The sequence below is a fragment of the Arctopsyche grandis genome, chromosome 11, assembly GCF_051622035.1.
Source record: "Arctopsyche grandis isolate Sample6627 chromosome 11, ASM5162203v2, whole genome shotgun sequence".
NCBI lineage: Eukaryota > Metazoa > Arthropoda > Insecta > Trichoptera > Hydropsychidae > Arctopsyche > Arctopsyche grandis.
The window spans coordinates 27,524,767-27,668,945 of record NC_135365.1 but is presented as its reverse complement, the minus strand read 5'-3'; positions in this window follow the sequence as shown (position 1 = coordinate 27,668,945).

The following is a 144,179-nucleotide window of genomic DNA, read 5'->3' as shown; positions in this document are numbered from 1 at the left end:
AATAATTTTTATAATATATTATTATTATTATAATTATATAAATAAAAATTGTTCTCAAAATGCATGTTTTAATAAAAAAAATAATAAAAATAATACAAAAAAAAATATCTATACATACATATATTTAATTAAAAAAAAAAGTGAACAGTCTAGCTGTTACGATCTCATACCGTCTCTTGTCTTAAAGGATCTAATCTCTCTAAAAAAATATATATATCTCACACCTGTACATTTTACTTGTCTTCACCCTTAATCCATTGTGTAAAACCATGAATTGTGTAAATAAAATGTCCATTAAAAAATAAAAACAGTATTTCAATTGTACAATGTAATTCCTTTACAACACGCTATTTCAACGAACGCAAGTTAACACATGTTAAAAATGGAAGATTCCAAATACACTTAGGCTATTTTAACACGTACTATTAAACGTTCAATATTTAATAAATAAACGTACAAATTTATGCATCAACATAATTATTACAACCGAAAATAATTGAGCAGGTCAAACATCGATACATTACAGGCAGCAGTAATGGCCGCTTTTATAAACATGCAATATGTAAAAAATATAATTTGACACAATTTCAATCAAATATATAATTTTTATAACATTACAACAGCACTTTTATATTATTTTTAAGATAAAAATCTTCTAATAAATAAAATCCATAATGAAATTTAGTATTGAACTATTGTATCTACACCCATACATATATCTTCAAAGCGAAATTTATACGCACAATAATAGATTGCACAAAAAAATAACAAAAAAAAACATATATGGAACAGACAACATCAATCACATTGACGGGTCAAAATTGAATCACGTGTTTGTTTGCTTTTGGCGCCGGTTGATAAATGTCACCAATCATCGAATATAGCCTCACAAACGAAGCCTAGCTAGAATTTTCACTGGCTGAATTTCGATTTTACACTTACTAGTGGAAAATTTCAATTTTCATAGTGGTCAATTTTGATAGCGATGATAGCTCATTTTTTAATTTAAAATTGGTTCATATCGTTTCATTCTTGTCATGGACATACATTACTATATGTTTTTCTGTATATCAAACCGTAATGCAAAGCTGAGCGTGCAGTGTTTTTGCTAGAAATCTTTTGGAAAAGGTAATCAAAAAAAATATTTTATATATATTTATTTATTAAACGTATTATTACAATTATAATACACATTATATTCAGTACAAAATTATAGGAACTTTAGAATTTTTTTAAAATAAAAACTACATATGTATATGTACACACATGAAACAATTTAATGCGATAGATGAGGTCACATGTTTTTACATAACAAATCGATATCGGGTTCAATGTCAGAAATGCTAACTCGCAAAGCATCTTCCAAAGTCTCCGTGGAAAGGCATGACCTTTGCTTATTTTTTAATATAAGTAATGACGAAAATGCTGTTTCGCATAGGTACTTAGTCGCGAAAGGAATAAGAGTTACCAGGCCTTCTTTTCCAATAGCAGGATATTCTTGCTGTCGCCTTAACCAAATTTCTGAAATACTTTTTTCATTAAATTCCACTTCAAGCAAATTATCTGATCTGATATCGATCAACTCTTCATGGGCTGTCCACGAAATATGATCATATTTCAAGGACTTGACAAATGGTGTTCTTATCCAATTGTTCCTTTCATCCTCATTCAAGTTTGGGAAATATTTCCTTAAATATATACATTCCCTAAATATTTAATGTGGAAAAATATTCATAAATGAATATTTGTACTTTCTATTGAATATTTTCGCGGCCCCCGCGAGAAATCCTACGGCCCCCCAGGGGATCGCGACCCCCTTTGGGAAGCACTGACATAAATCACTGTATTTCCAGAAGCTGAAGAACACGAAATAACAATAAATAAATTAATTAATTACAGAATTAATCCATTGAGACATCTATGGATTTAGATTTTCTACATAAATTTTACAAATTATACACACAATAAATACAGAAAATTTGTGACAACAGGAATGATCATCTTTTGCCAATTTTGAGGAACCGTTTCAACAATGATCAGATAAAATTGGCAAACTCTGATAAGAAACGATCGATTTGGAGTCACAAATACCCCCAAATCTAACCAGATACCCCCAAATCTATGGTGGATCGAACCCACTGATCACTTGGTGCTAAATATACACGCTACCATCAAGCCATACTGCTGGCTTTTTTATTAATACAACTAATTAAAATTCATATGATAATACGATTATTGTCTTTAGAATTCAAAAACTTAAAAAAAGAGGACACCTATAAGGGGAGGTACGAATTTCAGTAACCGATTCAGTTTGAGTTCGATAGGACTGAGAAAAGAAATAAAAGGGAAGTAAAACAATCGAGATAAAAATAATAACAAAAATAAGACAGGAAAAAGTAAACAAGAAAAAGAAATAATGAAGTTAAATAAAATAAAAATAGTTAGAAAATAGAACAGTAAAATAATAACTAAAAGAAAACGAAAATATAGAAAGAAATGAAGATATGGGGAAAGAGAATTATAAAAAAAAGTTTAAGAAAGACATCTAGCTTGATTTTAAAAACATTGAGGTTTTCAGAAATTACTACATTGTTGGGAATTATATTATATATACTAATATAGAAGTATATTATACTATTAAAGAAGTATATTATAATATGTGTACATATATTATACTTCACACATGGATAATAGAGTGTTCTAGAATAGACATGGATAAAATTTTAAATGACCTATTATGCAGACATAGGATAAAATAACATCTGGGATATATAATTTATTTATTATTTATTTATTCAAATAGCAAAACTGCTAATAGATATAATACAAAATAACAACAAAAAATTATAAATCATCTTCCAAAAAAGGTATCCATTAACACATATAAGAGAAGCTGAATAAACCAAATAGAATTAGCCAGCAGCATAGCTCGGACGTTAAGCTTCTGCTTACCGTCAAGAAGGTGCCGGGTTCTATCCCTGAATGAAAATGAATTTTTCAGAGTATGCTGTTGGTCAGACCTGGATTTGTGACTCCAGGTTGATCGTTTCCTATCAGAGTTTGCCAATTTTCTCTGATTTCATTGTTGAAACGGTTCCCGGAAAAAAAAATTGGCTAAAAATCCTTCCTACCTACTATGTCACCACTATTTGAAATTTGATGGATGTACAATAAAAATTTATGTACAATTCATAGATGTCTCGTTAATTTGCGAGTTTTTTCAGTGTCTCGCAATTCAACGACTTATAATAAAAAAATGCTGCATTTGTATTTGTAATTGGCCAGGAAGGCGCATTGGGATTTACCTGTAAGGCCTTCCTGGTATATATGTAAAATAAAATAAAATAAAATAAAATAAAAAAGTTACGCATTTGAGACTCAAACGATATGTTGGAGACAAATATATTCTTCGATCAATATAATGTAAAATAGTTACACAAATTTATGTCTGTTACTTTTTACATGTTCGATTTTGAACAATTTTAAATTCCCCAAGGTGATATTTTTTTTATTTTGTCTTTTTGTAATAGAATATAAATAAAATAATAAGATAAAATATGTAATGATTGAGACTACAGTTTGGTGATGAAAAAGAAACAACACAATTGAAATAAATCGCACGTAGTTTTGCAAAAAATATGCAAATCACATTAGTGATATATTGGCATCTGAATATTTTCACACAATCTTATATTTTGAATCTTTTATGCAGAAATAAATATGTATACAAGACGACGCTAAAGTATAGTTAGTTTTTGAATGGGTTTAAAATTAAATTTTTATATATGTATATATAAATATAAATGAATTGATTCATGATTTTAAATTAAAGTAAGAACTTTTGTAATATATATGTAAGTAAATAGCATATTGTTAAATGTATACTCTAAGAACACCAAACAACACATATTTTATCTTTTTATATGTACTTCCCCTTATTCAGGATTGGATCGGAGCATCAACATCTTAATCAGGTTTCATCTTATACCCACTGGAACCTGCACATACCTTTCACAGATTGACTTCATATATTTCTTCACGTCTTTGTTTGCATGTATGTATGTACTATATCTATATAAATAATTGTCCGATTTCAAGCCAGGCTTCTTGATAGTAACATAAACAAAATCGTAATATGATTTTCACAACCCTTAAGCTTAGAGATTTCAATTTTTTTTCTACATGTGTATTATATTATATATTAATTTAACCTTCCCCCTCTCTCAATCTATTCCCTTAGCCTATCCTTCACAGTTCCTAACCATTCACAATCTTTAGCTACGTGTTCAAGTTGGCCATATCCATCATTACTCCCCTTTGTTTCGGGGCACGCACTCCGCCCACGCACTTAAGCACACCCACCCCATCCCAGGGCTGAAAAGAGCCTCAAACCCTGCCCAACCGTCTGGGGGTTATTTCTACCCCATTGAGCAGACAGCAGCTAATTTTCTTCTGTGCGTTTCGTGATGTATTAAAAGCGCACACCTCGCGCCCCATTTGACCCGTGAACCACCCCCGAAAACAACATCAATTTTTATTACGAAACCCTCCCAACCCTCCCGTGGAGTCGGAATTAGATCGATGGTTTGCGAATCTCGCACCCCTATCTGCAAATCTGCACGTAATCCACGTCCCGCTAAGTGATTAAAATTGCCTCGATATGTACATATGTATGTGGGTTGGTACGTATTATGTGAGGGCAAAAAGCGAAAACGTTTCAACCCCTTCTCTACGCTTGAGCCTCTTTACTATTGATGTGTATGTATGGATGAGTGTTATAGGGCAAGGAAGAGTCCCTTTAATTTGCTATGAATACGTAAACGACCTAAATCTTTCAGTGTGTGTACTTTTCGGTGGATAGAAGTCCGACTCAGACTAAAAAGGGTATCCTTTTGTTTGTCCATGTACTCCAATTCCATTTTGTTTGAAGACGTTTAATGCTTTTTCTTCTTGCAGTATGAACTGTGTGTATTTTGTATCTGACAGAGTCACTCATGGAACAATTTGTCGAGCGATAATTTGGTTAATAAGTCGACTTCGTATCTGAACATTTAGTTTAGGTATGTATTTGGTTTTTGCTCAGACTACTTAACCGATTATTTTTTATTGCGGAAAAGTTGCTCATAGTTATAAAAAGGGTCTAATGGCCAATAAAATTGCTCAAGCAATATAGAAATTTGTTGAACGATGAATTAAAAAATTCCTCTATGAAAGGCATCTTTGAGAAAAGTTTTTGGAATCAAAGTCACAATCAATTGAAGCGTGCGGCTGAATAAATATATGTGTTACAATTTTAAGCTTTTATAAATTGTTGAATAATAATATAGGAATCATCCTCTACCGATTTGCATTTAAGTTTTGTTCAAACTTAAGTGAAAGGGGTTCAAATACTTCGACATTGGATATGGAATAAAAATATATGTATGTCGTGCGTATTTGAATCACAAATGGATTACATATTATTATACATAGATTGTAGACTGAATGCTTAAATTTATTGAAGAAATCAAGCAATTTTCTGAGTGAAAAATTAAAATTAAAACATTCCTCTATGAGGGGTATTTTTAAGAAAAGTTTTCGAATCAATCATACATAATTACAATTTCTTAATTAAGTTAAAAAATATATATATATATATTGCACGTTATTCTGCACGTTAGATTGCACTTTATTCTTTATACCCTTTAATATCAGAAAAAGCAATTGAAAAAATTTAAATACGAAAAATTCACAATAAGTGATTACAATTTGTGAATTAAGAAAAACAAAAATAGAGATTTTGGAACTGAAAATTGGACTACCACCATTTTCTAGCATAACGGCTCATATGTATATATCAAAATGAATCAAAAGGTTTTTGGAAATTTTCGTTCAACGCCGGGTAATTCGACTACATAGAATACATATAATGATACTCTCTCTTTTTCTTCCCTTTTTGTAATATTTGAAAATAACTTATTTTGTGCTTTTGTGAGTGTTAACATTTATTTACTAAGTGTATTCTTCATATCCTATTTTTTTCTAATTACAGTTTTATTATTTTTTTGATTTCATTATAGCACAAGTAAGTTAAATACTAATCCACAACGGTCTTAGCTTATACAATACATACATTATATGCAAAATTATTGTGTATTAATTTTTTGATTTTTAAATGCTTTTTACTATTACTAAATTACATATGTTCACAATACATCTTATATCTATTTTGATAGCTACTGATCTACTGATCATTTTCTATTTTACAATTTTAATTTAATTTTGTTAGTAATCATAGTATCATATTATTCTAATGTTAATGTACAGCATAATAGGAAAATAGAGCTCAAAAACCTATTTACAATTCTTATAAATACTCATAATACATCTAATACATAATATTAATTAAAGACTCTCTAAATTCGATGAATTAAACAGATTGTGTTTAGGTAATCTGTGTTTATACCTGAATAGTATAGACATTTTGTTCACCGAGACTCTTCACAAGTGTGTTAGTATGGTTATTAGTGATTCTGTCATAGAATCTACTTGTTAGTTTGTTAGTAATGTCTGTAACAAACGGAATATTATATATGGCATGCAGATTATTCAAGTTAGTATATATGGGTGTATTATACATTATTTTTATGGATTTCTTTTGTATTATTTGGAGTTTGGAAAGGTTAGTATTCGAGGCGTTATTTCATACAGGTGAAGCATAGTTTAATAGTAGTAATATGAGGGCGCGATATAATTTTATTTTATTTTGAGTTTGAGTAAAAAAATAGAGTTTGAGTAAAAAAACTATGGCGATTAATTGTGTATTAATAAAACAATATGTATATTTGTTTTAATAAAATAATTAGGTTGCTAGCTTACTGCATTTAAAAATAAAAAAATGAGTAAATATAGCGTGAGTAAAAAAGCGCGTAAAAATAAAGCAAGTACAGTAAGTATCAGCAAAACACGAAATGAAATTATGTCGTATAATAACAACAATATGAAAAATAAATTAAGAAAGTTTACGCGCCACTGCCGTCGGCAATAACTGTGCGTCGAGGCTAAATAGCGCACTAAAAAAATGTATCATTATATTTAATTAAATAATAAAACGCAATTTTATTAGAGCTAAGCTGAATTTCGGCGATGCGATCAAAAGAAAAATGAACCGAAAAATAATAATAAGGCATATAACGACAGAACGAATCGTCTTGTAAAATTTCGCCGCTTTATTTTGCAAGATTGTAAAAACGAGCTGGAAATTCTCGCCCAGGTGAAGTTTTCCCTTTTATATTTTAATTGTCAAGAGAGGCGGCAGGTGAGTTTTAAAGGGTTCCCGGGAGCCGCCTGCGCCTACTGAGACAATTAAAAATTAACTAGTCGTTTTGCCACCCCTGATAATGGAATTAACCGACCCCACCTCTTGTACGAATTCCGAACAGTTTTTACTCCTGAAAATTTCACACGTTCAGGGTTGTGTATTTGGTGTAGTGAATTTTCAATATTTTCTACTTTTTTTATTAGAGAGTCTTAATCAATATCACGTAGTTGACTTCAGAAATGGATTCCACCATTACATAAATAGAAAATTAAAAAAAAATCTATACAAACCATTTTATCCCAGCTCTTCAAGTATCTTAATGTCACTTACAATTTTTAATACAGCTTTTTATGTAATTACTGATCGCATATCTTATTCTTAAATGGGCAATAGTAGTAATTTATTTTGAAATTAAATATTTTATAGTACATAAAAATATCCTGTACATTCTCAACTTTTGAGGAATTAATTGTAACGTAAAAAAGTGAAAAAAAAAACCAATCCATGAAAAGTGCAATTTAATTTAACCCTCCCTCACCGAAGTTGGATATGCAAGAGCCCCAATTTTTACGTTTTTCGTAATAACTATGTGGTTTTTAAAGCTATACCCCCTATATTTCTTGTATTCCTAGAATAAAATACAAGAAATTTATTTTAATAGATTTTGTATGATTCAGAAAAGCTACATCATAAAAAAATACATTTATATATTTCTACGTTTCCAAGTATGATTTAAAGGCGGTAGCGATAAGTTATGTTTTTTACTGTTCGCTTGCATATTCTTGTTGTTCAATGAATCAATGCGAGAGAAAGAGACAGCTATATTTTCGTAAGCTATTGTTTGTGTCGCTTTTGGCGCGTGGCTATTGAGTCACGAAGTCGCCTGTTGGCCTTACCTATGTGGGTTTGCACGTTGATGCTTGTCATTATTTTTAATACAAAAATATTCAAAAACATGCTATAGGACTAAAACTTTGTTGATGTATAAAATGATTAATAAGATATATATTGAATCTATTTGTATTGAGAAAAGCTGTATTTTGATTAAAAAATACTGGGGTCTAACTCGACCCCGGTTCGGGACACTCGCTCGATCTCGATGCTCCGTCCTTCAAAGGTTAATAATGTCTATTTATGAAACTGGCAAAATATCTGCTGATCACAACTGTAATATTTGCATAATATGAAAAATTATATATTAGAGTTGTCTTTCCAAAAAATCTACATACATTTGTTGTTTTTCTTAAAAAAACAGGCTTCATAGTCATTAGTTCTGTTAATATACAGACCTTTTAATTGGAATACAATATTTAAAATTATTAATCAAGCCTAAATGGGGGTAATTGTTTATGTTCTTTAAAATTCACGTCTTGTTTCCGTTGAGTAATAGTTTTTAAATAGTTATTATTATTATTATTATTTAGATTATTCAATATTATTCTACATTATTATTATTATTATTCTACATCCCATAAAGAATACAATTAGATTGTGAATTTCGTCAAGAGATTTTTACTAATCGGAAAAAACCAAAAATGCATATAAATTATATTATTATTGTACATTATCGGAGATTATTTTAGCCTACTTGTATGATAGCCTGCGCTCATCACTATGTATTTTCATAATTAAATTAAATTTTGATCTTCTCTCTTCAATTTGGACCTTGCAGGGATTTTTTGTAATTGCTAGTTCTTATATAATATATTGGTGCTGGCTATAAGTCCAAGACATTGCCTACTTTGTATTTTATTATTTGATATTATTACTTTATCTGCTACTATTATAATTATGTTTAAATGTATTTTTATTTGTGTATGGATGTATATATTTTTATTTTTCTCATCTCTCCGTATTTTTCCGAACATTGTGGCGCATTAAAAACTCCTGTAGTTTCACAATGACCCAAACTTAAACTTAAAATAAAATAGATAAATAAAAATTATCTTGTTTTAAACCATTTCCACATATTATACATACGTATTGACATAAATATAAATATCCCTATCACCAAAATTCAGGAGTAGGAGTCGCACCCGGAGTCGAAACGGAAGTTAACCCTGTAAACATCACTCGATAATACGAATCATAGGGAAACACGCACGAGTGCATTTAATTCAGCGCAATAATTACGTATTTAAAGGGGGGGCGGTTTTCATTCGTGGAAATTAATTTTCCTTTGTTTTCCCGTCGCGTGATCGCCGCAGATAAGCGGAAAGCTTCGAAGAATCGCCACTAATTCAGATTAAACGCGAAGGCTTTCGGTGCTAACTTTAATTCTGTCCCGTCGTAAATTCGGGCGTAGCTGCTTTCGAACGCGGAATAAAGTAAAAATGTAAATTAAGTGCGCCACTCGAAAACAATTAAAACTGGCGGGACGGGGATTGAGGAGAGGGTGTGGGGGGCAGATTAAAATAAGTTAATAAATTTCGAGATTATCCGAGGCGCCACTGGTGTGCGCCAAAGCGTTGTTCAATAAATCCGACGATTGTAAACGTTTTCAACCGTGAACGTGCATCGTTCGGAACTCGATTCTAAAAGAGCCGATGTCTCAATTTTGCATGTGATTTTTTGGTTTTGTGACACTTAAAAAAGAATTTTGAGAATTATATTGACGTCTGTCTATTCACGACATATGTATACATAATTTAGCTTTGATTTTTTTTATTATTTTTAAATGCTTTTTATTATTACGAAATAATATAAGTTCACAATACATCTTATATCTATTTTAATAGCTACTGATCTACTGATCATTTTCTATTTTACAATTTTAATTTAATTTTGTTAGTAATCATGGTATTATATTATTCTAATGTTAATGTACAGCATAATAGGAAACAAAGCTCAAAAACCTATTTACAATTCTTATAATGCTCATAATACATATACATAATACAGAAAGATTTACGCATGTTTGACATAACTTTGACGTAACACTGCCGATTGGCTGTAAATTATCAGGCTGTATAATTATTATTCTAATAAAGCGTCATACCTATTTTATTCGACGATATAAGTTTTTTTGATATACGAGAGACCATCTCGAAGTTATAGTTATTTAAAAGTAACGTACATGTATGAGAGTGTAACGATTACCAATTAAGTTATGTAATTTATTATGCTGATGAATGTTTTATTTAAAGTATCGTTTATTGTGTATTTTTTTTTACTTGTTTATATATATATTTATTTTCTTTTGACAATTGTAGCACATAAAGAAATAATTTCATGTAATTCTACAAACGTTCGAACATGAAATGAATAAATAAATCAAACATCACAACATCATTGAAATACAAAATTTGTATTAATTTTCAAACTTTATTTTTAATCGTATTTTGAGTATACAAAATTTGAACTACAAACACCATAGTTGTTTTTAATTAAAACATCAGAGCTGTTTTGTACAAAATATGTACATATATGCCAGCAGTATGGCTCCGTGTTTGCGTTTATGTTTAGCATCGAGGTTACCGGGTTCGATCCCGTGCTAATCCTTAATGCTACTGGTCAGACTTGGATATTTGTGACTCCAAGTCCATCGTTTCCTATCAGAGTTTGCCAATGTATCTGATTTCATCACTCGAGATTTTGCGAGAAAATTGGTAAGGTTGCCAATTTGTTGGAACCGTTAATTGGCAAACTTTGATAGGAAACGATCGACCTGGAATCACAAATCCAAGATCTGGTCGGTAGAAACCAGTAGGATTTGAACCCGTGACCACTTTTTTCAAAGCATTATATTCTTACCAATTCTGCTAGTTATATATTTATATATCTAATTATAGAAATAAGAGCTTTGAAAATTAGTAACCCTACAAATTCATCAGGAATTAAGCTCTAAGCACATTCAAGAGTATATCAAGAGGTTCAAAATGAAATAACGATCCGTATAAAAACGAAAATTAATACTTAATCAAAATACGTTTTCAAGTATGTAAAACGTTGAGATTTATAAAAATGAAATGAAAAAACGAAGCTGCTTCTTTATATAAAAAATTACATTTTATCATATTATGTATATGTGAAGAGTTTATTCAGTGAGTGAAATGACTTTTTTCTTGAATGAAAATGAAAATGAATTTCTTGAATGAAAATGAAAAATTTCTGACAGAAGTTTGCATGGATCTTGTTTTTGTGCAAATGCAATTTCAATTTCAGTTTAGGATTGCGCAACATTTCTTATTAAGAATTCAATAGCTTCGTCTTAATTTCCATTCCCATTCCCAGTTTTCCGTTGACGTTAATTAACTTTTTTTGCCACTTAATTAAAAAGTTGGAGTTTTCTCAAAACACCGCCTTTTCTTTATTTGATGGTAAAAAAAACACTTGTTCCACGGTCCGATCAAAATAGAAAGCAAAGTAAGAAATTGGAATGGAATCAAGGTAAAAAAAAACAACTCCGACAAACTTAAATTTGATTTTGAAACTTTTATTTTTTTATACGTGCGAACCCAATATTATAAGTTTAAATCAACTATTTTCCAAAATTTGCATTTGATTAATTTTTGAATTCAGTTTAAATTTAAAAACTTTATTTAAATATTCGCTTGAAATTTACCTACCATTTTTACATATTATATACTCGTTGATAAAATCTAAATTGCTGCAATAAAAATATTTTTACCACGTATTTTTTTTAGCTATTATAAATTTAGTGTTCTACCTTGAAATAGATTTAATTTTAGAGCAAAGTTCATAGCACACCACATTTAAATACAAACAGGATACAAAATAAGGCCAAATTTAATCTGACATAATCCAACAGATGAAACTACTTATGTCGCATATAAGAGTACAGTTTTGCATTTTAAAAACATAGAGAGCTTGCCAATTCTTCTAAAACTGTCTTTTCGTGCCAGATTCTGAAATAAGATTCTTTTTATAATGCGTAAATAGTTTTCAACATGTGTAATGCACACTGTTTACATTGCAATCGTTTATTTAACCCTCCAAGCCCGGATTTTGAATGTATTTGGGAAAATTTAATATTATTTACATACATATATTGCTTAAAAAAATGGTATTTTGAATGTATTGTTAAAAATAAAATATTTACTCAAATTTTGTTTCTTTGTATGTGAAGTGTTTTGAATTGAGCTATATTTTACATGTTAAACTAATTCAAAACCTTTTAGTATAATATTTAAAAATATTGACGGAAACTTTCTTGTTATTCTTACCTTTACGTTAAAGAGAGGAGAAATTTCGCGACGGAATGTTACGAAAACAATAATATTTGAAGAAGCCGTGAAAAATAATAAAAACTTCGACTATGCATGTTCTAAAATGTATTCGAGTAGTAATGTAAATTGAATTTCTATTTCTATATTGAAGAATTTTTAAATAATAAACTGTTTAAAATTATTCATTGCTGAAATCCAAGTTTTTCAAATATTTAATTTTTATATGAAGTATATTCAAACAACTTATTTGATTTTTAAAAGCTCTTTACTCTTTCTACTGATTCAGTGTTAATTATCTATTTTACACAATATTTGTTTGTTTTTATATGTACATTTCATTTTTATTTTTACATAGATATATACCAGGAAGGCCTTACAGGTAAACCCCAATGCGCCTTCATAGACAATTAATAACAAACATTGCAGCATTTATTTTATTTTTTATTATAACATAAATCACTGTATTTTTAGTAGTTGAAGAACACGCGATTGACAATTAATTAATTAATTAATTAATCCATTGAGACATCTATGGATCTAGACTTGTACATAAATTATTAAATCAAATTCAGATATTTGTGAAAGCGGGTAGGATGATTTTTGCCAATTTGAGGAACCGTTTTAACAATGAAAATCAGATAAATTGGCAAACTCTGATAAGAAACGATCGACTTGATGTCGCAAATATCCAATTCTGCTCAAGGATTAGCACGGGATCGAACCCAGTAACCAATCGGTGCTAAACATAAACGCAACCACCGAGTCATTAGAGAAATTGGACAAAGTTTCCGGTTGGTTCGAACTGTTTCAATGAAATCAGATAAATTAACAAACTCTGATAGTAAGCAATTGACATATTCAAGATCCGGGTAGGGATTGAACCTGTAAATCAGTTGAAAGACTATGCTGCTGGTTAATATATTATCAACTTGTTTGCATATAAATTTTTAATCAAAAGAAGCGAAAAAAATCACAAAATCCTATTTACAATTCTCATTAATGTTCATTATACATTTTATAAATATATGTATATTATTTGAAACTAAATTCTAGGGCCAAAAGCAATGCATGTTTTCGTAATCTGTGTTTGTACCTAAAGGGTAGAGAGAGACATTTTGTTGTAATCAACGAGACTTCACTAGTTTATTAGTATTTATTTATTGAAAAATCAACAAGCAACAGATGTAGAAATTCATAAAAATAAAGAAATAAAAAAATAACATCTGAGCCTAATTATAGATATTTACAAAATACATTATATATCTAGTACATATAGACAAACAAATGCAATTGAAAAGAATAAAAACTATAATATGTCTAAATTAGGACAATGCATAATTAAACATAAAGTGATATAATATAATTGGACGAAGAATATACAATAGAAATATAAATATGAATGAATCAATCAATCAAGACTCTCCTGATGGCAGTCCTGGATTGATGTAAGGAAATACCGAATAGATCAGCCTCATTCAGCTCCCCGTTAAGCATACGATAAACATGGTGTAGATAGGAATATCTTAGGGAATTTTTTTTGAAAGGATTAAGTGAAAAGAGTGCAACGTGTCTAGAATACCTAACTGGGATCCTGAAACCAACCTTACTCAGTAAATCGGAACAATCAAGGAAACCATTTAAGAGCTTAAAAATGATTGTAGCATCAGTGAGTCTTCGTCTGACAGAAAGATAGGATAGGATTTTAAAATAACAGCAAGTTATTTATCGGTTCACTTATCTTTATTACATACCTGCTTTGCATTTCACATGGTTTTCGTGTTAGTGGTAATTTTTATATCTCTTATCTCTTATCCGATCGTTTTCATACTTTGCCATATTGCTCATTTTGGTCATCAATACACGTTAATGTATCGTCTGCCATTACGTTGGAGATAAAATATCGTATACAATGCGTATCAAATATCCACAATATCGCGTACGGTGACGTCTATGACGGTGACAGCAAGCTACTATAATCAATCTTCAACCTTTTCGACATGATATGGCCATATGAGATTTTAATTGTTTAAACGCCTATAATTCACTCTATATTTTATAAAATTTGCTCTATAGGTTCTCGTTATCTCTAATATTTAAATATTTATAGTTTTAACTCTCATATGTATATATCAATTTCAAATTTGGCGTCTAGCTTCATGTAATGTAATACACGATATATGTATATTGATTTTTGGCCAAATATGTCAGATCTGACATTTCACTGTATATCTCTTCAGTGAATTTTATCTGCGAAATAAGTATTCAATAAGAAGTTATGTTGTATCTAATTGTTCATATGATTTACAATAAGCTTACATACATTTAGTTTTTTACAATAAGCTTATATAGTGGAACGTTTTGAAGACGGTCACTGCTCTACATTCTTCCCTACTTGAGAATTACCTCACAAGTCTATCCCGTTTTAAACTTGATGTGTATGTAAAGTTTCATTTACGCATTTTTTTTATAATGTGAAACTTTATATAATAAAATAAAAGTAAATTCCGAGCATCTGCTTAAAGTCTTGTGCTTTGCCCGCAGTGCTGCGCTAAAAACATCCAGCAGATTCGCACTGTCTTTTTGCGTTAATTATGAACGAGCGCGCACTGTTAATTACGACCGGTGCAAAGTTTACATTTTGCAAAAGACCCCATTTCGCGGTTCTCTCGTTAGCTTTTGCGGACACAATTGAAAGTTGCGGAGAGAGCTTCTGCTGGGGTTAGGGGCAAAGTCGAGACAAAAAGCTGCCGGACCGGTTGTCTGGAACTGGGCCAGAAGCTCGAAGCTGCTGCGAAGGCTTTCGAGGAGAACAACCGTAGCTGTGTGCACCGTAATTATGTATACTACACACTGTGCACTGGTGGTAGCCAAGAAAGTGCAGTTGCACTGATTATTTGCACTTGTACTTCCGTTGCAGTTGCAGCGAAGGGATTTAAGGACTCGCGCACATTCCGTTCTGTATTTGCAATTAAACTGCGCTTCACTCAACCAGATATCTATATATGTGTATTGCTGTGCATTGAATTAATAATATTCTGTATGACATTTCAACGGTGTCTAATGAATGCACTTGTGCAAGTCGCTCATTCTTCAAAGGAGCTGTGTAAAAGCGTACAAATAGGAGTGCGATGTTGAAATCTTTGAGCTCAATTCAAGTCAGGATGTGGAAATAATTAATTGAAAGTTCAATTATATTTTATTTTCAAACAGAATTCATTGTAGTTGTTCTCTAATTGTTTAATTAAACTCATGCTTTCATACATTCATAATTAGCGGCACACGAGTCTTCAATGTTGTTGATAGTGTCCTAAATATTATATTTGGTTCAAAAATCCTCTTTCTCTGTCAATTGGTTTTTTGTCTGTCAACCCTAAGACAAAATTTGGTAAGATTTGAGGTTATATACGTCAACACTGAAGACACGAATTCTATGATTATAACTAAAAAAACCGTACTGTCCAAATAGACCATCGTATTTGATATGTAATTTGGTATAACTAATTATATGTAAACCTGTATGAAGTAACCTGATTAAAAATCGAGGTAAGAAGAGGCTAGTAATAAAAATAATCAAATGCTTAAGACAGTTGAACTACGTTACATGTATATACATACATATGTATATGTGAGGGTGAATATTATGTAACTTTTCAAATCGCCATAAATCCATTGTTGTCTCCTGCATTGAAATACTAATTATGTCATTAAATAGAACAAATGTGGTTCTTTGCAAAAATAATATACAATTGTTCTGAAAATTTACAGATAGTTCGCAATCTTGCGTTAAATTTATGCGGAAAAGTACTTTTAAAATGGTAGCTAGTCTCCTGAAAATGTTACAATAATTATAATAGTAAATAGCCATTTTGAATGGAAATACATAGGAAAATATTTATAAAAGTTAAATCGAAAATATTTATTATCTAATATATAATTTCGAAAGAGACTTTGTATATATGGATGTATGTAACCTTCGTTCGTTGGGTCGTAGACGACACGTTCGATTTATTTTTTTTTCGATTCATAGTTGCCGATTCGATTTTTTTTCAATTCAAAGGACTTGAAGTCCCGGGAGGCGAAGGCGCCGAGGGCACAGGCACCACCGGGGGCGAAGGCTCCGGGGGCGCATGCGTTCTGGGCGCAGCCCTAGAGGGCGCAGGTGCCAGATTCTGGTATACATATAACTTCGAAAGAGACAGTATATATGTTTGTTTGTTCGCGACAGTCAATTTAATAAAAAAAACAAATGAGTATTCAAATAAATTTAATACTATTAGATTAGTCATGTTTAAGCGGTTTATATTACAAATACCGAGCGAATCCGTATAAAACCACTAGTTATTTATAAATAGAATATCGATAGAAATTATTTTAATACCAATATTTTGTTTGAATTTTGAATAGCTTTTTTATTTTAAATATATGTACTTCGTTTATAAAAAGTATTAAGTTTATTCTAATAGTTACAAATCCAGTGGGATTAGTGGTGGTATATATAATTTTTCCCTTGTTTTAATGTTAGCTTAATAGGTGGAAAGCGCAAAGCCAATTTCCTTAAAATTATATTTAAGCTTTATAATACTTTAATAATAAATAAAATAGTTCCTTCCAGAGTTCAACAAAAAATGTAATTGAACATCAATAATTAAACTATGCGACAGAATATTTATGGCAAATAATTTAATAAAATAAAAAGAAATACCTTTACTCCAATACGTTTAATATTATAATACTTATACATAATGCATGCATAATTCAAAAGATTTACAACCATAATCCGTCAAAATAGACAGGATAATATAATATATTATTTGCTACATGTGAATCGTTTATCCTTTAAACGGAACCCGTTCGTTCATATAAAATGCAATTTATTACAGATGAGTATTAAATATTTCTAAACCAGATTTTATCAACAGACAAAGCTTAAACTGAACTTTGAATGGAGAGAAAAAATTTATCAAACTTTACAATACTGACCCATAAAAAATCGTAAAGTTAGAGATCTACGGTGAGTGTGCCACGGTTGTTGCGCTGAATCGACTAATTCGACTCACAAAGCAATCAATTTTGAATTGTCAAATCCTTTAAAGTATGATTCAATTGTTGAGGATTCTTTTAGAGACCACTCTGTGTCACTTAATGTCGGATTGCAGTCGAACTTTCTACTGGAATTTCGAGAAATCCCACCGGGATTTGAGTTAAGCCGCTCGGGTTTAGTTCTCATTTCCACTCACTACCACCACACGAGGCACGTAATAAAACGAATTTTCTATTACATTTTCCGTTTTCTTTTTTATATATTGAATATATGAAACAATCCTTCAAATGCTTCTCATAACCATTATCAATAATCACAATGAGATGTTTGAGATTAGATGTGATCAAATTTAATCTAAAGTCGATACTGGCTTGTACGAATCTAAAATTTTTTGTAAGCTATTTGAAAGCTTAAATACTTAAGCCCTTAATTGATATTTCCGACTTCCAATCTGGCTTTAGGTCTAAACATTCTACCATCGATCAAGTGCATCGTGTTATTACAAAAATCAAACAATTAAGTATTTCTTAGCTGTATTTCTTGATGTCTGGCAGACTTTCGAAAATGTATAGCACGAAGGACTTATCTACAAAATCAGCGAGTCGTTACCTGGAAATAATTGTAAATTACTTGAGTCATACTTCTCTGAACGCAAATTCAGAGCTGCCCATTAAGAGACATATTCTGACTTTTTCGCAACCACTGCAGGGGTACCGCAGGAAAGTGTGCTAGGACCTATCCCGTGCCTGGTACTGTACACCGCTGACATCCCAAAAATCAAAGAGACATTCATTGGAACATTTTCTGATAACACAGTCATTATGTCATCGAGCGAGTCGCAAGCGGAGGCGGTTGAACCTTTGCAGCGCGCGCTAAATCAACAAATGGACCAAGGATTGGAAGATAAAACTGAACGAACTCAAATCAATTCTAGTCAAATTTACACTGCAACGAAATTATATCAACCTTTGGACTTTCATCAACGGGGTTCAAATTCCACAAGCTAATTCAGCGAAATATTTAGGACTGCATCTCGACTCAAAGCTTACATAGAGGCATCATATCAAGAAAAATATACAGCATATTCGAATCAAACAGAGAGAGATGTACTGGATAATAGGAAGACAATCCAAGTTAGACCTGCACTTCGAAATATTAATATACCAGTCCATTTTGAAGCCAATATGGACGTATGGCATACAACTGTGGATGTGCAGTAGGCCATCCAATATCAAATATGTGCAAAGATGCCAAAACCAGTTTCTGAAGATCATCATCGATGCATATCGCGATGTCACAAATGAATAGATCCACAAGGACTTAGCACCGATACCCCAATATAAAAGCTTTGCTGGACACAACTCACTAGAAGAGGCGTTTAAAGAGAAACAAGCCTCATGAATTGGTAGTCTGAATGTGAGAGATTTAAAAGAACAATTTACAATTTTGGGGGATGGAGTGGTGATTCCGTAGTTGCCGTACATGACCGGAATAACAGCGAGACCATTGATGATGATTTATCGGGAATTGATAAGGTGGCACCAAAGAAAAGAGAAAATATATATACATATCTTTTGAATGTCTTGAAAGAAAATTACCTTTATTTAAAAATGAATCATTAAATCATAATTTTGAAGCTTTGACTAAATTAGACTTATACGATTTTTATATAAATAGAATCTGTTCTTTGAGCAGATTTCTCTTTTTTATCTCTCCGAGGCACTAAATTTCAATCGGCGGCGCGCTTCACAGGAAAAATTTCGATTCTCTATCGGAAACTGAAAGACGCCACTTAATTTGAATAATTGAAAACGACACGTTTAAGCCTCTCGGATTCTAATTTATAACGGCTCAATTCCGCGGGGAATTATTTCGAGACGAAACGCACTCGTCGAGAGGAACTAATGGATCCGGACCGACAAATTACCATCGACGGACGACCGGAACCCGGTCCTTTCATATTCCGGAGCAATTATTTTTTTACAAAGCCCTTATTAACCCCCTCCCCCCGTAGGAAAAGTCCAGGCGTGGCCTTTTTGTCAGGACCGACACGGGAAAAAAATTGTTAACGAATCGCTTTTATATCGCCCGGTATAAAATGAACGACTAAACAATCGGACGCTTTAATTGAGTCGCGTCGAAATTTAAATAACGTAGAAATTCCGCCATCTCAATTGTATTGTGTTGATAATTGTACCGTACAGGGTGGTTCGTAAGAATTTGGAGCGAAAATTTGTATACCTAAAACACCGTAAATTACAAAAGTGAGGCGATGGAGCACTTTCTACTCTACCCCAAGCTCAAAAACCTACGTATTTTCATAATACACTATTGTATATGTTAGCAACGTCTTCAATATCTAGAGCGATGTATCTGCACAACCAAGTTGCTGTTGAAATTGACCTGTTTAATGTATTAATTGAGTAATTGATTTTATCAATTACTAGCTGAACCCAGCATACGTTGCAATGCCACAAAAACGCGTGCAATTCCCGTTCCCGTTCTCATTCGAGTGCGAGGTAGGCGCGGCGCGATTATTGTCACACTTATTATTATTATCTCATTTTAAATTCATCATCGTTCTCTAATTAAATCTGCAGTTATCGAATATATCTACCAATAACATAAATGTTATGTTTTTATGATAATAAAGAAATCTTGGTTTGTTAACCAAGTAATTTAACAAATATATAAACTGCGTTTTGGAACATGAGAGTATGTAGGTATGTATATTGGATATTTCACATCGAATTCATTTTAAATTTAAAATATTAAATTAAAATCTAAATCAGCTGATAACTAAAAATAAAACTATCACTGTTTGATCTGTGTACATATGTATGTAACTTGTATTGGTTAGAAAGTTTGTTTTGGAGGATTAAACAATTAAATTTGAGGTTGTGAGTTGCAGCCGGAGATACATATGTATACTCATTTATGCAGTTAAGAATAGGTTATTAATACTAAGATTGCTTTAATGATTTGCTTTAAGAATAGATTATCAATGAGTGATTGTCCATAAATGAGTTTATGTATTTAAAGAAATGAACTTTTCAACCATCAGATAAATTAAATCAGCTGATAACTAAAAATAATTGTATGTAATGTATGTATGTAAGCTTATTGTAAAAAACTAAATGTATGTAAGCTTATTGTAAATCATATTAACAATTAGATACAACATAACTTCTTATTGAATACTTATCTCGCAGATAAAACCGACTGAGGAGATATACAGTGAAATGTCAGATTTGCCATATTTGGCCAAAAATCAATATATATCTTGTATATTACATTACATGAAGCTAGACCCAAATTTGAAATTTATATATACATATGAGAGTTAAAACTATAAATATTTAAATATTAGAGATAACGAGAACCTATAGAGCAAATTTTATAAAATATAGAGTGAATTATAGGCGTTTAAACAATTAAAATCTGAAATAGCATATCAAGGCGAAAAGGTTGAAGATAGATTATGGTAGCCTTACGTACCGTCATAAACGTCACCGTATCCGAGATTCTGGATATTTGATACGCATTGTATACGATATTTTATCTCCAACGTAATGGCAGACGATACATTTACGTATATTGATGACCAAAATGAGCAATATGGCAATGTATGAAAACGATCGGATAAGAGATAAAAATGACCACTGACACGAAAGCCATGTGAAACGCTAAGGAGGTATGTAAAAAATAAAAATGGAATAAATGAGGGGCATTTTACGTTTAAAATATATAAAACACGTGTTTATCATTTTTTCGCAATGGTCGTTTGTTTAGAGCTCCTTAAAAACGACGAATGTTATTTACTTAAAATATATATAAAAAAAAAACCTGCACGAAAGGAAAGGAAGAGAAACTTCATGGGGAAGTTGATAGGGGTGGAGACACAATTGTTTTACCACACTAGGTGACACCACCCCTAGCGACGCCACTGTATACACATAAAGATAAAATTAAAAAAAAATCGAACACAGTTTTATCCGAAAGATAAAAATTCTAGTTTATCACCTAACAGTAGTCTTTTAAGAAAGACTATAACTTAATCACTTTCAACCTGAAATTGGTTTCTGTTTATAGCTGGTGCTGTCCAAATGCCATTATTTACAGCCCAACCCATAGGTTTTATATATCTCTATATACATAGGTATCGTCATTCGCCAAGGCCACGGTTAGATTGTCCATTGTTCTTGGTAGTTTATTATAGTACGATTAATGTCGACCGTAAGTTTGCCTTCCAGCTGAATTAACTACACCGCAATGTGTGGGACAGTATCATCAACGATTACTACTATTATATATCTATTCAAATTATGCACATATAATTTCAGGATGATTAGCACAAAGGACAACATTGGGAGGCGACAGCTAATTTGACCTAAATATAATATACTATAATAATATATAATATAATCTTTTCAAATACCATTTGTTTAAAAAATATAACTAACCATAGCATGGCCTCAGCTCTTTGAATAAATGTAATACAGAGTAATAATTTTTCGTGTTATAAATTTCAAGGTATTGACAAGTGGCCGATTCGTGAGTTAATCTACAGCTTGTTTTAATAGTTGTGATAGGTAATGTGGTTCGTACCCCATCTAGTGCTAAATTATACCCTTTTAGCCCATAAATTATATGTAAAAACCCTTTACCTCAGAGCACTGAGGGCGATGAAGTAATCAAATTTGCTGCAAATTGTCCGCCGTAGACATTAATGTAAAAATAATTGACAAATGAATTTTATTTTTATTTAGAATCATCCAAAAAGGTTCGTGAATATTTATTCAAAATTAATTTGTATTATATTTATAACAACCTAATATGAGGCTTGTAAAAAATAGTCTGGGTTGAAATACCTTCACCAGTTGTGCTTTTTTTACAAGATTTTTATTAGTGTTCCCTTCCTTAAACTCTTCCGATGGCTTTGAAACTTTGCCATTTTGCAAAGCTTGCCCCCCGATAAAGATATCAATTGTTGATTTCGACTTTTGGACTTCTCTTCCGAACTACGATATTTTACAAACCTGATTTTATAAGGCGTTTTCATCCCAAAGTCGAAGATTAGAGCTGTTAAAACTTCGTTGTTGAAATGGTGAAAAAGAAAATAGAAAATTCATCCACACATTTTGTTATAAAACTTGCAAGGTGCATTTTGTTAAAAAAAAAATGGTATTCAAACCAGGCCCAGATATAAGTTTTAGTATTGTGTCATCGATTTTGTTTGAAAGTCATCGGCGAATACATTCATAACCTCAAATTTGTAAATCGATCTGTTTCTATAGTTTCTGATTGCTTGGATCCGTTTCAATTTTCCCCAACATATTCACATGCTGAATTGACCCAGTAATTAGTTCGAGTATTAAATTAATTCCGAACAACAAATGCTTTGACTTTATTCCGAAAATAAAAGCACTAGAGTTACTGCTTTAAATTGAATAATTTATGTCAACAAAATTTTGTATATTTTCTCTATAAACATCATTGAAATTAACAATATTTCAATTTATCACGGTCAATTACAGAACTTTATACAAAACTTTTAACATTTAACGCAATATTTGCAAACTGACTACTGTAAATCACCAGAACGATTCATTATTACTGCTTCATAACGACATTTTTTTCTCTTTTTAATAAAATAAAACGTCTTATATCATGTATTTAAATCCATTTGCATTACGTAAGCATCATTAAAATGAACTATATAGTTTATTAGTTGTTTTACCCGGCTTTGCTCAGTATTTGTAATATAAACAGCGTAAACATGGCGAATCTAATTGTGAATATTGATTTGTTTTTTTTATTAAATTTATTTGAATTGAAAAAAAATAATATTCAACCAATCAAATCGTCGTCATAGAAACATTGACTTGTTTTCGATGCTCCCAACCAAAAATACTTACATACAAATTATACATTAGATTATGTTCATTTAATAGACATAGTTGACGGACGGATGGATGCCTAGCCGTATGAATATTAAGCCGATGGACATTTGACCGAACGGATACTTGGCCGAATAAAACTTTTAATTGCTTAAATTTATCAAAAATATCACATTTTAATGATAAGTCAAATAATGTATCTGTATTCAGTGAGTTTTGAGTGATCTTGATGTATAATCAGCCAAATATCCGTTCGGACTAATATCCGCAGTCTAATCTCCGCTCAGCCGAATTTTCGTTCGTCCAAAAGTCCGTCGGCTTAACCCTCCCTCACCGAAGTGGGGTATACAAGTGCCCCAATTTTTACTTTTTTCGTAATAACTATGTGCTTTTCAAAGCTATACACCCTATATTTCTTGTTTTCCTAGAATGAACTATAGGAAATTTATTTTAATAGATTTTGTATGATTAAGAAAAGGGGTACATCGTAAAAAAATACTTTTGTACATTTCTACGTTCCAAAGTATGATTTAAAGGCGGTAGCGATAAGTCATGTTTTTGACTGTTCACTTGCATATTCTTGTTGATCGATGAATCAATGCGAGAGAAAGAGACAGCTATATTTTCGTAAGCTATTGTTTTAGTCGCCTTAAGCGCATGGCTATTGAGTCATGCAGTCGCCTGTTAGCCGTACCTATGTGGGTTTGCATGTTGATGCTTGTCGCTATTTTTAATACAAAAATAGTCAAAAACATGCTATAAGACTAAAACTTTTTTATGTTGATGTATAAAATTATTAATAAGATATATATTGAACCCATTTGTATTGATAAAAGCTGTATTTTGATTAAAAAATACTGGGGTCTTACTCGACCTCGGTTCTCTTCTTCTCGAAACTCGTTCGATCTTGACGCTCCGTCCTTCAAAGGTTCACCCAAGTGTCCATTCGGCCAAAAGTCCGCGCACGACTAGACATACCTTTTCACGCAATACTGCGTATTGACTACCGAGGCGATGCAAATAATATATTATAAATATTAAAGATCTGCTTTATATAGTCTCGAATTTATATATAATAATATATTATATATGTACTCTTACAAAGATTTGTAGTTCTGCGTCAAAAATCCAGAAATCGTTGAGAAATCAATACCCATCACAACTCCGGCTAATTGAGCCTCGTTTGAAAATCGAAAGGTTCGCGGAATTTTCACGACCACAAGTGCGTGAAATCGCCGGCTGTTTTTCCGCAAGAGATTCCGGACGTTTCCGGATAATCCGGAACGGCGATCGAGCGACAAATAACGCCGTAAATCATAACCGGACAGACCCCCAACGTCGTGCGGCTTTATCGCGCCCACAATACTTCCAAAACGACATAACACATTATCGGCTAACAGGACCTCTTGGGACCTTTTAGATCTGGGACCTCCGGGATCGACTCTTCCTACCACACCCCCTCCTTCCCATTTCCTCAACATCCAGGTAGCAACAACACAAAGCCATCGATTCCGATAAATCACAACACCTGGCGCTGTCTGCGATCGCGACCGCCTTAATGGGCCTAAGCCCAAGGCCCAATAATACCCGGATTTGCCATCCAGATATATATTTGTATATATGTATATTGTACATATCCGGCAGCTCCATTACGGGACACCTTATATATCCATTCGGGGATGGAGTGGCAGTGGGGTGGGAAATCTCCGAGGATGAAGCGGTCATTGTTGATGTGAGTTATTCGCTTCAAAAGTGGCCATCGATTTATATGTACATATGTATAAAAATAAACAGTGTGGGATGAATACACTTAGGTAAATATCATCTTCATTTTAAATCAAATGTTTATAAATATTCAGTAGTAGTTAAATAAAACCAAAACTAAATTTTACATATACAATGAAACAACTTTAGAAGCAGACGAATTGTTGCTTTTTTATATGAAAAATATAAAATATTTGAAAAAAAATTAGACATATGTACTTGTACTTCTTATTCTCTCCCTTATCTATGATTAAGTTAAAGACCCAATAGTCTGGTTGTTTCTGGTTTTATTTGAAGTTTACTAATTGGACCAAGACTCTCAGCAGAAATAAAAATTTGAGTGGAAAAATTGGACAGATAGTATCTTGAAAGTAAAATTTAAACAAAAGGCACTTAAAAATTGAAAATTAAATATTCTGTAGCTAAATATATGTAAATACTGTATTAAAAAATATTCTTCAAAGGAGATGTCACTTATGAAATTAAGCTCTTCACGTTGTCAAACATTGTCCATCATTTTGTCCTTTATTTATTTATTTATTTATTTATTTTATTTTATTTCATACCAGGAAGGCATTACAGGTAAACCCCAATGCGCCTTCCTGGCCAAATTACAAACAATACAGCATTTTTTTTTATTATATAAGTCGCTAAATTACGAGACACTGACAAACTCGACAATTAACGAGACATCTATGAATTGTACATACATTTTTATTGTAATATTTACATTAATCATACTCAAATAGTGGTGACATAGTGGGTAGGAAGGATTTTTAGCCAATTTTTAATCGGGAATCGTTTCAACAATGAAATCAGAGAAAATTGGCAAACTCTGATAGGAAACGATCAACCAGGAGTCACAAATCCTGGTCTGACCAGCAGCATTACAGATATACTCAGAAAAATTCTTTTTCAATCGAGGTCAGCTCAAGGGATCGAACTCGGCGCCTCTCAGTGTTAAGCAGAAGCTTAACGACCGAGCCACGCTGCTGGCTTATGATGGTTTAAGTTAAAAAATTACCTATTTTTCCTTCAAAAAGGACCGCAGAAATAAATTGTAATTAAATTATCAACACTCATTGATCGCAATATGGTGAAAATAAGAAAACTTCTTCGTGATATGTTGCGAGAACGTTTCACAGAGACAACAATATGCATTAATCCAATTGTTTCTTATTTTCTGGAAACTGAACTATTTCATAATTTCCATTCATAAATTTTAAAAGATTCAAAGTAATGATAATTTGATGTTCGGTAAATCGCAGTTATGTAAATGAATCTTAAAAAAATAGCCTTCAGGCATAATACTATTTTACCTATAGGCAGAATACAGTATTTATTAATTGGTGAATATTTTCTTTTTAAATAAAATGTTCATTTTCAAGTTACCAATCGTCCCATTATTTTCGTCCCATCCTGTACGTACAAAGACCGGTATAATAATTTATTTTATTGCTAAATAGTGAACCAAGTCTACGACAGTAATTCTAATGCGCGATAAAATCAGTTAATCCGGTCGACTTATAATCGTATAAATAAATTGAAAAAGAAATAGGGGAGAGGGAGTATTCGCCTCGTACAAATTGGCGATAAAAATAAACGGGTGTTGAAAGAGTTGGTGAAAATTTTTTTCGTCGATGCGATCTTGGATGAAAAAAAAACTTCCCCCACCTCCTTTCGAGCGTATTTAACGCGAAGCTCGGAAAAATATTCTCGACGATGACGATTACACATTTTCCGGGAAAGCGCTTTGAGATTTTCATTTGATAACGCCGTAATTTCTTTTGCAGTCTGAAAGCTGCACTCTCGACGTCTTTTCTAATTAAAATGAAATTAAAAAGTAGAAATTGATCCCGCACAAAGCTCGATCTTATCCATATACAATATTATTATTTCTTTATAAGTCTAGAAACTTATATTAAAATATCAAAATAAACTTGTTTTATCGACGGACATTCAGAAACTTTTTCAATTCTTAGAAATTAATGTTATTATTTTTTCATTAAAAACATTAAATATGTACATAAAATAACTATTATTTCTAACAAATAAGTATTGAATTCAGTTATGATGATTAACGAAAAGTGAATTACATGTTTCTCATTTTAAAAACTATTAGAATGTATGTACATAGAAAGCATAGTTTTTTCCAATTCAACATCATCATCTAAATAAACTAGAAAACTACATATATTATATAAAATACATCCCAGGTATGTATCCTTTATCATACTCATCATCTACAGCCGCTCACCATACACTACTGGATGAAGGCCTCTCCAACCCGCTTCCACTCGTCTCTGTTTTGCGCAACTCTCATCTATCTCACAATTTTGTCTACCCATCTTCCCTGCAGTCTTCCTTTTACCCTTTTTCATTCTGTGGGGTACCATTCTAGCACTTCTTTTGTCCACCTTTCGTCTATTCTTCTGGCTAAATGGCCCATCCATTGCCATTTCTAAATTTTTCCAATTAATAGTTTAAAAATGTGTCTTATAATATATTTTTCATCTGCAAGATCAAATGAAGATCCAATTGTAATGAACAACTAAATAATTAAATAGTCATGTACTTTTTTGAATCAACATATATCAACTTAAAAGCACACAAAGTATTAGTTTGAAGTTTTCATTATATAATACTAGTGGTTTTAACCGGCTTCGCTCGGTATTTGTAATATAAACCACTTAAACATGACTTATCTAATAGTAAACATTTTATTAAATTTATTTGAATAGTTATATTTTATATAAATTTATTTGAATACTCATTTGTTTTTTTTATTAAATTGACTGTCACGAACAGATAAACATATATACTGTCTCTTTCAAAATTATATGAATACCAGAATCCGGCACCTGCGCCCCCGAAGTCTTCGCCCCCGGGGACTTTCCTTTGAATCGAAAAAAATCGAATCGGCGCCTATGAATCGAAAAAAAATCAAACGTGTCGTCTACGAACCACAAACGAAGGCTACATACATACTTAAGTCTCTTTCGAAATTATATATTAGATTAGAATTTAATACAGTACTAAAACGACATTTAATATCCATCAAATAAAGTTGCCTTTATTCTAAAACCATAAATGATTATTTCATAAACTCAACTTATAAATTGGATATATTCAAAGGAAACTTTCAAAAAAATCATTCAACGACTAAAGGTGTCTGAATTAAATTAATTTCGGCAAAATTAGGTCGTTCATATTTCAAAATATTTATGATGAAAATCTTGGCGCTTTGATGATACATAATACCGGGACTGGGGTGTGGGACATTTTACAGAATAATAATTCTCAAAATTCAAAGCCGCGGATCGGATGACGCTTTTATTCTTATTTCGTCTCGCGTTTAAACGATAGACCGGGAGCGTGTTCGAGCGAAAAGTTTCAGCGAGGGAAAACTCAGCACTTTCAGACGGTAATCAAAAGCCAAAAGTTTTCCCTATACGTTTTCCGTGACGTACCACTTGCTACTGAGATACATACATATATACATATGTATATGCACATATTCGCATGTATGTACGTACATATAATGCTTACATTGAGAAGAGTAGAAGAAGAAGTGTAGAACACCCGTTCGTTCTCTAGTCTCTGACATAAATCTCGTTCGGGGGTGAGCATTTCATAATTTATCTTTTGTTACCTATTCGACCTCTCCCACCCTGCTATGGAATCTCTTCCCCTCTTTTATCGTATCGAGTTGGATATTTTGTAAAGAAAGCTCATGGCAAATTAATGGGCTCGCATCACAAGGAAAGTTTTACCTCTCGAACGGTATCCGCGCGAGTATTATCGAGATTCGGCACGCGATATTCCAACGTGATATAATTTCATATTTCTAATTGTTTTCATATGTTAGATACTGAACTTTGGTGCTGAATACGCAAACGTATATTTATCTCGATATATTCTTCCACAGTAATATAACATATTCAGTACATAGATATGTACTGAAGCTGTCTCGTGAAGCAGAAATGTCGTGATTTTATTCATACTAACAAACGATCAAAAATATTCAATAGCTTGATACAATTTAAAAGGCATAAAAAATTGCAAAAATGATGAAAAATTAGTAATTTTGAAGCTGAGTAGAGTAATTAATTAAATCAAAGTTGTCTTTGTAAATATTGCAATGGCTGGACTATTATATTTTTGTCAAATATAATCAAACGAAAGAAAGGCATTAAAATATTTATTTATTTGATTTATTATTATAATAAATACCTGATAAATGAATAAAGAATAACAATAAAAAACTAATGACCAATGTGAACTGACAGATTGCCCCAGTCTTTGTCAGTCACAAGAACAGTAACAAATTAGCAATCATTCATCTCATTCGAATAGACTCGTGTTGAATCTTATGAAACTGACCAGTTCATCAACATGACAATCAAACAGATCCAATGCTCTTCTATCACATTAAGGTTTTGAAAGTTTTTGAAAGCAGACGTTTTTGCAGCAATATGTTGGAAAATTTGACGATGACTCAAAGCTCTACCGCATTCAGGCGCTCAAAATTTAAGCTCCGATAAAATCGAAGGGTTGTCAATACTTCCCTTTAATAATCCAAAGAATTATTTGGAAATATAAATAATTCTTCTCGAAGATAGTTAGTCAAAGCCTAGGACAATTTGTAAAAAGGCAGTGGGAAACAAACAGGGAAAATATTTATATTTCCTCATGTAAAGGTATCGAAGAAACTTTTTTTGAACTCTTTATATCAAGAGAGAGAATTTAATTTCAGTGGGACTCCAAATTACACACCGAAAGTCTTATATGCTCCTGACAAGTGAACAATAAAGCAACACCATAATACTAGGATCTTGTAAGTAGTGAACATTTTGGTAGTCCTACAGCACACACATATGTACATACATATCTGTAATATGAGTCAAAAATTTCTCCTAAACAGTATGCCAAGATCCACAGTTGAGTCAGCTCTCGATAATTGATAGTTCCTAAGGTTATAAAAGATTGATTGATTGATATTGCCTTCAGGCTATACTATGTATATAATATTTCCAATGCGTTTGAATTTAATAAGTTTAATTCACTTGTTAATTTTTATTCAATTTCAGTCGAAAACTACCGGTCAAGCCTCGCACTTGGCAAATTTCGTACGCGGCTATTTAATGTTTCAATTAATCATAAACATACCAATCAGTAAAATAATATCATTCGCAAACTAATATGAAAATTTTCCAGAAAATGAATCGCAATTTAAGTGTCAGCATCCGCGTATTTTGTTCAGACAAATAATTATTTGTACCGTTTTCGAGTGACTATTAGCTTCGTATTTTGATACAAAGTGATTTCAGAGCGTATTTTTCATAGTAATTTTAATTACATATCTAGTTGTATTGAAAATTTTCTCGCGTGAAAAATAAATTCTTTTGTTTTCATATATAAAGTGAATTTAAATTTTAAAATTAATTAATAATCGTAAAAATAAATATCAGTGTTTATTAAATTATGTGCTTTTTTTAATTTATAAAGAAGATGCTGGGCAAAAGCGTTTCAAATTATTGCTATGGAGACTACACAGATATGGTGATATTCTTATTGTTTTATATTCCTGTACAATTTAATTGAATAACAATAAATTCTAATATCATTTAAATTTTTTAGTTGCAGTAAAGGTAAAAGAATTAATTTAACCCGTGGAAAAAAATTGCCTGTAAGCATATTTTACTTATTTTTATACATACGAAACAATTTGAATCGCCTTTCAATTCCACTGTAATATTTTGCTGCTTATATTTTGATTCAAATTCACACTTTTTATATAAAATTTTAAAGATTATTATTATATTGGCCAAAATACATACAAATGTATCCATATTTTTCATTATAATATATAAAATTTAAGGCTATGGATAATCGTTAAATAAAACACTATTACGACTGCAAAATTTTCCAACAATCGGACTCCCGTTCTTTAAAATTAAAAATGATACTAATAAAATGCTTGCATTTAGCATAACGGACAAGTCAAATGTCAGACATATTCTCAATTTGATTAAATCATTAGAAAAAAGACAAAGATATGAGATATTAACCAGCAGCATAGACTAGTGATAAGCATAGAATTCTTTGGAAAAGAGGTCACGGGTTCTCTTCCATCGATCACTGCTGGCCAGTGATCGATGTATCGACCTTAGTTATTTATTTATTTATTTATTTATTTATTTAATAGTTTTGGACCATTGTGGCATTACAGGAAGAACCTAATGCGCCACAATGGCCTACATTTGAAAAAGATATAAAAACATGATATAAAAACAAGTATACTGTAAATAAAGGAAAAAAGCAAAAGCAGAAAACATGGTAAAATAAAATAATAAAAAAAAGTAACAAAAGGAAAATAATACCTCATTCAGAGAGAAAAAAAATAACAAAAGTGTAAAAATTAAAAATAAAATCCATAAATCCCATTCTTTGTTTACACTGAGCAAAATTAAAATAGTATATAAAAATGTACAAAAGAGAAAGAAAAAATAAAATAAAATAAAACAAAATATGAATAAAAAATAAAATCACAGCGAGGTCCAAATGGAAGAGAGTAGATTAAGATTCCACTCATTCATCACATTCAAATTAAGAAAGTAATGATGAGCGCAGGTTACCAGATAAATATGTTAAGATAATATCCGACAATCTACGCTCCCCAAGGTGGAAAATATCACATTCAGGGACAGCAGCAACGATTTCATTGAGAAGTCGAATAGCTCTTGGAATAGGAGCCATTTGAAAAAGAACTGTGCGAGCAGCAGGTACAACCATTAAATGATGATGTCTACCACACACATAATTATTAGGGACATAAAGTCCCAACTGTTCCAGCAACAACGGGCATGACGTATTACCACGCAATAGCTGGAGAACGAAACGAATTAACGAGAAGTTTCTCCGAAGTTCAAGGGAATTATACCCAAGCATGCCCAAAAGGAAAGGAGTAGGATAGAGATATGGGTAGTACCCATACTCTTTCTTATAAAGAAAACGAAGAAATGCTTTTTGCACTTTTTCTATAATAAGAGAGTAGTTTGCTTCATGCGGATTCCACACAATTGCATTATACTCTAGCTTACTTCTAACAAGTGAGTTGAAAAGCAAGCGAGAAGACAAGGGGTTGGAGAATAATCTAGCATATCTCAAGACAAATCCAAGTCGACGAAAGGAAACGTCAGCGATTGTCTTGATGTGGTTGTGAAAGGTGAATTGAGGATCAAAAGTGATACCCAAGTCAACCATTGATTCCACGCGCTTCAACAATACGGATCCAATGGAATATCCGTGACAATAGAGCGAATTCGCACGTCCATAACTCATAATAGCACATTTACTAGTATTCAGTTCAAGCCCTAAACTGGAACTGAACTCTAAAACAGCGTTAATATCAGCTTGAAGGAGAGAGGCTTGCCTCTCATCCTTAACAGCAAAGAATAGTTTAACGTCGTCAGCAAACAAGAGACATGAAGCATTGCGTAGTACTTTTGGGAGGTTATTAATGACTATTGTAAATAGTAAAGGGCCTAAGGTGGACCCCTGAGTTACACCAGATCGCGTAAAAAATGAAGGAGATTCATAAATACCATATCTAACAAATTGCTTCCTATCACTAAGATAAGAAGCAAAGAGTTTAAGAAGACGTGGAGAAAAGCCCACTTCAGCTAATCTGATCATAAGAGCGTCATTGTTGACAAGATCAAATGCTTTTCGAAAGTCAAAGTAGGCTACATCAACTTGTTGTCCACGGTCAACTTTAGACATGGTATAATATGAAAAGCAGGCAAGATTAGTGGTAGTGGAACGACATGGTGAAAAACCATGCTGCTCATCACACAACAATCTTTTGAACTGCAAAAGAATCAAACGGTGAAGGATATTATCAAAAATTTTGGGACTCCAGATCGATCATTTCCTATCAGAGTTTGCCAATTTATATGATTTACATTGAAATGGTTCTAAAAAATTGGCAACCTTTACCAATTTCTCAAAAATTTCAAGTTTTTCACCATCTTAAATATCGTTGATTTGTATAAATGCTGCAAATTTGTCCGTAGAAGCCTTTGTTGAAAAATCAATCGATGTTTTTATTTGCCTTATTGTTGGTTGATACCTGTATATATAATTAATAATTCTCAATCTGAATACCAGACTCATCGCTTTGGAGCAATCTACTAAGATGAATGTTCATGATTGATTGAATAAAATAAACAATGCATCTCAAATTTCCATACATTAGGTATTGAGTACAAAATCCAACATTCATACATATTTTATTTTATTTTACATAAATATATACCTGGAAGTCCTAACAGGTAAACCTAACGCGCTTTCCTAGACAATTGATTACAAATATTGCTGCATTTTTTTACATAAAACTCTGAATTTTGAGAGGCTAATGGACACGAAATTAACAATTAATTATTCTATCTATGAAATTAGACTTGTATATAATCTTTACATATTGTATATAAATCAAATTCAGATATTTGTGACATAGCGGGTAGGATTGTTTTTTTCATCAACTTGATGGCGGAACCGTTTCAACAATGAACTAAGATAAATTCAAATTGGCAAAATCTGAAAGGAAACGATCGATTTGAAGTTACAAATTTCTAAGTCTGACCAGCAGTATTAAAGAAAAGCACCGAATGGAACCCGGTAACCTCTCGGTGCTATACATAAATCATTGCCAGAGTATGATTATTGATCAGCAACATGGATTTCGTCCACAACGTTCAACGACCACAAATTTGTTGTCATTTTCTGGTTTTGTAACAGGTTCCTTGGATGCTAATATTCAAACAGATACTGTTTACACGGATTTCGAAAAGGCTTTCGACAAAGTAAATCACTCCATCCTTATCAATAAACTAATTGGTTATGGTTTCTCATATGGTCTCTCTCAGTTATTCACAAATTATCTCAAGGATCGACGTCAGTTTGTAAAATATGGAATTTATTCTTCTGTTGAATACCCAACCTGCTCTGGTGTTCCACAGGGTTCTAATCTTGGCCCCTTACTATTCATTTTATTTGTTAATGATATTAGGGAAATATTCCACAACTGCAACTTCTTATTATATGCAGATGATCTAAAACTTTTTAGGTGCGTTGAATCTTCTTCCGATGCTCTACTGCTACAGAGCGATTTAGATTCACTCGTTATTTGGTCACACTCAAATTGTCTTCCGATAAGCGTTGAAAAGTGTCACATTGTCTCTTTTTCCAGATCTCGATCATCAATTGAATTTGGTTACAATATTGATGGCTCTATTCTTGCCCGTCACACACATATCAAGGATTTGGGAATTACTTTTTCAAATATCTGGAATTTTAATTCTCATATCCAAGATGTGTGCAATAGGGCTACAAAAACTTTAGGCTTCGTCATCAGAAACTCACGCGCCTTTAATAGCACCAGAGTGACGCGTTTACTGTATACTACATTGGTGCGCAGTTTGCTTGAATCTGGTTCGGCCATATGGAGTCCTAATCATTTAAGGTACACGCTAATGTTAGAGAGGGTGCAAAGAAAATTTCTTCGCTATCTCTACATGAGAGAGTTTGGGCGCTATCCCTACTTATTTCCTAGTAAGTTTGTCATGGGCTCCTTGGGCTTTGACTCCTTAGCTTCACGTAGAAACAATCATCTTGGTAAGCTTTTTCTAAAAATTCTAAGGGGTGAATATCATCTTCCTGAAGTTCTGTGTAATCTTAAACTTAGAGTACCTGAGAAACTGAGAGAATCTCGCTCCAGAACTCTATTCCTACCTATTCGGGCCAGGACTAATGTGCTTGATGACTCACCCCTTTCAAGAGCCATTCGACTATTTAACCTGCTTTCTGGGAGCCTTGATGTTTTTACTTCATCATACAGTTCTGTCAGGCAGCATATTTTAAATGACTTCTAGCTACATACATATTTACACATGTTGTTTTCATTTTGTAATGTTATTATTTAGCATAATGTGTATGTATGTTGGTTTTATCTATATTTATATATGTATGCTATTTTTTATTTATATATATATATATATGTATATATATATATATGAGTAATTTATCTTTATTTATGTGTATTGATGTGTTTATGTGTATATGCATGTATAATGTTTGTATGTTTATGGATGTATGTAATGTATGTGTATATGTATATGTATATGTGTATGTATGTATATGTATGTATATATGTGTGGGTATATATATATATATATATGTGTATGTGTATATGTATATATATATGTATATATATATATGTATATATGTGTATATATATGTATATATGTATGTGTATATGTATATATGTATGTATATGTATATATGTATATATATGTGTGTATGTATATGTATATATGTATATGTATGTGTGTATGTATATATATATATGTAGGTGTGTATGTATGTATATGTATATATGTGTATTTTTATATTTATGAATGTATGTATCTGTATTTGTGTATACGTGTAAGAATTTGTGTATATATGGATGGTATACATATATGTTTATATAATTGTCTTTGGCCAGGAAGGTGCATTGGGTTTACCTGTTAGGCCTTCTTGGTGTAAATTAAATGAAAAAATAAAAATAAAATAAATAAAATAAACGCAACTACCGAGCCATACTACTGGATATATGTACACCATGAAGTAAAAACTTGAAACACAGTCGGATAGAATCAATTTTTAACAGAATTTTTCATATACAACATTCATAATGAATAAGTAATAACTGGACAGATCCTTGCCACTTCATTGAACGGTATCAGATTTGCGGCTAAACACCGAATGACATTAATCATCGCAATCACTCGTGGCTATGTGTACTTACGAACGACACAACTCAATCTACATTATTTCAGCCTAGGCATTACACCCGAGCATACAAACCTCACTCGACATACACAAACGACCAAATTTCGAAGGGAAAGGAAAGCTTTTGTCCGGGAAATCGAGTCTCGTTAGAGATGACGACGTGCGATCTCCTGGAACGATTATGTAGCTCACGATTCGGTACTAATGCGGGGCCTTTGTTAGCGTCGAGACACGACAAGGACACCTGACCGCCACACAAACACTAGGCTTTCGTTTATTTTGGACAAATTTCCAAATCTGGACGTGCGACACTTGTTTCGAGTCAAACGCGACACGCAACTCAAAGGTGCAACTCAAACAAGAGTCGGGCCAAGTTTCGGGAATTATCGCTTTATGGTAATTGGCCGGGCCTAAACACGCGTGCATAATGTTCCCGAAATAAACAAAACGCGAACGAGTAATCCTCTTATGCCGGCTGGGAAATTGCCCCGGGAAAACCCCGAGGGGGTTGGAACGGGTCAAAATTATAATCGCCGAGTCAACATTAATCCTCGCTTCATTAAGACGATGCTATATTGTTGGAAGTTTCCTGTTTAGCAATTATTGCCGGTTTTCGCTTTTAATTATCGTACTTGCTTGTTCAAAAAGTTTAAGGGAAAACACTCTCGTAGTCAAAAGCTTGCGTGCACGTGCAGGTTATATGTACATATATGTATATACTATTGCATGCAATTGCTCAAATCTTTAAGCGTCTGAAAGATTTTTTTAAATGTAGTTTTTTAACTACCGATTTTTATAACATCTTTTTTACATTCATTCGTATAGATGATTTAAATGATGAAGCAATTTCAATGACATTCACCCGAGAATCAAGGCATTGAATAAACTCACAGTTGCATAATGTTTTATTATATAGGATGGACAGACTTGCATTCATGTCTGCTACGACCTATTTCCTATAAGGTGCATAATGCTCTATAAGATGCAATGCTCACGCTCAACCAGACAGACACGTGAAAGTAGTCACTCGTGACCCACTCATACATACTAGCAAGGATTGTAAATAGGTTTTCTAGCTCTTTTTCCTATTATGCTGTAGATTAACATTAGAATAATATAATACTATGATTACTAACAAAATTAAATTAAATTGTAAAATAGAAAATGATCAGTAGACCAGTAGCTATTAAAATAGATATAAGATGTATTGTGAACATAATTCCGTAATAATAAAAAGCATTTAAATAAATACACACAAAAGTTGTAAAATCGAGCAACAAAGGAAAGTGTACTTTTAAATTACAAATAAATTTAAGACAAAGAGATGAGCAAGCATTTCATTTCATCATTCTGGATCCCAAACACAAGTCCGAACATGGTTTGTGACAGGATTTGTGTTGTCGTTATATTGCTATATTTATAGGATCTCTCAGATTGTATTCATGGGGATGGGAGGGGGATGGTGGTCTTATGTAGAGGGTTTTATTGTTTGACTTCATTTAACCTTTAAATTGGGCTTCCATAACACCATATTGGACTTAAAATTTTAATGTATTATTTTATTTTATTTTTTTGTTATAATATAAAATCATACGGAAATGAAGGGAAATGTTAAAAAATAAAATGAATTACGTATTGTGAATAAAAAACGAATAAGAACACGAGGAATATGTATATATGTAAGTGGGTATTAAGTATAGAGGAAAAAAAATGAAAGAACACCTCTTCAGTGTTTGTATCATAAATCAAAGCAGAGGAACGCTCTGAATGAAGTTCCATTTTAATTTGGAGATGAAGTGATTTATGAATTTTTAAAGTTGCCTTTGTTTCGAGCTTACAATGTCTTCGCGGGAGATTTATATCTGGTTCGTTTCCTCTTTCGAAAAATTACCACAAAAATGTACATTCACCGGGTGCGATAAGGAAAATATTGTGTCAGCGAATTTTCCGACCCGACCCCATCCCCTCGCGAACTCTCCAGCCGAAACAAGTTTGAAACGAATTTGTATTTATTGCGGAAAAAATACGTCAAGTCGCCATTGTTCAATTGGAACGCGCGCATTCCTCGACGAGACAAGGGAAAAATTATGGTTTCGTGTAATTTTCATTAGGCGACCGAAACTCGTAACTAGGGGTCAGAAGTCGGGCCTAATTTATCGATTGATCCTCCCCTAGTCCTTCATCCCCCCCCCCCTTTATGTCTATCCTTGAACGAAATGCTAATTAGAAAAGGTAAATTTTGAATCCTGATAAATTTATCACAAATTGGTCACAAATTTTTGCTTATTTCTGACTAAAGATACAAAAATTATATTTTTATAATACAGAAAATATGAGGAAGAAATATATTTTGAAAATATCTTTAGCCTAACAAGCTTATTTCTTCATCTATAATATTAATTGAGTGATATATTAAAAGTAAATAGTTTATAATAACAGATTTTTTAGTCTATTTTTTAATTGAATTGGCATATCTTGTATGTATATATTATTTAAAAAATATGTTACCAAAGTAATTATTTTTATAAAAACTATAAAAATATTTAGATATGCATCATAACGAAAACTCATAAGCTTAACTAATGAGCATAATCTTCTTAGCTATTGAGCTACTTATAATTACATATATCCTCAGTAAAATTTGGAACTTTTAACATTGCCTATCCCATAATTAACTCTTCGCAAAATCTACTTCTATAACACTGTTCGATAAATGACGATTTTTTTTGGTTCAGAGACGAGATATGACTTTTCTTATATGTAGATCTATGCCCAGTGAACAAGAATCTGGTTATAAAAACTTAACAGCTTTCAAATCTCTAGTATTCGTCCAGTTCAAAAAAAAAAAGCTCGTACTAGTATTTACACGAATTTGAATTGAATTGATAGGGATAATATATTAAATTGTCTTTATATGAGAATTAAATGAAATCCCACTTAGAAAAATCATATTTCGACTATTCTTGTGGATTAATAACATAAATTCTATTGATAACCGGCATACTTTGATAAAATAAACGAACTTTTCGAATGAATTGTCGAACAGTGTAATCAAAGAATGTTTTGATTGTCAATGGAGATTAACTAAGGCTGCATTTCATTTTTAAATTTGGACTTCGGCATATATTATATAAATTAAATGAGAAAGAAAAATGAACATGCTTTTTTGGTATTTGATATCAAAATAACATATTAGCATATTTTTAATTTATTTTAATTAGCATACACGTGACGTATTTCCCACGCCACATTGTTGCAATGATAATTAACTATCTCCCGACTGGAAATGAAACTTTCCACCGACAACATTTTCCTCGCAAACACACCCCGAATCATAATTGAATATTATTCAATGTGAACATAGTGCAGACATATAATATGTATGTTTCAATATTAAATTAGTTCCACGAACGAACGCCAAGGTCTACTTCTGACGGAGTTTCGCGTCGATTCCGAAGCAAAAAACCCGCCGGGAAAATTAGTCGAATTTCCCGCGGAAAATTAAACAGTTAGCGGAAACGTTTTGATATATTATTAAGTGACTTGCGGTTGGCTGCGGCACGTTTAACCTTATTCTAACGTCACCCATGGGACTCGCTTGCCGTGTATATTTTGTTTTGACGCTATATCTAATAGTGCCTAGACGTTTACTATGACTTTTATGGGTGTGGTTCGATGCGACAGTGAACCAAGTCCGATTAGAAAAATAAATAAAAATATTCACGCGCTTTAACAGCTCAAGCGTTTCTTTGGAAAATATGGTGGGAAAACTCTACCGTCTCGTCTGCAATCGTAAAAGTCGCGGTGTGAAAATCAAGTCGATACAATAACCATAATCGTATGTTATTTTATGTGTAACCTTGACTTTCAAATCCTGAATTATTAACAGGTTATTTTATAGTGTTCATTAATAAATGTATATTTGTAGAAAAGTATTGACGTAGTTCTGGTTAGTGAAGCTAACGCTCGTTAGTAGTTTTTTTACATCCGCAAGTTTATGAAGCTTTTTCGTATATTTATATACGTAATGTAAAAGCTAACTTCAGAAACAGTAATAGAAGGGACAATATAATATACTGCTATCTATTGACATTCAATTTTATTAGTTTGCTTTTATATTGTGCAAAAACATAATCATGAAACGTTAGAAAACTACAGAAGTTGATATAATCAAACTATTGATAAATCATGGTTATAGAAGCTTTTGAAAACATTCATATTAACTTTATATCAAAATTGATGATTTAGGTAAATCAATTTTTATATCTTTTAATGAAATTTACAAACATATGTATGTACATATGAACTGTTATATTTTAAAGTGGCCGAAATCCAGCTTTCAGTTCCAAAATCACTGTTTCTGTTTGATTTAATTCCCAAATTGGTGTCACTTATTAAATTGAATATGTCTAGAAATATAAATAAATATAATATGTCAATATTTTTCGAAACGAAGAAATGTGGACTTACATACATATGTCACATTCAAATATACCTATGTAGTGGCTCATATGTATACATAACTGCATTCTGGCAACATTTTTTTTACTACATATGAATGTGATTATAAATATAAAAGGTGACTTTTATAATCAAAATAAGCACTTTACGAAGTATCTTATTACACATTAAGGTTAACTTATATATTTTCTTATTACAATACAATCTAAAATTTTAGATATGCACATTCAAATAATGTAATATTTTCAATGAAAACAATACGAGAAGCGTCATTTAAACATCTTTAATTATATCAAACAAATCTACAGCTTTTAGCTCATATAATAATAAGAATTATAATTTACTATACTTCTGGATAAAATCTTGTAGAAAGTTTAATGATTTTTGGAAGTGTTATGTACCTCGCTTATCAATTGTTTGACACGCCATTGATTTGTGGCACACCTCATTTAATAAGTAGCCTCATTGATTTGTAGCACACTTTAAATAATGACACGTGTTTTCAGCACTTCATTGTTTTAAAGAAAAGTATATAAAATCATTACTGTTAGAATTTATGTTAGTCATCACCATCGAGACTCCAAGAGTGGTATTTTTTATTTATTTTATTTATATATATTTTAGCTATCAAGCTAATTTAAAAAAAAAATACATCTTAATTATTATACTTAACTCTAAAATTTATAATTAACTTATATGTACTGTCCCTCACAGTGGTGTCTCTTCGCACCTCGCAGGAATGCATCCATGTTTTTAGCAGACCTGACGCACTCAGGGAGGGCATTATACATGAGCACACCCCTGTGAAAAACACCCCCAGCCGTCTTATTCTTTCTTACTCTACTTACAACTAGTTTGTCCTTATTTCTAGTATAAAAACTATGTTTATCTCTATTCCTTATTATATAATCATCAAAATACTTAGGTAATAACTTATGATCTAACTTATAAACAAAAGACAATGTACTAATATTTAGACTAATTCTAATACTCATCCATCCTAATTCATCTAACATACTTCCAATACTCTTAAATCTACTCACATTCAAAATAGCTCTCATAGCTTTATTCTGTATTTTTTGCATTTTTTCTAAATCTTGGCCACTAAACAAATTAAGCACAGTGGCACAATAAACCACATGTGGCAAGACAATTGAATTAAACACTAAAATTTTACTTTTTTTACTTAAAATATTTCTTAATCTACATAATACACCAACTTTTCTAGCCATTTTTTTTATTATATAGTCAGCGTGCATTTTAAAATTTAGTCCTGAATCTATGTATACACCTAAGTATTTTATATTTTCAACTTTTTCAATTAACTTATCATCAATTCTAATTTCATTCAATATATTTTTATTTTTACCATTCAACCACATCATTTTTGTTTTATTCACATTCAACTTTAATTTATTTTCACACAACCAGTCATTCACATAATTTAATTCTATATTTAAAATCTCAGACATTACATCAACATTCTTTCCAATTATATATATCAATGTATCATCTGCAAACAAATGTATTTTACACATCTTAATTACCTTAACAATATCGTTTATATATAATATAAATAATAAGGGTCCCAATTTGGACCCTTGCGGCACTCCATGAGGTGTTACAAATTCAGAGGATAACACCTTATCAATTTTTACTCTTTGCCTTCTATTATTTAAGTATGATTGAAGCCACTTTAATACTATACCATTTATTCCTAACTTATATAATTTTTGTAATAAAATATTCCTATCTACTGTCTCGAACGCTCGCTTAAAATCTAGAAAAACTGCTCCAACAACCATGCTAGATTCATCCATCGTCTCCATCCAATCAGAAACCACCAATTGGATAGCAGTTTCTGTTGAATGTTTCACTCTAAATCCAGACTGTTCCACAACCAAACAATCATTTATACTAATGAACTCTTTCAATTGAATCATAACGATTTCCTCCAGCATCTTCTCAACAATTGGTAACATATTGATGGGCCTCATTTCACTGGCTTTATGTGTGCCCGTAACCTTTGGTACCGGTACAATAGTAGACACCTTCCATGCATCCGGGACGGATCCCACTTCTAACGATTCATTTATTAATTTCAGTAACTGAGGTCCAACCATGTCCCAAGTGTTGATTAAAATATCTAGAGTCAATCCATCCATACTAGAAACTGATTTCATGCCCTTCAATACACCATTTAATCCCTCCATTTCCACTAATTTAAACCTTTCAAACTTATTTAAACCCAAATTAATATCATCATTCACACTATTATGCCTTGTTTGTATTGAATTAACTATATCATTCACACTATTGATGTAAAACTCATTCAATCTTTCAACCATATCCTCTTTATCATTATATACTACTCCCTCGACTTCTAATTCATTCAAAGAAACATTTTTTCCCCCGGAAATCAAAGTTTTAATTATTCGCCACATTTTTGTGGGATCTTTTTTTGCACCATCAATATTTCTTTCATGCCAATCCCTCTTCGCATTACGTAAAACATTCACACATTTATTCCTCTTTCTTTTATACTCTAACCAAGCCTTTTCTAATTGGATTCCATCCATAGCCTTAATAATTTTATATCTTTTATAACTAACATTCTTATCAACTAAGCTTTCCTTTACTTCCTTGGTAAACCAAGGTTTCAGCTTATGCTTATGCATGATTCTTGTGGTTTTTACGCATTTACTTTTAGAATATGTTATATTACGATACATTATCTCCCACATTTCATTCACACTATCACCATCCTTTCCCCATACACACTCCTTTAACAATTCATTCATCAATTGATAATCAATGTTTTCTCTTTCAGTCACCTGCATATTTTTAAGTCCTCCGTTACTAAACCGCTGTCCCAAAAACATGTTGACAATAGAATGGTCTCCTATTCTCGGTACATCTTTCACCTCACACCGCAGATCCATTATATTTGTTATAACCAAATCAATGAGAGAGCTTGATAAATTATTCACTCTCGTTGCTTCCGTCACTTTTTGTTTAAAACCCAATTCATTTACCCAATTTCTCAACTTTTTTACATAAAATTCTTCTGTCTGTAACCAATTAAAATTCCAGTCCCCAAACATAATTATATTTTTACTCACATCTATACTTCTTTCACTCAATTCTTCTAAAAATTTAAGAAATCTTCCACTTCTACCATTCGGAGAGCGATAAATTACTAGCAAAAACACAGTAACTCCATTCACAAGCAGATCCACACCAATTGTCCAAAACTCACCATCAACCTTATTAACTATTACATTACCGTAACTTAAATCATCCCTTAAATACAATAGTACCCCACCCGTATGTCTAGAATTAGAGTCACATCTCAAAACACAATATCCATCTATATTCAGCTCAAAATCTTCAAAATCACTAGTTACATGCGTTTCACTTAAACCTATAAATAATGGTTTTTGACTTACAGTTAAACTCCAAACCTCATCCTTGTGAGCAAAAAAACTTTGTACATTTATACCGATACCTTTTGGTGGTTGCTATATATTATTATACTTAATTCTATTTCTCATTAATTCTATATTTCTTTTATATACACTGCACTTAGTGTCCAACGGTCCGTGATTTGTGTTCAAATTTAATTTTAATTTATTATTACTTTTAAAGCAATTATTACATTTTATTATTTTATTGTTACATCCCTCGCTTTTGTGCCCTTCTTCTCCACATTTCGCACATGTCACCTTGTTTCTACAATCCACCGCTTTGTGATAGTAGAACAAAGTTAAATAGTGAAGTTAAAGTTAAAGTGAAACAGTTCTATGAATCTCATTTAAATTCTCCATTTCATAATTAAATCTGTCGTTTTTCGAATATATATATATGTATCTACCAATAAGATAAACTTAGCGTTTTAATAATAATAAAGAAATCTTGGTTAGTTAACCAATTATGTAGTTATAAAAAAATATATTATTTAATCTTTCATTGGAACGTGACAGAAGGTATCGCCTTTTCTTCTTTTCCAACTCTCCAAATGCCTGAGAAACGCCTGGCAAATTGTTGAGTGTATTTTACATATACATAATCCATTTCTATGCAATTATAATAACCATCTATATACTTCACATGTTTGTATGTATGTATAGCTGCTGTTCAATAAAATATAAGGATCGGAATTGAACGCTTTTTTCTCGTTGATTAAAATTTTATACTAGATCGTAAATTTATTATTTAGAACGGACGTACAATAAAATAAATTTTTGAGATTAAATTCGGACCCCCTCGAATACTTTGATGGACGAAATCCGCAATTTGCCACGGCGAGAGTCAAACAAATAGAGCGAGGCTTTTGTATGGCAACCCACCGGTTGTAAAGCTGTCGTTCGACTACAGACCGGTCCGAAAGTCATTTGCAATAAATTATAAATCGAAAAATATCAAACTCAAACTACCCCCGACTTCACCCATCCCATTCGCGGCGGCAGATTCGCTCGCTTTACACCGATGTGTAATAGATGACTATGTATGTACATATGTATATTACATGCAAAATTTTCTTCCGTACGTAAGTTTATTTTTTCGCCTTTAAGGGCATAGGAAATGTATTTCTAAAAAATATATTTTTTTACGTTATCGCGCTTGAGCCGGATTTCTGTCACGAATTTTTCATCACTCAATTTGGCGATGATGAGGTTTTTGCGAAAAATTCCCGAAACTCGGCAATTTGAAGTATGAAGGTGTGCGTATTTTTCTTTTTTTACTTGGATACTTTCGTATAATATATCATACTTTGATTATGCGGAATTTATAACGTGATTATCTCAAGGTGCGTAGGAAATATAATAACGTTAAAGAATACATATGTACATGAATTTCATGAACTTTTATACATTGTATATAAAATCAGCAATAAAAAGTTTTATGTTAATTAAATCGTAAAATTAATTGTACTAACTTCATCTATTGGTACTACATTCATACGTATGTACATACGTAGATAAAGTAATAAATAGCAATTGAAAATCAGAATTAAAACACGGTACCGCTTTTAGGAAGGTGTTCTTTTTACTAACCTCTTATACGTTTCACATGGTTTTCGTGTAAGCGGACATTTTTTATATCCCTTATCTTTTATCCGATCGTTTTAATACTTTGCCATATTGCTCATTTTGGTCATCAATATAAGTTAAGGTATCATCCGCAATTACGATGGTGAAAAAATATCGTATTAGACACGTTTGAAAATACTGAATCGTATTACACGGTGACGTTTATCTGTCACATTCATCATTCACATCGGTAGTTTCATTACTTTTTGCCCTGCCATCTCACTGTCAAATTTTAATTATTTAAACGCCTATAACTTTTTCTTATTTCACTCTATATTTTATAAAATTTGCTTTATAGGTTCTCGTTATCTCTAATATATAAATATTTATAGTTTTGTGGAGGCTTGCTGAGCCAACGGTCTTGGGTGTTGCCACACCGGCCTTTATGCAGGGTGGCAACACTGTTCGGTGAGTCTGACAGAATGGCGTTTAACCCATAACCTCAAATCAAAACAAAGTTTATAACCAATACAGGCTTAATATATGTACACAGATCAAGCAGTGATAGTTTTATTTTTAGTTATTAGTTATCAGATGATTTTTTTACATACCTCCTTTACGTTTCACTTACGATAACAATCCAGGAAAAAGTTTGCCTCTTATCCGATCGTTTTCATACTTTGCCATATTGCTCATTTTGGTCATCAATATATGTAAGTAAATGGAGCCTCCGCCATTACGATATAGATAAAATATCGTATAAGAAGCATTTCAGGTCCGAAGATTTTTAATGACTACCAACTGTCTCGGTGACAGTTGGTAGTCATTAATTTTATACATAAATGGCAGTAGTAAAAAAAAAATATTGGTGTTTTTATTCAAAATAATAATTTTATATACAAATTATACAAGAGGTATGTTTTTAAAAACTTTTTTTTATTTGAAGCATTTATATGAGCTAATTTATAATGACATCTGAAGAGATTAAAATTTCATTACAAAAAAAAGTACTTGAATTTGATTTCGTTTCTATGAAAAATTAAATAATTACATCACTTTTACGAGTCACTCTGTATAAATCTTCAATCCTTATTCAAATCCCATTATAATATAAATAAATTACAGGTATTCGCTCGCTGTATTTAAGCATAGAATTACACGCTTCCTAGTTAAGAAAATTAATATAAATAAGAATATTCATTTATTTCATGAAATTCTCATGTTCACACATAAATATTATATAAATATATTTGCTTTCTAAAAGTCATTGGAATTAACAACAGTTTCGTTTATTATGATCATTAACAGGACTTTGCACTCAGAATAAGTTACAAGCTAACTAATTATTATTGTTGGCAAGAATCACTCTTACTCTAAACGTTAAAAGTATTATTTCTATACGAAATATTGCTATACTTATAGATAACATTGAGCAACAAAAAAAGGTACCTTAGCGGAAAGCAATCAATCTGTACTAATTTTGACCTATTAAATTTGAATATGACATTGATTTATGTTGGCTTCTCCTCATTTATGAAAAATGGGCGGTTAAAAATTCGAAAATTTACAGATTTTTGGTTTTTGTAGTCCTTTACTGACAATCTAGTATTTTTGTACCAAAAGTGAGTATTTTTTATTACTTTAAAATACTTATAATTAATTGTCTAGCGAATTTTGAAATGACCAAACGGAGCAATGCGTTGACTTTTTATACTCAACGTATACGCAAGGCAGTGATTGGCTGTAAAGCGCTGCTCGCTCATTGGCCGTTGAGTCCCTATCGCTGATTGGACAGTGAGTACTGGTCTCCCACTGGGCAACGGGTATTGATCGTTCAACCCCCATGCTACAATACAATACACACAATTATCGGCCACTAATACCAATACCAGTGCATTCGAAACAGGTCCGACCAAAAAATACTCCACCCTAACGAATTGTGCAGTTCTACGTCAATAAAACTCAACTTTTACTCGGAGCTTCCGCACAATCAACAATCAATCGGTCGTTTCAATGTCTGCATGGGTGTACTTACATACATATGTAGTTTACAAAAAACTCTGTTGGCGGAAGTGGTACAAAGCGGCCATTGATAAAGTACCGGAAGTGGCGCCGTTGCTGTCTGCGAAAGCCAAAGCGAATGCACCCCGAGCCACTTCGTATGCCCCGCAGACTGCACTTAGTGTGCAGCGTGCATCTGCACCTATGCAAGTGTAACCGTTTCATTGTTATGTATTCCGAGAGGGAAGCCAGCTCGGTTCGCCCACTCCAAATTATTATTATTGAAAATGTTGCTGTACCTCCCCCCCCCCTCCCCCCCCTCCCCCCCCCCTCCCCCCCCCTCCCCCCCTCCCCCCCTCCCCTCCTCTCCTCGTTTATGATGTTCCTAATAATACAGCATGTTCCTAATAATTGCGCATGAGTGAACATTCTGGATCGTTGTCTGCGAACGTGATTTGATTATTCAATACGAACAGCGCTTCGGTTATACTAGGGTTTCCAATTAGCCGGAAAATAATAGTAACTTTTATAAGGTGACTGGTTAGCCCGTAAGCCGAAATTTGGATAAATGATGATTTTGAAAAATATATGAATGTACATACATATGTATGTTTATGTAAAACGAAGGTCTAATAATTTAATATAACATTTTAAGATATGGCAACATTAAATGCGGAAAATTTTATAGCATTGTCCATAAATTATCTTTTAGTTATCAAAGCATCTTTTTAATATTTAGCATAAATTTTATGGTATTATTTATACGTCTTTTCAAAGTATGTATGTATGTATGTTGAAGAAAATTGTATGTAAAATTAGTTTCATTGTTGCTCATCTGTTCCAAAGTATATTTGTATATATGGATATATTTCATACATTTGCATATCAAAATATCAAAAATATGTTAATCATTAACCAATTCTACTGAAATTAATTAACATATAGAAAAAGGATACCAGAAATAATATCTTATTATTTATTTAATAATAAATTATTCATTTTGTTTTAAAAAAAATTATCAAACTGTCTACATATACATATATGTATGTATATTAAAGTCTTGCTCTTGAATCTGTTGCATAGAAAATGTGTCTCAAAAAGTAGAACCTAGAATCGTTTGTATCAAAACTACTCGGGAAAATAAAGTAAGTTATATTTATAAATGATAATACTTTATCATTGGATTTGAAATCATTGTCTTGTATGTTTTTATTGTCTTTTAAAATTATTAATTTGGTTTCATGAAAAAAATGTATGATATATAAAATACGATCTCAATCTATCGTATTTTAATAGTAATAATAGTGGGAAAAATGTTCAATTATTTATTTAATAATCATCATCCAATACTTATTATGTTTGGAAAAATATACAATTTGTTCTCGAATTTGGTGAATATAAAACATATGTCGCGGAAAAATTGCCACAATTGATGTTTTAATCATATCAAAATTTGTGACGATAGTAAATATATAATGATTGACGATACATATATGTAATTTTCTTTTTAATATTTAAATTTGCATATAACAATGATTTTTGTTGGCTTTCTCTCGTTTAAAAGATATGAGCGTTTAAATAATGGACAATTTTTACAGATCTTTGGCTTTTGCAGTCTTTGATTTAAAATTTAGTATTGCCGTGCTAAATGTGAGTATTGGAATCAATAGTAAGATGTTTTTTCTATTGATTGTAATTTTTTATTGCTTTACAATACTTATAATTATGTATTTAGCGAATTTTAAATGCTTACATATTTTTTCCTGTTATATTATATGAGCTTATTTCGCCAATTTGTCACTTAACCACGTTTATTTTTAATTTCAATATAATTAAATATATTGTTTTACTTTCAAAATGTGGTGGTATTGGTATTAGTGGCCGATAATTGTATGTATTGTATTGTTGCATGGGGGTTGAACGATCAATACCCGTTGACCAGTGGGAGACCAGTTCTCATTGTCCAATTAGCGATCGGGACTTAAGGGCCAATGAGCGAGCAGCGCCCTACAGCCAATCACTGCCTTGCGTATACGTTGAGTATAAAAAGTCAACGCATTGCTCCGTTTGGTCATTCCAAAATTGGCTAGATAATAAGTTATAAGTATTTTAAAGCAATAAAAATCACAATCAATAGAAAAAATATTTAACTTTGAATTCCAGTACTCACTTTTGGCACAACAATACTAGATTGTGAGTTAAAGACTGCAAAAGCCAAGATTCTGTAAAATTTGATATTTTTTAAGGCATACATATATCTCATATATGTATGTGTGTATGAGAAGAAGCCAACAAAAATCAGTCATATTTAAATTTAGTAAGTCAAACTTCGTATAAATTGATTATTTTCCGCTCTGATATTTTTTTTGTTGTTGATGAATGTTAGTTATCAAACAATATATGAACGTAAGTCATAAAAATTAAATCTATGACCAATCGAATGAACTAATCGTATTGAAAATTTTCAGATTATAGAATGATATAAGAAATCCAATATTCACTTACTAAATACATATTTTCATCGCATCGTTCATGTGTGGGAAAAATAAATATATGTATATGCGGGCAAATTGTCATAATCTTCAGATACCTACCCTCACTAGTACGTAATATCGATCGTGCTTACGTCTAGTTACGTATCAAGGCTTGGGGGTGGGTGGGTTACGGGGGGTGGCACCCACCCAGGTATCCATTCCCATAAATTAGTGGACCAGCAGAGTATTGCCAGGGTACAAATTGATAGCGGCACTACATCCCCATACCTGGATTGTAGCGTCTTTATTTGGGCGGTCACGTGCCAAAACAGTTTCCATCCTCGCCGAGAATACAAAATACAATCCAGCAACACTGTGGTCACCCTACGTACGCCCACCCGGCCAAATTGACTAATTTCGAAAGTTTCAAATCTGCATCTACATATGTAGATTTCCATCGTTACAGGTGTCTTGTTTGATGGTATTGATTGGTGCAGTTTCATACTGATGTCGAGCTAGATAGTTAGAGACGATGTACCTTATATTGGGGGTGTAATCAGTGGTGTAATCAGGCCAGGTCAAGGCAGGTCGCCACCCTGGTACTTCTTTTTGAGCCACTTCACTTTGATTGATATGAAAAATTGTTTTATGAGTAAAAAAATATTTTGGCTAATATTAATAACACTTGAGGCGAGAAGAATACGAGGCGACTTAATTGAGGTCTTTAAAATAATAAATAATCATCATAATTGTCCTATGTCCAAACTCATTAAGTTCAATTAGGGGTTCCAAAAAACCGCTGGTTGACCGATTTTAAATGAAAAGCCGGTTGACCGGTTTTCACCGGTTTCAAAAATTTAAGATTTTTTTTAAGTTTTAAATTTTTATATCGACAAAAAAGATTGTAATTATGTATACATATTAAATTATGTAAAAAAAATTAATTCTTTTAAATTAAATTGAGTTATAAACATTATGAACTTTCATACAATAGATTTATGAACTATGAAATATTTCCATCTTTTATAGTTATTTTTACACATCTGTTTTAGCTTAAAACAGAAAAAGCTTGTCGAACCATTGCAATTTTTGGATAACGTTTTCTATAATTTTATACCTGAACGCGCAAAAACTACAAATTATGGAAAAACCAATTTGCCGAAATTCTGAAAGGCCTTGTGTAGGTTATTGAAACTACTTTCAATAATATTTTATTGGTTTTGACCTGGTCTTCGTCCATTACTAAATCTCAAAGTCACCGCTAAGTGCTGTACCTTTTTTTTGTTGTTCAAAGAAATAAACGCCTATTCCTTAAGAAAGTTTGGATATACACATTTTTTTTATCTTTTATAGAAGTTTAAAATTCACAATTGTTAGTTTTGAGTAAAAAAACATAAATTAAATAACACCACAAAATGCCGGTTGATCGAGCCAAAAACGCCGGTTTTCGGTTTTATGAAGAATTGACAAAAAGCTGGTTTTTCGGTTTCGGTTTAAGCCGGCTTGGAAGCCCTACGTTCAATGAAAACACGCTTCTTACAGGTCACACTCTCAGACACCAAAAAGAAAATCGAATAAATTGACCAGACATTCCTTCTTTTCAAACAGAATGGTTAAAGTTTGGAATAGCCTTCCCAACAATGTAGTAAATTCTGAAAATCTTAATATTTTTAAAAACAAGCCAGAAGTCTTTCTAAAAGTTGAAGATTTTTGTTCTTCTTTCTTCTTTATTATATTTTATTATATAATTCTTCTTTTCCAATATTTTCTATGTTTTTGTTTTTTTTTAGTTATATTATGTAACCGTCCCAGATATTTTTATTCTCTTTTATCTTTTGGTATTTTCTCTTATTTCGTATTTTCTTTCATGTTTACTTTTTTTTCCTCTATCTTCTTTAAGTCAAACCATGTGGGTCTATCTGATTTACCGCCTTCCCCATGTATTATAAAATAAATAAATAATTTTATTAGAGTAGACTCGCGTTCTAACATTTGGTGACCACAACCGAGAAGTAATCTGAGTATATTCAAAACTAAAAAGACGTTTTGATGAAATTTATAGGCTTTTTTTGATAAACTTGAGGATAGATAAAAGGAATAGATGAGGGAACTTAGCTTAAATAAATAGTCATCTCTAAATTCACATGCTAAAATTTCATAGTTTTTTGACATATGTACATATGGTTTTGACATTGCTAAAAGCAAATGTTGCTGTAGACACACAACACGGATTTGAAAAATCAAAGATGTGTGAGGAGGATGTATGGAAAGAAGTTTTTATAAAATATAATATTTGTTAGTAAGCATTTGATTTTTTTTATAAATATTTGAATTACCAATATTAGGATACACATTTTTCAAGTAATGAAAAAAGAGGGGGGGTGGGTCATAAAAGTTTAACACCACCCTGGTTCTTTTTTATTTAGCACTACACCACTGGGTATAATAAAGGATACAACCTTACCCCCCCCCCTTTACCTTTGAATACATACATATTTATATTAGACAGCAGTTTGGCTTGGTGGTTGCGTTTATTTTTAGCACCAAGAGATTATTGGGTTCGATCCGAGACTAATCTTTAATACTGCTGGTTAGACTTGGATATTTGTGATTTGTTTCTTATCAAATATAAAAATAAAATAAAATAAAAATACATATGTAGGTATATCAATCAGTAGCTAATGACTACAGCATCTTGCGACAAATAATTCAACCAATATCTTCTTCTTCTAATGCCGAATCCGTATTCGGACGTAGGAAACTACCATGGGCAGACATCGTTTATGGCCCGTGCGAATTTTTCCCTATCATGGGCAAGCCGAAATAACTTTTCGAGACCAAGTCCCATCCATGACCTGATGTTCCGGAGACAAGAGAGCTTCTTTCTCCCAATCCACCGTTTGCCTTCTATTTTCCCTTCTATGATTGTTTGTAGAAGGCGATATTTGGGGCCGCAAATAATGTGGCCAAAGTATTCCATCTTACGGCGCTTCACCGTGTCAAGAAGCTCTCTCTTTTTATGAAGAAGCTGGAGGACTGTTTCGTTTCTTACATGCTCCTTCCACGAGATCTTTAGCATCCTCCGGTAACACCACATTTCAAAGGACTCTATCCTGTTCATAGATGCCACTAACAACGTCCACGTTTCGCATCCGTACAGCAAAACTGACCAAACATAGGAGTGCAGGACTCTTAAGCGCAATTTCATAGACAACCTTCGACAACACAAAATATTTTTCATGCTGCCGAAGGCATTTCTTGCTATTTCGATCCTTCTTCTTATCTCCATTTCAAAACTTATGTCCGTATTGATCATTGCGCCTAGGTATTTGTATTATTCGACCTGTTCAATCATTTGTCCGCGCACACTCAGGTTTAATGGATCCGTTTTTTCTTTACATATGACCATTGATTTTGTCTTGTTGATATTAATAGACATATCCAATTTTTTACATGAATGACCAATTGCGATCAATAACGATTGCAGGTCTTCGGCACTCTCAGTCAATATTGCCGTATCATCAGCGAAGCGGATATTATTTATAATTTCGCCACCTATTTTTTACCAATATACAGGTTTACAAGAGACTATAAAATAGATATGTATGTTCATGATGACACGTTAAAAGACGCGCATGGAAACATAAGGTGTTATAATTATGTCTACGTGTTATAATTTGGACTCGGCTTTACATAAATTTAGTCCAAAGTTCTCTATTGGGATAGTCCTCTGTGCGTTCTTATATTCCACTCCCACCACCCCCTTGGGGGTGTTTATGTAGCGCGTGTGATTGACGCACAGGCAAAGCGGACTTGGGCGACCTTTATTTTGTCCAAAAAAAAGCCGGTATTTATTTTTCGGGCCAGCCCGACCTAGACGCAACCTTGAAAATTTCCAAAAGTCTCAAATGGTGAGGCGAAGGGTTTTCGAGAAGCCACCTTTCGCAAAGCCCTCGGCGCGATACGCATCATTGTATAAATTGGGGATATATTGAAAAGTTTTGGATTTTTCCCCCGACCGGTATGTTGTATCGAATAAAAATGTAAGTGGGAGTGGATTTTACAGCATACGTTTGTACCTGGGTCCTAAAAGGCCAATGTGGAAATATGTCCCATTCTGGGAATTTGGGCGGGTTTGGTGCTGAATTTTAACTTATTTAAGAGGCTAAAGGTCGAAAGACGGTCAATTTCCAAGAAAACAAATAGTTTCTGTTAATATTTCAATGTCACAAACATTCAAAACTAAAAAAAAAACTTGAAAGGTTCGACTTAATCGAAACTGATCTTTATATATTTAGATATGAACATACATATTCAATTGAATTTTTCAGAGATTCGTGTTTATTAAATGTTGAATTTATTTCTATTCAGCAGACGTTATTATGTCTGATACGATTTTTTATACTTATCATTCACAGCATTGGCATTTTTTTCTTTTTTGCGTAAAATATTATTTACGCTCACTTATCGCAATTTGGTGTAACAGCAGCGATATTATTAAGAAAACAAAGCTTCTCGCATAGATCTTTATCGGATGGATACTATTCCATCCCATAAAGTTGTGTGCGGGAGGCGAGAACAATCAACGAATCTTTATGTCTACCACTCATGTAGTTATTTGAGACATGTAATTGAGACGTAATTAATATTATTATTATTTATTATGATTATTATCATTATATTATATTTATTTAGTTTATCATTAATTTCTATTATCTATGTATGTACATATATATTACTGGATGATGGGGATTGCATTATTCTCCCTATCATATCGTTGAGAATAAAAAGTTGTTGTTATTAACTACACAATATATGTACATATGTATGTCTATATTGTCACTATACTGGCAGAAAGTTTTATGTCAAAAATCCTAGTTTTAAGAAAATCAATTCTTTCAAAAATCAAGAAATAAATCATTGTTCATTTTTTGTCATTTTTGAGCAAATAAAATAAAATAATCCAATTCAATAAAAAATTCTTAACAAATTCAAAACGTCCAATTTTTTACATAACATTTTCTGCCAGTAAACCTATGTATGTTTGTATAATAGATATATTATATATTTTTGCATATCTTTCCTAATTTTGAGCGATTTATAGCAAATCAATCAATCACATTGAAATTTTACACTCTTGTGAATTAATGATGGCAATATTAATGATGATAATTTTAGATATTTTAATAAGCCCCCTCCTCCCTTTTAAATAATGCTATTTAAAATGTTTAAAAAATTTTCATTTGTCAACGTGGTAGCAATGTAAAAAAAAATCAATACTACAATAAGAGTGAATATGAGGTATTTTTACATGCCTCTTCTAAGCTTGTTTTGGTTTGTTATCAAATGAACAAAATGAAACTTCATTGAGACTACAGCTCTGAATCTACATGGTATATTTTATACAAAGGAGATTTTTTTCAAACTGAATATATGTACGTATGTAGAAGTATGAATTAATTTTCAAATTAATTATATTTTTTAAGTGAAATTTATGTTAATTTCTTTGTATCTTATGTACATATCTAAAACCATTCACCAGGATTGTACCTTTTTTAAAATTTACATCCCGTTAAATGTTTAAGCATACATACATATTCATAGGGCATCGATTCATATCAAAACGCGTATAAAATAAAGTAAAAATGTACTTGTATACGTATATTCATACTGCAATATATTATACAGGTGATATGTTGCCGATTTTATCATAGGAATTTGGGACTCAGTAGAGAGCAAGTAACGATCCAACTGTTGAATAATAAATCTTATGTGACTTTTATGGTAGCAATTCGATGCTACTACTACGAGACTTTAAATATTGGGACGAATTCTATGGAATAAAACATTCATTTGAGACGCTCCGTGCGGAAACAGCGTGTGGAAATATAGCAAACTTTAGAACGGAATAAATATATATGATTCCGATGAATAATTCAACGGAATATTTCTTTCTAATGATGTATGTAAAACGGTCTAGTTTTATTGTTGAACTGCACCGTGAACTTTGCCGCACTAAAAAGTTCGATTAATTCTAAATCTGAACGTGTTCCAGTTCGGAGGACGGCGACCAGAATCGATACTGTGTAGGATTATTAGCGTGCTTCTGCAGTTGTAAGTTGTAGTGCAACATGCCCGAACGGTCCCAGCATATCTCGGGAAATTCCCGAGAGAGTTTTTCGCCGAGGAAAACTTTGTGACAAAGCATCACTCGTCGTAAACACGGCGAAAAGCCAAAAGGAAAAACTCGCGTCGTTTAACATCTCCGACTGCAGAACGATTGCATATTTCATTTCGTCGCATATTGAAAACTATGTACATATATTATATAAAATGCATCCCAGGTGTGTAACCTATATCATCATCATCATCATCATCATCACCATCCACTGCCGAATGAAGACTTCTCCAACACGCTTCCACTCGTCTTTGTTTTGCAGAACTCTCATCCATCTCACCCCACACATTTTCCTAGCTTCGTCTACCCTTCTTCCCTGTAGTCTTCCTGTTATCCCTTTCGCATTATCTCTGGTACCATTCTAGCACTTCTTTTGCCCACCTTTTGTCTATTCTTCTAGCCACGTGGCCCACCCATTGCCATTATTTTTCCAATTAATAATTTCAAAATGTGCCTTATATATTTTTTTTTCGTATTTAAGATCAGATGAAGATCCAATTGTAATTATAACTAAATAATTAAATTGTCAGGTACTTTTTTGTATCAACATATGTATGTATATCAACTTAAAAGCACACAAAGTGTTAGTTTAAAGTTTTCATTATATAATATTAGAATTTAATACTGTAGTAAAACGACATTTCATCATCGTCATCATTTAAAGCCATTCGCTTTCCATTGCTGGATGAAGGCCTCTTCAACACGCTTCCACTCGTCTCTGTTTTGCGCAACTCTCATCCATCTCAACCTGTACATTTTCCTAATTTCGTCCACCCATCTTCCCTGTGGTCTTCCTTTTACCCTTCTGCATTCTCTCTGGTAACATTCAAGCACTTTTTTTGTCCACCTTTCGTCCATTCTTCTAGCCACGTGGCCCGCCCATTGCCATTTTAATATTTTTACTCTTTCCACTATGTCCACTACCCTTCTCATACTTCTCATCCACGTGTTCCGCTTTCTGTCTTTCCTCGTAATTCCAAGCATACAGAGTTCCATACTTCTTTGATTGCATCGGATTTTTTGTAGAATCTTGGCACTCAATGTCCAAGTTTCGCATCCATACGTCATCACTGGCAAAACGCATTGATCGAAGATCTTTTTCTTCAGTCAGATTGGCTTTTATTTATTTAAAATCAACATTCATTCAACCAAATGCACACCATCCTAATTTTACACGTCTCTTTATTTCTTCTTCTTTACTATCGGATATGTCAATATGTATATGTAAATATGTATATATCAGGGATGTCGTAGGTTATGCCACACTTAATAATTTTGAGAATATTTAATGTAGTCATACTTACTTTGAGTTAGAGTAGTCAAAACTATCAGATTCTAAATTAGCCAAGATTGCATTTAATAGCTTGATCTAATCAAAATAACGGGAATGTTAGAAGTGCTTCTTAAATGAAGTAAATTGCACTCGAAGTTAATTGCTCTGAGATCGTGCGATTTAGCATTTTCATGTATTTTTCATGATGAAAGTAGCATGTAAATATGTATATGAAGAACATATTAGGACTTAAAATACAATATTAGAGCTATCATATGTACATAGCCAGCAGCATAGCTCGGACGTTAAGCTTCTGCTTACCGTCAAGAAGGTGCCGGGTTCTATCCCTGAATGAAAATGAATTTTTCAGAGTATGCTGTTGGTCAGACCTGGATTTGTGACTCCAGGTTGATCGTTTCCTATCAGAGTTTGCCAATTTTCTATAATTTCATTGTTGAAACGGTTCCCAGAAAAAAAATTAGCTAAAAATCCTTCCTACCTACTATGTCACCACTATTTGAAATTTGATGGATGTACAATAAAAATTTATGTACAATTCATAGATGTCTCGTTAATTTGCGAGTTTTTTCAGTGTCTCGCATTTCAACGACTTATAATAAAAAAATGCTGCATTTGTATTTGTAATTGGCCAGGAAGGCGCATTGGGATTTACCTGTAAGGCCTTCCTGGTATATATGTAAAATAAAAAAAAAAAAAAATAAAAAAAATATGTATGTATGTGGATGTGATTAATGCAAAAGCCTCCAAAAAAATTGCTTTGTTTTATTTAAAGATACTTTTTAAATATGCATAGGATCGCCCATTGAATTAAATATAGTCAAAATCAACGACAAAATATAAATTAAGGACTCCAAATCCCTGCTTTCGTGCATTTATATAATATATTTCGTTGAAACATCGAAGCTCTCTAGCTTCGATGTTTAAATATTAAATAGTGATTTTCCAGCGGAGATTATTCGAAATGTTACATCTCCAAAGGTAGACTCGTCTTACTTTATTTATAAATGATTCAGAAATGTAATCTGTTTCTAAGTAATCCCTCAGAAAATATTAGGAAATCTTATAGTGTTTGAACATATGTATATATTTTACACATACTGTACATATAATCTCAAAACTTTTCAAAACCGCAGCAAGTTTTAACTTTGATCCTAAATACTTATTGGTTATTGAAATACAATAACTCTTTATTGGAAAAGTTATTTTATATAACAATGATACAATAAATAAGTTACTAATAATATGTTTTCATTTAATTTTAAATCTACTACTAGTATTTTTTTAATTTATTTGAAATGTTATGGTATAAGTAATACATATAAACTACAAATAACTAACAAAAATATTATATGAATAATTCAAATTATTCAATGCCCGTTTCATAATATAATTAAGTCAAACAATTACATGATTTTTCGGCAAAAATTATCGTCGAAATAATCTTGAGTAATCTTAAATAATCAATCCATACAAATGCGCACAACGATTCGTTTTCCATGACTGACTTTCCATAGAAAAAAAATCTTTTGATCCTCGCAGAAAGATCATTTACGCATCGCCAAAAATAAGGCATTTGGATAATTAAGCCCCCGACGAAAGCTCCTTTGGCAAACTTATGGCGAAAAAAGCTCATAATTGAGCGTAATTTTACTCGTGGTGTATTTTCGCTTTTTTCAATATACATACATATGTACGTACTACGTATTATCATTTTATTCGTCCCGTAGTACTTTATATATAGATATTATTTTATGTACGTTAAATGGTTCGTTCATTCATATACATATGTATTAATCGCCAGGAGTTTCAGCTCGCTTTCCCCCCATAAATACTTTTCCTATATGTATTTGCGGTATTAACGTGTTCGTATGTGCGGCTTTAAGCTAAGTGATTTATGAATCGAAGCACGCAAAGCCATCCGCATGATCTCAAATGTATGCTGGAACTCTCAATTGGTGTATTATATAATACAGCCATGATTTCAATTAACTCAAAATGCTATATTCATTTGAACTCGTGTAGCTTTTCTATTATATATGTTTAAATGCGCAAACGATTCAACCGCTTGCAATTGTACTGTGAGTCGAGTGCGGCAGAAATACGGGCGAAAATTAATCATACTTATTCTGAAACATTTGTGTCAAAATTATTTTAAAAATTTATTTTTATTAAAGCAGTTAATATGCGGTTCAATAAAAATAATAAATTTATTTGATTAAATTAATAATTGATAGCACAATTCGATCACTTGTAAGAAATTGTACGGAAAGTCAAAAGGGAAAGAAATACGGATGAAAGTCAAATACAGTTTTATTTAATATTTCTCTAAAATATAAACTGTATTATAATTAAAGCAGGTGTATTTAATTAAGATTATATTTGAATGACGTTGTTATTTATGGTATGTACGTACTAAAATTTACATGTTATAAAAACTCATACCAATATATATGTAGGTATAATACTAAAATGGTAAACATTTCAAAAGTGAATAAGTGTATCATATTATTTTGAGTCTTTTTAAAATGCCTTTTTTAACTAAAACATTAGTAAGCCTCGTTTCTTTGCATGTTTTTCGTTCTAAATGAGGTCAAATAAGTAATAAGATACGATTTTGTATAAATTCTTTACAATTTCGTACAAAAATTATTATCACGATGAGACAGCTACTTACAAATTCGAGTCATTAACAATAAAAAATACACTTTCAGAACCAAATATAAGAAATAATCTGCTCTTTCTGTGTCATTTTTTGACATCGCCAAGTTCATGAATACTTTTTCAACAATATAAAAACAAATTCATTAAATTTAATGGCAATGTACGTTTGCTACTTTTGTACACTTTCACTAAGTTTATAAGTTTGACTTCACTTGGAAAAAAAAACATTCATGATATTGTAGATGCCAAAAAATCTTCCCAGAAATTACATATATTCCTTCGATAAAACAAAAGTTATTTATTTTAAATACAGAAAACAAATTTCATTTAAAATTTTAGTACACTTTTGAAAATCTTTAATAAAAACTATGCATGTATAAAATGTATTATGAGCATTTATAATTGTAAAAAGGTTTTTTGTCTATTATGCTGTACATTAACATTTAAATAATAAAGGTGTCAGGAGCTGTTAGAATATACATATGTATGTAAGATGTATTGTGTACATAATTTAGTAATAATAAAAAGCATTCAAAAATCACAAATTCCATTTTAAATTTTAAACCATTGGTTACCAAAAAAAGACCATAAAATCAATTTATAATAATTCTTTCTTATATTTTCTTACAAATTTTTGGAAGCTTTTTACGGTTATATTCAAAATACGTCTTAATTTTTTTCCAATAGAAAATGGTATATTTTACGTTTTGTTACTTGATAGATACATATATGTATGTATATGTGAGTACATATACTAGATTGTAAAATACATATGTATATGTATATATAATATATGACATTGAAATAAACATAAATAGAAATTACAAATCAAATTTCTATGTCTTTAATTTTTCTACATATATGTATGTACATACATATGTATATGTATGTCACAGTGAAATTATATTTCAAGTGAAAATATATTTTCACTAATGTTTCAGTCAAATCATAACCAACTACATTTTCAGGGTTGGTTTTATTCATTTAAGATTAGATTGTCAGGGTTGGTATTATTTAAGGGTTAGGATAGGTTAGGTTAAGTAAGGGTTGGGCCTATTCATTTAAAATTGGGTTGTTAGGGTTAAATTGATAGAGTTGAACGTTGTAAATTCATTGTTAGATACATTTTATCTGCTTGAATTGGTGATATATTTTCACTTCAAATATGCTTTCACTGTAACATATGTATGTATATGTAATAATAATGTTTTTCCATTGAAATCTTAATTGATATTATTAGAAAGAAATTTATATATGGTTTTAAATTTAAATTTATATATACGCGATATTTTAATTCAAGCCCATAATAGATTCATCGTTTAGCAGTGTACTAACGGGCGGATCGGAAAATTATAGAAAAACTGAAATTTTCCAGAGGCGGTGCGGCGCTCGAAGAAAAATTAATATGCTAATAGGCGGGTGGTTTCTCAAACCTCATTAATAAATCATGCGTCGTATGTGGGCGCGGCACGCGAACAAACCTTCCCCCAAAAACAAATATCGCCGGTAATCACCAACCGATAACCGGCTGGATGCCGGATAACGAAGCGCCATTTTAGAGATTTATAACCGGCCAGTCGGATGCTCCGGGGGCGATGTTTTCCCGTGAAATACGATTGTTCCAAACTGCTAGACCAGTCTCACTACACGCCAGTATCTCTTGGCATAAGTAGAAAAAATATCTAGCCTTTGAAAACGAAGCCTGTAGATATTGACTATAAATAGATTTTTCGCACGCTTTTCAATTTTGTTGTATGTGGTACAAGTCTGAGGCATATGTACAACTGAAGCTGCTTTATCATTAGTGCATTCACTTGGATAGATGACGTGGCTTAAATGACATTGCATCTGGCGTCAATAACTCCCAAATACTTATTTTTGCAGATGACATAAAAATATACAAGGTAACCATATCCTATGATGATCATTTTTCCGTGTAAAAAGATTTGGATACCCTTTCACAGTGGTCACAAAATAATCGCATGTCATTTTCCTTAAGCAAATGTAAAACAATCACTTTCACTAGATCGCGAAACTTTTCGAGTTTCCAATATTCAATGGACGATATTTTTCTGAGATTTATTTATTTATTTATTTTTTACATATGTACATATGTACCAGGAAGGCCTGACAGGTAACCCCAATGCATCTTCCTGTCTAATTACAAACATTGCAGCATTTTTTTTACTATACAAGTCACTGAATTACGAGACACTGAAAAACTAACGAGACATCTATGAATTTTACATAAATTTTATTGTACATCAATCAATCTGAAATAGTGATGACATAGTAGGTAGGAAGGATATTTAGCCAATTTTACCGAGAACCGTTTCAACAATGAAATCAAAAAAAATTGACAAACTCTGATAAGAAACGATCGACCTGGATCACAAACATCCAGGTCTGACCAGCAGCACTACAGATAACCGTTTCTTGTCATAGTTTGCCAACTTTATCAGATCATTGTTGAAACAGTTCCTCAAAATTGGCAAAAAATCATCTTTCGTGTTGTCAAAAATCTTCTGTATTTATTGTGTGTATAATTTGTAAAAATTATGTACAAATCTAAAATCCATAGATGTCTCAATGGATTAATTATTTATTTAATTATTTAATTAATTGTAATTTCGTTTTCTTCAGCTTCTGGAAATTTAATTTAATTTGTTGTCTAATTTCAATTCTATGATCTGCCTCTACAATTCTTTTGTCAGGTCCATTTTGGAGTTTAACTGTATTATTTGGTTACCTAACAAAAAAGTTGTTTATGAATTTATTAGAAAAAGTTCACAAAATGTATAGACACTCCCCTTGGTTATATCCAAGAAAATTTATTTTGGGAATGACGAGCTTAGTCAGTCTTGAATCTTGTCGTCGTATTTTATTATTACGACACATGTTCCTTGTTCTTCGTGGAAATATTTATAATTCACCAATTCTTAGAGAATTCACTTTCTATGTGCCCGAAAATTATTTTAGAATACGCAAACTTGTTCTTTTTCGCCAATTATAGCGAAAACTAACATTGTTTTAAATTCTTCTATATGCACAGCCGTAGAGCTATTTAACCATATTGCTGATCAGACGGACATTGAGATATTTAATGTTACTTTTGGTCGGTTTATAGGATCCATAAAGACTATTGTGTTTCCTTAATTGTTCTTTATTGTTAATTTTAAATTATAAGATTTCATTATATGTTTTTATTATGTAATTTTCTGAAATGGGTTTTTACCTGTATAAATAAATAAATAAATAAAACTTATACCAAACGTACGATCAAATTGTGGAATATCGTTTCTCAAATTCAGTTCTAAATGCATCGTTAATATATACACAAATATACAAATGTATGTCCTGTACTGATTTTATTTTAATAAAACAACAGGTTAATTTGAGTTATAATATAGAATTTCCGTATACGAGCTTTCATTTTGGAATAAATTAATGTATGTATATTTGTATGTAGTTTTGGGTAATGGACCTAACGCTCATTAGTATTTTTTGACATTCTCAACCTTATGAATGTTTTTTGCACACTTTTCCTTTAATTAAAATGTGAATTAACCCGCAGTTAAAAAATGTGTAAATAAAATGTCTGAAATGATGAATATTCATTTGAAATATATGTATATGTAATTAAAAAAAACTATATTATATTATTTTCTCACTTAATTCTAAATGTTTTATTTCTATAATAATCTAGCTTCTCGTTTTCTATTCGGAACTTCATATTTTTGCAAATTATATCTAGCCGTATAATTTGCCCAGATACTTCAGCAAAATATTGCAGAAATAAATTTAAGAGCATCTGAAAATCACGTAAAACTGACACGAACTGAATCCATTTCAATTTCTTTCGTAATACTTTTAAAACGTTATTCAAAATGAATCTTTAATGAAAAATTTAAATATTAAATATGCCATTTTATATGTAGTTTCATTTTAAGCTTTGACCGTATTTTTCATCGAATTCCTTTTCATCACATTCGTAAACGTTCATGTAGCTTATTTTATTGATGTTCACTTTCAAAAATGTATCATTAATACATTTGTCGCTTTTATCAAATGGCGCTTTCGTACGATAGCGACAATCCAATATATATATAAAGAATTCGCGTTCTGATTGTGCGCTCATTAATAAGCTTGAGATGTATTAAAAGTAATTATCAGTAGCAATTTATTTCCCTTTGATAAAAGCCTACGATAAACAGCCCGTGAAAAATAATATTAATTAATTAGAAAAATGGCTAAAAGCACACACACACATTCACGTTGATTTGTAAGAGTGTGCTTTCAGGTTGGGCTCGCGATGATTAATGAACGCAGTAACAGCATTACAAGTTTTTAGCTATTAGTTAAATGTCAGATGAGTATAATGGATCATCAAAGAAGGATTAGATAAAAAAAAAGAATCACTGGCCTCGTCTGACAAAGTTAACGGTCCACGGTGAAGCTAATGAAATTATATAAAGATACCTAAATCATATATTTTTTACAATTTTCAATTATTATAATGTAAAACGTTACCTGAACGCTATTTTAACACAAAATTATTATAATATAACGACTACCTTATTCAAATTGCATACATTTATTTGTATAAATCTACATATGTATTTGTAATAGTACAAAAACATTTGAGGTCAAATATACTTATACTTTGTATTTCATTGACATCTTTCAGTAAGATATTTATTTTTAAATATTGTTAGATTAAGCCAACCCTAACTATTATAAACATATATTTGTTGGTTCAAATTATATGCCAATATATATGTAAATTACATTTTTTCTACTTTCGACGGTTGTAGTTCAAATTAATTTAATTTAGAGTTCAAAAGAAGCCATGAAAAAGCTTTATTCATCCATCATAAAATACAATTTTTCTTATTTATACTTTTGTTAAGTAAGTGGATTAAATAAAAGTTTTTATCTGAAACTCAAAAAAGGGTGTATTCAATTTAATAATGATGTATTTTAATGGAAAATAATTCAACGACTAATATTTTTCAATAAACGATTGGTAGCACTTACAAGAATTAAAAAGAAAACATGCCAACAATACATATAAATATTAAACAATAAATAAACGAGTATATTTTTCAACAAATAGTAAAGTATTTTCAGAACACACAGAGTCCTCGCCACTGCTGGTTAGATTTGGGGGTTTTGTGACTCCAAATCGATTGTTTCTCTATCAGAGTTTGCCAATTTTATCTGATCATTGCTGAAACGGTTCCTGAAAATTGGTATTAGATCTAATCCTGTTGTCACAAATTTACCTGTGTATAATTTGTAATAATTATACACAGTAATCTGAAATCTATAGATATCTCTATAGACATCTCTATAATTTCGTATTTATTATATGTATAAAAATTGTACACAAAAAAAAATCTAAAAATAATCCATAGATGTCTCTATGATTATTATTTCTGATTAATTGTTATATGCTATATATTCTGATTGTATATGTATGTATTACTGTATTTCTGATTTCTGATTGTTTATGTATTCTGTATTTCGTTAAACGTACACCCGTCACATTGGAGCGAATCTGTAATGGCGAGTGCATATTGATTTGTAACAATAAAATAAAATAAAAAATAAAAATAACAACCATCTTCTATCACAATTTGATAGAAGAGGGTTCCGTTCAAAAGTTGTTACCACAGAATATTCACCCGAATCACTGAACCAGGGGTGCCAAACTACGATCTACAAATTTCAAGAATCTCTACAAAAGGATAGAATATCTGAAACATCTAGAATTTGAAAAGCCTTGCTTTAAATCATTGCCCATCCATCACCCAAACTCCACTCATACATATGTATGTATTTATGTAAGAGTAAGTGAAGTTTCAATTTCAAACACTGCCCAAGTGTATCTTGGAACTCTAATTGGAATATCTTTTTCCAACAGCCGCTCCTAAAGAGCTTTTTAACGAAATTTATATATGTAATATGTATGTACATAATGTATAAACTCGATCGGATATTCGAGTATCGTGCGCCGGCTGCAAGATTGTAATATTTTAATTTGGCCACGGCGAACATTATCGTGGAAATGGCGTCGACGAGTTGGAAAAGTTATGTTCGTACGAAGGTCGTGTTCGTTGTCCGTTGCGAAGAATAAATTTATTCAATGGTAGTCGAGGGAAAAATATGGTAATGATAGTCAACACGTTGAGCGTACGTATCCGCAAAGAAAATGATAAAAGGAAAATGTGATAGCGAACGCTGAAATATACGCAATTATGATAAGATTAGTATAAGTATAGTACGCTTCGAAACGATCTCCATACACGCGGTTTCTATTTACCAAATAAGAACTCTTAAATTATTAATAATATCCTTCGGATAACACTAATAGACAGATGTAAAAAAAAAAATAAGACAATATATAAAAAATAAATAAACATATATAATATATTGTTATGTATCTCGCTTATCAATGTAGTTCTCACAATAAACGATTCACTTTCTATATATATATATATATATATATATATATATATATATATATATATATATATATATATATATATATATATATATATATATATATATATATATATATATATATATATATATATATATATATAGATCATGATTCGGTGACATCAGACAGTCATCATGTATAAAATGTACTAAAATATAAAAAAAAATAATTATAAAATAAAATAAAAACACAATTTAAACATTATTTCCATAGCAAATGTACGACAATATAAACTATAAATATGTATATATTGTTACGTACGCCGCGGATTAAGCGAATAGAATCCCAGAGACTATGTGACCGTTCAAGGGTTATCTGTTAACGGATCAACTAAGTGCTTGCACTTAGGACCAACGGATATCTGTTAGCGGATTAACTAAGTGCTTGCACTTACTACCAGGATTATATCTGGACTCTAAGTGCATTTAGGCCAAACAATGACCGTTATTAGTCCTTTCTCAGAATCGGTACGGGGAGACCCAGTGTCGTGGAAATACATATCCGAATACGTGACTATACAACAGGTAAACAGATTAGACGTCCTGAGAGATCTACCCTTTATAAGGCGGTACGTAGGTGATATCAGGTCATTCTGGACTGAGCACTGCCAGTGCGTGTATCTCCTTAATCATCAATAAATGCAGTGAAACGACTGTTGGCCTTTTACTTGGATCCTCCACCCACCCCTACGCAACAATATATTTACAATAATGTTTCAGATTTCATGTTTCGAACATATGGACATTCGGACATACCATAGAGCAAATTGGCAAAAAATCATCTTTCCTGTAGTCACAAATCTTCTGTATTTATTGTATGTACAATTTGTAAAAATTATGTACAAATCTAAAATCCATAGATGTCTCAATGGATTAATTATTTATTTAATTATTTAATTAGTTGTAATTTCGTTTTCTTCAGCTTCTGGAAATACAGTTATTTATGTAATAATAAAACGCTGAATTGTTTGTAATTAATTGTCCAGGAAGACGCATCGGGGTCTTCCTATCAAGCCTTCCTGGTATATATCTATGTAAAAATAAATATTTTAAATGCTGTCAATAAGTCTAACCAATCATTAGCATTTGTAATCAGCCAATTTAATTTGTTGTCTAATTTCAATTATATGATCTGCCTCTACGATTCAACTAAAATTTTACATATCTATGTAAAATAAAATAAAATAATAAGTAAAATATAATGTTTAAGATTTCAATCTAAATTTTAATCCCGCCCTTAATAACAGTCTTAGTGGAATATCTTTATTTGAACTACATATACATATGTATATAATCTGAAATTCTTGAAGTAATGCAACGATGACTATGATTTAAATCAAAATTATGATCCCGGCTTAAACTAATGTAATTAAATATATTACTCAAAGACTTGGGCCGATTTTATATCATTACATACATAATTTTGAATTTTCAGCAATTTTGACTTTTGCTGAATTGTATAACATGCTGTAATTTTACAAATTTTACCATAAAATGTCTCTGTGGATGTTAATTGATGGGAACTTGCTGAATTTTGGTGAATTGTTTAAAAGTGCTGCAAATTTACAAATTTGACCATATATGTATGTCTTTGGGGTTGTTAATTGATATGTATTTACTTTGTATAATAATAATAATACTAGAATGAAATGTACAATGTTTCTGGCCTGGAAAGCGCTTTGGGGTTACTTATTAACCCTTCCTGGTATAAATTAAAAATGAAAATAAATATAAAAACTGTAGTTGTAAATTCATTCGTTTTTGTATAGAAGCCCTTCAGTCTAGACTCTAGAGCTTCGTGTCTTTCTAAAACCCACTAAAAAAACTGTGGCTTTGCAAAGCAGACGAATATTTCGAATATATTACAATGAAAGCCCTTCATTCCAAAGCTCCAACCCTTCCTAAGCTTCTTAAGAGCCTAAGATATGGTATCTTGATATACATAATACGCCGAATTTGCTAATCCTAATATTGTTATTACTTATTTGAGTACATTTAAATAAAATGTACAAAGTACTAGTTGAATTGTCAAATGAAAGTTGGAATGTAACCTTTTTAAGGACTCTTGCCCTTTCCAAACACTGTCTACGGTCTAGGTCAGGGATCAGTATTCATACTGAAAAGTAAATAGAGTTTTTTTTTACATCGCCGAGTGTCTGAAATGGACAAATGGCGTTAACAATTTACGACGATTATGCGACGGTCGCACTTATGAGGTCGTTACGACGCGCGTTTATCTGGAAAAACTGCGGAAAATATGAGGAAAATTTGTACTACGACGGAAAAAAACGAAACGCGTACAAATGTCTTTTGTATAATGTGGTAATGTACTTTTTTATCATTATATATGTATGCTGAATGAAATATTTGGTCGTGCTTTTATTTATTTTTAACGAATTTATGCCATTTTACACTTTTCGGCTAACTTGCGCTGAAAAGGGTACGAAAAAATTGAACAGGATGAATTTTTTTACCCTTATCATTTTAAAAATATGTCTACTATTTTTTTTCACATAGATATATACCAGGAAGGCTTGATAGGAAGACCCCAATGCGCCTTCCTGGACAATTAATTACAAACAATGCAGCATTTTATTATTACATAATTGTATATCCTAACATAACATCACTGTATATCCAGAAGCTGAAGAACACGAAATAGCAATTAATAAATTTATTAATAGCAGAATACATCCATTGAGCCATCTATGGATTTAGATTTTGTATATAATTTTTACAAATTATACGCACAACAAATACAGAAGATTTGTGACAACAGGAAAGATAATGTTTTGCCAATTTTGAGGAACCGTATCAACAACGATCAGATACAATTGGCAAACTCTGATAAAAAACGATCGATTTGGAGTCACAAATACCCTCAAATCTAACCAGCAGTATGGCGGATCGAACCCACTGATTACTTGGTGCTAAACATACACGCTACCATTAAGTCATACTTCTTACTAATATTCTTGATAAAATATACATATCTTTTAAATAAGTCCATTTTGCTTATAAAGTAAGATTGGTCAGTTTTTTTTACAATAAACCAACATAAAACACTACTCGTACAAATATTTTAACCTGGATTGCCATCGCCTTATAAACTGCCAAATTTTTTTCTAACCTTTTCGAGACCCACATATAAAATTCAAATTATTAAAATGTCGAAACACTAAAACACTGTCGAATCACACAGCTATAAATCAAAGCCGGTCGAAATTTATCACCGGTCATATCTAAAGATGATCTTTCGGTCGTCTTCTACCCCCTGGGATAGAAAAGGGACGATCCCTTTTTTATATTTTTATTGAGTCACACATACACACACATACACGATCCCAGTTGATATTATGAGTTTGTCAAAACGATGTTCACTTACGGTGAAATTCGCGTGTCAAATGTGACACCTGGCATCGAGGGCCTTCCGTGTGATTTTTAAAATGGAGACGACTCACTTTTGTACGTAAATTATTTTGAAACATTGAGTTTTAACCGCATATATTATACATAATGCTGGCTTTGATATCCAATTTCCAAGTGTAAAACTTGCAAATATAAATGTAAGAAAACTCGAGAACGTGCTGTTTATTTTAGAGAGGGTATCGTGTGGCGCGTTTAAGTATTTCTTTGTGGAAGATGTGCGAATTTGTCTCGTCGAAGATGTTTCTTATTCCTTTGCAAAACTCGGGTATATTTATAGCGTATTATGTGCTTTCAGATATTGTGCGGAATATAAATCTTAGCGAGACGCTTTTGTGTGCGAAATGGAAATATAATACTTGTTTCTGTTTTGAAGGAAGCATCGAATCCCGTGTAAATATGTGAGGGATTCAAACTATTGTTTGGACGTAATTTTGGGTTAGTTCCGTTAGGCATATCTACCACCCGATGACGGTGAAAGTGTGGATTGTAAAGTATAGAAAGAAAAATGAGAAAAACTGTACAAAATAATCTTGTAGATTTCATCATAGTCTGCTAGTATAAAGTTCGATTGTTTTGTTGTGATAGCATTAGTAGTAGAAAACTTTACGTTAAATTTTAAATGATTCAATTATTAACTTAGACGTCCGTTTTATACCGATGAAAGTCTTTATATTTATTTATAACAATTTTTTCATGGCGACATTTACCCAAATCATCACTCAAAATCGAGATTTGCGCAGAATAAAATTCCCAGGTTATTGAAAACCACAAACGAATTAGCTTAATGCTATTTAAATGGTAAGAGTATTGTAGTTGGTTTCGAGATTGGGTGAAGCTTAGAAAGCAGCACTTCACAATGTTGAACGGTAACATATTTACAACTGACCAATTGAAAATAGCATCCAAATCAGATTGAAGGTCAACGGAATCACCAAGAGCATCAATAGATTTGAATAATTTGAGATTATCAGCAAACAATAAGAATTCAGAGCGCTTAATAATCTCATTTATAAATATAATGAAGAGCAGGGGACCTAAATTAGAACCTTGAGGAACACCAAAATGAGTAGGGTATTCGTATCACATCTGAAATTAATAAAGCACATATAGTAATCTAATATGTAATTTCGAAAGAGACTTTGTATGTAAGTAAATATTTTTGGTTGGAAAATGGTTGGGAACTTTGAAAACAAGTCAAAATTTCAATGACGACATGGGGTCGGGGGACAGGGGGTGCCGTGGGAGCCGCCGGATTCTGGTGTAATATATAATACATATAATATTTAATTTCAAAAAAGACTTTGTAAGTTTTGTAACTATAGTTGGTTGGAAATCGAAAATAAGTCAGTTATCAGGTTGAATATATATATTTTTTTCGATTCAAATAAATTTAATAAAAAAACAAAGGAATATTTATTATTAGACTCGCCATGTTTAAGCTGTTTATGTACAAATACTGAGCTAAGCCGGGTAAAACAACTAGTGATACTATAAAATTAAAAAAAATCTTTATATACATATATGTAATTAAATTTTACAAAATATGTTTTGCTGTATAGCGATGGTGCGTTATATCTTTATTCGGATGTTAGTAAAATTTTCATAATAGCAAAAAAATCGCATCGCACACATTGAGACCGAAAAACCGACTACTTTATTGCCAAATCTATTGCAGATAGCCAAAGTACACACACCGTATTTGGGGGTCCCAATCTCGGGTCCCCATCGAATCAAATTCGAGATCAAAACCAACCGTCGCATACGTCACACGTCAAAATTGGCAATCGAGAACGAGAGAAAATGAGAAGAAGGGAGGGGGGGTTATATGGTATGGGAAAAGGTTTCCGGTCTCCATGCATTATTTATTCGGGGAACAGGAACCGGTTTCGACCGGTCATCGCCGCATTTCGGGGAACCGGAATAGTTGTTCTTGCGGCAGTTTAGTCCCACGGTCGATTTATGCGCCAAACTTTGACATAATTGAATAAAATTACGCCGTTCACGAGCGCGCATAAAGGCGGCAAACATTCCGCGCGCAATTAACCGGACCGCTAAGTGTTAACAATTTATAGACAATGCTGTACAAAGTATAATACGTTTAGTAATAGATAGTATGGCTCATCGGATTTCATCACTTTTATTTGTCTAATTCAGATATCGATATTTACATATATATCGTACTTACATTATTTCCTATTTGCCCAGCATTGCTCGATGTGCTTAGTCCTCCCTTACCGAAGTGGGGTATGTAAGTGCCTCAATTTTTACGTTTTTCGTAATAACTATGTGGTTTTAAAAATATATACACCCTATGTTTCTTGTATTTTTAGAATGAATTACAAGATAATTTATTTTAATAGATTTTGTATGATTTGGAAAAGGGGTACATCGTAAAAAAATACTTTTATACATTTCTACGTTCCAAAGTATGATTTAAAGGCGATAGCGATAAGTCATGTTTTTGACTGTTTGCTTGCATATTCTTGTTGATTGATCTTGTTGAATCAATGCGAGATAAAGAGACAGCTATATTTTCGTAAGCTATTGTTTTCGTCGCTTTTGGCGCGTGGCTATTGAGTCATGCAGTCACCTGTTGGCCTGACCTACGTGCGTTTGCATGTTGCTGCTTGTCGTCATTTTTTAATACAAAAATAGTCAAACACATGCTATTTAGCATGCACCACACCAGTGCTTTCCAACCTATTTTTTGTCCGTTTACTTAACCCCTCCCTCACCGAAGTCGGGTTTGCAAGTGCCCCAATTTTTACGTTTTTCGTAATAACTATGTGGTTTTCAAATATCTATATACCCTATATTTCTTGTATTCCTAGAATTAACTATAAGAAATTTATTTTATTACATTTTGTATGATTTAGAAAAGGGGTACATCGAAAAAAAATACATTTTTACATTTCTACGTTCCAAAGTATGATTTAAAGGCGGTAGCGATAAGTCATGTATTGACTGTTCGCTTGCATATTCTTGTTGATAGATGAATCAATGCGAGAAAAAGAGACAGCTATATTTTCGTAAGCTATTGTTTTCGTCGCTTTTGGCGCGTGGCTATTCATGCAGTCGCCTGTTGGCCTTACCTATGTGCGTTTGCATGTCGATACTTGTGGTTATTTTTTAATAGAAAAACAGTCAAAAACATGTTTTATGACTTAAACTTTTTTATTTTGATGAATAAAATGATTAATAAGATATATATTGAACCCATTTGTATTGAAAAAAGCTGTATTTTGATTAAAAAATACTGAAGTCTTACTCGACTTAGGGACACTCGTTCGATCTCGACGCTCCGTACTTCAAAGGTTAAACATTAACTACTTACGCCCTAGCATAAGATTACTTGTAAATTACATTTAAATTGTAATCGACACGAAGCCTTAATGACATGCATAATAATTTACAAATATCTAACACATCCATAAATAAGTGTTCACACCAACCGTTCAATCAACCAAACTTAATTGAGCCGTCCGTTACAAAGTTAACACAATTCATTTTCGATCAAACTATATTTTTCACAATACCCATACATGTATGTATGTATGTATACTCGTACTATGTACATATAATATGTAGGGAGAGCTTTGATACTTTGATAAGTTTGCCCACGCTCTCTATCTATTATATCGTTCTACATGATCATCAATCATTCGACTATCAACAGCGTGTAGCCGATGGAAAAAATAATATTTACTCCGGCTATGTACTGTATACTAACATTAATCTTCAAAGTAAATTGATCATATTAATCGGATAAATTTATTTGAATTAACTATACACATTTGTGGGCTGGCGGAGGGGGAGAATTAAAAGGAATAAAATGTATTGGAAATACATGTATGTATGTACCTATACATATGTGTATTTGAAGCGATCATTCTATTTCATTTACTTTTTCAGTTTGAAAAGTAAATGAAATAGAATGATAGCTAGGTATGCAGGATCGCAGTGCAATGGCATAATAAATTCTTTTAAGTTTGAAATTTATAAATGTGTATAGAAATATTTTAAAAAGAGAATCATTATACAATCATTATCAATGGAGCGATGTACATTTTATATACTATTTTTCTTTTGTTCAATGTGAAACTATGAATGGGCTTTAAGTGGGCTGGATACCCGAAACCTTAATTTTGTTGCCGTTCCTTTCTTCGATATATATATATTGAGTGAATGTATATATTGAATGAATGCGACAATATATATCAATATATATATTGAGTGAATACGATAGTTGCGCTTCGACCAGATAATACCTATTTTAAATCGACAAAATCGAGGTTTCATATTCTCCAGTTTTCTCCTCCGAAACTAGACTAATTTTTATGTTTGTGTGCTCGTATTTCAAAAATCAACTCTTTTCTTCTCGTGGGTGTAAAAAAGAGGCGATGTTTGGCGGCTCCTAGCTCCTATAAAAAATAACTAATCAAAAAAATAAAAGCACAGAAACATGCCTATGATGGATATCCATAGCATATTAAAAAATAATTTCTCTAGTACCATAATTGAGGAAGTGAGAAGTGTAATACGTTTGTATGGACAAAGCGCTGGTGTCCAGCCCTCTTAAATTTGATACGAAATCCATGTTAAAATTATTAAACCGAGCGTGAGTAATTTCTTTTAAATATTTAAAGCGTTTATTTTTTTTTATAAATAAAACAAATCAAGTTAATTTGAATCGTGCTTAAATTCTCCGTGTGATGTGGTTGAATTTAATTCGATTCTTTTAACTGTCGTCTTTACGATTAGGTTACTCGAATCGCATTTTTGAATAGAGTCCAATTAAGTCGCTACGTTTTACAACCACTTTAACGAGTTAAATCCATCGGTACTAAACCTTTTTCCAAACGTTTACAGGTTCATGTATATAAACTTTATATATACGTGTACATATGTATAACTTTTCTGAAAACAGAATACTACCCCTGGTTACGTTCCAGACGACTACGTAGTCGAGCAAAACAACCGATTTAACCGTAGCGGTTATCGTAAAACGTTTTACACGCGCATTTTTACTTGATTACACGACTTCAAAGGTTTCGATTTCATCGCTTTTCTTTGATTTTCCTCCGCAACTTTTCCGGAAAATCGTACGAGACACTTCCTTGCTTGAAATCCTCACGTTTAATAATGCGCGATGTCATTTAAAAATGTATTTATTCAAAACTTCAACACTGGTAAAAAAATTTGAATGGCAAATTGGAGTGGGCGGAATTTTCTCTATTTTTTTTTTATTTTATTCGGGAAATTCTTAAATAATTTTTATGGCGCAGAAAAAAGCCAAGCAGGCTTTGCATATTTGAAAAATGTAGGTTGTATAATTTCACTATGATAAATCGCATTAAAAGTGATCGTAAAACTTTTATTATTTAATTAAAATCTTGTTTTGGATATGCCTCTCGTTAGCGCGTTTGAGTTATGAAAGCTGTAAAAATCACTTTAACGATGAGTTACTCGCGTTTTGGATATAAAAATATTTTAACGCTTTGAATGCGTGAAAATATTCGTTTTGAAGCAACCGTTACAGTATTGGTAACGGAATGTGTGTGCTGTTTATTCCTAATACTTGTTGAATATCGGGGTTTAAATTTAAATGTTATATTTAAATTATTATGTACAAAAGTTGAATTGATATGCATGAACTTTTATAATTAAAATTCCAGTCAAAACAATTTATTTTCGAGTATGAAATATATTTCGGTATATATTTCAACGTCTAACATATCAGCTTGTATGTGAAATGAATTTTCCCGAGCTCACGCGCGGGTGTGAAAAATTCTAACGCTGTTGAAATTTTCTCATCTCTCATCCATCCATCGAAGCCACTTCCTTTCATACGTGTTTATTGCATTTTCCTTTAGCGAAGTTACTCCTGAAATTTTGTCTCGACTAATATGAGGTTTTTTCACCCTTCAAGAGTGAATTTTGTAATATTTCAAACTTTTTCCTGCACGAAGGGTGAACCCGAAATTATTAATTTGTTTTTTTTTTATATTTCACACTCCTTGCGAATATTTTTGTAAATATAATACTAAACACACGAATGCCTGTGTCTTTTGTACTAAAATAACCTTTTAATGTCGGGAATATAGGAACTGTTTACAGAAAACCATGTACATATTTGTGTATACCGTTTTTCTTTGTATTATATCTATATATTTAGATATCTACCTCTCAATCGTTCTTAGGATTTCCAGAAATACTATTTTCATAAAATTTGAATATACAAAGAACTTTTTATAAACATATATGACTACGCATGTACATGTGTAGAATCGAATCAATAACGAAATCTGGTAAAATCAGCAAATTTCGATGGAATACCTCTCTTAATATTTTGCGAACATAAAAATCTTGTTAACGGCTATATATTTTGTCTATCTCTTTTTTTATTTATTACATATGTATCATATAATAGACATGATTTGAGATAAAAAAGAATATTAAAATATTATTGAAGGCTTGTTTATAAAGTATTAACCTCATTCACCAGAGTCATCGTTCAACGTATTTCCGTATAAGAAGAGGCTCCCATTCGCTCTTCAATGGATTTCAAATTCAATGCATAAGCCATAGATTCGATAAGGGCCTTCTCACAAAGCGAAGGTGTAAATTTCGTACACGAAGCTAATAATGTGCATACAAACAAGCTTTTAAGCTCGGGCCACAGTGCCAAAGCAGGACAAAAGCCGAAGTGGGCCTTTTGCCAACACGGATCGTTGTTATGAAAACACCTTGTTTACGATGCACCTCTATTAGTGTACTAGGATTGAAACCCGCTACAAGACCCAGACTCCTTTTGTGAGAGATTTCAGCTTTTTTGAACGAAGACAACCGGCTAGTCTTGGCGCTGGAAAATTTGCATGGAAATCTACTAAGAAAATAGCTTCCATTTGACAACGCGACGTTCGCGCTTAAACACAACGGATTATACATAGGAGAAACCTGGAACAAACAGACTGCCTTATACATTTTTTTATATATATTATGAAAAATGAAAGCAATTAATGACTCTTAGAATATTAAGATTGCAAAAAAAATTAAGCAATAAGCAAATTGACTCCATATTTCAAACGTCATTCTCGCAGATAACACATTCAGAAATTGATTTATCATATGAATCATATTAAATACTTAGTTTATTGAATCTATTTCTAATTACATAAGACTGAATTAGATTGATTTTTTAGTTCTTTCCTCTCTAGAATAATACCAGGTGACATTAAACTAAACTAAATATAATTTTATTGTTTTCACCCATTTTTAGCACATCCAATCTTATTTCTTGTATAAACAATAGATTTTACAAACTAGTTAATATCTAATATTGTACTACTGTTGCACTAACATATTTGGAATGTAAATAAACTTTTCTCCTATAGAAACATATGTAACTTCTCAAAAATGGATACCACTTGCCTGATCTTTGATCAATGTGTTTTGACAGTGATCACGTATGGTTATAAAACTTTGACATTGAATGCAAAAATGTTATGCACTTAAAGTAATATAAAATTTTGTATACTGGACATAACGAAAAAAGTTAGGAAATGGAATATATGGGTGAGAAGTATTTATTTATTTATTTGAGTTAAAGTTTGGACCATTCTGGCATTACGGGAGTCCCTAATAAGCCACAATGATCAAAAAATACGTAAAAATGAGAAAAATAAAAATATAAACATACATATGTATATATACATATGTAGATAAAAAATACATTTATACATAATCATAAAAAATTGCATTTTAAGAGCAGATAAAGTAAAAGGAATTAAAGCAGATAAAGGAATTTCTTTCACCTATGGGTATAGCCATCATCAATACATAAGACTATGTAAGAACCAGCTGCAAATACAAAACACCCCTGTGAAGCCCAAATGGAAGAAGAGAATATCAAAATTCTACTAATAAATCACATTCAATCATAAAAATTAATATTACAAGGGTAGATGATATAGTTGAGAGAGTGAAGGGATTAAAATCACACAATGGGTAGATCAGGTAGCTAGAAGAATTGCCAATATATGAACAAAATAAGTACTGAAGTACACGATAGAATGTAAAAGGGTACGAAAAAGGTCGCAAATAAAATGGCAGGATGAAATTATAAAAATATTTGGGGTGAGATGGATAAGAGTTGCGCAAAACAGATATAAATGGTAGCGTGTTGGAGTGGATGTTGAATGGCTGTAAATGATGATGATGATACATATAAACAGTACACTTTTCTCATTAAGTCCTATTAAAAGCTTATATACAATTTCCATAAAAGGAAATTCGTTTGCTCGGGCATCGACGTTACGTTTTGTGTCATATTAAAAATAGCCTCGTATATAATAATAACAACACGTTTATACGTTGTGTTAATAAAGTCGTTTATGGGGTTGGGGGATTCGGGGACGGGGCTCGGGCAAGGGGTCGAGTTAGCAAGGGTAGTTTTGACATGCGATCTAGTCGGAAAATAACGACAGGGTAGAAAGAAAGGTACGCGAGTGTGTGTTTTTTGTGTCGTCGAAAGGGCATAACTTTTAAGAAAATTATTCGTTACAACACACGGGGTGCTTTATTATACGGCCGAAAGGCGTACTTTAGTATAATAACATACATTTGAGCGAAGCGCTGTGTTACAACGTATAATATATAATGGTATGTATTTTAAAACCCCTGCTAAAGTATACACCCACGTGTAATTAACGAGCAATCGACCGCAAACTCACAATCTTCTGGTAAAATCGTGTGTTTTTAAATGCATATTAGGTGTATTACGTACGCATACAATATATATTATTGAAGCTATTTTTTTAAGATGAAGGTTGTTTTTTTTTAATTTTTAAAGGTTTATGCCTGGAGATATGCCAAGAAAGTAAATCAAAATAATATGTAAATAATTTTATTGCAAGTTTTTTCAACAAAACCATGTACATATTGTCACGTTCCAATGAAAGATTAAATAATTTTTCTTTTTTAAAACTACTTGGTTAACTAACCAAGATTTCTTTATTATTATTAAAGCGTTACATTTATCTTATTGATAGAATTTAATTATGGAACGGAGAATTTAAATGAGATACGTAGAACTGTTTCACTTTAACTTTGTTCTGCTGCTGATGTGTTGACTGTTACTCTCGGAGTCTCGATGGTGATGACTAGAGGTAGGATAGTCACAGTGCACAATCTATTGTTCGGCAAACCTTTAACAATGCATTTACAACCTTTGAACAATAAACGGCCCCCTCAGGCTCCGGTGACTAGTGATGACTAACTTAAATTCTGACAGTAATGAGTTTATATACTCTTCTTTAAAACAGTGTTGAAGACACATGTCGTACAATTTTGGTTAGTCAGTGTTTAAGGTGTGCTACAAATCAATGGTGTTGCTTATTAAATTAGGTGTGCCACAAATCAATCATGTGTCTTGTCCCTATTGGTTAGTCGACTATGTACATTGATGAACGAGGTACATATTTATATATCATATTCATATTTATATATATATAATCATGTCATGTTTATGGATTTATTTGTGTTGTGCCCTAATAAAAGTAAATTAAAAGAAATGTGTCGGTTCGTATTTTTTTCAAGAATATTTAAATTACAATTAATTTAATATTCATATTGAATTGTATAATTTGAAAAAAAAATGGTTCAACACCGCGCTAAATCAAATAACCGTTATGTATTTTTTATATGGCATGACGTATTAAGTTATTTAAGAAAACACATGTCTCGAAAACTGTTCAATGTTCGATCTGCATCGCGGTCGTATTTCTTTTTCAAATACATTTAAATTATAATTAATTTAATATTTATACTAAATTGTTTAATATGAAAAAAAGTAAAAACTATCTACCTTCCTACATATGTATAAAAAATATAAAACACCGATAAAAAAATTAATTAAATAAACTTTCAATGAATGGCGGTATATTATTTCTAAATTATTTCGCTCTATTTTCTTAACAGAAACATTCGCGTCGAACAGTATATGTATGTATATAGAACTTTTTTACTTTTGTTATTTTTCTAGCTTACGTACCAATGTATTTTGAATCGAAACGACTATTAATGTACGGCGATCGTTATCCCAGACACACATACGAAATAGCAAAGTTATATATATATGATGATATGCGGGGTATATCCTCAATATATCCAATATTTAATCGCCATAGTTCTTTATCAACGCTAAATAAAATAAAATTATATCGCGCGCTCATATTAACATTATTAACCTATGCTTCACCTGTATGAAATAACGCCTCGAATACTAACCTTTCCAAGCTCCAAGTAATACAAAATAGATCCCTAAAAATAATTTATAATACAGCCATATATACTAACCTGAAAAAACTGCATGCCATATATAATATTCCGTTTGTTACAGAAATTACTAACAAACTAACCAGTAGATTCTATGACAGAATCACTAATAACCATACTAACACACTTGTGAAGAGTCTCGGTGATTACAACAAAATGTCTATACCCTTCAGGTATAAACACAGATTGCCTAAACACAATCTGCTTTAGGTCATCGACTTTAAAGAGTCTTTAATTAATATTTTGTATTAGATGTACTATGAACATTTATAAGGATTGTAAATAGGTTTTTGAGCTATTTTTCCTATTATGCTTTAGATTAACATTAGAATAATATAATACTGTGATTACTAACCAAATTAAATTAAATTGTAAAATAGAAAATGATCAGTAGATCAGTAGCTATTAAAAAAGATATAAGATGTATTGTGAACATAATTTCGTAATAATAAAAAGCATTTAAAAATCAAAAAATATATATGATGATACTGAAATGGTCTCGTTCACTGTTTTATTCTGGAGTATTTTAACTTAGAAGTTACACACCTCAAAGGAGCAGTTAAATGATTAATCTGTATAGCTCTAAGCATCACAATTTGAAGCTTTCTAGTAAATTTTCAAACACTCGCACATATTCAAAGAGTGAACGTTCGACTTTGAGGTGTTTTGAAAGGCTCGGCACGTCGTAGCCGCATCAAGCCAAACAGACACGTGTGCTCACGGGAAAAGCTCACTTCTCACCCACCTCTCAGTAGGAAAATTCCGAAAGAATTTCCCCGAGTGCAAGCTTAACTGGCGACGGTGACGGCGACTTATGTAACCGAGAAGGAAACACAGCTCGGCCATTTTCCCGATAGTATATAAGATATGAAATAAAACCTACATATGCACACATTTATACCGTATGTATAATATGTTATATAATATAAAATGGCATATGTGAATTAGACTGGTCTGTATTTTTACGAAAACCCTTCATATTTTCAATATGCTTTATGGTCTAATATTTTTTTTTTATCTAATATTTTTGAAAATCCAAATAATAAGTCCATATATTGTATTATATTTAAATGAGATTAAGGCGTGAATTTTTAAAGCTTATTATTTTTCCAAAAAAGGAAAAGTTGGACTATTAGATAACCGCTGACGGGATTCTTGTTATTTTTAAATCAAAAAATAATAAAATTTGTGTCAAAATATATGCCACTGTAGTATTATTTTGAATCTAAAATATAGACAAAGTTATTAACGAACTTTTAAATGTAGATAATGTCACTAAAGTTATCAGTTTCAATTTTTTTTAAATATTTTCAAATATATATACATATACATATGTACGTAGCTTAATTTCACAAGTCCAATATTATGCCAATTTAGCAACCATCTGAAGTTTAATCTTTGAAATTAAATTCCTTTGATTCTGCGGTGCGAAAATTATTTTATTTTAAAAGGCCGTATCTTAATTTACATTTAAATAAGTTTATAAAGCTCTGTTATTTAAATTTATTAATATTCATTGATGTGAAGTTCCTTCAAAATTTTACGTTGTCTTTGTTTTTATATTAAATCGGAAATTATGTATGTTGTTTAAAAAACTTTGAATGTCGCCAAAAAAATGTAAAAACATCAACAAGAAAATCTTACTAATCCAAACAAATTCGATTAAAAGTTCTTAATGTAATATAACATCATATAGGGAGGGGACTTTTCTTAAAATTGTGTATATATTTATAATAATAATAATAATTTATTGCCGATTTTACGGCAATCAAAAGTAACACGTAAAGTGTCTGAAAAATTGAGGTTTTTCGCCTCGGAAAATTCCGTAACACGATTTTGAACGACTTTTTCGTTGAAAATAACCGTTCGAATTTTCCTCGCCGCTCTGAGGTAAATATATAAGGTATGATGAATGAGCAGCGGTTATTTATTGGCCGCGTCAAATAAATCTCGCCGAACTTAAAAAGTTATTTGTTTTTTGCGATACATAATTTTTCACGTAAGTATATGTATGTATATGCAAAATCGCGAGATTATGTTGAAAAATTTCATAAAGTGATCTTTTAAAATTAATTCATTAAGTACATAAGTTTTTCAAAAGTTGAAGCCCATTTCAGACAATTTTCCGGCACAGGAATCGGTGGAAATAAAAATTCGGTTGAGTTTCTGTATTATTAACCTGTTATGTATGTTGAGCGCATCTCGCGAACAATCTATAAACACGTCGTAACGATGATGTACCGTTTCCATACGTCGTCGAAAACTTTCCTAAGACCTCATGAGGGACTTTTCCGAAGAGAGGGAAGTCCGCTTAAGCCTCCTCCACACACTCTCACTCCCAGGTGTGCTTGTTAAAAGTTCGCGTGAGAAACTTTTGGAATTATCTCGTGGGGCATCACCTCTTCAAAGTTGACGTTCTGATTTATATTCGATACGTTTCCCAAAATAAAATAATGAAAAAAAAATGGCGATCTTTCTACCCTCGATGAATGTCAAACGTTTATCCGTGTACCTATAATAATAATACATATATTAATTGTCCAATCGAATCGACAATAGTGGCTTTTTCCGAGACATGTGATTCGGTCGTGCGTAATAACTGGTTCCTTTGCCCGCATTCCACGCACGATTTGACTTTCTCGTTAGGTTAAAAAAATAAATATATAAAAGACGACTTTAAGTTGACATAGACTTTCAGGTTTATTTTGTACACACGCTAAAAATAATTTTTCGGTAAATTTTTCTCATGTGAAATCGACTCGCGGTGATGGCAAGCGGCGTTCAATTAAAAATAATTTATTAAAATTGATCAATTCTATCCATAAAACTAATAATTTTTTCAAAATTATAAACTTTCAAGTATGACTGACATATATTTGTATGTAAATAATATAATTTTATCCTAATTTTTTCAGTAATATTAATTACTAGTGTTGTGCTCGATGAAATATCATAGCATGGGTTATGGCATACTAAGTTATTAAATAAAAAAAATTAAAAGAAATGTGTCGGTTCTGTATTCGATCATCATAGCGGTCGTATTTTTTCAAATACCTTTAAAATCCAATTAATTAAATATTTATATTTAGTTGTATAATATAAAAAAAAGTTTCAAAATCGTGACGTACGCAATTTCTAATCTACAATAGACCTGTAATATAGTGAAAGACCCGATGAAAATGTAATCAGGTGTATCATAAGTAAAAACTACCTACCTACCTATGTACATATAAATAATATAAAACACCAATACAAAAATTAATTAATTAAATCAATTTTCAAAAGATGGCGCTAAATTTTGGTGAGATTTTTTTCCCTGGAGGAAACATTGGTAGCAAACAGTATATATAGAAGTTTTTCTTGATCTGTTATTATGTTCGTATTTTATATTATTTTACTTATATCAATTATTCATGCACACTTGCCTAACAGATTGCTCCAAAGCGATAAGTGTGTTAAACAGATTAAGTACAGAAGAAAAAATAGATGGAAATATTAGTCAATTGTTGTTTACAACGGGATACTTGTTTATCTATTTTTGTTGATTGTTTACTAATTAAGATTAAAACTGAATTATTAAACGATAAAATCTTGAAATCTTAATGTAATTTTTATTTCGTACGATCTTATTATTTCGACAATTTCTCCTACATATTTTCAAATATGGGATAATTTACTTTTTTTGCCAAAACGATAAGACATTTTGAATTATTTCAATGGCATCAATAAAATTGCTAGCGATATGCTGTGTTTTTTTTTATATTTTTTTTAGACATTTGACGTGGGCATGAAAGGGAGAGAGTGTAAGATGTCGTTTCGAACATAAGGACGCATATCGAATGTCAAAATGTATAAAAGAATTTATAGAAATCGGTAGGCGCGCCCCTACTACGCCAGAACAAAGAAAGCCGGAAACGAAGGGACGAAAGAGGATATGGAAGGAATAGGGGAAGAGAAAGGGATGAAAAAATCTATTATTTCACCTCTCAATAACTTCGTGTGATACAAAATAAAGGCGAGATGGCATCTAGGACGGAGAAAAAATATGTTGTTGCGAGGAAAACGGTCTGCGGGGAAATACGGTCGCGGACCCGCTCCATTTCCACGTCTCATTCGGCCGATGTTTATCGCGAAAGCCTGGAAAATTTAAACGCAAAAATGTTGTTATGACCTCAACATGTCGTCGCGTATATATGTCATGAAATTTAACAAAAAATACAAATAAGTACAATTGACGAAAAATTAAATTTTATTTCTTATTTATATACATTCAAAGTAAAAATATAAACTTAATAATTCCAATTTTTCTCTTATAGAACCATTACAAGCCAAACTGCGTTTAAATCTTGTAAAAAATTATCTCAAAAAAATGTAAGATTTGCCTGTTATTGTCACGATTTAATGCAAATTGCAATGTGTTTCAACAAAAATATTATTTATTTATTACAACAATAATAATAATAATAACAATAATTATATACTGACGCATATGCTAAAAGGAGCCGCCGTTATAATTGGTTTTCGAGAATTATCTCCAGGCTTAAATGCTGTCGGCTAACAATGGAGACCCCCCAAATGGGCTTAGTGGTCAGTAACGGCATTCGGTCACTTCCCGCTAGACTTCTCAGAACTGACAGCGCGAAAGCATGGGATTGCACGCTAAATCCCTATTCATAACGTACACTCTTGGTATTGTAGCATATGCTAATAGGAGCCACCGTTTTAATTGGTTTTCGAGGATTATCTCCAAGATTAAGTGCAGTCGGCTAACAATGGAGACCCCCGAATTGACTCAGTAGTCGGTAACGGCATTTGGTCGCTTCCCGCTAGAGTTCTCTGAACTGACAGCGTGAAAGCGTGGAACTGCGTATCTGGTACGTGACTATAACAATAGGTAAACAAACGCGTCGAGGAAGATGCAGTGAGTGACCTGCCCTTTATAAGCAGATACTTAGGCCATATGAAGGCATTCTGGACGGAGCACTGGCAGTGCGTGGATCTCCTTAATCACCCAATAAATGCTGTGAAGCGACTTTGGCCTTTTCTTTGGATCCTCCACCCACCCCTACATATGTAGGACACATTTTTATTATTAGTTATGTATATTTTATCAAAAGAAGCTGTATTTTCTTAAGAATTCTACTTACATACGTACATGTGTATGTTTTCGCAAGGATATTTGATTTTAATATTTATTTATTTATGAGTATTTGGCTAAGCAGCCATTGCCTAAGGGCAAAAGGTCAAATTATGGAATAAAATGTAAAAAAACATTGAATGGAAATAAAATAAATCAAAATATTGAATATGCCGAAGAGAAAGTTAAATATAAAAACAACAACTTTATTGGTAGTTCTAAAAGAAGAAAATCAAACAAGAGACAAATAAAAAGAAAATGAAATCAAAGCACAATACAATGGGTCATTTCATTTAGATTTTGATGAAAAAAGTATTATATCCCATCTAAAAAATATGTTGTAGCAACGTTATACTTTTACATAATGAAAATTGTCTCTTTTTAAAGGTCAAAAAAACAACTATTGAACTTTTTCTTGACAAGTTAGTTAAATCGATGAAATAAAAATATTTTTTTTATCTTAGAAGATACCTTAAAAATTCAATCTTAATTCAAAAAACTAGTACTGATTTTACATATCAAATATTCCTTAAAACAGAAATGGTCATTATATTCAAATAACCAGTAGCATAAATAGATCAATGGTAAGCGCGTAATGCTTTCAATTGTGCGGTCACGGGTTCAATCCCTGTCTGTGCTATTTTTTCGCAAAATTCTAATTTATGGCATCTCGAATTCGATCATTTTCTATCAGAGTTTGCCAATTTATCTGATTTTCATTGAAACGGTTCCAACAAATTGGCAATCACATCTCGAATTTCGCTGATTCGTATAAAATGCTACAAATTTTCCCATGAATGTCTCGCAATTCCACTCATACATCACATTCAATTATGAAAATAATGATGAGCGCAGACTATCAGACAAATAGGTTAGAATAGTATGCAATAAATAAGGTGAAAAATATCGCATTCAGGCTCAGCAGCAACGATTTCATTGAGAAGTCGAATTGCTCTTGGAATATTGGCCATCCAATAAAGTACTGTGTGAGCAGGTGATACAACCATCAAATAACATAAAGTCCCAACTATTCGAGCAACAACGTAGTAGCTGGAGAACAAAACGATTATGATTATTATTATAATAATAATAAAGTCGACTATATTCAGTTAAGTGCTGTATATAACTGGTTCCGGTTCCGATTGCACCTGCAGCTCCCCACGAGCTTAAATCTCACCCAACAATCTCATGAATATTCCACAGCGTGGGAGGAAACGTGTAGTCTTTACTTAGTTCAAAATGTAACAACACTATTATGGAAGTTGTAATCGAAACAATGCCTTCTCTGCATCTAGAATCCAGACTTCGAAGACGGACACGTTATACTTGAATGATTACATTACTGAAACATTTGCTCGAATATCACTCATCGAGGATATGCACCTACATAGTTTGTATATACATACATATAGTTGTGGTATTTTTGACGGCACATTTTCTACTTACTTCATTTTGCATGTATATATTGAAAATATCACGTCTTATTTTAAATAATTAAATAGCGTTGGTTTCAGTTTTTATTAGTAATTTACATAGACCAGTTACGTTATTATAAATAAAATAATTGATACAATAATTAAAATAAAGTTATATGTTATATAATGTACGTAAATATAATGTACGGTAATTTAAAGGCGCGCGCGCACGTATTAATAGAAAAAGTTGAGTGCGCGCATTACACGCTCACCGATCCAACTCGTTCACCCGTTCGAAATGATGAATTATTGTGTGTACGCTCATCTGACGCTGTGGATGAGCTTATGTGTGTACGCTCCCATGCATTCTTACGCACATCTGACGCTGACCTCACCCGTCGCTCGGCCTGACGTCACTCGGCGTTCAATATCAGGAGCATATGTCAGACGCTCCATACCCCCCCCCGCACTTCCCCGCTACCCAAACTTACATACATCGCGTCCGTTTTTATATGTATTTTTCGTCTTTATATATGTCCGTTTTTATATATACATACATATATATATATATATATATATATATATATATATATATATATATATATATATATATATATATATATATATATATATATATATATATATATATATATATATATATATATATACATATATATATATATATATATATATATATATATACATTGATATGAAATAGTAAAAGCAGCTGTGAAGTTGATTTAAATGATGATTTTTTCTTTAAAAACAGTCCTGTTGGATGAATCGCATGCGAACGAATGTTTGCGAATAAATTTTCGAGTTTGCACGAAAACACTTTACATATTTAACGAGTGAGAATTTGTGATGAAAAGTTAATGATTTCAATGTTGTTGCCTCGTCTTGAGTTCGGTTCGAAAATTTCTCGATATAAATTAGGTCTGGAGTGTCAAAAGGCAAGCTTTCAGAGCTTTTGGTCCTCTCTAACTGACCGTGGCGAGTGGCTCTTTGTGAGAGAAATGAACCCATCAAAGTCCACTAATGATATGATGGAAGCTTTGCGATTTGAAAAATCTAATTTGGACTCGACTCGGCCTCTTTTCGATGACGAATGTAACAAATTGCACCGTTAAAAGCCTATATTTTTATTTAGCTTGAAATTTATACGGCTCAAATCTTCAAATCAATTTTAAGTTTTGCACTCACTATAGAAGTAAAACAATGTTCAAATATGTGAGTATGAATCTATAAGGTGTTCTCTTAGACAATTTATCTATCAGGATTAATGTTTTGGGTGGGTTTATAAATAATTGATTTTTAATTTATAAATGCTAATTATTACTAAAATATGTTCACAATATAATACATCTTATATATATTTTAATAGCTACTGATCTACTGATCATTTTATATTTTACAATTTTAATTTAATTTTGTTAGTAATCATAGTATTATATTATTCTAATGTTAATGTACAACATAATAGGAAAAATAGCTCAAAAACCTATTTACATTTCTCATATATGCTCATAATACATCTAATACATAATATTAATTTAAGACTCTCTAAATTCGATGGTCTAAAGCAGATTGTGTTTAGGTAATCTGTGTTTATACCAAAAGGGTATAGCCATTTTGTTGTAATCACCGAGACTCTTCACAAGTGTGTTAGTATGGTTATTAGTGATTCTGTCATAGAATCTACCGGTTAGTTTGTTAGTAATATCTGTAACTAGTGGAATATTATTTATGGCATGCAGTTTTTTCACGTTAGTTTATATAGGTGTATTAAAAATTATTTTTAGGGATTTATTTTGTATTATTTGGAACTTGGAAAGGTTAGTATTCGAGCTGTTATTCCATACAGGTGAAGCATAGTAATTGGCCAACGATGTTCAAATATGTGAGTATGAATCTATAAGGTTTTATTATAGGCAATGTATCTATCAGGGTTAATGTTTTGGGTGGGTTTATAGAGAATAATATTGAACCAAGAGAGAAAAATGTGACAGTGTGTCAGTCGCCATGGGAGACAGACGTTCGGATTGAAAATTGACAAAGAAATCGTGAAGGTAAGCCCGTTGAAACACACAAAGGTTGCCCGGGTGAATTGGGCCAGGAACTGTAGAGATAAAATAAGCAAAGAAATTGCAAAAGGGCTTCCTGTATAATATTAGGTTATATCTACGTATTATATGTATGTATAATGTAAGATTACGAGAAGAAGAGAAGTGTGTCGTTGTAACGCAATGACCCAATTTCCGATATAACGAACGATTTGTATGCGTTAACAATTTTCGTTACGTGATGTGATTTTTCGACGATTTACGATTCATGTTTATTCATTTACTTCCATAATTAATTTACTGTGTTGTTATAATCTGCATATATTATAAAAATTATACATTCAATCGACGCTATCCTCGTTAACGTTTGGATTGTGTACGCATTTATTTTGACTTAACATTATCATTTATAAATATTATATATAATCAACAGATTGAAATGCTACCTTATAAATCAAATATGCAAGAACTTTTGACTTTTTAATAAAAATTGGTACTATGATTTTTCGGCTGAAATTATTATAGGCTAAACTAAACTATATATAATACAAATACGCTTTTAATATGAATATATATATTAGCCTGCAGTATGGCTTAATGGTAGCGTATATATATATATATATATATATATATATATATATATATATATATATATATATATATATATATATATATATATATATATATATATATATATATATATATATATATATATATATATATATATATATATATATATATATATGTTTAGTACCAAGTGATCATTGGGTTCGATCCGCCATTATGATGATTAGATTTGGAGATATTTGTGACTCCAAATCGATCGTTTCTTATCAGAGTTTGCCAATTTTATCTGATCATTGTTGATACGGTTCCTCAAAATTGGCAAAACATCATCTATCCTGTTGTCACAAATCTTCTGTATTTATTGTGTATATAATTTAAAAAAATTATGTATAAAATCTAAATCCATAGAAGTCTCAATGGATTAATTCTGTAAATAATTAATTAATTAATTGTTATTTCGTGTTCTTCAACTTCTGGAAATACAGTGATTTATGTAATAATAAAATGCTGCATTGTTTGTTATTAATTGACCAGGAAGGTGCATTTGGGTCTTCCTGTCAAGCCTTCCTGGTGTATATCTATGTAAAAATAAAATATATGTATTTATGTATCTATGGATGACATAAATCAATAGAATTTATGCATGCATCAATTGATATATGATAGTTTTATTGATCAATATGACTAATACTTATACTAATAACAGCGAAAACTTTCTCACATAATATTAAATTTTATGTAAAATTCGATATCATTTGAGTGAACATTTAATATTTGTACACGTACATAGTTTGTGTAACAAATTTACAGAGAGCAAATTTGGCATGACCGCAACACAGCTTCTCTGTTTATACTGGATTGAGAAAGGGGAGGTGAGGAAGTGTAGATGATACTGGCAAGCGGAGAAAATCACGAATGAAATTTTCCACACCACCCGGAAATCCGGAAAATCACCACCGATTCAATCCGATGTGCGCACGAAGGTATAAAATTAACAAACAGCAAAACCGGGCTGCGGGAAAGATTGCTGAATATTATTCGTTTACGAATGAAAATACGTATGCGCCCCCCCACCAAGGATAATATTTGCATTTAAAGCGCAAAATATATACTCTTTGCATTAATTTCGCGTCCCTAAACCGGAACAAAGCCGAGAATTAAACATATACACACACAGAGAGAAATACAATATTAAAACACTTCGTTACGTCGGAAAAGTCGACGACCGGAAAATTAATATGTGCTACTCGTTCGTTTAATTCCGCCGATTTTTCCATTCGCGTCGCGGAAAAGTCGGAAATTCTCGTTCATTGTTCGAAAGACAATCGTTTAGCTTTCGCGTCGTTTCGGGATAAATAAAAGGTGGCATAACAATTCGCGAGTGTTTTAAAGGATCAACTTTGCCTCGAAGTCCTTTTATTTATTCAATCCCGTCGTCGTCGGGAAAAACAATGGCTACACAATGGATGCAAATTAGCAACATCTGCCCGTCAATGTTGCGAAAACCGAGAAATTTTCCCTCTCCTCTGTCGTTTTCACACCGGAAAAAGGGAAATTTACACGTGAAAGTGGGCGTTGAGAGTGCGTCATTTTGCAGGATAATCAGGATAAGGTTTTTCGCGACACCTGTCAAGATTTTTCCTTTCGCAAGTGAGCAAACACCCACGCTTCATTGCTTTCTAGTGCTATCGACTCGTCTAAACCGACTTTATTTATTATTTATATCGAATTCGAAGCGTGTGCAAGGATCTTTGAATATAAACAATACGGGGAATGTTGGAAACGTGCTCAAAAATCGACATCGAAATAGCACTATATATAATATAAAAAAATGATAAAGAGTATACATATAACCATGTATCAGAAAATTTAATTATTGCCAAGGTATTATAAATTGCACTACACACTAATTTTAATAATGTTATCGCTGATCTTGGAAAACGCTGTATAGGGAAAATTTTACAAATTTAATAATAATCGGTTTAAAATTATATGCTATGCTGGCTATAAATTGTGTCCACTTAAAAATATTTTAATCGTCGTATCTTTCTTAAAACCATATTAATATTTTTTAAATTCAAATGAACGGGAAACCGTTTTAATTAGGCAGATCTATTTAAAACTAAATTCATATATATATGTATATATATATGTATATATATATATATATATATATATATATATATATATATATATATATATATAATAATTTTAAAATGAACGAAATCAGGTATGTTTGAAACATCTCAGGACATTGATATATTATTAATTATTAAACTAATTAACCAAATTTTCATACATATATATACATACATATATGTGCATTATCCAGCAGTATATTCAGCAGGTTGCGTTAATGCGAACCACCGAGAAGTTATTGGGTTCAAATTCTGGGTTGACTTCGATTGAAGAGAATTTGTTTGGAGTATTTCTACAGTGCTGCTGGTCAGACTAAGATATTAATTTGTGACTCCGGGTTGATCGTTTCTTCTCATAGTTGGCCAATTTACCTGATTTTATTGTTGAAACGGTTCCTCGTCAAATAAGCCAAATCATCCTATGTATAATACATACAACTTTATTGGATTCATATTTTCTATTCCCATATAAATTATATTTCAAAAACCACCATCCATCAATTCAATCGCCATCAAATCATTGGTTTTCCTAACAACAAACTCTACCTACTTTAATAATACAAATAAAGTAAAAATGTTATCATCTACTATAGTAAGAAATCAATTCGAATACAGTACTACCATTTAGTCAAATTATTCACTAAAATATATTCATTTAATAGAGATTGTCCAAAAAAAGTTCATAAAATTTGTTAAATATTTTTGTTTTAAATATATAGCACTCTTTATGTTTATTACAATAAAAATACTATATGGTATTATTAATGGCATAATCGACTGTTCTGAATTGGGAAGCTTAAATCAGATTCCAAGTACCGGGCAGATCAATTAGATGTAACCATCTTCTTGATATGTCCAAGTTTACAACCAATTATTCATCGAAATCAGCCATGTCAATATTGCATAGACTGAGTAATGAGCTGTATATTTTTGATTTATTTAATGTTAGTTATATACAAGTTAAAATGAATTTATCCAAATAGTTTTTAAGGCTGTTTTAGTTTTTTTTTTTTATATATCTTTATATTTTCTAAATTTTATTACTCACTTTATTTGTATTGAATTTTTTCTTTTCTTTGTATAAAATGTTCATTATTTTAGGCGTATAAATAAATTCTTTCAATATATGTACTTACATCTAACCATATTGTCCTATAAGCGAAAGTTTAAAAAAAATGAAGCTGTTTATAAAATTTTGTATGAATTAATTAACATGAGATGAGTATGACATATTTAGCAGTCATGAATTGAAATCTTTTACGTATACTTTTACTTTTACGTGTAATTTACGTAGTGGACAAAAACATTAGTATATTAAAATAGTTAAATAGTACATTAGTATTATAAAATTTGATATAGCAGATTAATATCGCGAAGAACATAAAGGTAATCATACTCTGAATTCGTATAAACATAATATCAAAAGCACTCGTAAAAATAACCAAATTACATTATAAAAGGAAGCTAAAAAATTTACACCAAAATTCTCTCGACACGAGTATTATAACAACATTGCACTCATTTACATCTCGTTAACTCAACGCACAAATGCTTCAACGACTTTTCTTCTCGCTCTCTTTACTACGGAATTTTCGTGGAAAAAATTTTCCTCGCCTGGCGCAACTTTAAGCTCATTACATCGGCAGGATGTCAGAGTTTTATTCGGCTCGTGCGAAAAGATTTTCAGCCGGAAGCGTTTACCGAGAGAGAGAGCACTTCCGGTCGAGTCTTACTGCACTTGTCACTACTTTTGCACACCTGAAGAAATGGCTCGAGTCGGCAAATACGCAAGGAATTCAATGCACGTGCATTCGAAAAGCGTAAGCCGTGTTTTGGAATTGTTTTTGAAGTAAATTTTATTTGCAGACGACTTAGTGCATTGCTTTGATATGCTTGAACGTGATCTGAAAAAATTAAATAATTTTGAAAATAAATAAAAATATCTTCGATAGTTCGCACACCGACTTTTATCAATATGGCTGCTTTCTTTATATCATATTTTTATACGTGTGTGCTTTCACTTATGTATATATAAATCTACCTGCAGCATCTCTTGGGACTCAACGACGACATTCACCCTTTACTTTCCAAAAATAAAAATCGAGGATGAAATAAAAAATAAAAAAGGAGGAAAATCCTAAAAGAAAAAGGAAAATAATCCGTTCGGCTCTTCACGTGCAAGTCACCGTGATAGAAAGTGGCCTCTGATATATATTGCCGAGTGTCTCGACACTAAATCAAAGTTACATAAGCTCTTGCGTCCCACTAGAACTGGACCAGTGCTTCTCAAACTGTCGTACTCGATTAATTAAGCCGAAATTTCCACCGTCTCCGTTAACGCGTACCTGGAAAATTACTCAAAGTAGATGTTTCACCTACAATTCCTTCAAGGTCTTTTATTTACAAACACATTGAACAATTGGATTGAATTGATATTAACATTTCTTCAAATCTAAATTAAATTGATCTAAAAGTTTTACACATAACTCATACCGAATGAGTGAATCTCAATTGGCGAATTCAAAAACTGTTGATTTGAGTGAATTTTCCGCTGCTGGCGAAACTTGTGGAAAGCTTATTTCAGTTCTGTATATTTGTCTTAGAATTGGATCACTTTTGCACAAGTCTCGAACGTGCAATTTCCGCTATAAATAGTTAACCTTTTACGTTACTTAAATGTCAAAACCATCGATTGATTTATGGGTTCGTCTAAGTTATTATTACCGTACTATATTGAATATTATTATATACTAGTGGTTTTACCCGGCTTCACTCGGTATTTGTAATATAAACCGCTTAAACATGACTAATCTAATAGTAAACATTTTATTAAATTTATTTGAATAGTTTTATTTTATATAAATTTATTTGAATATTCATTTGTTTTTTTTTTTATTAAATTGACTGTCACGAACAAATAAACATATATATATATATATATATATATATATATATATATATATATATATATATATATATATATATTTATTGTCTCATTCAAAATTATATGTATACCAGAATCCCCTGGAGCCTTCGCCCCCTAGAGCTTCGTCACCAGTGCCTGCACCCCCGGAGCCTTCGCCCTCTAGGGCTTGGCCCCCGGGGACTTGAATCGAAAAAATTGAATCCGCTTATGAATCGAAAAAATAAATAAATCGAAATTGTCGTCTACGAATCAAAGAACGAAGGTTACATACATACATACATATATAGAAAGTCTCTTTTTAAATTATATATGAGATAAAGTATTATGCTTTAAAACGCATTTATATATAAAAGGCAATTGCAATTTTATTTTTATTTTGGTACGATTCAATTTTTAAGTGCGACGATTAATAGGCATTATTAGTATGCTGAGATTTAATCTATCAATTTTGTTTTATCATGTTTTCATTTTATTTGTGTGCGCTATTTTCTAAGCCGTCAAGCTTATCGGCTGGTGTAAAAGTTATAATTAATATTCGTTTTAAATTTTTTTAATAAATTTATGCCGGGTCGGTGTTGTAAAATTCGAAATTCTGTCTAAAATTTATGTTGTTTAGTTTAAATATGGAAATAAAATATTTTCTTTTGATAAAACGTGGAAAAATTGAACGAAAAATCAATCAACTGGAAGTGATGATAAACTGGTTTACGTTTAATGTTATATTATACTTGATATGTAATATTTTCTCTCTATAAATAAAAGTCAAAATATACCCACACTTCACTTGATTCTGATTTTGTAGATATATAAAAATTATAAATAATTAATGCTAAATAAATGATAAACTTAAAAGTACCGGGTTATTGTAACAAAATCTTAAATAAATTTTCATAATCTTATTCTTTTAGAAATATGTAAAAAGGTTTTGTAGATAAAAATGTCTCAACCTAATCTTTTGAGATTTTTCAATAACCTTTTTTTTTTAGAAAATATAATACATAAATATATTTAAGAACATTTGTTTCTTTTCTTATAACAGTTTTTAATGTTTTTAAATAAATACATTTACATTATAGGCAATAAAAAACTTCTGGAAAATTCACTTACCAATACAATTCATAATAATAATATAAATATTACATATATAAAAACGGACTCGATGTATGTATGTATGTGTGTATGTGACGGTGCGTGGACAAGTATTGAGATTTAAAAAAAGAAACAAATGTTAGATTAGCAGGAGTATACGATATGCATAGGGATGTGGCGTGACGACCGATCATGTCGAGGAGATATGGGGTAGCGGGGAAGTGAGCGTCTGACATTTGCTCCTGATATTGAGCGCCTGAGCTGGAACGAGTGACGTCAGCATGAGATGCGCGGTAGCAAACACACATACACACACATTTATCATTTTGACGTGGGCGAACAGCGGACATAATATGAGCGCACTCGACTTTTTACTATTAATACGCGCGTGGGCCTACAAATTACCTTACATTATATTTATATATAACATATTACTTAATTTTAATTCGTGTATCTATTACTTTTCCAAAAGCAACCGTTGAAATCAACGTGCACAACACTAGTATGGAATAATAATATTCATAACTAAATTCTGAAAAAATAATTATTTAAATTAAATTCCAGTGCACACTCAATTTCTAATATAGAATTCGATAAAAATTACTTTATTATATTTATGTTCGAGTAAAATTTGTCTTGAGAAGATTTTTAATCTACATAAACTGATTCCCCATTTACCTACTTGAGTAAAGGGATACAAATTGGGAATGGATAATGATTTTAGTCAACTGATCAATATTTAATAATGAAAATTTTACACAAAACCATCTCTGTAGTTATTGGCAGCTAAACTCAACAAACTCTGACAGGAAATGGTTACAAGTTGTACACAAGTTACAATAATCCAGAAACACACTGAAAGGAACGGCACGACACGTCTTCGTGGCTTTCCAGCCATTCCATTCAAGGAATGGCGTTCCCAGTTACTATTTCTATAAGTTTCTCCTACATTTCTTCAAATATGGGTTTCACCGTTATCGATCACTCTCAAGCCTATGTCAATACAAGGACAAAATATCACTAAAAAATACTCGAGGGGGTGATTTTTGGGACTACATGCCTCAGGTATGGTTAGGCGTGCTTGGTGCTTTTGCATGTTCAAAAGTTTCTAAATAAAAACACGTGCCGCGTGCCTCTCAGTGTGGTTTCACCTTTAGCGTATTCAAAACGATAACCTAGTGAATGATACACGCTATTTTTGTAATAATAATCATCTGACGAGTCCCATAGTTTTGGGATTCTCGTTCGAGACGTGCCGGACCTGACCCGTCCCGTCCCGTCCCGGTCGCGAGCGTAAATATCGGCGGAACACGGGGACACGCTTTATTCCCGTCACTATTTATTGCCGGCATTTACGGAGAAATATGCTTTTGATAACATTTTTTCCACGCGAAAGAGATTCACGGACCCCTCGAGTGCTTTGTAAGGGTTGTAGCGTGCGAATTTATCAACGGGTGAAATATTATTTTAAATAATAAATTGGCGCGAAACGCTCAATTCGCATTTTGTTCGTTCGTGTCGACCTAGCGGGGGGTCGAAATTAATCACCCATCTACTTTAACACACGACATTGTAATGTTTAATTTTTATTGCATAGTTGACTCAAACACTTTTGAAAACGCTGGATGAACTTTAACTCTGCTAAGCATTTAAATCGGAAAATAATTTATATTTTGATTTTTTAATGCTTTTTATTATTACTAAATTATGTTCACAATACATCTTATATCTATTTTAATAGCTACTGATCTACTGATCATTTTCTATTTTACGTTTTTAATCTAATTTTGTTAGTAATCATAGTATTATATTATTCTAATGTTAATGTACAGCATAATAGGAAAAATAGCTGAAAAACTTAATTACAATTCTTATAAATGTTCAAAAGACATCTAATACATAATATTAATTAAAGACACTCTAAAGTCTGTGATCTAAAGCAGATTGTGTTTAGTTAATCTGTGTTTATACCTGAAGGGTATAGACATTTATTTGTTTATATTTGTATTGACTTCAGTATATTATATTACTAGCTGTATTACCCGGCTTCGCTCAGTGTTTATAATATAAACCGCTTAAACATGACTAAGCTAATTTAATTAAAAAAAAAAAAAAAATTTAAAAATTAAAAAAAAAAATTAAAAAAAAAATTAAAAAAAAAATTAAAAAAAAATAAAAAAAAAAATCAAAAAAAAAATAAAAAAAAAATCAAAAAAAAAATTTAAAAAAATCAAATTTTTTTTTTTGCCTTCTAGGGCTTCGCCCTCGGCACCCCCCTGAGCCTTTGCCTTCTAGGGCTTCGCCCCTCCACGCCCCATGAGCAATTGCCGTTTAGGGCTTCGCCCCCATGATCAGTTGCCTTTAAGGGCTTCGCCCCTCCGCGCCCCCATGATTAAAAGCCGTCTAGGGCTTCGCCCCCCTAAGTTAATGCCTTTTAGGGCTTCGCCCCCCGCGCCCCAAAGATTAATTGCCGTTTAGGGCTTCGCCCCCCTTAGTTAATGCCTTTTAGGGCTTCGCCCCTCCGCACCCCCATGATTAAATGCCGTCTAGGGCTTCGCCCCCCTTAGTTAATGCCTTTTAGGGCTTCGCCCCCCACGCCCCCAAGATTAATTGCCGTTTAGGGCTTCGCCCCCCTTAGTTAATGCCTTTTAGGGCTTCGCCCCTCCGCGCCCCCATGATTAAATGCCGTCTAAGGCTTCGCCCCCATGATCAGTTGCCTTTTAGGGCTTCGCCCCTCCGCGCCCCCATGATTAATTGCCGTCTAGGGCTTCGCCCCCCTTAGTTAATGCCTATTAGGGCTTGCGCCCCATGAGGCTGGGCCCCCCGGGCCCCCTTCGGGGCCCCACGGGGCTGCGCCCCTTGTGGCGCCCCCTTTTGAGCCCCATGGGGCTGCGCCCCATGAGGCTGGGCCCCCTGGGCCCCCTTCGGGGCCCCACGGGGCTGCGCCCCTTGTGGCGCCCCCTTTTGAGCCTCATGGGGCTGCGCCCCATGAGGCTGGGCCCCCCGGGCCCCCTTCGGGGCCCCACGGGGCTGCGCCCCTTGTGGCGCCCCCTTTTGAGCCTCATGGGGCTGCGCCCCATGAGGCTGGGCCCCCCGGGCCCCCTTCGGGGCCCCACGGGGCTGCGCCCCTTGTGGCGCCCCCTTTTGAGCCCCATGGGGCTGCGCCCCATGAGGCTCGGCCCCCCGGGCCCCCTTCGGGGCCCCACGGGGCTGTGCCCCTGTTGGCGCCCCCTTTTGAGCCCCATGGGGCTGCGCCCCATGAGGCTGGGGCCCCACGGGGCTGCGCCCCTCGTGGCGCCCCCTTTTGAGCCCCATGGGGCTGCGCCCCATGAGGCTGGGCCCCCCCGGGGCCCCACGGGGCTGCGCCCCTCGTGGCGCCCCCTTTTGAGCCCCATGGGACTGCGCCCCTTGTGGCGCCCCCTTTTGAGCCCCATGGGGCTGCGCCCCATGAGGCTGGGGCCCCACGGGGCTGCGCCCCTTGTGGCGCCCCTGGCGGGGCCCCATGAAGCTACTCGCCTTGCGCCCCCGCGGGGGTGAATCCATTGAAACGAAAAAAACAAATCGGCGCCCATGGATCGAAAAAAAAAAAATCGAATCACGTGTTCGATGACGTCACCGATCTACGGACGAAGACGACGACGACGACCAAGGATATTTACATACATACAAAGTCTCTTTCCAAATTATAGATTAGATATAGACATATATTTATATTGAATTCAGTATACTATATTATTGTTTCTGATCAGATGTGAGACGAAAAGCTTTATTCTAGAGAAAATATCTTTTCTGAACTACCGTTCGGAATAAATTTCGACCAAGGAACGTCGGATCAAGACGGAAATACCCGACTTTTCTGGGCAACGCCGTGTGGTTTCAAAATTGACATTTAACATCGTAATGTACTGCTTGTGTGAATCTGTACTACTAAATCTAAAAAAGTTTATATTTAAAATATGTTGACAAGTCAATATGTCATAATTTGAATTATATTAGTTTCGAGTTTATTTATTTACTGGTGTTGTGCCCAATGAATTATGAACGCATGGATTATGGACATATTAAATTATTTAATAAAAATTAAAAGAAATTTGTTGGTCTTGTGTTCGAACCGCACGTGGTCGTATTTTTTCATATCTTTTTTAATATATTTAATTTATATTTGATTATTTAATATGAAAAAAAATGTTAGAAACTACCTATCTACCTATATACAAACAATATAAAACACCAATAGAAATATTAATTATTTAATATTTAATAGATGGCGCTGAATGCTTTGAGACTATTATCCGAGAGGAAGTACAGGTAGTCCTTGACTTACGACGGTTCGACTTACGACGGTTCGCACTTACGACCGGAAAAAAATAATATATATTTTTTTAATTAATAAATTATTTTTCAAAAATTGATTGACGCACGACGGTAACAAACTCATACGGTCGTTACTTTTTGTTATATAACTGTTCGTTATTGTTTTAGGATGTTTATTTTATCATTTTCGTGTTGATTAGTGCTCAAATTTTTATTTATAAGAACATTTATAATGTGTGATAAAGAAACGTGATAATGACTGATAAATAAACTCTTGTTAAAAAAAGAGAAAGGTGATAGACTTAGAAATGAAACTTGAAGTGATAAAACAATATGATAGTGGTAAAAAAGTGATGGACTTGGCAAATAATTTGAATTTGTCACATTCAACGGTCTCCACTATTTTAAAAGATAAAGAAAAAATTCGTTAAGCCGTTTAAGGGTCCTTGTCAATTAAATTTAAAATAATAAATAAAAAAAGACTCGGACCCATCAACAAATGGAAAAATTACTAGTGATTTGGATCGATGACAAGATTGAAAAGCGAATTCCATTGCGTCTCTTAAAGCTCATTATTTAAAAATTACATTTGCGCAACGCATTGAAGCAATAGAAGAAGGAAAAACTTTCAATAATTTTGGAAAAATTATAATATCCTTCATGCTATAAGAAATATAGATAAGGGATGGACCCTTTAACGGCTTGAAAAGTTACTTCAGCATGTACATACATATGTACGGAATATGGAAAAAATTCACGAATCGATTTGAACCCGTTTCTCTTTCCATATATGAAAAAGAAAAAAATGTCGACGATATTACTAACCTAATCGTACAATTTAGTGAACGTCTACAATTTGACGTAGATGACGAAGACATCAACCAACTTCTTGAAAATGATTCAGAAGGTATAACCAATGCAGAATTATTAGATCTTGAAACTCAAATGGTTGCAGAAGAGGATTTTGATGAAAATTAATCAATCACATCTGCGGAACCGCTGAAATAATTTGTATTGAAAGAAATGGCTGCTGCTTTTAATTTAATTAATCAAGGAATACAAAAGTTTGAAATTATGGACCCAGACAGTGAAAGATTTTCAAATGTGAACCGCAGGATTCAAGAAAATCTCGCATGCTACCAAGAAATATATAGAGAAAAAAAACAGGATACTGTTCAAATAAAATTAGACACATTTTTCAAAAAAACTAATACGACTGTATCTCAAACTGAAGATGAAGAAATGGATTGTACTTATGTGATAAGTGATGAGGATGTATAATTTATAATTAATAAGTACGGATGATGTAGATGTTTATTTTTTTTTTAATTTAAATATGAATTCATTTGAATTACTATATTAATAAAAGTAAGTAAAATCACCGAAATAAAAATATATTCCTCGACTTACGACGGATTCGACTTACGACCGAGGTTCAGGAACGTATCTCCCTCGTAAGTCGAGGAATACCTGTATTGGTAGTAAATGATACATATCGAAGTTTTGTCTTGATCTCACACATAGAATAGCGCTATTATATATATATATATATATTATATTTTAATTTATACCAGAAACATTGTACATTTGATGCAAGTATTGTTAGTATTGTTGCGTAGGGGTGGGTGGAGGATCCAAGTAAAAGGCCAAAGTCGTTTCACAGCATTTATTTATGATTAAGGAGATACACGCACTGGTAGTGCTCAGTCCAGACTGACCTGATATCGCCTAAGTACCGCCTTATAAAGGGTAGATCTCTCAGGACGTCTAATCTGTTTACCTATTGTATAGTCACGTATTCGGATAGGTCTTCCCACGGCATGGGTCAGTCGTTCTGAGAAGTGCAATCACTGTTTAGCTTACTTGCACCTGTCGCTAATCCTTGAAACCACTTATACCGGTCGCACGGTATGCACTTAGTTAATCCGTTAATAGATAATCCTTGAACGATCACACAGTCTCTGGGATTCTATTCGCTTAATCCGCGGTGTACGTAACAGTATTATACAAAGTAAATACATATCAATTAACATCCACAGAGACATATATGGTCAAATTTGTAAATTTGCAGAATTTTATACGATTCAGTGAAATTCGAGATTCCTGAAAACTTGAGATTTTGCGAGAAAATATGTAGGATTGCCAATTTTTTTGGAACCGTTTCAATGAAAATCATATAAATTGGCAAAATCCGATAGGAAACGATCGTCCCAAATCCTAAGTCTGGCCAGCAGAAACTAGTGGTATTTGAACCCATGACCACTTTGTTCAAAGCATTATATACTTACCACTAGTCTATTCTGCTTGTTGTTTAATAATGATTTAAATAATGTTAGTTTCAAGTGGTATTCATACATGAAAAAAAATAAGTTTAAATAGCTTAAATCAAATTATAATTTTCCGACTTTATTCATCTCACCCATCAAATAATTATCCCTTCTAGCTTGTCTACACCAGAAAGTAATGGAATAGAATACTTCACTGCATTAACCTTGAAGAAAACACGACAAGCTCTTTAATTTCAATGCAAACGTAAAAGGGGTAAAATCCAATTAGCACATTTATTTTTCATAGGATTTTCTCTGCGGTCTTGGCTTTAATTTTGATCGAGATTCTCAACACGTTCTCCTCAATTGAATTCGGCCATTCTCTGTAGTTAAATTAATCCAGTCAATTATATACTTAAACTATTTTTTTTACGTAGAACTATGTACATCTTTTCAGTGGAAACATTCCTCCTTTGAAGTCACTGTAAATTCAAAATCATCTCTCATATTTCAAAATCAAAGTTATGCAAAAAACACATGATGTCCTTTGGATGTCCGTAATGAACGAAAAATCTTTTTATTTATTTATTTACGTAGCGACAATATATGACGTTTTGTGATCATGCAAATATTCGAAATAGAGATTTTGACTGATTTAAACTCAGAATCGATCATTGATAACGTTTTCGTGATCTAGAAAAGTGTGTGTGTATGTTATTATTTTTGTCTGTATATTTTGGGATATTTAAGTTGACCGGAAGGTTATAGGTGTATAGGACCTTATGAGTGTCCTCTTTTTTAAAGTTTTTAAATTAAATTGTCTCCCATACCACTAACCAAATTAGACTAAGCTATTTGCATGTAATAGAAATTATAAATTTTGTACCCTAATATTTTTCAAATCTTTTTACTTCAACCGGAAGCAATACGTTTACTATAGAGAATCGAGGTTTATCTCAGAAATTTTTTAGTTTAATGAACTTAAATTTTATATCTACAAGTTTAGGCTTAATAACAAGTTATATATAAAATTTGGTGCACATCTGTCTGGTGAGTCTTTTTTTCCACTATTTTTTTACATACCTCCTTTACATTTCACATAGCTTTCGTGTTAGTGGTCATTTATATCTCTTATCCGATCGTTTTCATACTTTGCCATATTGCTCATTTTGGTCATCAATACACGTTAATGTATCGTCTGCCATTACGTTGGAGATAAAATATCGTATACAACGCATTTTAAAAATGGGGAAAGTAAATCTTCCTGACGTTTAACAAGCGTTGTTTAACAAGGCGTAAACTGTTCGCCATGACACGGCCTTATCAGATTTTAATTGTTTAAACGCCTATAATTCACTCTATATTTTATGAAATTTGCTCTATTGGTTCTCGTTATCTCTAATATATAAATATTTATAGTTTTAACTCCCATATGTATATATAAATTTCAAATTTGGCGTGTAGCTTCTTGTAGGGTAATACACGATATATATTGATTTTCGGCCAAATATGTCAGATTTCACATTTTACGGCTAAAAGTATATCTCTTCACTGGGTTTTATCTGCGAGATAAGTATTCAATAATAAGTTATGTTGTATCTAATTGTTAATATGATTTACAATAAGCTTACATACATTTAGTTTTTTACAATAAGCTTACATACATACATCACATACAATTATTTTTAGTTATCAGCTGATTTAATTCGACCCCTTAAACATGTGTGCTCCTCACAAAAAAATTCAAGTATAATCGTAGTATCAATTTGATGAAAATAAAAAAAAAATCACTAAATTTAATAAACCAAAAGTTGAATTTTTCTTCATAGAAAAGTTGAAAATGTTGTGACCACACGATTTTTTCTACACCCATGAACGTATCAAGCTGAAACTTTTTATTTGTATTCTTTATGTACTAACTTATAGTTGATAAGGTTTTAGTCAGAATTTGTCAACCGGAAGTAGTAATTTTTCTTAAAACAATATTTCATTATTTTGTTTTAACCTTTTAAATTATTTTCATTTTCTTGATATTTGATGTTTATAATATATATTGTGATTTTAAGTAATAAAAAAAAATTGAACAAAATCCGAGAGCCGGAAGAAGAACTTTTATCTAGTGTAAATTTCCCTACATTTGCGCTCAATTTGTATCAAAAATGTTCTTATATCCGCTGTGTATACTGTTATATCTACATAAGTCTTTATTTGTTTTATGTTAGCTGTATTCTACTCCCTTTAAATCAATCTGCGAGACGAATTATGTTTCCCCCAAAAATATCAAAGCCCTTCTTAAGCCTGCACAACAAATTGCGTGCTCAGCCATTTCTCGATACATTCAAGACACATATGTTAACACAAAAAATATCGTTTTTCAATTAACTTTATCGCTTTTCTGCATTATTATCACGACTCTTAATCCGCACAACAAATTGCGTGAAATCTACCCTCAAGGGATACATATGCAAACACTAAAAATATTGTCTTTAATTAGTTTACCAGCATTTTTCACACGACTCGACTCAAATCGTATTCCCTCAAAAACCCTTTTAAAGCTGCGTAACTAATTGTGTGAAAACCATTTCTCGATACACTCAAGGGTCAAAGTATTAAAGTCTTAAGATATTGTTTTACTTAACTCGAGTTCCCCCCTATTTTATCACGAACTATGATTGGTCCAAATTGTTACGTCTATTAAATATATACTGATGTTAAACATATGGAAGGTCACTTGCGATCGAACCGTCTGACTTACAACCGAACCGTCTCTTACTAATCACTGACTTACAATTGAACCGTCTAACTAGTGACTCGCGATTAGACGGCTTAACTAGTAAACCACTAACTAGTAACGTGTAATACTAACTAATCTCGTGTATACTTACTACTATTAAAGAAGATAATCATCTTATAAAATAAAGTGAGTTTTATTTACGGAGTAGCGTTCCGCAAAAACGCTTGGTGGCAGCGGAAATATTAATAACAACAAAATACACATCACCCACGAATGTAACAATACGTAAATGTATGTTTAAGTATCGAATTTTGTTTTGACACCTTCTTTTATTCGTCAAATACATAGATTGATTCATGGGTTGGTCACATCTGTATTTTTTTATTAATAATCTTTTTCCGGAATGGACAGCAGCGTGTTAAAAACTCAACTAGCTTGTAAACTTAGAAAATGAAAAGGCAACACAAACTTATATTTATAAATCTAATCGACGAGAGTTTTCAACTGAACGTGGCTGCCGAGGTACCAAGCGCGAGAAACTTATCCCATTAACGAGTCGCCAGGAGTCTGCAGGACCAAACAGTATGATTAATACTTCTTCTTTCAAACCCACCACCACCCACCCCACCCCCACCCCTCATTTCAGCTCATAAGTCCCCATTGAGTCGTCTATCTTTTAAAACCTTTCAATTAGTTGCATCAGATTACGATAGGGACGAGTTCGACTCGCCGTTAAACATCCCCTCAAATCGGATAAAACATGTCGAGATTTCGATCCATAAATCAAAAAGTTTCCCGGAAAAAAAGAAAGCCTTAATATCTCTTTCGGAAGCTTTTCAGTGTTTTAAGTGAAAAAAAAACTATCATCCAATGTGTCTTGATTGTGAAAATTGATTTTTCTTTTGTTTGCACGTTGAATTTTAGACTCGACACACCTGTCAGGGGTTTAATTTAACTTGGCTGAAAGTTAGGCTTTCAGGTGCCAAAGTCTTACCTAGATTATACTCGGATGTTGAACTTACCTTTCCGATTAACGACATCCTTCTGCTAACACTTTCATTGACTACTTATTTATATATATATACATACACCCAGCGCAAAGAGAAGCTTATCAGTTGCATCACATGCAAATAACGGTATATTTTAAAAGATTAGCAAAGGAAATTAAAATATCAGTTTTCTTATGTATGTACATATATAAACAGGTAATCAATACTATTTAAAGAAATTACATACAGTCAATTTTCAATCAAAAAAATCGGTTTGATGGTTATACTGAAGAACTGCAGACGCTATGGGTAAACCAAATAATATTATTTGGTAACTTAATATCTTAATTAAAAATCTTTAAAAATAATTTGCATTGACGATCGTTAAAATTTATTAGAAAAGTGTTTGTATTTATTTGGTAGACCAAATAAATACAAACATATAAATTGTTATTCGTTTAATCACTTATCTTAATAAATGGTCAGTGTGTTTGTGTATTTAGTAAATGGTCTTATAATTATCAGTTAAACAACTGTGTAGAACCATTGGTCAGTGAGTACTTAAATTAATTAATTGATTTATTTACTTTAATTCGTAGTTTGTAATTCGATAGTGATATGATTTTTTTAAGTGAGCGATTTTTGACATTCGTTGAATGTATTATACATTTCGATGAATCCAAATAAAAGTATTTTCTGATAAAATAAGTTATAGCCTCATATTTAAAATATGAAGATAGTTTAATTAAATTTGATCTTAATTCTGAATTAATCGAATTTGCATATTCAACGTATACGGGAAAAGCTGTTTTTCATAAATATGATTCAATATTTTATACCGATTGATAACATGGTTGCCAGATTTTGACTTGTATCATTAAATATGTATGTGAAATATAGTTTTGTCAGCTTACATACATACATACATTCGTTATATATTATTATAAAACTTTCTGAAGGCAAACTTTTGTGCTTTGTTGTATTACAAATTGAACCTGACTTATTTTTGTAGAGGTACTTGAAGGTTAAAGTTCATACCAAAACCTTTACATTTATACAATGTAAAGGTTTTGTTATGAATTTGGAACAAATATTTTATTTTGATTAGAATCAAAGACCACTCAAATGGTAAAAAATGAAAGTTTGTTAATATTTATTATTGATAGGTGGGGGACTTTTGACAATTGACAGATATACTTTTTCAAATGCCTCTACAGTCATATGATGTATGTAGCTTTATTTTCATTTCGTTTCAAATGACTATTTTGTAGAGTAATTTATCATAATTTGTGACGCGTATGTGACTAATTCATTAGCCTTCGCATCTTTCAGGTCACATTTAAACACGTATATAATTTGAAACATCTGTATAATCTGAGACGTATATTATGATGAGATATCATTATAATGTTCAAAACCACACGGACAGCGCTGAGTAAATATCCCACTTATCCCAACTAAAAGCACTAGAAAAAGACTCATTCGAAGAGAATCGAAAACTTGACCGATTGCACGAGAGAAATCATCTTCTTCGCAGCGACTATTAATTCCCAGGAAAACGGTGAGCTGAATTATTTGAGTGAAAAATTGAAATTTCGCGAAGCGAAATGGGAATCTTCAGCGTAGCGTGAAACGGCTCCGGCTTTTAAACATTCGCCGAGTGCCATTCAGATAAATCATTACGAAAGACTCAATGAACTTGCATTTTCATATCTACAAACATATGTATGAATAAAGTGTGGCCTAATGGTAGCGTGTACGTTTAGCACCAAGTGATCAGTGGGTTCAATCCGTCATACTACTGGTTAGATTTGGGGGTATTTGTGACTCCAAATCGATCGTTTCTTATCAGAGTTTGCCTGATCTGAAATTTTATCTGATCATTGTTCAAACGGTTCCTCAAAATTGGCAAAAAATCACCTTTCCCGCTGTCACAAATCTTCTGTATTTATTGTGTGTATGATTTGTAAAAATTATGTACAAAATCTAAATCCACAGATGTCTCATTGGATTAATTATGTAATTAATTAATTAATTAATTGTTATTTCGTATTCCTCAGCTTCTGGAAATACAGTGATTTTTGTAATAATAAAATGCTGCATTGTTTGTAATTAATTGTCCAGGAAGGCGCATTGGGGTCTTCCTGTCAAGCCTTTCTGGTATATATCTATGTAAAAATAAAATATATCAGACATTTCTTCCTCGTATTTTATTTTAATTTATACCAGGAGGGCCTTACAGGTAATCACAATGCATCTTCTAGGTCAGAAAAATTTTACATTTGATAAACATATTAATAGTATTATACAAAGTACATATTAATTAATACCCACAGAGACATCTACGGTCAAATTTGTAAATTTGCAGTATTTTAAGCAATTCAGTAAATACATATCAATTAACATCCAAATAAACATTTCATGGTGAAATTTGTAAATTTGCAGCATTTTATACAATTCTGAAAACTCAAAATTTGCTGGAAAATGGGTAAGGTTGCCAATTTGTTGGAACCGTTTCAATGAAAACCAGATAAATTGGCAAATTCGGATAGGAAACGATCAACCTGGAGTCACAAATACATGTTTTGGCCAGCAGAAAGCAGTGGGATTTGAACCTGTGACCACTATGTTCAAAGCATTATTTATTTATTTATTTATTTAATAGTTTTGGACCATTGTGGCATTACAGGAAGAACCTAATGCGCCACAATGGCCTACATTTGAAAAAGATATAAAAACAAGTAAACTGTAAATAAAGGAAAAAAGCAAAAGCAGAAAACATGGTAAAATAAAATAATAAAAAAAAAAGTAACAAAAGGAAAATAATACATCATTCAGAGAGAAAAAAAAAATAACAAAAGTGTAAAAATTAAAAATAAAATCCATAAATCCCATTCTTTGTTTACACTGAACAAAATTAAAATAGTATATAAAAATATACAAAGGAGAAAGAAAAAGTAAAATTAAATAAAACAAAATATGAATAAAAAATAAAATCACAGCGAGGCCCAAATGGAAGAGAGTAAATTAAGATTCCACTCATTCATCACATTCAAATTAAGAAAGTAATGATGAGCGCAGGTTACCAGATAAATATGTTAAGATAACATCCGATAATCTACGCTCCCCAAGGTGGAAAATATCACATTCAGGGACAGCAGCAACGATTTCATTGAGAAGTCGAATAGCTCTTGGAATAGGAGCCATTCGAAAAAGAACTGTGCGAGCAGCAGGTACAACCATCAAATGGTGATGTCTACCACGCACATAATTATTAGGGACATAAAGTCCCAACTGTTCCAGCATCAACGGGCATTACGTATTACCACGCAATAGCTGGAGAACGAAACCTATATGCTAACCACTAGTCTAAAGTCTGCTGGTTTAAATTATGTTAATTGAAAAATTTATTAAACATCTTGAAACATGTATAAAAACTATCGTAGATGGTGGTGCGTGAGTTCGCATGTTGGATACACCTGATCTTTGGGGGAAAATGGAAAATAGCGAACCGGTTCGATGCAGTTTTCCGTACCGGTTCGCCGTCGAGTGGTTTTCTCGAGAGGTTGTCTTTGAGTCGAGTCCGATTGGTAGTTGACCCATAAAAAGCCGCTCCTCGTCACACGCCGGATATCCGGAAAACTCGAGATCCGGTGCTTTTGACGTCTCTTTAATAACTCGATTTTTTCCGGACGTCCTTTTCACGCGCAAATAAATTCCGTTATCGCCGCTGGCACCATTTTTTTATTATTTATTTCTATTTTCATACACGACGTCTAATGCCATATGTGTCATGTCCACAGACGGACAGACAATGCATGTCAAAAGTCAACTTAGCCGGTGAGGGAAACGTTTCTCAAAAGGCAATAAGTCAAATTGTAGATTGAATCATATATATATATGTATATATTTTACAATATTTAAAACCTTTTTGTGTCTTTTCTCCATATAAATTAATAATATTTTCTATTACACTGTTCGACACGAAAAATGGTTCAGAAACAAAATATGACTTTTCTTATAGATCTATGCCCAGTAAACACGAATCTGGTATATGTGTTTTTTTAAATCGCGCGATTTTTCTATATCTTGGTGTTGTTCGGTCGATGTCTCAAAATCTATCAATTTCCTGTTCAAAATGAATATTGGAATCTATTAGTCGGGTATTTTATCTTTCATTTGTAGTACTTTTCAGCTTTAGAATCTCTCTAAGTAGTTGTCCAGCTCAAATCAAAAGTCAAAAGTACGTATTTTCACTTGGGATTTTTTCCCACTGTTAATACTATTTTATATTGATTATTTTCTATTGAAACATTTTTATTGGGATAGTGTTCTGGCCACACTATTTTTTTTTTTCGTTTAAAAGGGTTAATTGTTAGTGTGCTGAATATTAAATCGGTAAAATTGTGAGCAAAAACTCGTACTAATATTTACTCGTATTTACACGAATCTGAATCGAATTAATAGGGATAATATATTAAATTGTCTTTAATATAATATATTAAACTGTGGCATTTAGATATTCTCCCATTCCTTGCGGCCTCCGTTTCTTAAATTCACTGGATGGTGCCATTGACATTTGTCACGTCTCTCTTCATTCTCTGCACCACTTCCTAAGTTATGGAGGTCGCGACCATTTAGAAAGGTTGAGTTAGTGTTATTAATTATGATTTTATTATGATTTCATGTTTTATTTAGTTATCCTTTCCTTATTTAATTTGTATATTTGTATATATAATTTGTTTATTTAACTTGTATTTTTTCCTTTTGTACTTCTTAATTCCAATCTGTTAGACGAGTCTGCTTGAATAATTGATTTTTTTAAATAAAAATAAAATAAAAATAAATAAAAATATGAGAATTAAATAAAATTCCACTTAGAAAAATCATATTTCGAATTTTTTATAACAAAAATTCTATTGATAACTGGCTTACCTCAATAAAATAAACGAAGTTACTCTTATTTTCATTTGTGTGTATTTAAAAAAAAATATCAGTTGAATAAAGTTATAGTTTAATTATTTCCAAGCTTTTGAAAAATGGAATTTTCCCCTCTGTGTGTTAAACTAGAAGCTGTTTCAAAACTAGCCTGTTATTAGTTTGACAAAACAGTTAAAACTTTTAATTATGATGACCTGCATGTTTTTGTTTGTTTTGCTGAACTAATTGGGAGATAATGCACAACAGTAGTTTCACGTTGCCTTAGAATAAAATTGTAAAGAAACAATTAAAAATTTACTTCAAAATGATACAAAAAAAAACTCAAATCAATCAATTTCTATACATCATTGAAAAATTTAATAATCATTTTGATAGTATCTGTACTCTAATCAGAAAATCTCTCTACAAATATCCAACCATTTCTTTCAAAAATAGTATTCATTCACCAAAACATTTTGGCTATTAACTACTCGCAAAATATTCTTCATCCATATACCGTATATGTATTCCAATCGTCTGATTTACATATTCAATACATTTTCATTACAATCATCATAAATATTGAGTAAAATTAAATCTTAATCTACATCATCATGAGCATCATATTACCACTTTCTCCATACATATATCATGTATTTATATGCCTCAACTTAGATTTATTCTAAATACACTGTTCGACAAATGACGATTTTTTTTGGTTCAGAGACGAGATATGACTTTTCTTATAAATCTATGCCCAGTAAATACGAATCTCGTAATAAAAAATGTTGATTGGCTCGAGATTCAGAGATATATGTGTTTTTAAATCGCGCAATTTTATATATCTTGGTATTGTTTTCCGATCGATGTCTCAAAATCTGTCAATTTCCTGTTCAAAATGAATATTGAAATCTATAGTCGGGTATTTTATCTTTCATTTTTAGTACTTTTCAGCTTTCAAAGCTCTCTAAGTAGTCGTCCAGTTCAAATTAAAAAGTCAAAAGTACGTATTTTCACATGGGATTTTTTTCCACTGTTAATACTATTTTATATTGAGTTTTTTCTATTGAAACATGCTTATTGGGATAGTTTTCTGGCCATACTATTAATTGGAAGTGTGTTTTGTTTTCGTTTAAAAGGGTTAATTGGAAGTGTGCTGAATTTTAAATCGGTAAAATTGCGAACTAGATACTGGTATTTAGCTCGCTCGAAAAAAATCGGTATATGGATGAAGAATACATATACGGTATATGGATGAAGAATATTTTGCGAGTAGTAAATAGCTAAAAAGTTTTTGTTCAGGAAAACTTGTAAAATATGTGGATGTAAAACTATTTGTTTCAATGCAATGTCTTTTATAAGTAGGTGAGTTTGGAATGCTTCTAAAAGTAATTTAAAATGATTTCTTTGGTTGATTTGTTAGACAGTTGGTTTGATTGATTTGTTAGTTGATTTTTGGTGTCGAACAGTGATATTAGAGAATTTTTTCATACATACACCATATTATTGTTCTTATAACTTTCATAGTATACGTATTTATGTACATACATAAATATAAATATTCTCTTATGTTTTACACCTTATGACATTTCTTTCATCCAATGCCATATACATAGTTAATCTTATTTGTAAACATAATTAATCCCTTTTTAATGACAAACAATGATTTTATATTACTTTTAGAACCAAAATTGTCTGTGTGTAGTAAAAATTTAAAACCATAGTTTTATAAAAATGCCAAAATATTTATGTCGATAAAACAGTTTTCGTACTCTGTCATCATAAGTAAGCCCAATACGTCACTATGACATGTATTGCTACCGTTCAATTATTTGTGGACAAAATCGGTCACTTGTGCCATAATTCGATATAGTCAAGGACAAGCGGTAAGGAAGGCTTTAACGTAGAAAATCTTCGCGAGTACATTCTCTCCACCATCATCACTCTTGATTACCTTTCTGAGGGGCCCGAGGCGAAATTGGGGGCCCCGCCGTTTTCGAGTGCTTCAATTCCGAGTCGTCCTCAACCTGCGAAGCCTCCCAGAGGATCCAACCGCCCAAGTTTTAACTCAATTAACGCAGAGAGACTCCACCCCTTCTCCAGCATCTCCATCCCCTCTGAGTACATCGTCCTCGAAACGGCGACGAGCCTAATGACACAAAGCCAAACCCTCCCCCTCTAGATTAGCTTTAGCTACGGAAAAACTGAGGAAAACGCATCAAAATTTCACGAGACTTAAGGAAAGTGCGTTACCTCACGGACGAAGATCAATGTTGAAAACTTGCCACAGAATTTTCAGCATCATTATATATTGAACCACTCCAAAATATACTAAAAGATAAAGTATACTATAAAACAAACCAGTGTTGAACTCTTTGGATCAGCTCTATAGCAAATAGGTATTGCTGCAAAATATCGTCTTTGCAGTTCTAATAAAAAACTTGTAATAAATGTTTGAACGACACTAATATGTAGTAAAAAATATTTGAGCTTGTAATAATAGCTTGGATCACTTTTGCAGAAATACATATGACTGGATCACTTTTGCAGAACTATTAAAAAAGGAAATAAAGGTAAAAAATTCGAATTAGACCAACTCATGACTTTATCTTTGTATTTGAGGAATATAAGAAGTATAAAAAACAAAATTCGATAGCGAAACGTATTTACATACATAAACGTTTACACATAGCAGCTATGAGAGCATTTTTCGATACAAATTGAGCGTAAATGTGGGGAAACTTACACAAGACAAAAATTCTACTTCAGTTGGCAGGTTTTATTTAATTTTTTTTAATTCTTAACATCATTATAAATATTAAATTTCAAGAAGATTGAAACAATTTAAAAATTTAAAAGGTCAAAATAAGTTAGTTCATAAATAATAAAAATATAAATTTTCAGATTGATACGTTCCGTGATGTGGAAATAGTCATGTGATCACAGCGTTTTTTACTTTTTAAGACAAAAAATCTAACTTCCGGTTTATTTAATTTTATCATTATTTTTTTTATTTTCATCACATTGATACAAGGATTGTACTTGAATTTTTTCGTGAAGAGCACACATATTTAAAGGGTAAATAAAAATAGTGGAGGAAAAATCGAACAATTCACCAAATTTTATATATAACTTGTTACATATTAAGCTTAAACTTCTACACATTTCAGTTCAATACACCAAAAGTACTACTTTCAGTTGAAGTAAAAATGTTTAAAAAATATAAATATATAAAATTTATAATTTCTATTACACCTAAAAAGCTTTCAGTCTGATAAGTTGAGCGATTTGGGAGATAATTAATACTTAAAAAAGAGGACACCTATAATAGGAGGTACCATTCACTTTAAAAAATTAAAAAATATTACGTCGTAACGATAAGCATTTCAGTAACTAATACTAAGAATAACGCCAGGAAAACTAGCCTTTCCAAGCTCCAAGTAATACAAAATAAATCGCTAAAAATAATTTATAATACACCCATATATACTTACTTGAAAAAACTGCATGCCATATATAATATTCCGTTTGTTACAGACATTACTAACAAACTAACCAGTAGATTCTATGACAGAATCACTAATAACCATACTAACACACTGGTGAAGAATCTCGGTGATTACAACAAAATGCCGATACCCTTCAAGTATAAACACAGATTACCTAAACACAATCTGCTTTAGGTCATCGTCTATAATTAATATTATGTATTAAATGTATTATGAGCATTTATAATAATTGTAAATAGGTTTTTGAGCTCTTTTTCCTATTATGACATTAGAATAATATAATACTATGATTACTAACCAAATTAAATTAAAATTGTAAAATATAAAATGATCAGTAGATCAGTAGCTATTAAAATATATATAAGATGTATTGTAAACATAATTTCGTAATAATAAAATGCATTTAAAAATCAAAATCAAAAAAATACTAAGTTTCAATTTGATACTCAGACACACATACATTTTTCTAGATCATGAAAACATGATCAGTGATCGAATCAGTCAAAATCTCTACTTTTTCTTGAACAGAAAACTTCATCTATTGTTACTACGTACATACATAAAGTAAAAATGAAGTAAATATGTAAGTGTACCTACTACAAGATATAATAGTATTCAAAATTTAGTAATTACATATAAAGTATAGATTTGTATGGTGATGTATGTACAAACAAACATTCATATTATAAGCAGTATTTTCATAGATACATTTGAATTCCAACATCCCACATCCAAAATCCCGTACGACTCGTAGATTTTACGGTCTGTCGGAATTCAGTTAATGCGACCGCAATATTAACCAATAGCACATTCTGAAACATCAGAAACCCCCATGAAAACTCACACATATTACTAATAAAGGGTCACAAAAGGTCTGACGATGATTATGCAAATGTCCAGTTAAATTTCATCACTTGCCAAAGTTACACACATTTACGTGTATTATATAATATTTATTTGTGTGTGTATGTGTGCGAAAGTTACGAAAGTTACTCAGATATAGTGACCCGTTAAAAATTCAATATTCTCGGCTAGTAATATTGTTAACACGTCTGAGGCAAAGCCAGGGTTCGTCAAGTGCAACGTGTTTTCAGATTTTAGAATGTTTAATGTTGCAATTTGGATCAAAATTCTTTCAGTTTGAAATCATGATTTATAAATATTGGAATATCTATGAGTAACATATTTGACATACACCAAAGTTAAAATGTGGATCTGTTCCAAAAGCTAGTATGTATCACTTTTTAAAATTCAATAAATTTTACATATGTTCATACATAAGTTTTAGATACATTTGTATAGTACATGTTAATGTACATAGGGCTTAATTTATCTAATCTATAATTTGGAAAGAGACTTTGTATGTATGTATGTATGTATCCTTCGTCGTCGTCGTCGTCGTCGTCGTCGTCGTCGTCGTCCGTAGATCGGTGACGTCATCGAACACGTGATTCGATTTTTTTTTTTCGATCCATAGGCGCCGATTTGTTTTTTTCGATTCAATGGATTCACCCCCGCGGGGGCGCAAGGCGAGTAGTTTCATGAGGCCCCGCCAGGGGCGCCACAAGGGGCGCAGCCCCGTGGGGCCCCGAAGGGGCCGCAGCCTTACGGGGCCCCGAAGGGGGCGCAGCCTCATGGGGCGCAGCCCCATGGGGCCCCAAAGGGGGCGCAGCTTTCATGGGGCGCAGCCTTATGAGGCGCTGCCTTCTGGGGCGCAGTCTTATGGGGCGCAGCCTTATGGGGCGCAGTCTTATGGGGCGCCGCCTTATGGGGCGCTGCCTTATGGAGCTCAGCCGCATGGGGCCCCGAAGGGGGCGCAGCCCCATGGGGCCCCAAAGAGGGCGCAGCCCCATAAAATTAATTGTTAAATGATTAAATGTCCCCATGATTAAAAGCCTTAGACGGCATTTAATCATGGGGACGTGGAGGGGCGAAGCTCTAATAGGCATTTACTAAGAGGGGCGAAGCCCTAGACGGCAATTAATCATTGGGGCGCGGAGGGGCGAAGCCCTAAAAGGCAACTGATCATGGGGGCGAAGCCTTAGACGGCATTTAATCATGGGATTGTGGAGGGGCGAAGCCCTAAAAGGCATTAACTAGGGGGGGGCGAAGCCCTAAACGGCAATTGCTCATGGGGGCGTGGAGGGGCGAAGCCCTAGAAGGCAAAGGCTCAGGGGGGCGCCGAGGGCGAAGCCCTAGAAGGCATTAACCAAGGGGGGCGAAGCCCTAGACGGCATTTAATCATGGGGGCGCGGAGGAGCGAAGCCCTAAAAAGCATCAGCTAAGGGGGGCGAAGCCCTAAACGGCAATTGCTCATGGGGGCGTGGAGGGGCGAAGCCCTAGAAGGCAAAGGCTCAGGGGGGCGCCGAGGGCGAAGCCCTAGAAGGCAAAAAAAATCTTTTTTTTTTTGATTTTTTTTTTTATTTTTTTATTTTATTTTTTTATTTTTTTTTTAACTTTTTTTTTTTTTTATTAAATGTTTTCTATTAGCTTAGTCATGTTTAAGCGGTTTTTATTATAAATATTGAGCGAAGCCGGGTAATACAGCTAGTATTATATAAAATAATTTCTTGAATATGAAATGAAATTAAAATTACATTTTATTTTATTTTATTCATATAGTATATATGTATATACAAATGTATATATGTACCTATATATGAATTTACATACAAACCAGAACAGCCTTACAGGTTATATATGTATATACATATACTTATATCATTATATGTACGTTTATTATTTTAATTAAAACTAAATTTAAGCAAAATTTATTATTGTTAATATATTTTATAAAGAAAATGATACATATTTATATTGTATTTATTCTTACTTATATTTATTTATATAATACATTAAACATATGTACATATATATTGTATGAAAGTATAATATAGAGATAGTTTAAACAGGGCGTAAGCAAAATTTCAAATTATAAATATGTATATACATATTTTCAATATATCACATGTAAAAATAAATGTACGAGTACATATTGTGTAAATATATGTGGAAAAAGTATGGTTTGATAATATTAAGTGAATGAAAATTCAATTAAATAAAAATTTAAATTGAATATTTACTTTTTATTGATTCAAACCTACGCTATTAATTGTACAAAAAATATTTTAGCGGAAAATTCAAGCTACATATATGTATGTATGTAATCGCGTAAATTTTACGATATATTATATCACGTTTTTAAATGAAATACAAAAGCCTCTACGATTTAGAATTAAAAATAAAATCACAAATCAAAGCTCACAAAATGTAACATACATACATACATATGTAAACCTATGTATGTATGTATGTATGTTGCAAATTTATTTCATTATACATTTTTTTAAAATAATAATTAGTTTTTATTGAAAAAATATAAATAAAACATTCAGCGTAAATTTTCAAACAATCATGCTAAATACTGAATTTATTATATTTGTTTAAATTAAACAAGCTAGAGTAAACTTTTGCAATATTTTCGTGTTCTAGTCCATAATTTTTTATATATATTCTTAAAGACTTTTGAAGCAACAATTCCGCTTCTACGTGATTACTCAATTCATCTTCAGTATAAGCCAATTTCCAATATATGTCAGCAACTTTAACATGATTTTCGCCAAAATGTGTCATAAATATCTTTAATGACTTTGTTAATATTGCTTTTCCTTCTATATTATTACCCAATCCAATCTCTGCTAAACCCAAAATTTTATAAACACTCGCAATTTTAACGTCATTTTCCCCGCAATGTGTCAAATAAACATATAATGCTTTATGCGAAAAATCTATACTTTCACTAAAGTTACCCACATTGAATTCAATAGCACCTAATTCATGATAAATTTCAGCAACTTCAACATGATTTTCACCAAAATGTGTCAAAAATATCTTTAATGACTTTGTTAACATTGCTTTTCCTTCGAAAGTATTACCCAATCTAATCTCTACTAAACCCAAATCTTTATAAACACCCGCAATTTTAACGTCATTTTCCCCGCAATGTATCAAATTAACCTCTAATGCTTTACGCAAAAAATCTTTACCTTCACTAAAGTTACCCAAATTCCATTCGATAACACCTAAGTTATGATAAATGTCCGCAAGCGTAATATGATTTTCACCAAAATGTGTCATAAATATCTTTAACGACTTTGTCAACATTGCTTTTCCTTCGAAATTATTACCCAATCTAATTTCTGCTAAACCCAAGTTTTTATAAACACTCGCAATTTTAACGTCATTTTCCCCGCAATGTGTCAAATAAACCTCTAATGCTTTACGCGAAAAATCTATACTTTCACTAAAGTTACCCACATTGAATTCAATAGCACCTAATTCATGATAAATTTCAGCAACTTCAACATGATTTTCACCAAAATGTGTCAAATATATCTTTGATGAGTTTGTCAACATTGATTTTCCTTTGACATTATTACCCAATTTATACTCTGCTAAGCCCAAATGTTTATAAACTTCTGCAACTTTTATACTGTTTTCTCCGTAATGTAACAAATAAACAGATAATGTTTTTTCGTATTGCAATATTGCTAAAGCGTAATTACATAAATTAAATTCAACTTTTCCTAAAAAATTATATATGTTGGCCAAATGTTTTTCGCTAGTGTACGAGCAATTAACTGCAAGCGCTATTTCAAAAAGCAATTTTGCTTCGTTATTGTTGCCTAATTTAAGTTCTATTTTACCCAAAATAATATAGATCTGTCTGACCTTATCATTTTTTTCTCCAAAATGATCTACGGCAATTGCAATCGCTTTTTCTCCAAAAGATTTTGCAAGTTCATAGTTACCCAATTCTAATTCGACAGTACTTAAACTAATATAAATGTTGGAAAGATCCGTATGTTTTCCGGTATAATTTTTGAAATACACTTCTAATGATTTTTCTAATAAAATTTTTGCTTTAGCGTAGCTTCCTAGATTAAATTGTAAAGTACTCAATCTTATATAAGGTTCGATTAACTTTGAATGATCTTCTCCATAATGTTTCAATAAAACTAAAAGTAATTTTTCACACCGAATTTTTCTTTCTTCAAAATCATTCAAATCAAAAACTTCATCACTTAAAAACATATGAATTTCAGCAACCAATGCATGTTTTTCTCCATATATTTTTAAATAAATTTCTAGAGATTTTAAAGAATATTCCTTCGATAAACTATAATTTTCGAAAATATATTCAATAAATCCTAATTTTTTATAAACTGTGGCAACTCCTAGATGATTCTCGTTAGTCAAATATAATTTAAGTGATTTTTTAAATTCTGCTTTTGCATCTTTAAAATTACCCAAATTTGCTTCCGCAAAACCAATTTCTAAATAAACATCAGCCATATCTACATGTAACAAATATTTTGACAATACTTCTCTAAACTGTAATTTTGCCATTTCCCAATTACCTGAGAGAGATTCTACCTTACCTAATGTTAAACTAATTCTAGCAATTAATACGTGATTTCTTTTAAAACACTTTGTACATACAATTAGCGCTTTATTAAGTAAGGATTTTGCTACTGCAAAATTACCCAATTGAGATTCTACAAAGCTCACATTGATAATAACACTTAAATTGATAATACTCTTCGTCCCATATTTTTTTGCCGTTATTAATTGTAGCCACTTTAAAACGGGCAAGTGTTTTATAGGTACTGTCAAACGATGAAAACATTCGCTTAACAAGTTTAATAGCATTTCAGTCAAATCACGTTTCTTATCTTTATTCCAAGTTTTACAAATTGTATCCACGTGTGATAAAAACACTTCTAAATGAGGCGTCAATTTTTTAGTAGTGACATAATCATTCGTAGAATCGCTTTGTGGGATATTTTTATCAAAAAAATTCACGACCCATTCAATGATCAATTTTTCTAGATTCATCTTCTGAATTAAGTCCCTGGACACTATTTGCACTACACTATGAACACTAATCACTCCAGATTCGATCCGTATAATTGAATACTCTTTCAGTATCTGAAAAATTTCACCCAAATCCTTTGAAGTAAAATTTTCAAACCACTTTATATTTATATTATTTGATCCCATGAAGGATATCATATATAATAAATTTATTGCTATTTTTCCAAAAATGTCTATTCTTGATATTGACTTGATGATATTTTCAAAAATGTTATAAGTCGTTTTATTATAAGGCGTAATACTTTCACACAATTTAAAGTCTAGTATTGTCTGCGCGTTTTCGGAAAAGCTTTCAATGCAACGTTCGATTCTGAATCCAGAATCATTCTCTAATTCTTTTGCGATGAAAGCAGCAGCTTGCTGGATGCTCAATGGGTAGAACACTAATATTCTTACGAGTCTTTCAATATGTTTTACGTCTGCAGAATCACTAATGCTAATTTGATTTTCGATCAACTTCAACGCATTTCGTTCCGTCAAAACGTCAAGATCGGTTTTCTGATCATTGTCCCAGTTTGAATTGGGAGAAGTAATAATTATGAATGGAAAATTGCAAGTCTCTTTCGGCATATAAGGATCTATCACATCTTGGTTCGAAACGTCGTCGAAGACTATCAAACATTTCTTGGATTGAAATTCTAGATACACATCAGAAACCACTTTTTGAATGTCTTCAAATATCCCATCGACATTAGATTCTGTTATTTTAAGTACCTCTGCAAGTTTGCGAAACGAATGTTCTATGGACTCACGCGATTTCCCGTCGATCCATAGAACTTTGTTTTCATATCGGCGACTGTATTTTTGAATATAACCACGAATCAGTTCCGTTTTCCCCATTCCTGGAACTCCACAGATCACTTTCGTCTGCGACTTCAAACTAGTTCCTCTTCGAATACTCTTATGCAAAGCTTCCAACTCTTGGTCCCTTCCCATGAAATTGGTGACAGGCTGTCGAACGTCAAATTTCACTTCTTTCCACTGATTCTCCAAAAACTTCTGACCGTTTTCATCAGTCATGTACGTTTCCTTTTCGTCTTTGTCGTTCTTTATACGCCTCTCCAATTCGATCTCCTTCCATTTGAAGACTTCGGCGTGGAAGTATTGAAAGATTTCCTCCACATATCGATCGATATCTTCTTCAGTGTAGAAATCATCTCCACCGTATTTACTGCGCTGGTCCTCCAAAATTTCAGCTTTGATGATTCTTTTCAACTCGTCATTATTGGGTTGGCATACAGCAAACACGAACAATCCCAAGAAGGTTTCCACCTCGTCTTCTTTGAAGATGTCATCAAACTTACATTCACTGCTAACTTTCCACGACGGATATTTCTCTATAGATCCGACTTTCTCGCTTAATATTTCAATTGATAATATGTCATCTCGATGTTTATGATTTTTCTTTTTATTTTGTTTATTTTTTCTATCAATTTCTTCTGTTAATTTCTGACGAAAAAACTTAGCTTCTTTTGACGTGACTTTCTTTTGAATTTTAAGAAAACTCTCTCGCATTAGCTTATTTTCAACGTCAAGGACTTCTTCTGTCACAAACTTCCAATATGGTTTGATGATGTGCTCCACCTCTTTCATTTTCTTTTTCCCGATTAACCAATCTTTCAACGCTTGCGCCAATCTGGTGATATTATACTCGTTGGCTTTTGACTTTAAAATCTTAACTATTTCCCCTTTGAATCTGTATCGTTTAGAGCCCTCATTGTCTACATTTAGAATCTCGTCTGGACTATCGATGGGTTCCAACAATTGTTCGAGTTTATTTATCTTATCGTTGAATTTTATCGATTCGAATTGTTGCCACAATTTAGACAGTTTCATATTTGGCCCTATATCACTTTGAACATTCAATGGATAATTCGTATAAACAATTAGATCCTCCTGAGTGATACCATCGAAATAATCTCCCCGTATCATGTCTTTGAACGCGAAAAAGTATTTTACGATACTAAAGTCACTTTGCTCACCCGTCAACAGCGTCATCGAATCGATAGACTTTTTCTCCATCGTGTGCTTTGCTTGCAAACATTTGCAGTAACTTTTCCCGGCTTTTTCATACAGAAAAAGAAGATCGTCAAATTTATAGGCTTCTCTAATTTCAACGCCCACTTTAAAGCTGTATTTCTTTAGAGCTGCCCTCAATATGAACAGCATCGCCAAATGTCCTTCGTAGTCTCGACCACGTTTCGCAGCATCATGTAACAATTTGCTCTCTGGAGTACCTAAAAATAGTTAATAAATCGTATTATATATTGTTATTTAAATTTATATTGCTAACTATTTCACATAAGCTCACCATGATTTGGAAATGATCTTGTTTCATTATCATTGTTATATTTTCTGAAAGTAAATGAATTACATTTGAGTCGATTGTGGATGAAAAAAAATTGTATAAATATGCATGTTTAACTTGAATTAATTCAACAAAGCAAATATCATTATTAACAGAAATAATAATCAAAATATAAATATAAATATTATATACACTCATATATATTTTATTTTACTAAATTCAATTCGAAATACGCTCACCTGTTTGAGGTAGTTCCTTCGATTGATTTACTCTTCTCAATATTGGCAACTTTTGCTGTCGCCATTGTGAACACTTTTTAGCACATATTTAAGCAATTATCATATAACGAAATATTTGTGTGTACTTTCCACCAATAACAATAACAAGTGCCAAATTTCATAGACCCTCTATATAAATATTTTTTATCAAACGTGAGCGTCTTATCTAATTATTATCTATGAATATGTAGATAGTAGTTGAATGCGATATATTTTTACTTTATCTGCTATCTGAAGTACGTATGTATTTTGTGATTGTGCGAAAAATTCAGCTCGAAATGTTGACACATTTCTACTCAGTATCGTTTCAATGCACAGAAAACCTTCAAATTATATTTCTGAAAGCTTGGAATTAACTATCATATTGTTATAATATCCAATTTTATATTCAATGCCTAAAATTATTTAAAATTCAATATAACGTCTTGAAATTTTAAATTCAATAAAATCACATCTTAAAAATGGTAAAAATGCTCTAAATGATATGAGCTATCGACACTTTAAGGTTTTGCACTTAGCTTCAAAACGTCGTGTATAGGTATACTAGAACTTGCGAACTTTCAAAAAAATCAATTGCTTTTTATGTGAAGTTAAAAGTCGTGATAACATCGTTGTTCAAAAGCCGAAAGAGGTCTCAATTTAACAAAAGTTAAAAAAATGTAAATGGTCTCGCTGTTAACAGTGGCAGAACTATTATATATTATGTTCTTTGTTAAATATAATCAAACGAATGAAGGTTATTAAAATAAATAGTATATGAAATGCATATAAATATGTCTGTACGTGCATTTGAATTTAATAAATTTGATTCTTTTATTTATTTTCAGTCAATTTCAGTCGAAAAATTACGGACAAACCTCACACTGGGCAAATTGCATACGAAAATATTTAACGTTTCATTTAATTCCCAAATGTATCAATCAATAGATGGATATCATATCATTTTCAAGAAAATGAATGGCAATTTAAATAAAGTGGACTATATTTACTATCCGTTTAGGAGCAATCTTTTTAAGCGAGTGTGCATGATTAATTGAAATAAAATAAAAATATAAAAAATTTCAATATTTACGTGTGTTGAAAATTTTCTTCGCGTTTCTAAAATAAATTGATTTATTTCGTATAATTGTATCAGAAGTAATCATCAATGTTTGTTAAATTATGTGCAATTTTTCTTAAATAAATATTGAAGATAATTCGAAAAAGTGATTAAAACATTGCTATGGAGATTACATACTGCTAGTGAATTTTTATGTTGTTTTATATTGTTGTACCGTTACATATATTTAATAATGCTAGCATGCTATTTTTAAATACATCGTTTATATTTTTAGGTTTCAATGAAGATGAGATTTAAATTAGCTTGCGGAGAAAATTTACCTGTAAGCATTTTATTTATTTTAATACATGTGTACTTAAATAATTTAATTACGCTGCAGCTTTACTGTTAATATTTTGGTTTGATATTATAATATTTGATTTATTAACCAAAAAATTCGAATAAAATCTTACATTTCATACATTTGGATTTGAGATGTTGGCAAAAATGCATACAAATAAATATTTAACCAGCAGAATAGATTTAGCAGGATACAGGTATTTACTGTCAATTCGAATAATCGAATGTCTCCGACATGACGCTAGATGATTTTAATCATTTACAAAATTATTAAAAATTCAATCGGAATCACCTGTCAGATCGACGTGATGACAGTTGGTAATTCGACGCACATTTTTGCCACCCCCATGCTACTTCACATGTTACATATTTAAACAATTATAATAGTTACTTTTTTCCCACTATCTCATCTCAACTTTATTGACGATTTAGCAGCACACCCTTGCTTTTTTAACCCTTTTAAACCTCATCTCAGATACATTGTGGTAATTTACCAAATTTGACTGGTTTAAATTGGTAAATTTAAAGTTTTAAACAAACAGAATATGTATCTTTTTGATAAATTATTGAACAGTGTAATTCCATCTTATATACTTACCAGTGGTTTTACCCGGCTTCGCTCGGTATTTTAACATGGCTAATCTAATAGTAAACATTTTATTAAATTTATTTGAATATTCATTTGTTCGATGACGTCACAGATTCTACCAAGCAATCAAAAATATAAATTCTCTTTCCAAATTATTTATGTATTAGATAATTATACTATGTAGCTACATATGTACATATATATATAAATATGATATTCATTACATTTTACACCTGGAAATTCTTTTCAAGATATTTCCTTTGTTTTTTTTATGTATAGATACATATACATTTATTTTTGTGATTTCCACATAATCCCAGAGATAACTTCTCCATCCCTTATAATAAATAACAACCAAAGAAATAATCACGCATAACTTTGTCGGAAAAAACTTTCGCTTGTTTAACGCGCGCCAAGTTAACGAGCTTAGTTCGAACATGAAAACCAATCCCAAACAACTTAAATTTAGCGGGATCGTTTTCCTTAATTAAATAACATAACTACAAATATAGACAATACACTTTTGAAGTCCAAAGTTTGGACCATTCAGGAGATTTGAGCGTCGAAAGTGTGCTCGATGCGTTTGTGAACTATTAGAACGTGTTCCACTCATTGTATGCTACATGTGTATATCCGTTGTACATTTGTATAGACAAACATACATACGTACATACATTCGATGAAATATGGGATCTATTCCGCGGAGAAATTGCCGCAATTTATGAGCCTCAGAAGGAGCCATTAAAATGATACCATTAATTTCGTCCGGGGCCGTAATAAAATATTGTTGCCGTCAAAGCGCCGAGCCTACGTGTAAATAACCGGAACTGTCTCCGGGTTAATTAACGGGGACGTCTGTATCAAAATGTACCGTGGTTAAGGCCGATGAATGAAAGTCTCAACTTTCAACCGTTTGACGACGATCTTTCTTTTTAGACTCTAGCCCTAAGGGCTCATATAAATGGAGGGCTAAGAAGCGGCTCGATTTGGACCACACCTATAGAGGTCAGAGGCTTTGTATTTACATAACATGCTCAGTCTTTTGAAATTTAGTCCCACTCTCATGAAAGAGGTTGTTAAGACCAGCAGCAAGGTGTAGTGGTGAGTGATGTATTCTTTCGTGCAAGGTGTCACGGGTTCGATTCCCACTAGAGTCTCGTTGTCGGTCAGACCTTGATTTGTCGAGGTCGATCGTTTCTTATCAGAATTTGTCAATTTTTCTGATTTTCATTGACTCAGTTCCTGTAAAATTGACTTTTCCTATCCAATTTTCTATTGCAAACCTTGAGTTATTGTTATATCTCAGGTTTCGCCAGATTTCTCTCCATAGATATCTCTGTGGATGATTATTGAATGTAAATATTCGTATTGTTACATGAAAAATGTTATTGATCGTATTGTTTACGATGTTTGAATAAATTTGATTCATTTGTTTATTTTCATTCAATTTCGAAAAATTGTACTTTTCCGCAATTTTCCGACTGAATTAACAGTGGGAAAAAATCCCAAGTGAAAATACGTACTTTTGACTTTTCATTTAAACTGGACGACTACTTAGAGAGATTTGAAAGCTGAAAAGTACTACAAATGAAAGATAAAATACTCGACTATAGATTCCAATACTCATTTTGAACAGGAAATTGACAGATTTTGAGACATTGACCGAACAACACTAAGATATGGAAAAATCGCGCGATTTAAAAAGCACATATAATATATCTCCGAATCTCGAGCCAATCAACATTTTTTATTACCAGATTCGTGTTCACTGGGCATAGATCTATAAGAAAAGTCATATCTCGTCTCTGAACCATTTTTCGTGTCGAACAGTAGAATTTGTAAAAAAATTGCATTTTTTTAAACACTCAGATCTCATAATAAAACCAACAAAAATAATTGCCAAATTCGATTTTAGTTTATCAAATTTGGTAAATAATGTTTTATTATTTATTTGCGTCAAAGGTCTTAAAATAGTAGGCCATTTTCAATGTTGTTATAAATGAACAATTTCGACAGTGTCTTTGCACGTTAATCATTCTGGATTTTCATATTTAGATTAAGTATCTTATCATCGTTATCGTAATCTGTTTATTTACAAATAGTATTATACCGATAGCATTTTCGCAAAACATCGGAATTCTTTTAATATTGTATCCAAAATCGAAGTTAGATATATGCATTTTTTTCATTACAATGTTCTAGTAAAAAATTCGCAAATAAAATACTAACAGCAGACGTTTCTTTATATTATTTAATATGAAATTCACCTTGAAATATGATTCAACCGAATCTTATCGATTCAAAAGTTTCAACTTTCAATATTTGAGATATTGAAAAAGTTTTGCAAACGTTCATTAAAAATCGGTAAGTTATCAATTTCAATAAAGGAAACTTAATAGTCTATGGATAATATTTCTAAAATCAAATTATATTATTTTATAATATTATTAAATTTGGCCGTGAACTTTGGCTTTAAGTTAAGCCTTTCAAATATTATGTTTCACATTTCACTTAATTCTCTTAGCAACTGGATCCATCTTGAATTATCAAAGGTATTAATTAAACCTATATGTAATATTTTATTATTTTCAATTAAATCTTTGTACTCAGAACTTCTTCATATGTACATGTACATTTCAAATTCAGAAGTCACTGTCGATGAGATCTTATCTTGATAGCATTGTGTAGCTGCAGTTTAGTCTATTCTAAATTGAAGTTGATCAAAGTTGAATTGAGGTTACCCTCCAATGGTTCAGTCAAGCAACTGCATTTGGTTTCCGTAGCCAGACATTAAGGAGAAACAGCATTTCAATTGCACAGTAGCTTATTTATTAAGTACCTGTCAATATGTTGGTCGTTAAACTGAAGTGGTATTAATTGAACGTTTGCCCAAAGACTAATCCCCCAGGATTATTTGTAGCGAGTGTGTATATTTGAAGATTGACCCGAGGAAACTTGTACTTATTTGAAGGTAAAAACATAGAGATGATCGAACGTTTTGGGTATAATTGATTGGTCGTAAATGTATATGTAGTAACATTTAATGTGGCATTAAATATTAAGTTATTTCTACGTCTGAGCGTTCATGTAAATAATTGTAATTACAAATTCCATTTAATATAAATATCTTGCGATTTAAGATAGTATTGTTTCAAACAATCTAGGTAGATTTGAAATTTGGACCAATCAATTCAATAACAAGTCATTGAATATAAATTTTGCAAGTACATAATCTATTTAAAAATGTTATAATAATATAATTCATAGATGTAATGCTATAATGCTAATGGCGTCAAGTCAAAACCATACCGAAATAAAATCGCAGCGTCAAAACCGCGCGAGAAATAACCGTGGAGCGACAAAAGAGCGCGCCGACAAAGCCGCGCGAGGTCCAAAAAAAAGTGCATGGAGACAAAAGTGACAAAAGCGAAAATATATTTTATTTTCCATTATCGTAAATAAGTATTATTACTAAAATTTGAAAATGCATCATTACTTTTTATATACATATATATTTTTTCAAATATTCGTGGTGCGCTTTTGTCGCCGCGTTTTTATTTCCTTGCAAGGCTTTTTGTTAGTACACTCTTTTGTCGCTTTGCGATTTTGTCTCGCGCTGTTATGACTTGCAAAGTTTTGACACCCCTCTCTTATTTCGGCGCGGCTATGATAATATATTTATAAAAGAGTTTAAATATTTCAATATATGAAAATAGTATAATAAAGCATGTTTAAATTTTTTTAAATCCTACTAATGAATTTAATTTGAATTTGAAACAATCAATATTTTTTCTGTCAAAATCTACATATATCATATTTTACCTTAAATTCGAGTCATTTAATTTTAATGACTGTTATTTAAAATTAAGTTTTATGTTTGAATCAATTTATTTTTAACTATTTTTACCTGCAGTCAGTTGTCGGCGCGCTCTTTTGTCACTCTTTGTCACTGTTATGTTTTGCGCGGTTTTGACGCCGCGCTCTTATATCAGGTTACCTAATAAAATACATAGGAGTTTAAACAGTTCAATATTTGCAAATTAAAAAGAGTTTAATAAATTTGATTATAATAAAGCATGCATATTAAAATTTTATTCTGAAATTTTTGAAATCCTATTAATGAATTTTATTTGAAATTAAAACATCGTTATATTTTACTCTACATTCAAGTCATGTAATTTGAATTGCTTTTATTTAAGTTTAATGATTGAATCAATTTATTTTTAATTATTTTTAGCTGCAGTCATTTGAAACATTTCCTACATATGTATGTACATTGATAAAAAATATATATCTTAAATTTTCTATTGTGAACACGTAAAAAAAAAATTCGGGTGTGACCAACCCATGACTTTATCTATGTATGTATTTGATGAATATAAGAAGGTTACAAAACAAAATTCGATATTGAACTGATGACTATGATAGCGATACAAATTGAGCGCAAATGTATGGAAACTTGCACAAAACAAAAGATCTACTTCCGGTTATCAGATTTTGTTCAAATTTATTAATTTTTTATTACTAAAAATCACTATCAGTATTATACTCATTAAATATCAAGAAAATAAAAATAATTTTAAAGGTCAAAATAAAATAATGAAATATTGTTTTAAAAAAAAATACTACTTCCGGTTTACAAATTCTGACCAAAACCCTACCAGCTCTAAGTTAGTACATAAAGGATAGAAATATAAATTTTCAGCTTAATACGTTCAGGGGTGTGGACAGAGTAGTGGGCACAACATTTTCAACCTTTCTAATTGAAAAAAATCCCACTTCCGGTTTATAAAATTTAATAATTTTTTTTCAGTTTCATCAAATTGCAACAAGAATTATACTTGAATTTTTTTGTGACGAACACACATGTTTAAGGGGTCGAAAAAAATAGTGGAAGAAAAATCGAACAAGAGTAAACTGCTACTTCCGGTTGACGGATGCTAACTAAATTTTATAATTAACTTGGTATTAAACTTAAACTTAAATATGAAATTTCAGTTCAATAAACCAAAAGGTTTCTGAAAAATACATAAAAAACTTCGATTCTCTAGAGTAAAAGTACTGCTTCCGGTTCAGATAGAAATATTTAAAAAATATGAGGTTATAAAAATTATTATTTGTATTATATTTAAAAAAAATTCAGTCCGATTCAATTAGTGGTTTGGGAGATAATTGAATTCAAAAACTTAAAAAAGAGGACACCTATAAGGCGAGGTACCATTTCCGGTCAACTTAAAAATTTGAAAAAAATTTACGTCGTGTCGATAAGAATTTCAGTAACCGATACTAAGTTTCAGTTCGATAGGACTAACGGTGTTAAAAATATCCCCAAAATACACACCCACACAGACACACACACAGACACACACACAGACACACACACACACACACACACACACACACACACACACACACACACATTTTTTCTAGATCATGAAAACGTGATCAGTGATCGATTCTGATTTCGAATCAGTCAAAATCTCGAGTTGGAATTTTCGCATGATCACAAAACTTCATCTATTGTTACTACGTACATAGATAAAGAAATTATAATCAAATGACAATAACAGAAGTGTTTAAGTTGTTCAACTAAATATTAATTAATTATTCTTTATTTGAAGAAGCGTCATGGATACATAAAAATACATTCGCATTTCTATCGCAATAAATTCACCTTATCATTAGCGTCGCGTAACTTTTATCTAAGCATTCTATGTGTTGTTTTTTTTTCTTTTTCATTATAATGTAATAATTTTTCCCTGTGCAAACACAACAAAGTTTTCCCCTGCCGCTCACTGTGTTTTTTCTATTGTGTCCTGAGGAAAATAAACGTACATAAAAATAAATAAAACGGGCGTGAATGAGAACTCCTAAGGATCAAAGTTGCCCGGCGCAATGATGGATGATGATTAGCGAATTTTCCCCGTGAACTCACACCCCCGCGAAAATCCACCCCGTGGCCATTATTTGACACCAGCAAGGATCGTTAACCTCGACGTTTCCACCCCGCCAAAAAAAAAATTAAATATTAATAATAGTATGAAGAAGGAAATTTACGAGAGTAAACCGACCGTGATACGACTGCGATGCTCTCTTTGTTCATCGAGGAAAAAATTCCACGGAAAATGTACACTACTGCTTTTAAATACTCAACTTTACCAGGTCATAGCTCTGGAAAATATGTTTTTATGAAAATTTTTGCAACTCCATAGAGAGATTAAATGTGAAAAACAGCTCGAGTAAATGAATTTTCATTTTTTTTTATATTTATGCACAAAAATTTAGTACTCTAAAATTGTTTAATCAAATTCAAATTTAGCCTATTTTGATGATCACTAGAGTTATACTCATTCCACAGCAAAATTTTTATATATAAACAGTTTTCCATAGTTAGAAACAAGTCTCTTGGTTCTTGCCACGCAGATGACCGCTATATACGCCATGCTTGAAATGTTAGTAGTACATATGGCGTGATTTATTTTGTAAAAAAATAACTTCAGTCGTGATTCAATAATTAAATTTACATATTTGGCTATGTAAATAAATATTAAAACATTTATATATTGTCGAAATTCGCTAAAAAAGTACAGCGAATGTTAATTCGGGCATAGGAGTTAGTAAAAGACTATAATATATATATATATATATATATATATATATATATATATATATATATATATATATATATATATATATATATATATATATATATATATATATATATATATATATATATATATATATATATATATATATATATATATATATATATTTATTTATTTTTATTTATATATATATGTATATAACGAGTGGTTTTACCCGGCTTCGCTCGGTATTTGTAATATACACCGCTTAAACATGGTTAATCTATGTAATGGTATACATTTTATTAAGTAATTTTAATTAAATTTATTTGATTTTTAATTACCTCCTTTACGTTTCATTTACGATTACAATTCAGGAAAAAGTTTGCCTCTTATCCGATCGTTTTCATACTTTGCCATATTGCCATATTGCCAAGTAAATGGATCCTCCGCCATTACGATGATGCAAAAATATCGTGTAAGACGCGTTTAAATTTGAATTGAATTTCTGAAAAGTGACTGACGTCTATCCAGTTTTTAGTTTTAAAAATAGATGGCGGTAGTAAAATAAAATTATTGGTATTTTTATTCAAAATAATAATTTTATATACAAATTATAGAAGAGGTATGTTTTTAAAAAACTTTTTTATTTGATTTATCTATACATGTGTAAACCATTAACGTATACCATAAATGTTAGCGGTTATTACAATTAAATATACATATTATACGAATGGATTATATTATTTATTAAATTTAACGTCACGCATTCTACCACCCAAACCTTGCATACTTACATACAAAGTCTCTTTTGAAATTATATATTAGATGTAGAATATATATTAGATGTAGAATATATATTTAATTTCTCCAATTTTTATCTCAAAATGTGCTGGAAGCCTAACTTTGCCACTAACCATTATCTATAAAAGATCTATTAGTGAGGGCCTATGCCTTGTATCTGGAAATCAGCATTCATATCTCCTGTACATAAGAAAGGAAAAAAAACGAAATTTCCAATTACAGGCCTATATCAAAGCTATGTATATTTGCTAAGATACTAGAAAAATTAGTGCACGACCAACTTTTTCCAGCTATCTCGCAATCTCTTAGTATGCAACAACATGGTTTTCAGAAAGGACGCTCAGTTACAACAAATTTACTACTATTTAATGATTTCGTTACTAATACCATGAATTATCGATCTCAGGTTGATACTATATATATACAGATTATAGTAAGGCATTTGACAGGATTGATCACGATATTCTCCTTAAAAAACTTTTACAGATCGGTATTCATGGTGATCTCTATAGATGGTTCACCTCATACATTACACGTCGATCACAGGCTGTCTTATTAAATGGATTTATATCGAGATGGATGAATATTCCTTCTGGTGTTCCGCAAGGCTCCCTCTTGGGACCTCTATTATTCAATATCTTCATCTTCGATATTGAAAAATGTTTTCAGAATTCAAGTGTACTATTATTTGCTGATGATATGAAGATTTTCAAGAGAATAGACAACCGAAATGATGCTTTGGCCCTACAAGATGATTTGTTCAGGCTAGAGGCTTATTGCAGCATAAATAAGTTGGAAATTAATGTAGCAAAATGCTCCTGCATAACCTTCACCAGAAAACTATGTCCAGTTGACTTTCCTCATTCAATCAACGGACATAGACTCACAAGGGTATCGGAAATCAGGGATTTGGGAGTCTTTTTAAACTCTGATCTATCCTTTAGTAAACATATTGACAATGTTGTAGCTCGAGCGTCGAAGGCCCTCGGGTTCGTCATCCGGTCCTCCAAATGCTTTACTTCTATAAAACCATACAAAATACTATATTGTGCATACGTAAGAAGTATTGTTGAGTTTGCATACCAAGTTTGGAACCCAGAGAACTCTGGTGCAAGAGACAGATTGGAGCGCATTCAGAAGAGATTCTTGAGGTACATCAGTAGCCGTTTTGGATTATCCTATAATTCCTATGAAGATGCTTGTAGGTGTCAGCATCTACTTCCACTTGTCAAAAAAAGGGAGATAGCTGACATCTCAACAATTTTGAACATCCTTAACGGCTCGATCGACTGTCCTCAATTATTGAGCAGACTATCGTTGCGTGTGCCAAATAGAATGACTAGATGTAATGAGCTCCTTTACATACCTAATACTTTTTCTAATTATGGAAGAAACTCATTCATCTGGCGTGCAAGCTCCACCGTCAACACACTAATTTTAACAATTTCTATGTTTGACTTATTTTATATTAATGCTATACAAGCTAGAGTGATTATTGCAAATTTGTTTTTCGATGATTAATTTTATTGAAAATTTACGATTGTGATTATGAATTTTTATTTTGATGTATTTATTTTGTCTTTTTGTTTTTTGTTATATATTATATTATTTTTATTATTTCATAATTTTTATCATATTATTATTCTTATTATTTTGATATTTTTATTATACTTTATTTCTATTTTTTTCTTTTTGTTTTCTTTAACTATCTTACTCTTTTTTATTTTATTTTATTTAAATAGGCACACATACAGAATAAAATATAAAAAGAAAGTTGTATAATTAGACAAAAAATAATAATAAACATAAATAAAAATATAATATTCCATTTAAGAGACAATTATTTATGTCCTTTTGTACTAGCCTCTATACTGGTGAATTATGGACCAGATACAAGCGGGAGACGATGAGGAAGATAAAGGTACAATACAACAACTGTTACCGTGCTCTTTTCGGGTTACCTAGGAGCTGTAGCGCGTCGCAAATGTTTGTAGAAGGGCATGTGCCTCATTTTGAAGCCATTCTCAGGATGAGAGCGGCCTCTCTACGTCTTCGTATATTTTTATCGCCTAATTGTCTTCTTGCTGCTGCATCTTCTCATTTGCATTCTTCATTGTATGTTCGATGGATGGAACTGCTACACCGACCGCCTTGAATAGACATAAAATTATTATTATTTATTATTATTAGACTTATTTATTATTATTTATTTATTATAATTATTATTATTATTATTTATTATTATTATTATTTATTATCAGTAATATTTATATATTTACTTATGTATTTATTTATTTATTTTTTGTTAACTATTTTTCAATACTTTTTTTTTTTTTTTTATTATTATCTATATATTATTTATATGGGCGTTGGGGATTGCACTATTCTCCTCATCGTCTGGAATAAAAAACTATTATTATTATTATTTACAGTGAGCACCACATGGTGATATAAAAAAGTAAAATTACAAAAACAAAATTATTCTATTATCATTTTTGTTTCTTATTTTAAATGTTTGAGCTTTTCTTTTTTTTACCTATATGTGAAAATTATTAATGGTTTACTTAACATAATTATGTTTTTTTACTATCAATCTATGTAACTTAATAAACTGTAAATCTTCCAAATAAATAAATAAATATATATGTATAAGTAATTATTAGTAAAAAAATTAAGTTTTAATATTTAATTAAAGCTCAAGTTAAGTTTTGAAGCAAAATGTTTTATTAATTCATGTATTAAAAATGCTTCAACATAATTTTCAAATTTCATTTAAAACTGCCATTGACCAGCATCGGGCAATAATCTGGAATTGAGTATTGATTAGATTTCTTCAGTTGAATTTAAACTGGAGCAGAATATTGAAAAACGAAGGTCGGCAGCGGGTTAAATCGCATCCGAAATCCGACTTATTGAAGCGAGAACTGAGATATGCATCGAAACCGGAGTTTTCACGTAACAAACCTAACAAACCGCGATTGGCACTTTGAATTTCCGGACTCGTCTCGCTTTCCCGCGGAAAGTTCCCGGGAAAGGGCTCGACTTCATCAGAACCTCGGCGGATTTCTCAGCCACAAATATTGGTTTACGTGCGCGCGATTTTCCACCCCTATTTCCTCCCCATCATCCCGCCAGCACCAACTATGAAACAAAGATAGAAATTCCGCTGTAGCAATTTGTGCAATACTCGGCAGATTCATTAGCGATTCTAAAACTGTACGGAAGACATGCCGGAAATGCGTATTTAAACATACCGTGAAGAGTCAAGAAAAAAATTCACCTTGAAATGTTTTCCTTTCTCACCAACGCGCTCCTCTTTAGATGACTTTTTATAATCTTGGTAATTACCAATCAAGTATATTATATACTAGTGTTGTACCTGATTAAATATGATCGCATAAGTGTTGGCATATTAAGTTATTAAATAAAAAAAAATCGGGTGTAACCACCCATGACATTATCTATGTATTTGAGGAATATAAGACAGTCACAAAACAAAATTCTATATTAAACCGTACAGACACATTCACACATACCGGCAGCATTATGAAATACTAAGTTTAAATTTGATAGGACTAACGTTGTTCAAAAAATCCACACACACACATTTTTTCTAGATCATGAAAACGTGATCAGTGATCGATTCTGAGTTCGAATCAGTAAAAATCTCGAGTTCGAATTTTCGCATGATCACAAAACTTCATCTAGTGTTAATACGTACATATATAAAGTAAAAATGAAAGAAATGTGTCATACGTCTCTTAATTTATTCTTCTTGACTACCAAACATGTCAATTATTGATACGTCGAATTTATGTACCTACGTACATAAATGAATATATGAACATAAATATATATGTAGATAATGTAAAAATAATTAAGATCTAACGCTAAATTAATATATACCGAACAAGATATTGCACAATAATGACAAAAATCATATATTTTTATGAAAAATAAAATTTTTATACTTCGTGTCTTTGAGTCATATCAATTTTCATATCAGCATCGGAATTCCTTACATATGTATGTATATCAAAAGAAACAATGTCATATAAATTAACATATTATAATATGTCACTGTTTCAAAATACAAGTATGGTATATATTTTAGTCTCAAGTATGGTATATATTTTATAAAAAATGAAAATATGTGATTTCCAGTTTTTTTTTTATTTTGATAATTTTATCAAAAGTATTTTTTTATAGTTTAGATAGTTTTTTCAAAATTTGCCAGCAAGTGTAAAAAATTTGAACATGGATTCAATTTGAAACCTTTCTATGATAGACAGAACTGAGCTATCGCTGCGGTTCTCCTGAATTAATAATCATTTAATTAGCGAGCTCCGGTTTCGGAAGCTTCGAGGTGAGCTTTCTTCGGCCCGAAAGTTCCAATATCGCCTCTATTGATTGCTCTTCATCTCGCCGAGGAATTACATTAATGGCGAAGTTGCCGAAACACCCCCAGACTTTCTCAAAACTCCATTTACAAGTGCCGTTAACGTCTTAGCGCATTATTGCCGTCGCGCGTTTTATTCGCTTCGCTGGGCGCGCGCTCGCACACACGACTTCGAATTTCGCACGAGTATCGAACGAGATTTCCGAACTTCAGGACGACAATGGATGAAAATGTCCTTTGGTGATAAGGTGAAGGACACTTTGAGGTCCGAACAAGGAGCAAGGAAACGATCCAGCGTGAAGTTGAATTTAAATTTGAGGCGATCGAAGCACCCAACTCTGAAAAACGACACATATCGCACTCGGTGGAAAACCTTGATTTTTCCTACCAATATTTCATTTTTCGATCACTTTTTTTAAACTTAATTAATAAAGATTATATAAACCATAAATATATATTATTAAATTATATAATAAAATGGATGCTATTGTACAATCGCATAGCATTGTACATTAGCCAGCAGTATGGTTTAATGGTAGTGTATATTTAGCACCAAGTGATCAGTGGGTTCGATCCGCTATACTGCTGATCAGATTTGGGGGTATTCGTGACTCGAAATTGATCGTTTCTTATCAGAATTTGTCAATTTTATCTCATCATTGTTTAAACGGTTACTGAAAATTGGCAAAAAAATCATCCTAACTGCTGTCACAAATCTTCTATATATAATGTATGTATAATTTGTAAAAATTGATGTACAAGTCTAAAAATCTATAGATTTCTCAATGGATTAATTTTGTAATTAATTAATTAATTATTTGTTATTTCTTGTTCTTGAGCTTCTGGAAATACAGTGATTTATGTAATAATAAAATGCTGCATTGTTTGTAATTAATCGTCCAGGAAGGCGCATTGGGGTCTTGTCAAGCCTTCCTGGTATATATCTAGTTAAAATAAAATTAAAAATTAGCAGTCATTATCATGGCTCGGTCATGTTAAACACTGAGAGGTTGCCGCGTTCAATCCCATGGTAATCTTTAATGCTGCCGCTCAGACTTGGATATTTGTGACTTCAGTTGATCGCTTCCTATCAGAGTTTGCCAATTTATCTGATTTAATTTTAGAAATGGTTCCTCAATCAAATCCTACTCACAATGTCACCACTATATGAATTTGATTTATGTACAGTAAAATTTATGTATAAGTCTAAAATCTATGGTTTAATTAATTAATTAATCATTAGTTCATTTCGAGTTTTTTAGTATCTCAAAATTCAGCGATTTATTTAATAAAAAAAATTCTGCAATATTTGTAATTGACCTGGAAGACGCATTGAGGCTTAGCACTGTTAGGTCGTGATGAAAACTTCTATGTATATGTTGGTAGCTTAGCCAGAAACATTGCTTTGTTTTCAACTGAGTGGTCAAGACCTTGAATATGTGACTCCAGGTCAATTGTTTCCTTATCAGAGTTTGCCAATTTATCTATGTACATACATAGCTTCCACCAAATTGGTAACCTTTCCTATCTCTCCCACAAATTCTAGTTTATGATATTCTCGAAGTTTGTTGATATGTGAAATATAAAAATGCAAATATTGTTGTAAATTTTATCCATAGATGTATCTATGGTGTAATTGGTAACGATATTTGTAATTGGCTAGGAAGGCGCATTAGAAATGAGTATAAAAATAAAATAAAATAAGAAAATATTTACACATATGTTCATATACAATATAATTTTTCTACATATACAAATATATTTTCAATGCATAAAATAGTCAAATGCTTAGAGCTTATTGTTTTGAAATTTAGTCTTGTATTTTTCATGACCTTCGGTCATTATATTATGTTAAGATACCGGCTATCTCTGTAACGATATACATAGGTATTCGTAAATAGCAATAGTTACTGAGTGAAAAGTGTAGGGCTTAAACAATTGGCTTAATTAAGGTTTTTTATTTTTAATATCGATAAATAATGTCTAGAATCTACTTTGCCACGTGTCCCATTCCATGTACATGATACGAATGAATAGTTGACCATGTGAACGCATTGATATCATTGTGAAACACACAACAGAAGTGAAACTTTCTTACGAAAAATCCACTATGTATGTATAAAATCAGGTTAGGTTAGGTTAGGTTGGGTTAGCGTGACAATTTTAATTATAGGAGAGGAATAGAAGACCTCATCAGGGTTTCTCAATTGTTTTAGATTGGCGATATTTTGTGAGTTGTATATAAATCCAATTGATTTTTGTGTGATTTAAAAACTTATTATTTTGTTTCTTAAATTAAATAATTGGTAAAAATTGGCTCCGTGGTTAAGCCATGGGAGCTTTGCACACGCGACAGCTCAACTCGAATGCGTCGAATTTGTCTCGGGAGTACATTCTACGTGCGCAATTTGTCACGGAAAAGTCCGTGCGGTGCGATGGCAGCGAAGGATTTTCCGGGAATTTTCACGCGCTGGGCGGGAAAAGCATTTTTCCTGCAGATATCGCAACGGCCATTATTTGGTGCGAAATTAAAATTTATGGTCTTTTTCGTCGCGATGTATGCAAATTTTCACCGTTGCAGAGAGAGGGGATTCGCAGATGCGAAAAGAGGGTGTTCGACCGCATTTATCAAGGGCTGCTCGATGGAGATAAATCACTCGGCTACGACGCGTAGAGGCAACTCGTAGCAGCCTCTCATATAATTTATCACATCGGCAGGTGTCGATAATCTACTAACGGATGGCTAAATATTTTTCGGAAAATTGTACACGAAAATATTTACATCGCTCCTGAGAGATGTGCGAAACAAATTGTTATGGGGGCGATCAAAACAATGTGCAACTGAAATTTTATCGTCATCAATATTACCGTCGACTACTGTTCCATTCATCTTGTCATCTTGCATTTTTACTTTATCTATGTATGTACGTAGTAGATTCGAACTCGAGATTTTGACTGATTCGAACTCGAACTCGACTGAATCGATCACTGATCACATTTTCATGATCTAGAAAATGTGTGTGTGTGTGTGTGTGTCTGTCTGTGTATTTTGGGGATTTTTTTAATACATTTTCTCGGATGTTATTAAGGATGTCCAGTACTTTCCAGCAGCGTGGACTAGTGGTTAACATATATGCTTTCAACCATAGTGGTCACGGGTTCTAGTCCCACTGGTTACTGCTGGCCAGACCTTGGTCTACGGTTCCAGATCGATCGTTTAGCCAATTTATCTAATTTCCATCAGAGTTTGCCAATTTATCTGAATTCCATAAGAGTTTGCCAATTTATCTGATTTTCATTGAAACGGTTCCAAACAAATTGGCAACCCTTACCTATTTCTTGCAATTTTCGAGATTAAAGCATCTCAAATTTCGGTGATTCGTATAAAAATGCCACAAATTTAAATAAAATGTAAGTTAATCAAAAATGTATCCATCAGTGGCGTACGGTGATGTTGATGTTGGGGGTGCTGAGTATGAAAAAAATAAAAAAAGTGTTATTTTTTAAACCGAACTGGTTCTTGGCCTGCTGGTGTTCATTTTGGTAGATTTAAAGATTGGGGAATGAACATTAAGAATATAAAATCGAATACTAATACTACTTCTATGTCTGCCACTGACGTTGTTTCATCATTAGAGCTGCGCCCAAGTGTTTCATTTGCTGATGTTTGTACGGGAGCTGCTAGATGTTTGAAGCCTGATATTAAAACTACGTCTGCAAGTATTAGTGAATCTTCTATGGAAACGGTCGCAGTGACGTCGATGTTTGCCTCTTCTCCTACATCTGCCTGCTCAAATGGTCCTGATAGTCGTGATTCTGTTGTGACTGTGTTGGCTTCTTCTTCTGCTTCCTCTTCCGTTTCGTCTCCATTGGCTCAACCTCCGTTGGCTCAATCAAAACTGCCATTTCTTGTCTCAAAGAAAGTCACGCGCCAAACTGGGAGACCGAAAATTGGTAATTTATTACCAAAATGCACGAGGTCTCAGGACAAAGCTGGCTGCGTTTAATTCAGCCGTTTCTACTACATATTTGTGATGATATGGTAGCACTAACGGAAACATGGTTGACTTCATCATTTTTTGATGCTGAACTTTTTGATTCTTCCTGGAGGCTGCATCGTCGCGATAGAGTAGATCGACGTGGTGGTGGTGTATTATTTGCTTGTCGTGATTGGTTTCGGTCAGTCCGGATGACAAATTTTGAAACTCTATCTGGTGAGGACTTATGGAATTCATAACTTGAAAATCATAATCGAGAAAGAATATTACGAAATACAAAAACCTTGTAAACATAGAATGAATTCAAGACGATAAACGATATATAATAATAATAATTATTATTTTTAGTTGTTTGTGTATATATATGTTTTGTTTTTGTTATGTCTAATTTATTATTTTGTTTCTTGTCTTTTCTGTTATATTTTTGACCATTGTGGCGCATTAGGAATTCCTGTAATGCTACAACGGTCCAAACTTTAAATAAATAAATAAAATAAATAAATTATTATTTATACATTAATTTGATTCTTCGCTCTTTAGACAAGAATTTTTCAATTACGCTTTCGTAAAATCAGTTTTTCATACACAGCACACCCATCATCAGCACCCACCATACGCCACTGGTATCCATAGATGGCTGTGTTAAATTTTTTTTTTTTATTACATTTTATACCAGGAAGGCCTTACAGGTAAACCCCAATGCGCCTTCCTGACCAATTACAAACAATACAGCATTTTTATTATACAAGTCGCTGAATTACGAGACACTGAAAACTCGCAAATCAACGAGACATCTATGAATTGTACATAAATTTGATTGTACATTAATCATACTCAAATAGTGGTGACATAGTAGGTAGGAAGGATTTAGCCAATTTTTAATCGGGAACCGTTTCAACAGTGGAATCAGAGAAAATTGGCAAACTCTGATAGGAAACGATCGAGCTGGAGTCACAAATATCCAGGTCTGACCAGCAGCACTACAGATATATTCAGAAAAATTCTTTTCAATCGAGGTCAGCTCATGGGATCGAACCCGGCGCCTCTCGGTGTTAGGCAGAAGCTTAACAACCGAGTTATGCTGCTGGCATAATACCAAAATTAGCAATAAATAAAACCGTAGTGCTTCGTTTCAAATCCGGTCCAGACTTATTATCCTCACATCAAAAGTTAAAGCTTCAATAAGTTGAACGAATCTACGCAGCCGTGTGAACTTTTGATAGTTTTGAGTCGAAATTTAATATGAAATTTTCACTTTAGTCGTAAATTTTCACTTTGAAACTGTTACAAAACCGATTATGTTGAAGGGTTAAACGCGTAAACTTGACATATGCGACACGTTTATAAAGAAACTTATTGATGAGGCGATCGCCCCGGGTGCCTTTGAAACACATTTATGTAATACATACATATGTATGTATTTACATACATACATACATAACGTAATACAACGTGCTCGTATAGAATATGGATATCGCGAATGAATTTAATATACATCCCAACATCATCAATATTCCGATCGGAGAGTTTCGTATCGGTATATTCATACTATATACTAATATGTACATATACATAGATGAAAGTACGTATATTATATAAATATATATTCAAGACAATAGTATTCCCGGAAGTCTCGCGATAATCGAAATACCATAAAGGCCTCGGCTCACATGTCTTAAAGTTTGTCGGAGCACCTATTCATTACACTTCACCGCCAGAAGCGTATCTTGTACATGGGAATGTTGTGAGGTCACAATAAGCCGTTATATTACCTATATATGTATGTTGGAGGGATGCTGGGTAGTTGAGGTGAATATCGTATACCTGTGTACAGGTGAGTTGGGGTCAAAAAACTGATTGTGATTTAACTCTATGATTTTCTAGGCATTTTAAAAAAATCTTTCTAAGATTTTTAGATATACATATGCATATGTGTGTCGATCGTTGATTCTTTTTAGGGTTACTTTTTTGGTTAATCAACATCAACAAAGAGTTAATCCATGAGAAAATTAGACTTTGATAGTTTCAATCTATTCTATAGGTCTTAGTACGATTTGCAAGACCCTTATCTTTTGTTTAAATACTGTATGTCCTCAAATTAAATATAAATGGATTTGATTAATTGGAATGCAAACTTTATTGAACACAATTTTGCGCGTCATTGTAGGATCCCAAGTAGGGTCCTAAAGAGAAAATCCAGGCCCCGGTGAAAATTTGAAAATCCGGGCCCCACCCTTGACCTATTTTAGAAAAAAAAAGTGATGTGGGTATTTCAATTAATATCGTTGCAAATTAATAAAAATATATTTTATATTAATTTATATACATAAATACAATACAGTCAAACAAATTAAATTAATTAAATACAACAATAAACTATAACAATACATGAAATGAAAAATTAAATAATTAAAACATACGTATACACACGTTAAAAAATAGCTTAAGTTTAATAAATAATGCTGTCATACGTGAAATAAAAATTTAACATATAACATTACATAACATAATAAAAACCGTAAAATATAATCTAACATTACAATCATCATAGAGACAATTGCAAATTTTTGCAACATCTTAAATATCAACAAATAGATGAGATGCTCTAAACTCAAATTTTGCGAGAAATAAGACGGAATTGCCAATTTTTTGGAACCGTTTTCAATGAAATCGGATTAAAATCGGCAAACTTTGAAAGGAAACGATCGACCTTGAAGTCACATATCAAAAGGTCTGGCCAGCAGCAAAACCAAGGATAAAACCCGTGACTACAAATTGAAAGCATTAAACCTAACCACTAAGCTATGTATATAATATACCTATACATATGTACATATCTAGAATCGATGCGTGCATGTCTAATGCGCATGTTTATGTATATCACCAAATCTACATACTATGCTGCCTATAAAAAAAAATCGATTAATTATTAAGAGCTGATTTCAATGATCTTTTTGAGTCTTGACGAGATTAGCGTTTCTACTTATAAACTCTTGTGAGTTTTTAAGGATAAAAAAATTGAATATGTAAAGGTAGATATGCTTTGGAACGGTCAAAGTCGCACAAACGCTCTCACAAGACTGGTCTTTGCCGTAATTAGATTCGAAACTTTCGGGTCTGGAAGACCCCAACAACGTTCCAAGAGTTTTGATAAACTTCCCTCCGTATCGTCAAGTATTTTATTGCGTATTTACAAATCGATTTCCGGTCCGTGATTTCAATCAAATGAATGAAGTGCACGCAAAGTCAAATATCCTTAATATACCATATATCGTATATGTATATAATATCGCTATTCTGTCTACGTTTCTGTGTTTCTGTGTATCTGAGATAACGCTCACCGTATTATAATAGTATTTTCGATTCAACATAAATATGTAAGTCACAGCTAAACCACTGCCATCAAAAAGTATAC